The following is a 134712-nucleotide window of genomic DNA, read 5'->3' on the forward strand; positions in this document are numbered from 1 at the left end:
TTTTGTTACAAAAATGAGGACATATTACCCTGGTAGCTATGAATTCTAGAGTCTTGGAGGGATTCTAAGGACTAGCAGCCGCCATTTGCTTGGGAGAATATTGTAAAATTATATTGGTTATATAACATTCCCCACACTTTAGAAGTGAAGCATTATCTTCTTGGATCCAGCCTAAATCAGAATGAAAGTATTTATTAAAGATTTTATAATTTTTAAAATTAGAGCAAATTTTCAAGTCCCTTTCAGTTATTATAATCCCCTTGTCAATATAACAGCATGGTCACAGATTTAGTTGGGGAGGGAGTGTGAGAAGAGGGGGATGATGAAGAAAAACTAGTGACTATAACTTTGCCCTTGTCCCAAGGGGCTTTATCTCATCCTTTTAAATTTCAGCTAAGCTATTATCAGAACTCTTGCCAGCCTGAGCTAAATATCAAAAATCCAAAATTCTACATTTTTGTTTCCCAAATTGAGGGAAAGAGAGGTTCTTCACCTTTCTACCTCTAATTTTATTTACAAAGTGTTATGTCTAGGTTAAAAGTATGAAAGAACATTTGTTTAATAGGTGTAGTCTAACTTGATTAGCTATAAAGGAGAGGAACAAAGGAAAGCCCGTATGAACCAATGTGGTCATTCAATGCTATTCTGCATTAAGATGAAAATTTTCATTCTCCTCTCAGTTCATGAATAACTCTATCATTAGACTTCAATATACTTAATTATAACTCAACATTATTCTATTCCAAAATAGTAGCAGCTCATTAAAAAAGAAAAAAAAAAGAACCAACTATGTATATGGAGGTTACTGGCATAGAGGGGGTATTCATTAAACTTTCAACAATGGCCTTATTTTCTCTTTTTTCTCCTGTTTTCTGACCTCTCCCTTCCTCCAAAACAGTAGTACAAACAAAAGTGAATGGGCCAACCAAGCCTAAGCCAGCCTTTGCAGTAAGATGAATACATACTTGAGAAAAGATTTTATCTTTTCTAGAGATAAAATGGATCATTCTTAGAACTCTGGAAATGGGGAGAAAATGTCTGAAAAAACGAATCTTTAATTCCATCCTATATTTTCAAAGTAAAGAAAAAAATGATGAAGTATTTTTAAATTAAATTCATTGGGGTGACATTGGTTAATAAAATTATATCAGTTTCAAGTGTACAATTCAATAATATGTCATATGTATGTTGCATTGTGTGCTCACCACCCAGAGTTAAATTTCTTTCCATCACTAAGAAATGAAAAAGTATTAAATTTATTTTTGACAAATGCTGGTAAGCAATAATTAAACCAACATTAGGAAAAAGTAAAAAGGGAAAGGGAAATCAGTCCTAAAGCTGTCTCTATTTTCATCTCCCCTTTCTTTACAGTCCTATAGCAGAGCCTCCCAAACCAGTATTTTATAGCATTCTGCAATGCCACAAGTGGGCTGAAGGTCTGCCCAGATACTGATCCCCATTGCCTTCTTCACGGCCGTATGAGGCCTGGGCCAGTTGGAGCTATTTAACTTTTATGTAATCATACTCATTAAGTTTCTCTACTGTGCCTATGAATATCATTTTTTTACATACACCATTACAAAATAAAAATTAAAAAGTACTCGCCTATGGAAATTCTATTTAAGCCTTCTCCACAGGACAGACCATACTAATCTAGCCATTTCTCTCTCAGTGTGTATGTGTGTGTATGTGTGTGTGTGTTTTAAAAATTAGTCTAAATATTGCTAATATTTCTTGAGGGCAATAAATTAATATTATAAAAATGTGCAACTGTATGGTACACAATACATTGCTACACTCACTGTAGTAAAAACTCAGTAATAAAATTCTGGTTGATGTAAGTCCATTTTGCATCAAAATGAATATGGCAGGTCACATGGCCCACTCATTCAACAGAGCCTGCACTCAGACAAATCCAGATGAGGGAATGATTCTTACTTTCAGCATTTAAAGCACATTCTATAAGCTGACCTAAGTTCCAGAAGACTTTGCATTCAGTTTCCAATCATATAAATGATGATTGTCATAACAATATTTTATTAGACAAGTAAAAGCAAAGGTCAGTATGTAAGATAAACTCACATTGCTAGCCAGAGACATAGAAGCTAGTCGCTGGGTCTCAAAATTGCTTTAAATTTTTTTCCATGTATAAATTTTTTTTAAATTTAGTCTTTTAGTTTTAAGTCACACAGTCTGTGGGTTCCCCCTGCTGGCTCCTTATGATACTTGTACAGTGAAAATCAACTTTAGAGAGAGAAAAAGTATCAGAATGGTACTTGATACTAGAAGATTTTTGTTTGGAAGGGCAGAGGGATATGAAGACAGGGCTAAGCCTATTTAAACCAAAAACCAGAGAAACTCAGACCATTGTCTGACATTTCATTCCCTTAATGTTTTCATAAATTGGTTGCCTATATTTAAAATCTGGATTTATAGTTTCGCTCAAAAGTCTGACAACAGTGAGCCAATTTTGCCCCAGTGCTATGGGAGGCAGTATTTGATCTTCTTACATAGGGCACACCCACTAGAGTTTGCCATAGTTACTGGTATTCTTTATGACCTAATTCACACTGACCTAATGTCAGTTGCCCATTATTAATTGGCATGAGCAGTTATTTTTGGTAGAGCTGGCCCATTTCATTCATTATTGTTTTGGGCCCAGGTATTTGAGTCTTGGATTCTGCTTTGACACTTAACCCCTTTCCCTAAAAAGTAATTCCTATTCCTCCACATCCTCATATCTCGATTCCTTCCAAGTCAAGTTTTTTGTTGTTGTTTTTTATTTGTTTTTACATAAAAAGGGCTAGTGTACCTAGGGAAAATATGCTATGAAACTGTAATTCGGGACTTAATTATATATAATGAGACAGCTCTTATCACTTGGAGTTTAAATATGAGGAGATTACATATAGAGAGTTCTCTTAATGAAGAAAAACTACCAAAAAATTATAGTTTAGAGCTACTGTTTCATTTCTGAATCCATTTCTACAGTTATAGTAAGGGAGAATAGAGAGAGTAACATCCAGAAAACTTTATCAGTAAAACAACAGAAGAAAAAAATGCACTATGACTGAGAAAGGGATGAAAGGAATATTTGAAGTCTTTCAAGAAAAGACCATATAATTGTATCAAGACCTGCCCAAGACAGGCTGAAATTTAGGAAACCCAACCCTCTTTTTACGTTACATTTGGATAAAAAGCAAAGCCTTATTTTGTGTTATTATGTGCCCCCAAGAAACTTGAACCTGCCATCTGGACTTATTGCTCCTTGGTAATAGAAATCCCAGGCGCTGGTGGTTCACCAAAGCAGTTCTTAAGTTTTCTCTACTTACATATTTGGCATGAAATGAGTTGGGATTTTTGTTTGTCTGTTTACTTTTTTTTTTTTTGGCACTGGAACAGTTTAATAATGGTTTTCTGAGAACTTACTGTGATAAGGCCCTCCCATCAAGTTCAGTTTTTTTCTTCTACTTCTCACAGTAAATACTTCATTTACCACATCTTAGTAGTTCTTTTGTTAAGAGATAACAAAAGGTAGCAATATAAAGAGTCTTGCCTGTGAGCCAGGATATCTAGGTTCAAATCACATTTCTGTCACTGACCAGTTTCTGGCTGGTTTCTTCTACTTGCAAAATATAGAATTTAGAATACAGGAAAAGGCATTTTGTTTTTCTTTGGTGACTACTGTATAATTAGATATTTATGCACATGTGTTAACCTAGTTTAAGATTTTTAATTGAAATCAGAGTTTAAGTCTAAGGATCCACAGTTAGTGTATGAGAATTATACACACCTCAAACATGAGTAAAGTGCATATGGAGGCCTTATTCAGATCTTTTTTCCTTTTGGCAGGAATCTATCATAAAAACTTTGTTTTCATTATTCACAGTGGACAGGACATGGGAGCAACTGAAGTGTCCTATGATAGATGATTGGATAAAGAAGCTGTGGTACATATATACAATGGAATATTACTCAGCCAAAAGAAGAAATGAAATACTGCCATTGGTAACAACATGGATGGACCTCGAGATAATCATGCTAAGCAAAATAAGCCAGACAGAAAGAGGTGAAAATCACATGATATCACTTATACGTGGAATATAAACCTAAAAAGCAACAAACAAAGAGAACAAACTAACAGACACTCATGGACATGGATAATAGATCAGGGTGGAGCAGGGAGTAGACAGCATAAAGTGGGTTAAATATGCAGTGACAGAAAGAAATCTAACTATGGAAGGTGAACGCACATTGTAAATATATACATGCCTTACTGTTAAAGTGTACAGCTGAAACTTATTGTACTTCATTAATCAATGTCACCATAAACAAACTAAATAAATAAATAAAAATTCCCTGTTTTATGACAAAATATTAGTAAAATGAAACCAGAACAACTCAAACTGTACAATTAATTGCTATCAGCATCATAAATAAAATGACTCCCTTAACCAAGCCAATTAGTCTGGTACTCAGGCAGTGAGTCTCATAGAGAAACAGATGTTTAGGTCCCAATGGCTCAAAAGATTATCATCGCTAATCATGTTTAAAACAAAAATTCCAAAAGTCTCCAGGGCCAAGTAGGCCATCTCTGGCTCATGGGGTGAATAGTGGATTCCAGGTATTAGATGATCATTAGCATCTCTTTACAGGCTAATAATCCCTTCCTGGTCCTTCTTGCTAAAGCAGTATTTTTCAAAAGGTATGCCATGGGAAATTCATTTGATGTTCTAAGAAAAGCAAAGTGGGGAGAGAATGAGGGAGGTTCTATATTTATTTAGGATATGCTTTATAGAATAAAAATATTTTTAAAAAGAAATTCTTCTCAGAGGCTTCAATGTACCAATACACAATATGCTCTGTGATTTTTTTTTTTTTTTTTGCATAAAGTCTTAGCTACATTTGTTCTTCATGAGATTTGATACCTCCCATCAAGGGTCATTTAGAAATGTATTAGGGCAATTTTGATGATCATGATGGCTGAGGACCTGCACTTGCTTGAAAGGCCACGTAGCACAAAGGTTAAATGTCCTGTAATACTTGGGATATTCCCACACAGCAAAAAATTGCCTGGCCCTAAATGCTAGTAGCCTCTTGTTGACATTGGCAGAGAATGCAACATTCCCCAGAGGAATTTGACCACAGAGCCTTTAATTTAGAGATCAATTTGTGAGACTAGTTATTTCCTGGGATCCATTTTGGGAAAGTTGGCCTAAGGTGTATACTTAAAGACTTAGATTGTAGCACTAACGAGCCCTCCCACCACCTCATCCTCACCTCTGAATTCTCTCTTTTTTTTAAATTGAGGTATGATTGATATATAACGTTATATTAGTTTCAGAGTACAACATAATGATATAATATTTGTATATATTGCAAAATGACCACCACAATAAATCTAATATCTGTCACCATACACATTTATAAAATTGTTTTCTTGCAATGAGAACTTTTAAGGTTTACTCTCTAGTTAACTTTCAAATGTACAATACTGAATTTCTCTTTTTAACTGGGACTTGGTGAAAACTAAAATCATTTCGATTCCTTTAAGCAAGGTGAAATAGAGGCAGTGGAAGGAAGATAGTTACTTGTGGGTAGAAATCCAGCCTCGAATCCACTGAGTCAGAAAGCCAACTTTGTCTCTTTAGAGCATTTACAGCCCACCCTCTTTCTTCAAGTACCAGGATGACTTTATAATCAAAGCCTTTCCACACTGTAGGACAAATTATTGAAGTGAAAGAGAACCAGTGTGTACTTATTGGGACTGGTGTCAGGGCTTTGACCAAGACAAAATATAGAATTAGAAATATATTGAAAAAAGAATTCTGTCTTATATGTCCCTATACAATTGAGCTGTGCCCCTCCCCCACCCCACTACATCAAGAAGTCTGTTGCTTTCCACTTTTACATAAATCTTCTCAAATTATTATCCTTTTGAGACTTCTTCTCCTCAGTTTCTGTTTGGGTATAGTTCTTCAACTGATTTCATTTTCAAATATTGAAAGGATTTTCAGGAGAGTAGAAGCAGGGATAAACTAGGGATGTGATGACCATTTTCTTTATACTCTCTTAGAAAATGGTGGCTGTTAACTTTTTTACCAATTGCAAAGACACCTAGCTGGGTCGTCTTGGGGGAAATCATTAATACTTTTGGAGTCTCAGTTTCCCTGTTTATAAAATAGAGTAACTAAAAATACCTACTTCACAGGGTTGCTGTACAAATGAAATGATATCATGTAGCAAAAGTCTTTGGCTCCGGCATAGTTAGGAGCTCAATAGATAGTAAAACTGTTACTTTTTTTATTAATAATGAAGCAGGTCTTCTGACGCTTGGTCCACAGGTACTTGGCTAGCTTGGCTACTACAGTGCTCAAGAGGACTCCTACTACTTCCAGATATAGCTGAGAGGGTAGCTTATTCATTCAGCTCAGACAGCACTGGTGCAAGCAGACAGCAGATACAGCCCACTAGCCTGGTTTCTCACTTCCCTCCCCAGACTTTCTTTTCTCATTTCCTTCCCATCATTTAAAAATTCAATCGAGAAGGCACAGCAGCAGAAGCCAAAAAATTAACAACTTTAATATTCATTTCTGTGGGGGTTTACTACTCTCTTTTCAATCTAAACTGATCCCCAGGACAATTTCTAAATACCATTTTATTTTTTAATCTTTATTAGCTGGCCTATTTGGCAGCTTGTGGGCAATATTTGCATATGACCCTGTATGTGAGAGTAAAGGGATTTGCAGTTATCAGAATTGATTGGTGCTGTATCTAGCAACCAGCTCACACTCCACATTTTCACAAAGGGGAAACCTTGTCTAGGACTCCCAGTGGGTGCACTGCAGAACATGAACTGAAATCTGGTTCTCTTAGTTTCTTTAGAACACAGAGAATACTATTTTAGCTCTGAGTTTCCCACAGCCATAAACCAAAAAAAGCAGAAAACTTCAGCTGTAAGAATCTTAATAAATTAGCAATGTATTTAGCATAAATACTGAATGTAGATATGCCATGTCAGGGAATCTTTCTAAGAGTATCAGACTAAATGGTGCTACCCCCAAAAAATAAAACTTAGACCTACCAACAGTCCTCATTGGAAGGAACATCCAGAAGAGTAATTTGCCCAAGAGGTCCTGAGGCTCACCTTCCCCTTGGGGTGGATGAAGAGAATGTTTCTTAATTATTAGATTCCCACAGTTTGCTGGCCCTTAACTCTGTCTCTTACCTCACCTCCTGTTCAATACTTTGGCTTAAAAAAGGCAAAAGCTATTCTTGCTAGACTTAACACAATGGAGACACAGGGAGGAATTTTTATTTTCCTCACCTACATAGTCAGAGGAAGCAAAAGAACAGTGAATCTCCCCTTCCTAGTTTTATCACATCGCCCTTCTTCCTAGGGGTTTGTTGCCTCTCCACGGTACATCCAGGGGTGAAGGATTGGATCTCCACAGTCCCAAGGACCCACACACTACCCTGTTTTTTTGGGGGGAAGAGGGGGTTGCTTTGGGCAGCAAAATTATACTCGGAGACTGATTTTTTCTTTTGCAGGCACTTGTGTACCACAAATTCACTGTGGTTATTATAATTTTACCAGCCAATAGCATATAGAATAATATATCTCGGTAAGCTAAATAATGAAAAACATACTCCAAACAAATGACAGGTTAGTCACACTATTTTTCTAGGCAAGAAGAGGCAAAAGGAAAAAAGTCCAAATTTAACAGAGGTATATCTTTTTATATGCGTTTGGTTTCTTAGGGGAGAAAAGACTTAACCCACTGCAAGCTGACTTCCAGCTGCCAATGCAAAAACTAAAGTCCCTTGTTGCTAGAGCACGTTGCTAGGGAATGAAGGTGGCCATTGTTGGCAGACAGACTAAGGTTGCCCCAGGGCAGGGGGTGGGGGGTGGTATCACTCCAGAGACTGTTGTGAGGTTTAGCAACACTGCTGACCAGAGTCACCTTGGCCACGGCAAATGTCTCAAGAGCTTTGGAGAGCTGTTTAAGTCAGCAAAGTGTGCCTTGCCCAGACGGAAACCCTTCAGTAATTCTCACAAATTCTCAGTATTTATAATCTAAATGTCCTCTTGCCATAGTTGCTTCTCCACATGTTCTTATTGATAAGCACCCAGTGGGGTCCCCTAGCAGCTAAGCTACTGTTTATCAATGACAACAGATGAGATGATGACATTATGACACAATTTATTTCATTCTTATATCGAAACAACTTTACTTCTAAAAACAACTTTTTTCCCTTTGTCATACACAGTGAATGAAAACAACTTCACTTAAGTCGTAAAAAAAATGAATTTGAAATCATATTAAACAATATACAACACTCCTTTTTTTAGCCCCGGACAGGGGGGAAACCTGTCTCTGCCTTCCATTTCTCCCATCGTCTCAGTCTCTTTCATCAACCCTATCCTTTCTTTTCATTTTTCTCAATTGACTTTGGTGGCTCTTTAAAGTCAGATCTTAAATTATTCCCCTTTCTTTGAGGGAAAAGAGGATTTAATCTTCAAACCACTCATAGGGAGAAGAGAAATATTTACATTTAAATCTTGTAGGTTAGCGAAAACAAGCAAACCAACTAAATTTCTTTTTTAAGATTATCTGAATATTTATAACTGTTCTAATTGTAAATGTTAGGGAGGTAGAGGGGAGCACAAAATTCTAATTCAAATTTCTCACTCTACCAAAACTAACTAGTTCTCTGCTTTGTTTCTGATATCTTTGATAGGGGCTCTAACTGGTAAAACCTCTCACCTTGTTTAATCTTTAGTTTCTTCCTTCTTGTATTCCTTCTTAGACTTATCAATTCCAGCTCTTGGTGAAAAAATGAGGAAATGGTATAATCTAGAATAAGACCAGAGCATTTTCTTCTGTTATAATAGGTTAAAAGTATAGTGTCATTCTGAAGATTAAAAAGAGATACTTCATATGAGGTATTTAGCACAGCCCTTGGCCCATAAAAGTGTTCAATAAATGTTTACTATTATTATATTTTTATAACAGAACTTTTCTCCCCAAAAGTAACTGTATGGTTCCTCCCTTCCAGTGAAAAGCTAACCTCCATAGTACAGCCCCCTCCTGGTGACACTATGTATTTATCATCATTAGAAGAAAAAAATCCCTTTGTTATGGTCCCGCCACCTATGAATTTAAAATGAGATTAAAACAGAGACTCTCTTCCATTTACTTAATAAGGGCCAATTGTTAACCAGGCATTGCTCTGGGCCTAAACAGGGAAGAATAAAAGGAAAAGGTAAGCATAATTCCTGAGATCAAGAATGTACAAAGTCACTAGAAAAGTAATAACACTTAAGCTGGGCTTATTTTGGGGAGAGGTAATTGAAGTTTACTTTTCCCATTTCTCTTACATTATTTATATTTGTATTCAGAAAAATTCCAGAAAAAGTATTATTCATAAGCCTTACTTCCCTCATGTCTTTTGCTAAGAGTGTGGCTTCCTGTCATTTCACTGATTCAGGAAGTAATCACCAAATAATGATTTATATGGTTCCTGTTTCTCAAATGATCGTATCTGAGTGGAATTACCCTAAACTACAAGATTCCTGCGCCATTAGACATTTCCAAAAAATTTGTGTTTACTAAAGACTTGAATCAGACAATTGTCCCCCCAAATATCAATATACTAAGAAGGTCATACCAGCGAACTTTTTGAATTTCATTGAGCACATGCATATTCTTCAAGAGATTTGTATGTATAAGCATTATATAAAATAATATGTAAAAGTACCACATAAAATTTAACTATTTTATTAAATGGTCATTGAAAATGTGAATAATAATAATGATTAAATATATCTCTAAACATTCAGCTATAGCCATAGTACCATGGCAGAAATCTCCAAAAGAAAAAAAAAATTCAAGAAGTTTCTAGAAATAAAATCGTTACCATACAATTATATATTATGAGGAAGAAACAGAGGAGGTGTCCAGAAAACTCATCTGGGGTCTACAAAGAGCATTCAAATGAATTCTGATTTCAAAATTGACTATAGAAAAGAGGAGCATTAGAGAAAATTCATAATAGACAAGATGAACAGACAGAAGTTGATATTATTTCAATACCATTACTAGCAATAGGAGAGAAACCACAGACCCCAAACTGGATACCTGACTCCTATATGAAAAAGATCTAGAGAGTTTTCAAGGGTGAGGGTGGAGGAGTAGCTATCTGTCTTTGCTAATTGGCCTTACTCAAAGGAAAAGTATATTTTCTTATGCCTTTATGACAGAAGATAGTTTTATAATTAGGAGCAAGGGGCAAGCTGAAATTAGGCTCCTATCCTCCTACAGAAATGGGGAAATAAGAGTCCTATCTTCCTTGATAATTACATTTGGAAGAGATGATTCTCAAGTCCTTGAGAAAGTCATTCTTGGGTTGTAAAACAGGCAATAAGCTTTTAAAAAGCTTTACACCTCAAAGGATCAGAAAAAGAATTTGTAATTATAAATTTTTTTAAAGTAAATTCCCTAAGAAAATGGAGGTCAGGCACCTAGGATCGGGAAGAAGCCTGTCCAAAGTTTAGTCAAGCTGAGGGCAATGTAGGCTCTCTTGGTCAGAGGCCATTGTTTTGCACTTAGGCAAACACATGTGAGGAAATTAAAAATGGTATCTAAAAGGCTAACTCCCAGACAGAAATAACATACGTTCACTGCAGAAAGGCAGTATATTAGAAAAGCTTTTGACAAGTTGCAATAGGAACAGATTAAAATCCTATACTTAGATTTGAAAAACGGACTTACATTTTCAAGAATATATAATTTTACCTAACATCACTTCAGGTAAATTAAACTTAAAGTTTCATTTGACTCAAAGTCACTATAAACAAAGAGTTATACTTGGCTTTCTAAAATAACTAAATCTTCACTAAGTAAATGGAGGTATAATGTGAAACCTACTCTCAACTGCAATTGAAATATATGGCCACACCTGAAGTAGCATCAAATCTTAGGAGAAGCAGGATTGTTAAAGTTCCTTCAAATGGAATAAGCAAAAACATGGAAAATAAAGACTGTGTTTGGGGTTCCAAAAATATTTTAACTAATTGGTGCCCACACCTGACTCCTCAATTTCTCCTATAGTCTGACTTGTAGTGTTTATTCAGCAAGTGATTAATTACTGAATAGCTAGTATGTCCAGACTCTCTTCTCATTTATCTAACTTTATTTTCTCAAGGTGCTAACACTTATTGGGTGGATACAAACAAAAAACAAGTACAGAAATATACATGAAGTAGTTATAAGTGCTAAAATAACAGAGGATAAGGGAGAAAAGAAGGACAGAGGTAGAAATGATGAGGAAGGGGCAGAAACACCTTAGGCTCTTTTTCACAGTTCTCCCAAGCTGGACTTTGCATGCTGCCTGCATCACGATAAATATGTCCTATATTCTATTTGCTCTCTCTGACAAGTGAATTTTTGCCATGATAATAGAAGGTATACTGTGCATAATATATTAATTGATAAAATAATCTAAAAGTTATCAATAGCCTGCCTTTTAGCACTAAAATATATAAAGCCTTAGAACATTTCAAAACTAGAACAGTGACTTTGCACTTTTGCATTACTGATTCTTATTAATTTCTATCATATACGTTGTGGATGTTCCTTAAATGCTGCCTGTTTTCTTTGGAAGTCGGCTCTTCTAAAAACTGAGTTTCTTTGCATGAAAATAAAAGCTCTACTCAGTGCTTAGATTTATGTGGGGGTTTTCCTTTGAAATAATAAGAAATAATATGTTGTTTTTATATGTATACATTGTACTCATTTTTATTTCACAAATATATAATACTTCATATTTTGCAACGACTTTTCTAGCTATTAATTCACTTAATCTTCACGATAATTCTATAAAGAATTATTATCCCAATTTTACAAAGGAATAAGTGAAGGTCACTGATGATAGTGCCTGAAGTCCTGTTAACAGAAAAACAGGAGAAATCAATTAGGGTCTTGGCTTGGAGAGGCCTCCATGTTAACAGTACTCTCTTTCCAAATTTAGAAATGAGGAGTTTAGACTAAGTGAGGTTTAGGTTCCTTTTAGCTATAAGTTTATGGTTTTACTTTGGTAGTTTCTATAATTACAACTTCAACTCTGTGTTCATGTCGTATAGCATGTGGTGATATATTTGCATGATTAAAAAACCTTCTCAAGGCAAAGTTGTCTATTAGAGAAAAACTCAACTCTCATGTTCCCCTTTTGTGAAATTATGAGGCTGGATGACAATATAGCTAACATTTTTTCCAGTTTTATTTTTCTATAAAGTGTTTTATAGAACTATAGTTTTTGTAGAATTTTGTAGTTTTTATTGTACAATGTTTTTGTTTATCTCATCTCTATCTTCTGTAACTATGTTTATCATTATTGTGCATTTTTTCCTGTAAATTCACAAGAAAATCTACTTGCATCCCCTAGGTACACATGCACAGATCAATTCAGAGACTCAGAAGCAGCTAATTTGAGTCCTTCAACTAGCAATGAATTGGAGATCTGCCTTTACTGGACAAGCTGATTTAAATATAGCTGATTCAAGAATATTTAACTGTTCTTTTCCCAGCCCCAAGTGACATTTCATTCATCTCACTGAAAATTTATTTTCTAACCAAGGACATAAATAAAAGGTGGTTACGCTCTATGAAAAAAGGTTGTACCTATACTGTGTGTACTCTGAGGAACTTGACAAAATTTCCAGACTCTTCAACACTGAGAATGTGATTTGTGGTAATATTATACCAGAGTAATTATTCAAAATCTATAGCCTGACCTTACTTAAATGATGTAACCCACTTCCAAATATAAAATTAATTATACACAGCTAAAGAAGCAAGGCAAAAGAAAACAAGAAACTACAACCCACCTGAATTTATATCCTATAGATTGGGATTTTTGTGTGTGAAGCCTTGGAGCAAAGGAGGATGCATTTTACATAGTTCCTCCATGGTGTGGGGCGAATTACGTCTGCTCTCTGGGACCTCAGTTTCCTATTTATAAAATGAGGGTGTTGGGCTAGCTAAGTGTTTCCAAACCCAGCTGGGCATCAGAATGGGAAGGGGGAGATCTCTCTCTGTCTCTCTGTCTCTCTGTCTCTGTCTCTGTCTCTCTTTTTCTTTCTCTGTCTCTCTTTCTCTCTCTCTCACACACACACACACACACATTCCCATACCTTTCCAGAGATCATTGGATCAGACATAAGTGAAGAGAATAAGCAGAAAGCTGTATCTTTAACCAGCTGTGAAAGAGGCGTTAATGATCTGAAAAGGCCTCCTGCTTCCTGTAGTCCTAGCCCAACTCCAGCTGCCCACTGCCCTCCAGCCTCTGCTCAGCTGCCAAGAATAAATGTCCCCTCAATTTACTCTTGTCTACAACTCTCCACCACTCACTCCCATCCCTACAAAGGCAAGTAAGCAGCTGACCCATGCTGGTATACCTTTAACTTTATAGTTGTCTCTCCTTTCCATAATTGCACCATAATTATCCCCTTACCTAATCCTAAGAACACTCCCATTCTACTTAGGTAAGATTTTCTCGGCTGTAATTAATAAAGTATTTGTTTAACTAGCAATAATGTTGAAGAGCCAGGTTTTAGAATCAGACGAACTTCTCGCCACTTACTGTCTAACATTAAATAAATCACTTAAACTCCCTAAAGCCTTACTTTCTTCATCTGTAAAATGAGGACAGTATTTTTCACTGCATTTTTGTGAGTACATAGTTTCTGCGCAACAAATGTTGCCATTGTTTTTGTTGCCTTCCCTTTAAAGAGAAAAAAATCCTTCCAGAATAATATAGTTTGGAGGGGGAAAAAACAACAATTTTCAGTTGGATGAACAGACACACGCATATATGTTACACTGGATTGGGCATCAGACGGTCAGGGACCATGTCCAATCTTCTCCTTGTGTAAACTTAGTCAACTCCTTTAACTTCCCAGATAGTAAAATAACCTGCATATAGCTTTAAGCTTTTGCCAACTATCATTCTATTTCTCCTCAGATCTAAATTCATAATTTATTGCCTGATATGTAAAAATAGAACTGGGCCCTTTAAACATTTTTTTCTTTGCCAGTTGGCACAATGTTAAGCTATTTCAGTAGAGGACACTGAGAAATATTGCTGAAGGAAGGAATTTTCCCTCCAGCAGCACACACTGCTTCACCAGCCCCCTGCTCCTGCAGCAAATGTATCTTCCCCAGGGCCTGGCTCCTGCAGTGAACAGTGGATAGCAGCTTCCTCCAGAATCCTCTCTCTGAGGCAATTATGCACTACTTTCTGTGAATAACTTTCCCCGAATTTCCTGCAAGTTCAGGGGACACATCCCCAGCAAGTTCCACTAGTGAGACACAAAAGCAATTTCTCTGCTATTCAGTGAGCCATAGCAGAGCCTTCAACAAGGTCTGGATCTCAGGCCTGAGGTTGAGTGGATGATCTCACTTGAGTGCTCTATTTCAGCCTTAGTGGGTCTGCTCTTTTGTTTGCTCTTCCTGTATTCTTTAGAACTCTCTTTACCTTTTACCAAACCTTCATTACTCCAGTCTCATTATAGTTGATAATTCTTTAAACTTTTCCTATTCAGTACTGTGTAGTTTTTGTTTCCTGATTGGACATTGACTGATACACAGCTCTAAGATTTTGAGACCCGGAAATACTAATTTCAGAGGTGATATCTTCTAATCTCACTGAGAAGCCTCCCAGAGGTGCATTGTTTCTGAAATGAGATGTCAGTAGAGGGAAATAAGGTTTTTAGAAGAGAACTGTATTTGAAGGTCAAATAGACCTTCATTTAGGATGCAAAATATATATGACTTTTAGAGTCCAAAATTATGACCAAGAGGGGACACTCAAAAGCTTTGATTTGGTTCTGAATACCCAGGATTTAGCCAAACCATGAGATTAAGGGCACAGTCCTCTATACTGCCAAATCTGCCAAAGACTTCTGACATCAACTGCAAGTTTGTGAGTTCCACAAACCACAATTGGGTTCGGTAATTCACCAGAAAGATTCACAGACTCACTATTATATTTAAGGTCACATTCATTACAGAGAAAAGATATATATTAGGACCAGCCAAATGAAGGGAAGCATGATGTAAAATCTAGGAGGGATCTAAACACGGAGTTCTCTGTCTGAAAGTCATCCTCTCCCCATTGATTTATGGACAGACAGTGTCACCTCCTCAAGTCCATGATATATGACAATATGCACAAATATTGTCAACCAGAGCAACTTACCTGAACTTCAGTATCCAGAGTTTTTATTGGGATTTATTACATAGGCATGATTAATTGGATCATTGCTCATGTGGCTGCACTCATTTCCAGTACCTACTTCCTCCCTGGAGATTGGGCTAAGAGCAAATGGGCCAGAACAGCCCACCATGAGCCACCTGGGTAGATGGTGGCATAAACTATCAGGTGAAATCCAAGGAAAACAAATGCATAACACCATGAATAACAAAGATACTCCTGTTACTCAGGAAATTCCAAGAGTTTAGAGCTTACCTCCCAGGAATCTGGAACAAAACCCAGAACTCTCTTTGGACAGGTCAAATTCCTTACTACACATACACCAAATATATTGGAGAGCTGAAGTAAAAGAAGCTATAGTAATTATTACACTAAAGCCAGATTTTATTGCTTACATAAGGTCGGTCTCATTAAAATGATAATAGATTGCATTAAAAAAAGAAGAGGCAGCAGCAAAATGCTATAAGATTTGCTGCCTCATCATTTTTTCCCTGTTTTTTCAGCTTTAGAACACAAGGTTTTATGCAATGGCATGAAAAATTGATTTAGAAGTGAAATTAGTCCCATTAAATCCCAATTTCCTTCCTTGTATTTAACAATATTTTCATGTATATACATGAGCATGCTTTGTGTCATAGGTTTGCCTCTGAAAGCATAAAAGAAACCATTCTATGCCTCTTTTATTTCTCTCCAGCCCCAGGAAGGGTTAGTATGTATATCAAAACATCACTGCCACATTAGATTTAGTGGTCGTGTGGTCTTACCTATCCTCTTTTTTCTTGTACTAAGTGGTTTTATATTCTAAATTTTTAGATCACTGTTTTACAGTTGTACATATTCAATTACATCAAGAGTGGCTCCAGGGAATTTTAAAATATTATCGTATATAGTAAAGGGGCAGAATACCATGCAGACTGTTGGAAATAGACATAAAATTTTATTTTCATGGTTGCCTTCTTATTGTATTTGTTTCAGCTAAACTGTATGTGGCAAAAGGCAAAACAAAAGAAAGGTGAGTCAGTCAAGGAAAGCGGATTGGCTCTCCATAAATTTATGGTAACCAACCTTGATTGACATTTAATGCTGCCAGTCTCTCCTTGTCCATTTGTTTAGCCAACTCATTTGTCTTCTATTATTTTGACCTACCACTCTAACCTCAAATCTTATCTCTCCCTTCTCATTCTTAAAATTAAGCAAATGATGTCACTATTTCCTTTACAGTTAAAGAATAAGAATTATGTATACACACACAGACACACACATACACACAAATGCCTCCTTTACTTGCCACTAAATATTCAAACTTGCCCTATATAACAAACTAAACTAACAATGCTTCTCCTTGGTTAAAGTGGATATACAGCCTCTTCGCCATCTAAAGTCAGTACCTTCCTAAATATCTTTAATTTCATCATCTTTATTCTTCTCTGGAAAATTGCATTATTCTTATTTCTCTTCTTACGTGTTTCTGGATTCTTTCCTTGGTGTTTAAACATACCCGTCTTGCCCATTTAAAAATAAAAATCTTTTCCTCAATGCTACATCTCATACCAATTAGCAGCCTATCCCTCTCCTATCTTTAAGGCCAAACTTATATAAAGAAATATTTCAAATCACCTCCAATTCACTCCTCTAACTACACTAGTCTGGAGTTTGGCCTCTGTCATTTTACTGAAACAGGACTCATGAAGGGCACTCAAAACCTACTGTTGCTAAATCTAGTGGATCTTTATAGGCCTTTTCTTACTTAACTTCTAAGCATTGTTCAAGCCTACTGACTACTCCTTCCTTCTTGAAATACTTTCTTTTCCATCATCCTAGGACATAATCGTAACGCTCTCTTGATTTGTTTATAGCTACGGCTGCTCACTTTAAATGCGTTTGCCTTCTTTGCTTAGGCATTTAATGTTGAAGCTCTTAAAAGTTCTACCAAAGACCCTATTATATTGTCTCTTGGCACTTTCTTTCTTGGAACTATCATCTATGTTCATATTTCCATTGCTCTTAAACATAAATGACTCTCAAATTTTTATCTCCTGCTTAGATAGCTCTTTCGTATTTTAACTATGAATTTGTAATAGTCAACTTGGACAAATTATCTAAAATACTATTCGAACTTAACACACTGAAATCACACTCATGATTCCTTTCACCAAAAATATTACCCTCTTCTGATGGTCCGTGTCTCATTCATTCAACTCAATAAGACAGAAATCTGGGGTTTATCTCTGTTACTTGCATCTCCCATATCTATATCCAATCTATCACCAAGATGAGTCAATTTTATCCCTTAAGAATTTCTTAAATATATCTGTTTTTCTGTCTCCATGGACATATCCCTGTCCAAGGCATCATAATCTCTCTAGCAGACATTAACAAGTCTCCTCACACATATCCCTGTCAATATTCATACTCCTTCTCATCCATCCCACCCCAATTCATTTACCATGATATAGGCAGAGTCAGCTGATGATGTCATCTCTCCCTAAAACACATTAGTAGTTTTCAGTTTCTATTGAGCTATAGATCAAAATCTTGAAGTAGTTTACAAGGCTCTGTTTGTCCTGATGCTTACTCATCCCATTCCTTCCCAGCACCTTGCTTTCTTTGTTTTAGCCACCTTGGCCATCTTCAATTATTTGAAGTGCCATGCTGCCTCTTGCCCTGTGTTCTGCGTGAAATACACTTAATTCTTTGCTTTACCCAGGTAACCCCTAACTCATCTTTAAATCCCGCTTCATTCATCACCTCCCCTAGAGAGCCTTCCTGATATTCCTCTCTAGATCACGTTTTCCTATCATATGCTCTCACGGTAACATTTGCCTCTCCTTCATTAAATGTGTCACCTTCATAACATTACATTTATTTATTTAATCATTTCCTTTATCTTTACCTCCCCTATAAGATCTATGGAGGACAGGAAACATCATTTTTTTTGCACTCCGAGAGCCTAACATAATGTCTGATTATCATTAAGTATTTGTTAAGTACATAAATAAAGGAAAGAGATTTTACTAGATTTTGAAATACAAAATCACTCATAGAGAGCAGACTTTCTGAATTTGAGGGGAACATTTAAGCACATACGGGGAGTAGGAACTTTGTAAGTCTCCCTTTTGCTGCCCTTATTGGTCAAAATATGTTCTTTAAGAACTTGGGAAGCCTCAGAGGTGATCCAAATATCAACTGGGCAGTAAGCAATAGGGAAGATTAAATGGCAGGGAAGTAAAACCCCTCCCAACCTTTCTGTTCCACTTGAACCAGATGAACTTTGATTTTCCCTGTGTTTTACCTTACACTTCCATGGAATATTTTGTTTGAATAAATGCCTACTCATCTTCTTCCTTCTCAAAATGGTTTGATAGTTACTGAACTAAGAACATCAATATACAGTTAAGAAAATTGAAGCCTGTATTAAATGAGTGAAATAACCCCAAGCTGCAGAGGTGGCTAATGTAGAATCTCTATATTCAGTAAAAATAAATGAATACTCCTCAAGATGGGAAAAATCCCCTGGAAAGAATATAGTAATCTTCTAATAACAAAGAGAAATCGCTCCTTTCCCTCTCTTCCTATCTCCTTCGTGGGAGTTCTCTTTCCTCTTGTTGCTGTTATTCTCACAGTATTTGCTACGTTATCAAGATATTGAATTCATAGGCTGAATGTGAATGTTTTAATTTCTGACTTTGTAGAGCTACTCTGGTAACTAAGTTTCTAGGCAATTATCATTCTCACTTGCCAGATGGAAAGCTCAGATATTTTTAAATGTCAGAACTCTCCCAAAACTATAGACTGTCACTCATGTTTATTTCTGAAGTTTGAATATATTTAAACATTATCTCAATCTGTATAGACACAATTCATTCATGCCAAAGAATTCTAATAAGCAGAAAACAAATTGGAGGCAAAATATATTGTTATCCATTCTTTGCAAACACCAGAGGGCACTAAATACTGAAAAAGAAGTCAAAAATTTTACAGTTGTACATTTTTTTTTTCACTAGAGGGAACAAAGAAAAACTTAAAATAATATACTGTATACATCCTTGAAAGAGTCTCATTCAATAGAATATATATGTTTTTTTTAAGAGGGGGGAACACATTTCAATCTAGAGAAACATATTACTATCTGGAAGATTATAATAAAAATTAACTAGAAAAGATAATCTCTTCTTCAGGAATCTTAAAGTGATGGAAAACCTATATCTATATCATATATACTATTGTTATTTTCTCTCTCCTTCTCTGTCTCTGTCTCTTTCCTTCCCTCCCTCTTACCCCTCTATTTCTATCTCTATCTCCAACTTTATACCTTTAGCTCTAGATTTATATTATATACATATATACATCATATAAAGAAAATAATAAAAAACTCTAACATCACAATAGAAAAGTGAGCAAAGCATGAAAACAGAATTCGCGGAAGTAACGTGGCAAAAAAAAGATTATAAGAAAAAAATGTTCATTTGTAATAGTAATACAGCAATACAATCAATATAAAACAAAAACGACATTATAGTGTTCAATGCTAGTAAGCATATAGCAAATTAGGCATTCTCATACACCACTGACAGGAGTAAAATTGGTTTTTAAAAAATCTCTAACAAAGCAATGCAGAGAGGCATGTTTGTAGATAGATAGATAGGTAGATATTTTAACCTGAAATTTTTACCCTTTAAACCTACCTTAAGAAAATCCTAAGAGATACTTAAAATATGAACATACTATTATCTTTGCCAGAGCAATATAATAGTAAAAAAGTAAAAATAAACTTAATGCCTTACAGTAAAGAAAATGGTATAAAAAATTATTGTTATAGCCATAGATAGAATATTATGGTTTCATTAAAATTTAGGTCTTCAAAAATTATTAAATGACATTTGATACTATTATGATATAATGGTAAATTTTAAAAAATAAAATTATATACATGGTATGTTCCCAGTATATTTTTAAAGGTTCCTTCATTAATGATAGTTATATTTATGCAGTAAGATTACAAATATTTTTTATCTTCTTTTTGAATTTCTTATACTTTCTAAATTTTCTAGAATGGTCAACATACCAATCATATGGTTATAGAAAAAAATATCTTTAGCTTTTATTTCAAAAAAAAAATCAAAATTTCCAAAAAGATGTGAGAATAGTAAAAACAGCTCTTATTAGGGTAATTTTAAAGAACTGAAATTTTTCAGGTCAAAAGATATATTGCTATTTATCTATCTATCCATCTATCATCAAGATACACACATATGAGTGATGTATGAGAGTATCTATTTTACTATGTATTCACCAGCATTGAACATTATAATTTGTTTTTGTTTTATAATACATTGCCTGATTACTGTGGAAGCTGAATATATGTCTTATTATATTTTGGCCATTAGTAATTCTACTACAGTAAATTTTCTGCTTCCAAATAATCTATAGTCCATATTCAAATTTCACCTCTAAACCAATAATTTACATTTTAGAATTTTTTCGATCAAAAACCTAATTCAATATTACAAAAAGCATTTAATTGCAATATTTACTTAGCTTCCTTTAATTTGAAACAATTCTTTAGGCTTTCTTTGGTTATAGCAACATAGACTTTTTTTGAAGAGTATAAACCAGTTATTTTGTAGAAATTCTCTGTGAATTTTTTTTTTCTCTTATAATTCAATTCTGGTTATATATTTTTGTCTGGAATTCTAATGAACTTGTTTTTTCCTCAGTAAATCACATTAGATGTCCCATTTGTGATTATCAATGTTATTTCTGGGAAGATGCTTTGAGAAACTATACATACCCTATGTCTCATCAAATTTATACTAGAGTTTGTCATCCTTTGATTAGTAATGGATGAATCAATAATTAATTAGATATTCACAAGACGGTGACTTTCTAATAACATCATTCCTTCTACTTTTAATAGCTGGCATTCTATTTTTTTTCTCCCCTTTTACATATTAGCTGTAGGGCACATGGATTTTTCTTTTAATCAGTAGGTTATAATCCATTACTATCAGTTTTTATTTTGATATTCCAATGATGTCAGATTCGCCCACTGGAAGCCATTTTAAGCTAGCCCCGTTGTCCCTTTAACATGCCCCCATTACTTCTTTTCAATACTTCCTTACATTATGGCACCACAAAATGTTCTAAGATCATCTTGTACTTTTCCACTCTCAACTCTGAAAAATTCCAATCTAACACTACAGGGTTTTTTTTGGCCTTCCTTTATTTCATATTTGTACCTTGCTTTTCTAAGAGTAAAAATCCTTATTTAAACATCAGCTATGTCTTTACTCACTCATTCAATCCTTCAATACACAGAAAGTAGTTTCAAAATTGCTACACTCATGTGACTGTGAAACACAAATCTGCCAAGTAGAGTTCTAGATTAGTTTATAGTTCTTTCTGTCTTTAGAATAAGGGTATAGTTCAAGAGGTATTTAGTTTAAAAAATATGTTTAGAAATTATTTGGTTAGTTCTTTTATCCCCTTTGGTGTGGTTATATTATTTTAAAAAATATTTTTTACGAAGATAATTATATTTGGTTAAAGTTAGCTTATGTGAATAAGCTAATTTGAAGGTTCTTATGGAGTTATTAATGCATTTAGATTCTATGCCAAATTAGAAATATTTTTATGTACTTAGTTTTTTACAATGTTTAATTTTGCTGAGAATGAAAACATCATGTAACCCAAAGTCTAAAATAAATATCAGTGAGTCTATACTGATACAAGTAAATGATTAAGTAAATAAATGTGGACCAGAGACAAATTTTCCATGCAAAAACATTTGAAGTAATTTAAGTAGTTAGTTTATCCTCAAGGAGGTGGCGCATAATTCCTTACTCCTTATGTTTGGGCTGTGCATTATAACTTCCTTCCAACGAGTACAGTGTGAAAACGATGTAAACAGAGTAACTTTACAGTAAAGAAATATACCATATATTCTCATCCAGTTATCAAGGTTAACATCAACAGTTGTAAGTCATGTTAATAGTACTTATCCTTGATGTGATAGGTCAAAAATGGCACTTTACCATAGTGGTCCTCCTCCTCAAAATGTATTACCTCAATATAATCATTAGAAAGCATCAGGCAAATCCCAATTGAACATTCTAGTAATTATCTGACCCATACTCCTCAAAACTCTCATGGTCATCAGAAGTAAGGAAAAAATGTGAAATTGTCACAGCCCAAAGGAGCCTATGGCAACATAATCTACTAAAGGTAACATGGTATTCTGGGTGGGATCTTGGAACAGAAACAGGACATTGGGCAAAAAGAGGGGAATTCGAACAAGTATGAACTTGAATGACAATGTATCAATTTAGGTTTATTAATATAACAAATGTACTATGTTAATATAAGATGTTAATAGTAGGTGAAATTGTTTGTGGGGTGTATTGGAACTCTTACTATCTTTGCAATTTTTCTGTAAATTTCTAAAGCTATTCTAAACTAAACAGTTTATTTTAAAAATCAGTGTAGAATATTTGGAAAATGCAAAATGTATAAAGAGGAAAACTTAAATAATCTTTTATACCATTTCTACATAAATATCTTTAATATTTTTAGCATATTACTCCCTCTCCTTTCTTCCCAGCCTTTTCTCCTTCCTGTCTTTCCCTCTTGATTTATCCTTCTATTTCTATCTTGATCTCTTTCAATATTTTTAGTGTATTTCTCTTTCTCTCTCTCACATTCACTGACTCTCTTCGGGTAATTGTACATATGATTTGACCAAGATCCCAAAATAAAATAGATGTGGAATTTGTACTGACTCTAATGTCTCAACCAAACTGAGAATACCAAAGGATTGGAGAGGAGGCAGAAGAACTGGTAAAGAGATTTTCCTGGAGAGAGCTGTTTCTGTAATGTGAGTCTTCACTTCACCTCACTGCAGATAAACCTTCACTTAAAGCTTATCAAGGCAGCAGAGATTTCATAGGATCATTTATAAGACTTAAAAACGTGTTTCTGCAATTAAAAAACCTTGAGGACTAGTAAATGATTGTGCATGTCTGAGAATGCCAACGAAGTTAACATCAGCAGTTGTAAGTTATTTTAATAAGCTACATTTAGATAGGCCTAACTCTCAGACTTTGTCAAAGCAAGGAAAATGAAAGTTTTCCCATGAACTAGATGTAAACCATGCAGGATCAAGAGGTAGTAGTAGTTGGCAGCTCTGGCCAAGAAAGCTGTCTAGAAGGGCAGAAGAGCCCTAGCTGCAAAAAGCTAAATATGGCCAATAGATTCCTGGAATTGAAAAAATGAGCTATAAGCAACCACTTTGAATAAGGAAGCATCTACCCAGGTCAAGAGAGTGGCTAGAGAGAGGTGCTCATAAATGATAATCACTAAGGATCCAATAATGCTCGCTAGTGTCTGAAACTACAAAGCTATCCAGCCTAATCATGATGCCTCTGTGCCTATTATAGGCTAAATAATCATGTCCCCCAAAATTCATATATTGAAGCCTTAAACTCCAGTATACTGTATCTGAAAATGAGGCCTTTGAGAGGTAATTAGGTTTCGATTAGGTTATGAGTTTAATGGGATGAGTGCCATTATTAGAAGAGGAAGACCTCTCTCTCTCTCATCCACACACACTCTCAGTCTCTCTCTCTCTCTCTCTCTCTCACTATGTACTCTCTTTCTCTCTTCCTATGCACTCTCTCTCTCTCTCCCTATGCACTCTCTTTCTCTTTCCCTATGCACATTGAGGAAAGGTCGCATGAAGACATAGACAGAAGGCAGCTGTCTACCAGGCAGGAAGTGAGCCCTTACCAAGAACTGAATCTGCCAACATCATGATTCTGACTTCCCAGTCTTCAGAACTGTGAGAAATAAGTGTCTATGTTTTAAGCCACCCAGTCTATAGTATTTTGTTATAGCAGCACAAGCTAAGACAGTGCCTTTCCTCACTTCTACTTCTTTTCTCTTTGTCTCTAGAAGACAAACGTCCACTAGCAAGTAGGTAGGAAGTGGGGCAAAGAGACGAAGAGACTTATCACACATCCCCTTTCTTGTAAGCAGGCAGCTGTCATCTAAAGACCTTAGCATGGAAGGAGGTAAGACATCTTACCTTTCAATAAAGATTGAATCACTCGATTAACAACTAGAAATGATCATTACTGAATTGAAACAATGTTTTATAAATTTAAGTCACCTTTAAACTCTGAAAAAAAGTCTTAGACTCTTTCCAATACCATCCAGGGTCAGGAAATGTTTACTTCCACTAAATAAATGTTTAAGGAACAATGTAACACTAATATGAGTTAATATTTCAATTGTGCAAAATATATTTGTTCATTATACTGAGTTTATATTTACTATGAGCTGAATTGTTTCTGCATCCAAATTTATGTTGAAGCCTTAACCACCAATATCTCATGATGTGACTGTATTTAGAGGTAAGGACTTTAAAAAAATAATTAAGTTAAAAGGAAGTAGTTAGGAGGTAATCTAATATGAGCGATATCCTTATAAGAGGAAGAAATTTGGATACGCAAAAAGATACACCAGGGGTATGCATGTACAGAGGGAGGAGCTTGTGAGGACACAGAAAAATAGGCCATCTGCAAGCCAAGGAAAAAGGCCTGAGGAGGAACTGAACTGAAATGAACTGAACTGAAACTGCCGAAACTTTAATTTTGGATTTCTAGCCTCCAGAACCAGGAGAAAATAAACTTCTGTTAAGCCATCCAGTCAGTGGTATTTGGTTACAGAAGCCCCAGTAAACTAATACAGTAGCACCTATATATATTTGACATATAACACTTAATTCCTCAACATCTTCCTGTACTCTGTTTTTGACCTTGAACTCATCCCTCCCTCAAACCTAATTTACTCTCCTTTTCTTCTGTTATTATTCTTGGCTTTTTTCCTTAGCCGCAATTGGCCTCCATTCTTTTGCATTAGGCCTGCTTTTAGCCTCTACATTTACAAACCAAACAGACCTAAATGGATATTGGCATTTTTTCTGAGACCTCTTTCACAGGGTTAATGCAACCACCAAATCCCACCCTTTCCATTCTTACTCCAAATCCTGAGTTGAACTGAACCAAAGCCTAGCAGCTACACCTTATAAATGTCTCATTAACTAATATTCCATCAAGACTTGGAGGAGTGAAATTCCTTCCCTATGGCACTGGAAATAATAACAAGTCATACAAAAGCTGGACTACAAGTTCAGAGTCTTTGATGGCTCATCAGCACGATAAGATTGGCCTCTGGAGAAGGGCTATATGTCTCTGACATCTTCATCCTTGCTCTGTACCCAAAATCTCTCCTTTCTTCTACTTTTTTTCTTATGCAATGATTGTGTTATCCAGAGTTCAGCTGTGTGTGGTTAGGTCCCATGCCCTCTCTTGCCAAAGTTTCTCTTTACATAATTTGTTACACATGGGGCTTTTGCTTTGGCTAGAGAAACAAAGATGCTCCGCCCCTTAAAAAAAAAAAAAGAGGTATCAAGGCAATGGAAGAGATGGAAAGAGTGTAGGCAATGGGATGAGGTTTGCAGTCCACCAATCCCCTTTGGTCATATGAGAGCTTCTGGGCAAGAAAGGAGTTAGGACCTGAGCATGATGAAAGCACTGTCACGAGGCACCTAGTGAGAGTCTAGGAACTGGCCATGCCACTATAAGCCTCAGTTGTCAGAAAGTTGAGGAGAGCATCATTTCCCTTTTTTCCTAAAAATACTCTGCTTTGACCTCCAGAGACATCAGCAGCTTTAGCTCTACTGGATATGTGTATTGCCACAGGCATCCTGAGGTTCCATCAAGCACCTGTGAAATACTGGATTTTGACAAGGTATAGCTGAGCAAGATGTAGCAGATGCTACCTAGAAGTTTGCTGGCTGTGGCTGAGCTGAGAGAGTGAATTTTGAGCATGTTTTACAGGATCTTTAAAGATCCTTAGAAATAGTAAGGGGAAGATACTTTGCTGAGTGAGGGAGTATGGGTCTGCTTTGGAAGTACTAACTGGGGACAATATTAAGGTGGAAATCTACTTTCTTTTTGCCTCATGTTTCCATCTAGAGGGACCTCTAAATCTAGGATGGGTTCATCCCAAGGTACTCAACTTAGTTACTTCTACAAAGATCCTATTTTTAAATAAGGTCACATTCACAGGTACAGGGCTTAGGACTTGGACATACCTTTGGAGGGTAGGGATTATTCAACCCACTACACTGCCCTACGGAAGTGTTCCTTCAGTTGAAAATCACTATATTTTCAGCTCATCTCTACCAGGCAATAAAACTTTACCCACATTTATTTTCTGTAGTATCTAAACTTTAGTTTTTAATTTTATTTAAAAAAAAATATTTACTTGAATTTCATTTTTCAAAATACATTCTGTCTTTACCCATCTCCCATCCCTATCAGGTATGAAGCCTCAAAATGCCTGCCAGTTACACTGTGTTCCACTGATATTTATCAAGAAAGGCAACCTCAGGCAATTCACTAGCTAGGCCATGATTGATTGTAGTATTTCTTTTTATTCCTGGGCACCATCCAGACTACATTTTTTTCACTCTCCTTTGCAGTTTGGTATGGTCATACAACTAAATTCTGCCCAAAGGGATGTAAGTAGAAGTGCTGCTCATCACTTCCTGCTGGCCTACCAAACCCTCTCATGAGATCACATATTCACTTCTCTCCCTATACTCCCTAATCCACCCCAGTCTGGGTAGCTACATTCAGGGAAAAGTTGAAAGCCATGTGTTGATGACGGTGAATCATTCATCAGTTTGGATCTCTTAATGATTAATTAAAATAGAGCTCCCCAGCACTGATCAGAAATACCTTTTTGGAATCTAATGGAGTACAAAATATGTTTCTCTAACACTCAGTATTAAGCCACTGAGATTTCAAGGTTTATTTGCCAGGGGAGTAAACATTCAATTAGATTTTTCCTAATTAGGAAGGTTGAAATCCAGAAACATAGGATGGGGCAGTGGGGATATTCCATGAAAAATGAAAGAGTAAAATTCAAACATTTCAAAGTGACACATTAGGCCCTAATAAAAGAGTCCCTACTTTTCCCTCCTACTTCCTTTTCTGTCATTCACACTTTATTCACTGTTCTCTTTACACTTTCCAGGGCCTGAACTGTACCACAGCACCAATGTGTATGCTCCTTTCTCTATCTACCTGGATTGCTCTTCCTTCAGTTCTTTGTAACCAGCCTTTTCTCATCATTCAGGCCTCAGCTTCTTCCCAAAGAAGCCTTCCTAGATATCCTTATGTAAACTACATGCAAAGTAACCTCTCTCATGCCTCCAACCTGATAATAATTCTCTAATATATTACAATGTTGTTGTTCCTATGACCCTTTGAAATGATTATTTTAATTTTTTTTTTACCTGTTTGTTTATCTCTTTCCCAGACACTAGAAGTTTCATTAGAATAGGAATCTTATTTTTCTTGGTCACTGTTGTGTCACCAGACCTTAGAACAATGCCTGCCAATCAGTACTGAAGATGCTCAGTAATATTTGTTGAATAAACAAATGAATGAGAGAAAGAGAGAAGTGGTAGAATGCCCAAGAAGATTACTTGTTATACACTTAAAATGAAGTTTCCTTAAGTCTTTAGTATATCTCTTCCTTGTTCTATAAAAGGACCTAATATATATTATACTATACTATACTGTAATACTATACTATACTCTTAGAGAATATTCTTTCAGATTACTTATCTGTGTATTTTTCAATGTACCTCACATAATAACTGGCATATTTTACAAAGAATTGAGTATTTAATTCAGATCAAGGCTACCGGAAAATGCTTGAGAGATTTCGCAGTTTGAAGACAGAGAACTGACAATTAGCTGTTTTTCGTTACAGCAACAGAAGGAGACTTAGTGAAAGACTATCAGGTCCGAGAGTCAACTTTTCACAGGAGGACTAGGCTTATGAAAGAGACAGGAATCAAAGTAGTTTCTAAGGGCCCAAGAACAGGAAGGACACTAACCATCTTATGGCAGGAAGAGTATAGCCAGGGCCCCCTATAAATCTAAATATTGTTGCTGTCATCATGCCATGCCTGAGCATGGTACCTCTGTTATAGTCTACCTACCATCATGGTGAATGAATTCAGATCTTTTATTTTTGTGTCATTTGCTCAAGTTTCAAAGAACTAAATGGGAGCATCTAATTGGCAAAGTCTAGGTCATGTGACTGCTCTTTAGCTGCTACTGCAACAGTTACTATATTTGGAGGTAGAGGAGTACCCCCAAATAAGAGATGCATTTCAGAAAACTGTATTTATCAAGGCACAAAGGCGTGAGCCTGAATGATGAGTAGCTGGATGTTCTTGTTATGGCACGAACGATTCTGAGACCCACGGAGCCAATTGAGATTAATTATGAGCCTTTATTAGCCGGCCGGCGACTGACTCTCTACCACGCAGGGCTAGAGGAGATCAGCCCCGAGCTTTCAGAGGAGGCTGCTGATAAAGTTTAAGACCATATTCTGGTGGTCTCCTGAACAAGCAAGCAGATTACAGAAGTGGAAGTTGGGTGTTAGCATATCTTTGCCCGGAACAACACCCTTAATTAACAAGTAAATGGATTACAGAAGTAGACATTGGCCATCTTCATATCTTATGCAATACACTTCCTAAACCACACACAAGCAAGTAGGACAACTCCTGATATCTAAAGATATTTCTTCCCTGTAGCTGACTTAGCTAGTTTGCTCACTTGAAAATTTTCCACCCTTAACAGTTCTCAGGTGAAATCAAGGTGAGGAGATTGAGTTTTGAGAGCAATGAGAAAGGCTGTGGTCTAGTTGAGAAGGCTCATGCGTGCCAGGCTCAGAATTTGGGCTTTAACCAGGAAAAAAATTTGCATATTATTTCTCTTATCAGATCATAAGTTCCTTGAAGGTTTAGAGGCTAAAATATTTCTCTCTTCACCCTACCTCTACTTCATGCTGTCAACTACAGACTTATATGGCAGCAAGCACAGTACTTTGTACATCACAATCAATTAAGTTTTTTCAAATAAAGCAGAATATAGGTGATAAATTGACATGAATTCATACTAAAAGAACAGAAAAAAAGTCAAGGAGCAGAGCAAACTTATAAAATTAAAGAGAGGGTCATTTTTATCTATCCTCTTCTATTTTTCCTTTTAGGATCCTGGATACATAGCCCCCCTTCTCCTCTTCCATAGAAGTTACCCAGTGTAACAGAGGAAATAACACTTAAATATGGGCTCGTTTAGACACAGTTTACAATCCATCCTCTATCTGCTGCTTACCAGCTCTGCAACCGACCATTGGCAAGTCCTTAATCTCTCTGATGTTCAGTTTCCTCATTCACAAACTGGGACTCAGGGTAACAATCTCACTGTTGTGACAGTTTAATCTAACAGGGAAGTTCTTTTCTTTCCTCTCCACCTTCTTCTTACTGAGGGACCAAATACGGGCCTGAACTCCCAGCAATTCTCCAATGCTCCAAGATTTATTTATCTTCTTTCCTGCTCCCCATGCTCAGCTTTCTGTTCTCACCAACCACAAGCATCTTAAGGAAGATAAATTGTGATGCAAATAAATGAAACCCTAATGGTGCAATTAGAAGGAGTTTAAGAGTTATCTCTGTCAGGGCATCCCCCAGGGGCATTCCATAACAATAATTGGTAATCATTTTTGCCTACAATACATTTGCTAGGTGGTAAGCTTTCAGTTGTAATGCATAAAATTTAAAAAAGCCATTAGGATTTGGAATAGCACAGAGAATAAGAGCAGGATCTCCAGAATTTATTTGCCTCTTTGAAAACCCTGGCTCCACCACTTACCTGCTGTGTGGCCTTGGGCAAGTTACTAAAGCCCTTTGTACCTCAATTTCCTCATCTGAAAAAGAGGGAGAATAGCATCTATTGTATGAGGTTATTATATGATTAAATAAGTTAATATATTTAAAGTTCTTAGAACCTTGCTAAACTCAAAATTGAAGTCAATTGATTAAAATGACTGAAAGGAAGATCCCTTTGAATATAAAGAAAACGATGCACATTCTTGGGCTGTTAACTTTCTTTTGTTCAAAACAGCTAAACCTATTGTGTGAGCAAACTTGCAAACTCTGACTCAGAGATAAACACCTTATACTTCTACCAAATGGAGATTAGGCACACAGATTTATGATGTGTGACACATATTAGTCATACATTCATCCATTGAAAGATAACCCAAGCCATACACAGACATCTTTAGCCAACCCCTTTTACACACACACACACACACACACACACACACCCAAGACACACACACATACACATACATCCTTTTATTCTGTCTCCTACAATAGCTCCATATCTTGTCTGAAGGACTATTAAGTTTTATACAAGTTGAATTTAAAGTCATTAAAATACTATCATATAGAATAATAGTGTAGTATATAGTATAGTATAATATAGTATAGTACAGTACAGTATAGTAGTTATGAGCATGAGCTCTGAGCCATACTTAATTTCTTTATCTGTTTTACCTGTTTTATAGATAAGAAAATTGAGACAAGGAGATGTTAAGATAGTTGTACAAGATGACTGGGATGTTGAGCTACATTTACTGAGTATTTGTAATGGGCTAGAGACTTAAGTTCTTGGCTCACCTAAACTCCACAAGGATCATCCAAATAGGGCATTATGTCCATTTCACAACTGAGGAAATTGTGGTCCAACGAGAATTGGAAGCTTGCACTAGATAACTAAACTAGTAAGTAGCAGAGCTATGATTTAAACTTCAGTTTGCCTACCCAAAATGCCATGTTTTTTTCTGGTTTTCTCAACCTTTATCACTCTTTAGAAGTTAGATGGACTGAATAAAATTAATTTATAGGTCAAATATGGTCCAATTTGGAAATTTCATATAGTTCAGTGTATACTTAGAGATGTGCTGTGCACAAGTCATCACAACTCTTTACTATCACCCTTGCTTCCTAATCATTTTCTTTACTTTCCGGAATTCATACCTTAATATCCTATAGGCATTGACACTGATTTGAATGAAACATCATTTTGAAGGATTTTGGAGACATATAAGATATGTTCTCTGATCTCAGATGACTACAATCTGGTTGGGGAGATGAGATCATCACAAAAGAAGCTATCAGAGAGCAAAACAATGAAGGAAAGATTCATCTGGACACCAATCAATGGATATTTATATGCCCAGCCCTGTGCTTGCCTCTGGCTGATGCAGTGATGAATAAAAGAGACATGGTTCCAGATGTGATTTGAGTCATGTCCTCATGAAGCAACAGAAGGGAGAATAGTGAATAAATAATTAAATAAATAATTGAAGATGTAAAATATCCTCAGAGTGCCAATTGGTTATTTTCTCTTCTTGCTAAACGCTCTACTTGGATAAGTCCTGTCTCTATAGATCCTGCCCAGGCTCTATCTGCAGGCCCTTCTCTAATTTCAGCAAAGTACCTGGTGATGAGTTCCGTTTTTGAAACAGCCTGTTTTTATTTTACAGACTCCTGTTTCTTTGCATTTGAAGATGACTTTTCTGGCAATTCAGGATTAGAGCCATCCTTTAATATAAAGCAAATATGTAATTAAGCAGGGTGGGCTCATTTTTTTGTGTGGGTGACTGCTTGCAACTACAAATAAGTATCTAGCTTGTGGGAACTAAATAAAGAATGTAATTAACAACTTATTCCTTAAAACATGAAATTACAAACCACAACGGGCTCAGTTACAAGCATGCTCATGATTTGGTGGAAGTCAAATATATTCTTGACTCTTCTTACACTGTTGGTGAAAACCATAGAGCCACTGGGTGGAGTACACAAAAGAGGATTTAATTAGGTGGGTAAAACCCCCGATGTAATTATTGAGGCAAGGAAACTCTTTAATTGCATTTTCTTTATTATACTCATGGTTGAAATTATAACTAAATTAGATACTTTGAAAAAAAAACTATATTTTCATAAACATGTTTTATAAAAGGCCTGATCGATTTTAGTGTACATAATTGTATGCTTTCACTAACTCGAAGCTCCTGTATTTCAACCAAGTTTGTTTTTGTATTTAACTTAAGTTTCAAGGTCTCCTTATAACATATTTAGGGAACACTTGACTGACAGCATATTTGAATCCAAACATTAAATCATCTTTTTGTGAGAACCTACTATTTGTCAGAAGCTTTTATTTCATTGCCACAACACTAAGATCATCTGAATGCTACATAATGGAGCACTTTAATCAATATGTTGAGTCCTTTGGGTCTTAAGAGTTCTTTCCATTGCTTCAAACAATATTTATATTGACTTTTTATGTATCATATACTTGATTTCAAAGTCCAGAAATCTGTGGGTTTGCTTCATAGATTACTAGAAGTATTTCAGACTAATAGAAATAAATTCTTATCCTTTCATAAAAATTAAAGGAATGAATATACATAAAAGGCTGCAACTTCTTTAAAAGCTACCACTTAAAATCAACTCAACAACAATAACTAATGCAATAAAATGAAAATGGCATCCCATGGTTTAATATTTGAATAAGTGAAAACATGAATTCTTACATTTATTATACTAAACAACGCCGTGAGGCAGAAATTATTTTATTCATTTTATAAGTAAAGAAACTGAAGCTCAGAAAGGTTAAAAGTCTCACTAAATATCACACACTTAAGAATGAAGAGAGATCAAATTTGAAATCAGTTCCATCACAGACCAAAGCCAACACACTTATCCATAAACAATATTGACTAATCAATCGGAAGGAAGAAAATCAACTATCAGACTGACATAAGAATTAAAGAAGGAGGTGGTAAAGTGAGAGCAGTAGGAGATTATCCATTGTGACTTCCAGCTAGATGAAATCATTTTCAATAATTAATAAGTGAAACATTTCAAAGGAAGAAATGACATAAAACTGGTAATTTAGATATATGATATAAAAATATTGAATGAAATCAAAGCTGATTTTCGTTCACCTTGAAAAGCTATATGGTGATTAAGAACATGATCTGCAGAGTCAGGCTGTACTGAATTCAAGCTTTTGCTCCGTCTTTTAATAGCTATACAATTCTGGGTGGTTAACCTTTTTAGCCTCAGTTTCCTAAATGATTTTTCAACATGCAGTAATAATTCCGTTTTAATCTGAATTTCTCTAATGCCAGAACCTGAGATAAGACTTATGTGTAGCAATATTATTTTGGGAAGTGATTCTAAGGAAGAGAGGTGGGGCAGAGTAGAGGGGGTACTGGGAAAATTCAAACATGAAAGAAAGGAAAAGCCAATCCTAGGGCAAATGTAGGTTGGACCTTCTAGGGAACCCTTAAAGAGCTGTGTTAAATACACTTCAGAGTTACTCCTCCAAGGACTGGAAATGGGGGATATTTATCATCCCCTACTGATCACAGTTACCTCACGTTGTACTAATTTCCTCCTACTTAAAGGCTTGCACATGTATCAGAGAAGCGGCATAGACACCCATAGGAAACCTACTTGATGGTGGTTGAGAAACCCTGGGCAGAAGGCATGAGATACTCAGTACAGCTGAGTTGAGGTCCTTTCAGATTACATATTGCACAACTAATTGCCGTAGTAAAAACTGGAATTGAAAAGGCGAGCCAAAAAACTAGTCATAGAAAGAATATCAGTGATTGTCAGGGACCGACCAGTGGATGGGATGAGAGGATTGACTATGAATGCATGGAGTAGTTTGGGAAATGTTCTGTATTGTGAATGTGATGATGGTTACATAGCTGTTTACATGTCACAAAATTTACCTAATTGCACCTTAAAATTGGTGATTTTAATTATTAATATAAATTATAATTATTAATATAAATTATACCTCAATAAAGTTGATTCTAAAAGAAAGGGTGATCCAAGAAGATATACAGTATACATGAGAGGTGTCTGATCATAAGTACCTATCTCATATCATCATGAGGAGTCAATGTAGTAATATATGTAAAGCACATTAATTTATATATATTGAATAACAGTAGCTATTACAATTATTAATTGCTAATGAGATAATCCTGGTGACTGTGAAATAAGTGGGAAAGTTAGGAAGTTGGAATCGGTTTGAAGGAAGACTGATTTAACATTGGATTTGATCAAATTAGGATAATGTTAGAACATATAAGTGGTAAATTTTGTAAGGAATTTAGAAATTTTCAGTGAGAAATAGTGTAGAGCTGGATATTTGAGTGAGAGCCTCAAAGAAGGGATAGTTAGTGGAAAAAAGAATAAATGAGAATATCTAGAGAGATTTTGCTGAAAGAAGATGAAAGAGCCAAGGAAATCAAGTATACAAAGAAAAATGAAAACTAACATTCGTTTAATGTTTAGTATGTGTTAAGGACTTAGTATTTTTATTTAATTTTTACAACTACACTATTTGGTGGATATGATTGTTTCCATATATATTAGAGAATTAAGGTTTAGAGAAGTTAACCTGCTAGCTCAAGGTTGTGCAGCCATAAGGTGGCTGAGTGAGGACTCGAACCTAATGGGACAGGTCGTCCTGATTCAGAATAGTCTGACTTTAACTTGCATGCTCTCTTTTCATGTGATATTTCCTGAAGAATGGAAGGAGACTTCCATCGTGGATGAAGACTCAGAATAGTGCAGGCCCTGATAATCACAGTGAACCTTTGGAAAGAGGCACTAGATGTATGTATGACTGGTACAGAGAAGTGTAGGGTAATCTTTAACCACTTTCTTTTAGTGGTTCATAGGAAAGAAAATGTGGAGCCAGTGGGTGAAGACTCCTTGAGGGAAACTTTATCTGTGAAAGATGAAATGGAAATATAGTAATATGAGTATGTTTACTCAAGACCCAGGATTCGGATTCTTATTTGATACACCCAGTATAAACTATATGGGTTCATTTAAAAACAAATCCTCTGTTTATGTGTATGCCAAAGAAAAATAACAATCCTAAGCATCTGCCATTTAAACAGGAAGATATGAATACTATACACTAAAGGACACTTGTTATTACAGGAATATTATAAGCCAGATGCGCTTTAGCTTGCCTCTTTCTGTCATTTGCTGCTACTGCTTACTAAAGTTCCAGTATCTATTTTCAAAGAGAAGCCAAAGATTGGTACTCAGATGGTAAGGCAAAGTCTTGATTTACTGTCTCTATCCCTATTAATTCCAGTAGTTTTTTTAGGTAAATTTTATATAATGATTTTTAAATCTGAAGAAACTTATTCCCCAGAATGGCACTTGGCACAATGCTGGTGGGTAATATAATTACTCTCCCAGCTGCTAGACAGACAATAAGGGACCTTGGAGGAGTCAGCCACTGACTCAGGGAATAAGAAAAGTGATGACAGATCTTGGTTATATTATTCATTCAACAAATATTTTTGAGAATATTATTCATTCAACAAATATTTTTGAGACAACCTTGATCTCCATGGAGCTTATATACAAATAAATATGTGTGAGAAAATATACAAAGTTAGATATAACAGCTAGGAAGAAAAATAAAACTCATTAAGAGGATAGTGATATGATATTGTTGTCTTAGGGTGGTCAGCAAAGTTCTTTCCAAGGAAGTGATATTTGCATAGAAAAAGGAATGATGTAAGAGAGTGAATTATCAAGCAGCTGTGAAGATCTTTGTAGGGAGAACAGCAAGTGCAAGGTACTTGGGAAAATGATGGGAAAGAGCTTATCATGTTTAAGGAAAAGCAACAAGACAACATGGCTGGAATATGATGGGAAAGGTAGGAAGTAGTAGTTAGCCAGACCCAGATAATATAAATGTAACTTTGCAATCTCACTGAAGAAAGGTGTTTAGATTTGCCCTTATATATAATGTAAAGCCTTTGGCAGATTACAAGCAGGAAAGTGTCATTTGTAACCTCAGTTGCCGTTGCAAGCAGGCATGAGAGAGAATAACACGTCCTTGCTTCTTTTGCTGAGACAGTTCCCCATCGCTTTTGTCTGAGAATCAATGCCATTTTTCTAGTTACAAGGCAGAATAGATGTGCCATCCTAGGCATTTTTATTGGAAAATATCAAGCATACACGTGAGTGCTAAGTGTTAACCTGGCTTTTCTGATGACAATGATTCCATAGGCCGGCCTATAAAGTGAGGGAAGAATGTGAGCTAGTAGGCAGTGATGAAGGTGCTAGTAAACAGGACTAGTGTTTATAGTGAAGGTCCAGGACATTAAAAAAAATCAAGATTCAAAGAGATAAATTTTGCAAATAAAGAGTTTTGGCCCTTCCTCTGAAACCAGAGGATGAGGAATGAGGAATATGTATGGAGTCAGAAAGTGCCTACGAATTTCAGAGAAATGGTTGAAGCAGCATTTAGGGGAGAGGAAACAACATCTACGACTAGTATCCCTAACTATTGGTAAATCTATAACTTTACCTCTGCCAGTCAATAAAACTTTCTCATGTTTGTTACATTTCTATTGTTTCCAAAGTCCTTTCATGCATATGATTTGTTTGACTTTCACAACTTTGGGAGATGGGTGGAACAGGTAAGAGCCTTAATATTCCCAGATGAAGGACTTGGGCTCAAAGAAGTAAAGTCATATGTTCAAAGTCATAGTGCTGTTTAGCTGATTAAGGGACAGAGCCAAGGATAGAATGTGGGACTGCTGATTCTTGTTGCTGAAAGTACATAGAATAAATAAAAATTTTAAGGTTAAAAAGTAATGAATGCTTAGTAGTCCAAAAGGAGGGAACTTATTCTAGGAGTTAAAGCCTTAATATATAAAGAAATCAAGAAAGCAGACTGATCTAGACCACATCCTGGAGGTGCCACGTCCTTGTCTTAAATACCAGGAGGGAGAATTCATTAGATGACTTCCTAAGGCCTTTTCTGGCCTCCAGGGTCTAGCTCATGAACTTGCCCTCTTCAAAGTTAAATCCATCTATTTGATTGGGCTGCTATTATATAAAAAAAGTATTCATATATTGCTCAACATATACATTTAACTTTCATACAGCTTAGACTTTCACACTTTACTTACTGACAGCCCTGAAGTGCCTTTCCTATAGCAAATTCATACTTTTACTTATCATTTGGCAAACAAGTATTTCAAGCTGTCAGTTAATGGTTTAGTTTCCAAAACATCATCACTTATATCTTTATAGCTGTGTTTCTATTGTCATATTACCTATTATCATATTTATGCATACCATCCTTAGTATAAGACATGAAAGGAAAATATTTTTAAAAGGCACTATGAGATAATTTGAATAGCATTGGAACAAAGGCTGAAATCATTTGGCACACTATAATAGACTACTTTTTGGCTCAATCCAATACAGTAGTTTCACTACCCCCTCCCCACACACCTGTGGCCCTTGCAGTGGATGCCTGAAATGGCGGATAGTATCAAACATGATACAGTGTATATACTATCTTTTTTCTTATATGTACATAACTATGGCAAAGTTTAATGTGTAAATTAGATACATTAAGCAATTAACAATAATAATAAAATAAATATAATATACCATAAAGTTATGTGAATGCAGTCTTCTCTCTCAAAATACCTTACGTAACTATGTCTTACTTGCGGTAAGTGGCTTGATGTCACTCTTTCAGAGGATCCCTCGCTGAAGTCTTCATACAGGCTCAATGCTTCTGGCACAACACAGTGCCATCAATCAGAACACGTTTTGTGTTCACGTTTCCACTCACAAACATAATGCCTTTTCCGTTTTCACTAAGGCATTTATCACGCACTGTGGCTGTAACTTTTGCAGTTCAAGGTTGGACAGCAAACTTGGCATTAATTTCTTTTTCCTTCTTCACAGTTTTATGGACAGAAGATTGGATCTCACCATAGATCTTTGCAACTTCAGGACGATTTTTTTCTTTCCTTATTAGGTTGAAGACTTTCACTTTTCACTTAAAGGAAGCATTTTATTGCTTCTCTTTGGTATATCCAAATTGCCAGCGTGACTACTCTTGCACTTTGAGACCATTATTAAGTAAAATAAGGATTACTTGAACACAAGTACTGCAATACGTCAACGTCCACCATTACTGAGTAGTGGCGTGGATACGAGATTCAGGTCTAGGGTGAGACAACGCGAGATTTCATCACGCTACTCAAAATAGCACAATTTAAAATTTATAAATTGTTTATTTCTGTAATTTTCTACTTAATATTTTTGGGCCTTGGTTGACGAAGGGTAACTGAAACCAGGGAAAGCAAAACCGCAGTTAAGCGGGGACGACTATACTTAACTATGTGTTCAATTACATTAAAATAACATGTATTCATTACTTAGAACATAGTTCTGGAAATGTATGGTTGAAGATTATGTCTAAAGAGGCAGCAGCTTCTAGTGATGGAGGAAATAGACAAATCCTAAGATTATGACTGGATAAAATATTACAGTGATACGAATATAGAGAAACTTTCTCAAGAGCTAAAGAGTTTTGGATAAGATACAGCCTTTATCCAAAGAACACAGGGAGCCTTCAACGTTTGTTTACAGCGTCTACAGGAAGTTGACAAAATATCAGCAAATTCAGCATCAAAATATTCCATTTAATTTTGTACAAAATCAACAGCATTAAATGCCTTTTCACATGTCACTTCAAATATGGAGCAGAATCAAGAAATGTAAAACTAATAATTATATAAATCATAGAAAAATAACTTTATTGTTTATTTTTATTTAATTTCCATAAAACACTGATTGTTCTCATCCGTTAAATCACAATATCCACAGCATCTAGCAGAGTACCCAGTATAGAGGAAGAACATGAAACAAATTATGCTGTAAACATTTTATTAGAATCACACAATGATTAATAATCAAGAGGTAAAAAACCAAACATTTGCTTCCTAACTAGCGATTTATTATAATTACATGTAAGTCTATCGCTTTACTCACATTTCAGACACAATTCTAAAGTGCATCAAGTAAGGAATTTCTTGTCTCAAATCACTTGACCAGAACTGATGTATTCCTAGAGTACAGACAGCAATCTATACAAAAAAACGAAAAGGTGATTTCTATTTCCATTTAACCATAACCTTCACCGAAATACCTCTCTAGGTTTGTTTCCTCATCTGGAAAAGGTAATTCTTAGCTTTACAAAATCAACAGAAAGGAAACTATAGGATAGCATGAAAATGAAGAAAAGGCAAGTCTTCCTTGGTTATCTCCTCTTTATTCTTAAATCATCTAATCTCTGCCTCAAACTCAAAGTCACTCTGTCTTCAATACTCTCAAGTCCCTCGGGTTAGACCTCTACCTTACCCTAAGTTCATCATCACTCATGTATGTTTCCCCCATTAGACAGTAATTCTTCCTATCTCCCACTTATTGGGGGAGTTGGCAGCTGTTAGGGTTTCAACAACATAGAACGAATTCAGAGTCTGTAAAAAGTGCGACCATTCACTATTTGAAGATAAAGTCCTCAAGGTACTGGGACACTGAGGCGAAGCAAGGCTCAAAATAATATGGGTTAGTTTTTATAGCAGGTAAATTTTTAACACATGTCAGCACTCTATATCGTATTTCTCACAACACCCCTAAGAGATAGGTAGTTACCGTTGTCATTTTAAAGATGAGGAAACTGAAGCTTACAGAAACTTGGCCAATGCCACCCAACTTTTAAGGGGCAGAGGCTGAATTCGAACTCAAGACAAAAATGTATGATTTTTCCCCCAACCACATTTGACAGAGATCCGGTTCAGCGTGCAGAAAGCAGACCTTGCCAGAAGAAAAGTTAATACGCACGCGCCAGATGCAGGATGGAGGGGGCTGCTAGAATCTTGTAGACCCTGCCCACGCGCTGGCATTAAGGGGAGATGTCCCCTTAAGAAAGGGGGGCTTCTTCTCACCCGACAAAAAATAACTCCCCAACTGGGAGGAGGTTTCCTCCGAAGGCGGAGGGCTAGGCAGATGGAAGAGGACTCGGACAACTGGCCGAGGGAGCAGCTGGCGGGTCAGCGGGGATCGGAGGAGGAGGGTAACAAGAGAGGGGAGGCGGCAGCCGGGGAGAACCAGGAGTCCTGGACGTGGTCCGTCCCAGCGGAATGGGACCAGCAAGGCCCGTCGAGAACGGAGCCGGCGGGCTCGGAGGCAGGACGGGTGGCGGCGGGAGCCCCAGAAGGAAGGGAAGAGACCAGCTCCGAGGAAGCAGCAGAGCAGCCGCCGAGGGACTCGGACCGCTCTAGCGGAGAAGAGGGGACCAGCGGGCCCGGGGGCGGGGCGATGGCGGGGCTTGAGGTCGGGGGGAGGAGAGAGAGGCGGGGAAAGACGGACCAAGCGGCGAAGAAAGGGAAGCGGCGCAAGAGCAAGGCTGCAAAGGACCCGGGGAAAGTCGAGGACGCGGCGAGGGAGCCGGCGGGCCAGCAGTCGGGCAGCTTCCCGGGAGAGCGCTGGGAGGGGCCCCAGGAGCGCTCCCGGAAGAGGGCCACGAAGCGGGCAGCCAAGGGCGCCAAGCAGGTGGAGCAGGAGCGTCCGCTGGAGGAGAAGCCCAGCCGCCTGAAGATCCCGAATGCGGTGGGAACGCGGGAGAGCGAGATCCTCAGACAGGCGAGGAAAATATCCTCGGGGAGCTGCGAATTGAAGCAGCAAGTCCCGTTGCCCAGGGTCAGATTCAGTATCTGCCCCAGAGCTGCCCGCCAGTCGCTGTGGTCTGAAGCTGGCCGCGCGTCGCTCAGTGTCGTTAACGAGCTGGCGAAGATGGGCGACCCGAACGTCCTGGAAATGGTGCGGCAGGAAGGTAGGAGCCGGCAGAGAGGCGCGGGAGGAGGGTCGGGCTCCGCGCGCGGACCCCGCCACCCCGGGCGCAGAGACCTCGGGGAACGTTGGCAGCCTGGAGCCCGGGGACCTTCGCAGAGTGGCGTGCCATGCGCGAGACAGGGACTGCAAGACTAACAGACCCTGCCGGGCGTGGGTGGGTGGGTGTCTGTGGCTCATGATTTCCACTGCTGCTCGGGCGAGTCCCGGACCTCTGTCCTGTAACCCCTGCGGTTCTGCGACCACGGTCCTTTTCTGTATATGGCGGAGCGGTGGAATAATGCTGGGAGGCGAGGTCAGCGCATTGGGCGTGTGAGCTGAGGTGTCCCGGCCTGTGAACCCAGGCACTGGGAAGAAAGCCTCCCTTAGAGAGCCCCAGCTTAGAGTACACGACAGCGGACCCATGTGTGGGAAGATGACCCTTAAATGCTGTTGCCTTTCTTTATTCGCCAGTTACTGCTCGAGCTTTGAGATCCTTGTTAATTATGGGAGGGGCAGACCCTAAGGTCCATCAGCTTGAGATTCTTCCGCACTTGAGAATGCTGTGTTTTACCAGCTTTCGTTGAATATTTAGTTATGTTGAGAAATATTTGCTAAATATTTGTTTGCTAAGGCCTTTGCACGTACTTACATTCTGTGGATCTATTTTACTATACATTTTTCTAAAAACGCACGTATTTTTTCTCCAAGATCTCCGATGACTCTGTTTTCACGTCTTGTTTAGTATTAAATCTAAACATGGAAACAAAATTTTAAGTGATAAAATATCTAAGCAGTTTTACTAGTCAGTCTTATAAGGCACCCTTATAAGGCAATGCATTATTGCATTTTCCCCCATTTTCTTAACAGCTTTATTGAGGTATAATGGACATAATATAAAAGTCCCCCATTTGAAGTGTACAAGTCAATGGTTTTTAGTATATTTACAAGGTTTTTCGATTATTACCATAATCTTAATCTAAGAAACCTCTTAGTAGTCACTTCCTACCCTCCTTCCTTCTATTCCCTACCCCTCAGCTATAGGCTGCCAATAGCTTATTTACTGTCTCTATAGATTTACCTATTCTGGCCACTGCATGTAAACAGACTCATATAATGTGTGGTCTTTGTAACAGACTTTTCTTCTTTCTCTTAGCATACTGAATTTGAAGTTCATCCATGTTGTAACTTGTATCAGTGCATCATTCTTTTTATTGCCAAATAATGTTCCATTGTATAGATATACCACACTTTATCCATTCATCGATTGGTGGACATTTTGGTTTCCACTTTTTTTAGTATCATGAATAATACTCCTATGAATATTCATGTACAAGTTTTTGTATGAACATGTTTTTATTTTTCTTGGATACATATCTAGGTGTGGAATTGCTGGATCATATGGTAGCTCTGTATTGAACATTTTGAGAAACTGCCAGACTATTTTCCAAATGTCTGTATTATTTTATATTACCACAAGCAATGTATGAGTTCCAATTTGTCTACATCCTCACTAACATTTGTGAGGTATTATCTCAGTGTGGTTTAGATTTGCATTTTCCCCAGTGACTAATGTGTCAAATATCTTTTCCAATATTTATTAGCCATTCATATATCTTATGTAGATATATGTGTTTTCAATTCCTTTGCCTATTTAAAAAAATTAAGTTATTTGTCTTTTTATTATTGCATTATGAGAGTTCTGTATAGTCTCTGGCCATGCTACCCTGAACAAGCCTGATCTCGTCTGAACTCGTAAGCTAAGCAAGGTCAGGCCTAGTTCAGTACTTGGATGGGAGACCACGTAGGAAGACCAGGTGCTGTAGGAGTAAAAAAATAAAAAAAAAAAAAAAAAGGGGATTGTAAAATGAGAAGGTCCTTGCAATCTGTGAGATCAATCAAGGGTTACCTCGCCTAAAAAATAAAATAAAAAATTTTTAAAATTTAAAAAAAGTTCTGTATATATGATTTGCAGATATTTTCTCCTCTCCCTTGGGTTGTCTTTCCATGTTCTTAATGGTGTCACTTGAAGCAACTGCTCCTAAGTCAAAAAATAATGTGAGGATAAAGGGAAATAAAACTATTGAAAACTCAGCTTTCACTCATGGCTCTGCTAAATTATGCAGTAAATTTATTCGTAAGGGAAAATGATTGACGTCAAGTGGTGCAAAAGAAATCAAGTGACTTTCAAATGAATAAAATTAGAAGTCCCTTTCTATACTTATTTAGTGGTTTCCTCCTTTGCTGAGAATTACTTTTAGTTGTAATTTCTGTAATCTGAAGGTCTTAATAGAATTTTTTTATTTAAAGCATTCAATAATTCCTTATAATCAGTCCTTCTGAAGTAAAGCTATGACAAGGTACCGAAATATATTCTTAATTGAAGAAAGAGTAGAAGAAAAAAATGTGATGTATGAACTTTTTATAGATAAGGAAAAAAATACATTTTAATATAGTATGGCAGAGATTGACATTTGACATATTAGAAGTATGATCTAATTTAGCCTGAGGATAATTTTACTTGCTAGAATGTCGACTTAAATTAGTATTACTTCAGCGTATATCATACTACAGCTTGAATCCTTCCCAGGAAGGTTTTAGAACTTTTCCCAAAAGAATGTCAATTTTCTCTTTTCTCAGAAAAAAGTGATTTTTAGTAAATTTCCCTACTTGCCATTACAAATAGCAAAGGCCTTTGTGATTTTCATGTATTCCTTCTTATGATCCAACCTTTGCCTATGATTTGGATGTAGATTAGAGAAAAGATATCAATGTGAAGTACTGTATATATTTGATGGTTGGTTCTGACGACTGCATCCTGCCCAAATTCCTGTTTTCTGTTTTGTTCATAGATCCAGAATCCAAGCACAACAGGGTAGTGTGGATTGGTGAGAGTGGCGTCTAAGGAGCAGGGTGGTCCATCCAGGCCACTCAGATGACATATTTCTTAATGTTTTTCAATATGTCAGTTGTTTTGCTGGGTTGCTTTAACTGCCCATTATTGAGACCTCTGTTATTACTAGGGTTATGTAAAAAGTGCAGTGAGGATGTAGTTTTCAACATCTATAATCCAATGGATTTTGGAAGCTCAGTTCTAAATATATGTTTCTTCCTGGAGTTTAATGACACAGCTATAAAAACAAAAGTGATGGTTGAAGAAGGACAAAAATTACTGGGTTACACAGCATTAAATTTTAGAAGCTACTCTTATTTCTGTTTTAAAACATAGACAGATTTCTTACAGTAAATTTATCAAACAGATAAGCCTAGATTTAGTATATTATGTATTTCCTAAATTACCTTTAAAGAGTAAATATGAGAAAGTTTAACAATTGATTTACATGTACACCTGTCCTTTGGTAATGTGAATATTTGATGTCAGATGCAGTTGACCCTTCAACAACACAGGTTTGAACTGTGTGAGTCTGCTTATACGCAGATGTGTTTTTCAATAGATATTGTCAATGTATTTTCCTTATGATTTTCTTAATAACATTTTCTTTCCTCTAGCTTACTTTATTGTAAGAATATAGTATGTAATACACATGTAATACACATGTATGTTATTGATAAGACACTTCCTGTCAACAGTAGACTGTTAGTAGTTGAGTTTTGTGGACTTTCGACTGTTGGAAGGAATCAGTGCCCATAATCTCTGCATTGTTCAAGGGTCAACCATATTTTATTTTATGCTGCTGGACAGAGTGTAAACTGATCGGAGCATTTGGTAAATGCAAGTGCTATTTTTGGGCTCTGGGTTTGCTGGAGTGTGTATTCTTAGCAATGTGCTTTCAGTGAAAACTCAAAGCTCGGTCTTTGGGTTGGCTTTACTTTGAGCTCATATTTTATGAATTGCCACAATGATTGGTATTAAAACCTTCGTATTTCTGATTTCTAGCCCATTAGGATGCATATAGTCATTTCCATTGATTTTACAGGAAGTTAGAAGAATAAAAAGAAGCTGATTTAAAGTTGTCAACTTCAAATCCTGCCTCTTCAGATAGGCCTCTGTTTTGTCAGGGGTTTGGTGATTATGTATAGTTATTATAGCCTTATCCTCTGTGAATGTGAAAGTGTGTCTGGGTCTACAGCATCTGTGAGCATCTGATTGTGTTTATGAGAGAGAGCTAGAAAGCATTTATGTGTGAGAGGGAGCATAGTGTATGAAGTACTTCTATCCTCTTTAACTTTTCTGCTTTTCACAAAAGGCTGCAGTTTACATAGTATGCTCCATCTGGCTCTCAGGGAGCTGGAGCTAGCAGTCTTGTGGAGGGAGGTATAATTGGGTTAGGTACCCAGAAAGGGCTATATCCAGGGTGGTATGGGAGCAGCTAGGAGGCTCACCCAGCAGACAGATAAGGTTTCAGGTGAAGCCTGAAAGGAAGATGTCAAAACTGATATAATGTAAAAAAATAAGCAAGAATTAGCCTAGAAAGAAATTAGCTAGAAGAAAAGAAGCAGCAAATTGAAAGATGAAAACATAAGAGAAGTAGTAGGGATTGGAGATAATCTGAAGGAAATCTGCCGTCCCATTTCCCATTTTCAAATAAATGCATTGTATCAAGTTCCGATAGTTTGAAAATATTTTTTCAACGATATGTTAAATGCAGCAAAAATAACTAGATGAAAGAGTGGTCAGTGCTTGCAGTTTTTCAACTTTCTCTTCTAAAAGTTAGAATTATAAAATACTCTGTAACTATACTTGTTTGCTCTGTGCTTGGAACTCTGTTTAGTTCTGCATAATAGTGCCTGTTTTTGTCTTCAAGAAAAATGAAAGCCTCCCTAAGTCAATTCTCAAGCACCATACTTTGAGAGACAAAGCATGTATTTCTTAGAATCCAGTTCTTTATCTACTCATTATAAGAGTTTGCTAGATTGATGTCTTTTTCATTAAAAAGTCCAATGAGAGATGGTCGAGACATGGCATTTTGAGTTATACATCTAAACAGTACTCATGGTGGTGCTGTATGATGTTTTATATTTTTCAAATGATTTTTACTTATATTTTTAATCTTATAGATTAGAAAGACTGCACTCAGAAATGTTAAGTGATATAGCAATGGGCATGTTGCAGGAAGCAACACCCAATGGAGGAATTTGGATGCTCAGACAACTTTGTAAGAGGAAGGAGAGTTTATTAGGCCGGCGGAGCGCATGTGGCTCTAGACAGAATAAAAGGCACGAGTTTGTTCCGGTTAGAGTTCTTACAGCTTATTCCATGCAAGTTCCATGCAAGGGGTGTGTGATTCCTTTGTCTGAGGGTCTACATGTACTTCCTGACTCAGGATGGAAGGGGGAGTTTCAGATGGGGGCTACAAGGGGAAAGGAATTTCTGGACCACTAGTCCTTCTATTTACAGATGGTTTCTCATGTAGATGTGACAAGTTTTTAGAAGGCCATTCAGAGATCTATAAGATGTTGTTAATCTATAATGGCTGAGTTGGTCATTTCTGCAAGCCTTTTCCTTTGCATTTTTCAGTTGCCTCCTCTCTTAGGCACAGTCTGTTTTTGTGCTTTGCTTATAACAACTATTAACTTTTAAAATAACAGATCCTATAACAAAAAGATCTGACTACAAAAGAAATTTTTTATCTTAATTCGGACACTCTGAAACTTATCCCAGAGAATTTAAAACAATTTTGAAAGTTAACAAAAGAACAAAATACATCCTAATAATAATAATAATAATACAACAAGAATAACTAATATTCATTGACCTCCTCTGTGCTTACAACTGCATGAAATACTTTGCATGCATTATCTCATTTATCTCATTTGCTTGCACAAACCTTATGAGATAAACATTAATACCATTTATATATCTGATAGCTTTGAATTTCTGTCATATTCTTAAGTTGCTTTACTTGCAACCACTTTGGGTCAACTCCAGCAAAACACTCTGATAGAATATTAAATCTTACATGGTAAGAACTAAGAGATAGCAGTGGACATCCCTATTGAATGTTTTCCTCTCAACAGTTTTGTTGACTATGGATTAATAACTGCATTTATTAGAGTTCAATTTATTTCTTAGTAGGTGAGATTAACTTAGTTGGTGATTTCTTTTGGAGGCTGTTGTGAACAACTTAGCTCCAGGAAGATCATGAGTGTTTTCTTCCAGTATTTTTTTCTTTAAACTTTGGTTTGATTTTTGAATTCCTGTTTTATCCAAATGCAGATTTTTAACATATTCTGATCACTTGGTCATTTAAACATTTTTTTTCTTTCTTATTCAATTTAGAGGGAAGAACTGGTAGGGAAGCAGACTATACTTTTGATGGAAATGAGGTAAGTTGAATATACATTAGCTTCCTATAAGTCAGAACAAAAATCAGACTAGGTTAGAAATGTACTTCCTATGAATACTTAGCTCTTTGTACTTTATTTATTCATCGTACATTCTTTCTGTTTCATCCTCTAACCTATTCATCGTTTAGTAAGTAAAGCAAATTCCATGTTTCAGGCAGATTTAATATTGGATCTTTCTAGATATTATAAGAGAACAAACCCAAGCTTAGAATTGATTTGAGTCTCCCTGTGAAATAAACTCAGATATGCTGAGACTTGATATGCAGTATAATAGTGTTTGGCTTAACGCTTTGCTAGAGTATAATGAAGGTATAATATATGACAGCTTTTTTATGTTACAGTTATTAGTCTGTGATTAGTGCTTACTGATAAATATGCCAGCGTTCAAGTCACTCAGCCTGAATTAAGTAAATATATTAAATAAAATAATAAATAATAAAATTAAATACTCCTTGTAAAAATACAGAATTTTCTTGACCAAAGGCCTTATTTTATTCATAAAACTTATAAAAAGATACTAACAATTTAGATTTCTTATATACAGAGTATAAGCATTTTGAAAGTATGTCAAATAAAATAATCTTTCTATTAGACTCTAGTTGACCCAGAGCAGTACTCATGGAGATACATGTCCTTGAATTGGGTTAGGAGTGTCCACCCAGATTAAAAAAAAAAAATCTTTAAAAATGCTTTTTTAGGAATGATTGAGATTCTCACCTTGGGAAATACACCCTATCAGAATAGGTTGGCTATATGCTAGTTGCCTGGATAAATTGGCTAGATAAGCTGGTTGACTTAAGATTCTCAGAAGTTTTGAGATTTCTTTAAAATCTTAGCGACCAAAATGCTGAGAGAAAAAGAACATGAGAACTGAGAAGCCTATGAAAATCATTTAGTAAAGTAATTTTTACAGCATAATTTATAGACCACCTGACTAAGAATAAATGAAGTTCTTAAAAATGCAGGCTCTCTTGGGCCCAACCTCTAACTACTAATCAGTACTGTTGAGGATAAGGTTAAGGAGTCATGATTTTAAAAAAGTACCTAGATGATTCTTATTGCCATTAAAGTTTGAAAACTACTGTCATAGAGTCTCCACAACTAAAGAGATGTAATGTGACATAGAGAACATTTATTGAGTAAATGAATCATGGTAATTATTTAGAAAATTAAAGTGTTCTAGTTTTTAGAGTAGACTGAGGAAAGTTTTATCTTATGAGATTGACACAATTTAAATGATAATAAATATATTGTCATTTTTATTTTGTTCATATTGACATAATAATAATACACTCTTCACAAATTGTTTTATGTATTGCTCAAGTTAACTTCAATTACAGTTCACATTCTTTGCTTCTGTGTGTATCTTTCATATCTATGTATATCCCAAACTTTTATAACAGAAAAACAATTTCATGTCATATTTATGCTGTTCCTTATTCCTTTGCACATTTAAGAGCAATAGTTATTGCTTCCTTGTCTTTAACCTCAGATAGGTCTTCATTTGAAACAAGTTTGCTCAGATTTTTAAGGCTTTACTTTTGGCTTGCCAAGTTCAAAAATTTACTTAATTAAATTCAACCATAGTATTTTAGAAATATATGTCATAGTTTTTTGGATTTTTAAAAAATTTTATAGGAAAGCAACAAGCGGCAGGTGACAGGGAAACAAATTCAATGCTGGGAGCACTGTCATACCAAAGTCCCTTTTAGACTCAACCTAGAGTTATGGCTAACACTTCTTTTTTAATGTAGAATGCTTTGGAGCAAAAGCAGCATCTGTCTGAAACAAAGAAGAATTACTGTAAAGCTTAGAGTTATTAAGTGAATATATTATTGAATTAGTCAATTTAAAAGCGACTGTAGCTTTTGCTTTCAGAAAGATGGAATAGACAAAATTTTTCCTATTCCTTCTGCTAAGTACAACTAAAAACTCTTGGCATTATATATAAAATAAACATAAGAAGACTCTGAAAGTTAGAATGAAGAAGACAGATTGGCTGGCAACCTTGGCACTCAAGGGACAGCACTGAAGTTAGTTCCCTGAATTTTCTCTTTGCTTTATATATTGTAGACTGGATGCTGGAGGAGCCAGTAACGCAACATGCTAACTGGCACAGACAAGTAAAGCACCAAGATAAGCCTACTCTCTCTAGCTAATGGACCAGGCAATGGGTAACCTAGGAATACAGAAAACTTTTAGTCAGTAACTGCTCTTTATAGCCAAACACCACAGGAAAAAAAAAAAAAGGTCCTACCATCATCCCCTCAAAAAGAGCTCAGTTGTGGAGACTAGACTTTTCACCCCTGCCTGGTGGTAACAAGGCATCCAGCTTCCCATAGAGTTAGTGTCAGAAAAGGCTGGATGGGGACCCAGGCCTTTTGTCCCCACTGGGTGAAAATGTGTCCCTCCCATGCACTCATTAGCATGATGTCAATGGAGAACATGTGGGAAACCTGAACTTTCACTCTCATCAGTGATAACAAGGCGTTCAATCCTCTTCTGCTGGGTTGGTATCAAAAGTAGCCTGGTGGAAAGCGAGGTGTTTCACCACTGTCTAGAAGTAGAGAGGCCACCCCCATATCACTTCCTGCCGTGGTGACAGTGGAAGCCATGTAGGGAGCAGTAAGGAGGTGTCCTTGCCCTTTCCAGCCAGGTTGGGATCAGTGAAAGCTTAGGTAAGCTTGAACTCCCACCCCACCCCCACCCAGCAGCAATGTGAAACCCTTCTACTACCCTGCTACCCCTTCATATTCACAGAGGCTGAGAGAGGCACATGGAATTCTACTGCTACCAGGTAGTAAAGCATCGCTCCACTTACCACACAAGTCAGAGAAGACTTGCTAAAACAGAAGATTTAAATAAAATCTAGAGTTTTATAACACGATGTCTCACGAGTTTAGATTTATATAGAAAATCGCATATAATACCAAGAACCAGAAGGATATCGACTTGAATGAGAAAAGACAACAGATATCAATACTGAGGTGACATAAATGTTAGAATTATCTGATTAGGATTTTAAAGCAACTCTCATACAAACGCTTCAGTGAGCAATTGTGAACATTCTTGAAATGAATTAAAAAAAAATAGAAAGTCTCAGCAAAAATAAAATGGAAGTTTTAAAGAACATATTAGAAATTTTAGAATTGAAAAATAGAATAACTGAAATAAAAAACTCTCAACAGCAGAGTGGAATGGATAGAGGAAAGAATCACTGAACTTGGAGATAAATAAAAATTACCCAATCTAAACAAGAAAGAAAGAAAATGAAAAAAAAAAGAAAAAAGAACAGAGACTCAGGGACCTGTGAGACTATAACAGAAGATCTTCTATTTGAGTTATTGTTGTCCTAGGAGAGGAGAGAGTGGGCTAAAGAAATATTTGAATAAATAGTAGCTGGAAATATATTGATTTGTTAAAAGACATGAACCTACAGATTCAAGAAGCTGAGGGAAACACAAACAGTATAAACCCAAAGAAATTCACATCATTCAAACTAAAACTAGTTCAGAAAACTCAAGACAAGAAAAAAATATTCTGAAAGCAGTGAGAGAGGGGAAAAAAACTCCTAAACCATAGAGATAAAGTATTTAAAATGACAATAGGTTTCTCATCAGAAACCATAGAGGCTGATGGAAGTGGTACAATTGTTTCAAGAGCTCAAAAAAATGCCAATATAGAATTCTATAGCCAGTGAAAATACCCTTCAAGAATGAATAAAAATTGAAGACGTTCTCAAATGAAGAAAGACTAAAGAAAATTTTCTCCAACACATCTACCCTAAAAGATTGGCCAAAGGAAGTTCCCTGACAGAAATAAAATGATAAAATAAGGAATTTTGTAACATGGGGAAGGAGGAAAAAGAAAACAGAAAGAGTAAAAATATGAATAAATACAATAGACTTTCTTCTCTTGAATTTTCAAAATTACATTTGGCAGTTGAAGTAAAAATTTTAACAATGTCTGATGTGGTTCTCTACATATGCAGAGAAAATTTTAAGACACTTATAAGCAAAGAGGTTTGGGGGTGTAAAGGGAAGTGAGGTTTACGTTAAAACATATCCACAGAGGCTATGGATAAAACATACACACTATAGGCTGAGGTAAATAATATATACATAAAATATAATCTCAAAACCCACATTAAAAAAAAAAAATCTATACAAAAACATGTACCCAAAAACTGTTTCAATAAATCAAAATGGAATTATAAAAAAAAGGCCCAAAACCCACAGGAACATGGCAAGGCTGTCTTCACTTACTACTCCTATTAAACATAATACTGAAAGTTCTTGCAGTAAAGCAAAAAAATAAAAAGATTATGGATCAGAAAGGAATAAATGGAACTCTTCCTATTTTTTATTTTATTATTTGCAGATGACATGATGATTTAAATAGAAAATCCACCAAAATCCAGGAAAACAAAGACCAAAACAATAACAAAAACAAAACAAAAAACATGGCCCTCCTAAAACTAAGAAATGAATTTCATACAGAAGTTAATTGCATTTCTATATATGAGCAGTGAACCTGTGGAAACCCAAATTGATGTATTGGTTAATGCAATTCCTCATTAAGACTTTTTATAAATAAAGATTTTTCTAAAATTTACATGGAAATGTAAAGGAAGTAGATGAGATAAAACAATTTGAAAAAAAGGAGAAATAAGTGGAAGGAATCACTCTACTCAGTTTAAAGATTTACTTTTTAGCTGCAGCCTAATCAAGACTTTGTGTTATTTGCAGAGAGAGGCACATAGATTAATGAAACAGTATAGAGACTGCAAAAATAGCCCACACAATCACAGCCAAACGATTTAGGACAAATGTGCAAAAGTAGTTCAGTGGAAGGAAGGATAGTCTTTTCAACAAAGAGTACCTGAGCATTTGAATATCCATAGGCCAAATTATGAACTTCAACCTAAATCTCACATCTTATGCAAAAATTAATTCAATGTTCATTATAGTTTTAAATGTAAACCATAAAATTATAAACCTTTTTGAAGAAAAAATAGAAATTTTTTAGAAACTAGGTCTTGGTGAAGAGTTATTAGACATGATACAAAAGCATAATTTATAAAAGTAAAATTTGATAAATTGGACTTTATCAAATTTAAGAACTTTTATTCCATGAAGGATCATGTTAAGAACAGACAAGTACAGACTGGGAGAAAATATTTGCACATTGTGTATCTGACAGCTCTTATTTTTGGTATATAAAGAAATGGCAAAACCCAGTGGTATTAAAAAACAACCAAACCAAATGGGCAAAAAACATGATGAGATATTTCTCTAAAGAGGATATATAGATAGCAAATAAGCACATGAAAAGATGTTCAATATCACTAGTCATTCGCAAATTAAAAAAAAAAAACAAAGTGAGATTACTATACTCCTATTAGAACTGCTAAAATATAAAATAGTGACAATACCAAATGTTGGTGAGGATGCAGAGAAACTAGATCTCTCAAAATTGCTGATGGGAATGTGAAATAGTACAGTCACTCTGGAAAACTGGGCAGTTTCTTTAAAAACTAAACATAACACTTACCATATTACTCAGTAATCACACTCTTAGGCATTTATCACACAAAAATGAGATCTTATATGCACACAAAAACCTGTGCACAAATGTTCACAACAGCTTTTTTTTTTGTAGTAGCCAAAAGTGGAAGCAACCCAAATGTCCTACAGTAGGTGACTGGTTAAACAAACTGTGGCACCCTACCATGGAATACTGCCCACCAATAAAAAGGAAGAACAAATTGATATATACAACAACTTGAATCTCCAGGGCATTATGCTGAATGAAGAAAAAAAAATCTCAAAAGACCGCATCCTCAAAATGACAATATTATAGAGATGGAGAACAAATTAGTGGTTGCTAGGAGTTATGGATGCTGAGTGGGAAGAAAGTAGACAAAACTTTAAAAGGGGTAGCACAAGGAAAATCTTTGCAATGGAATAGTTATTTATCATAATTGGGCTGGTTCTTACTCGAATATACATGTGATACAATGACATAGAACTACAAACACATATTGTCCTCATGTCAGTTTCCTGGTTTTGACATTGTACTATAGTTATGTAACCATTGGGGAAAACTGGGTGGAGAATACACAAGATCCCTCTGTACTATCTTTGCAAATTCCTGTGAATCTATAATTATTTCAAAATGAAAAGAAAAAAAAAGTGAGTGCAATTTATTTAACATTCTTTAGTGCCTACGGGATTTTCTTTTACTCACACTCAAATACTGAAAAAAAAAACAAAACATATTGCAGTCAGTTTTTGAAGACGGATATATTGATAATACAGAATATCCATTCAAATTTTAGATTGAGGCAGAGATGACTAGAATCATTCAGTTTAGTCCATTAGAATTTTATAGTTATAATGAATGGGCCTTTTTACAAGACAAGAATATGTAGAAATTCCAGGCTCACTATTTCACAATTGTTTTATACTGTCAAAGGATAGTCTGTGCTTTCATGATTGCTTAAATTTTAAAGGGACTAAATCCTAGAGAGTTACCTCTGATTTATAATTAACATAGGTCGTCTTTTAACATTGATATTATTTTAGAGATCCAGAAAATGCATGTGAACTAAAAAGTTATGGTAAATATGTTTATGATACCACTAGAAATTAAACAAAAATTAATTTTAAAAAAGCCAACATTTATTGAGAATCTCCCATGTGTTAATCTTATTTAATCTCATTGTAAAGAAATTGTGGCATAGAGAGGTTAACTTGCTCAAGTCTACATATATAAAGTAATTAATTTGGCATAATTAAAAAAAGGTCGTGAGCAGTCTATAAAGTGAGACTATATAAATTGGGTTATTGTTTTATCTACAAAGTGTTGGTGCTAGGATTCTGAACTCAGGCAATCTGATTCTAGAGCTTGCTCTCTTAATCACTACAATATTACTTCTTTCCCCCCTCCCAATATTACTTCTTTAAGAATACCGTTTTAAGAATCCTGTCCAGAAGCATTTTTTCTTCTGAATTCCAATCTCCAAATCATTGCTACTTATGTTTAGAATATTCAGAATGGCTACTCTTTTTCTATGTTGATTTATATTGCCACATTTTGTTACTAGTGGAAGTTTGCATCATTTCTTCATCCAATTACTCATTTCATTCATTTTGCACCATTCCATTCAATTCCTTTATGGTTAGGGTCAGAGAAAGAGACATCTTGAGACATGAAAGTCATGGCCACTGAAGAGGGAAATGTAGGATTGAGAATAGTACAGATTTTCTTTTTGCCAAGGTCAGTGAGAAATGAGACAGTGGAATACTCAGCAAAAAGTATGAAGGAACCTATGTTATTTTATTTTACATTTTGCAAACTGAAGATATAACCACAGCTTTTGATTGGAAAGTCACAGCAAATTAATTTTTCCTAGAGTGAGAGATTATAAAGTTCCTAGTGTGATTGCTTTTGGACCATTTAATATATATATTTTTTGTCTGCTCCTATAATTAAAACAACTGTTCTCTAGCATAATTGAAAATATTGTTATGAGGAGTCAATATAATATGAAGCTGTAATAAATTTATATATTGTCTTAAAGGCAGAAATGTAGATGCATAGTTTATTATCAAGCTGCTATTTCAGAATTGAATGATCAAGATATTCATTATTTATTTTATATCTGATGTATTTTGGTGAGTTAGAGGAATTCATTTAAGGTCTACAGGCAGATAGAATCACATGTCATTGAAATAGGATTTTGATCACTTATTTACTAATAGACTCAGTTTTCCCACAGCTCTTCCCACTGGTTCAGTAAAACTTTAATACCATAGATGACATTTATCCTTTTATGGAATTTATATTGAATACTGTTGTATGAAAATTGATATGTGTTTAGTGTTATCTCTTTCTTGTTCTCCTTAAGAACACAGATAAATTACTGCTTTATTGTGGCACATTCTGAGACTTAACTTTTATAGCATTGGGTGTATTTCCAAGGTGCCCTTTGAATTCTTTTTTAAAAAATATGTCCATGGCACATTTTATCTCCTGTTTTCAAAACTGACCTGCCCAGCACCACCTAGGTGTAATAAGATATTGTCTGTGATTTTTCAAGAAACAAGTAAATGAATTCCCAGTCTGGGCATGTGTTTCAGGTCATTTCTGCTAGCTGCTGCCTCTCCACAGCATGCTACTATACCTGTCACTGGAAATTGCTGGGAAGTTTCTCAGGAGCATTTGCTGTGGTGTGCCATCCATCAGGGAACATGAGGATATAAAATCCACTATACACCAAGTGAGGCATCACTCTTGCTTTAATTACAAGTGGTTTGTGTGTATTTATATTCATGTATGGCTTTTTCTTGGGTTATAAGTACAAATCCTTAAGAATTCTGGCAGTGCATTTTCCAAAATATTCACTTTAATAATTCTCGTAAAATATTCGAAAGGCCTAAAATAGCCACTTAATTCTGCCCTACCTTTTGGTCTTGTTCAGGATTCAGCACCATTAAAAATGTACCTCCCTGTTCTCCATAATATGGTTCTTAATCATTTCTGTGTCTCAGGGTTTTTTTATGATTTGATAAAGCTACCTCCAAAATTCCTATTCTTTCTCAAACTCTCTCTTCACACACATATATATATGCCCACGCATGCATGAATACACATGCACAGGTATACACATATATACACACAGTTTTGCATTCTATTTCAAGTATTTCATAGCTCCCCAGAATTGCAGGTTTAGTATTTCTACAAAGAGAACTGAGAGTTTTTGTTGTTGAAAGTTATATGCCCCCCACTTGCATTATTAACAACATTGTATCTTCCCCATGGTACCATTAGCAGAGCCTGGGCAGCAGAGAGACCAGCTTGCTCATCCATGAAGAACCAACGGTAAGCAGGAATCAGTACTGTATTTTCTTGCATGGACACAAATGGGGTATCTTTTTGTAGTGATGCTCTCTTTCTGAGTTCAGTTATTTTTCAGGTCCTCATACATGATTTTTGAGAATTTATTAACTTTGGAAAAAAATCAGCTTCTAATGGGGGAAAAAGGTAACATCAGACATATTGATGAGGACACATAAAGCATAGCACTTTGGTTGCAATTTAATTTCTCAGTTTTACAAATGAGAAAATGAAGGATCTGAGAGGTTTAAAGACTTGACCAAAATCATTCATATGTTTAAGTGGTAGATTCTTGACTAGAACTCAAGTTTCTGAGGACTAGTTCACCATTATTTCTCCATACATCATTTTTTCTTACCCAGAAATATATACCTAAGAATAATCATGAAGAAGTACAATTTATATAAAATCAAACTTTAATATCAAGTAAGAGAGTAATGTCCCCAAATCTCTTCCTTTGAAACAACAATAAGCTGAACATTTAAAACTCAACAACAAAAAAAAACACCCAAACTTCACACCAGCACATCTGAGCATAGGGTCTGCACATAAGAACTACCACTGGTCAGAACCCCGGGTGTTGGGCAGTGGACTAGAGGAAACAAAGAAGTTGCCTCTCACAGCCAGAGCTACCTGTAGGAAGAGGGGAAGGGGAGAAAGTGAGGCAAGTTCCCTGAACAGTCCTGCCTGGGAAAACTGTGAGCTCCATGCAGCCAGCAGCAGTGCCCGGTCATCAGAGTAGAAAGCAGAGAAGTGGGGACGGCAGAGAAATGACAGTTGAATTTTACCAGTCACAGTTGCAAAACTCAAGGCCGAGCCTCAGTCCCCATCCCCCAACCCAAAGAGCCCCTCCCCCATATCCTCTGAGACCTAACACTGCAGAGCCCGAGGAGAATCTGAGCAAATGTTACCGAAACTGTCGTTAACACTGACACGGACTGAGACTGAGGGTAGCAAGCCTATTAAACATCTATAAGAAGGAAAGAAAGACATTATTAAGGCTTTATATAAAGCAGGGATCCAAGAAGTTTAGATGCACCTACTGGAAACCAAAAGAAAAGCACCTTCTTTGCAACAGGCTAAAGAGAGATCTTTATATAATAAATCTTTCTGGAAAAATAGCAGAATACACTTTCATTAATGCCCAGGTGGAGAAATAGTCCATTAAACACCATGAACAACCAAGGTGACAAGGCATCTCAAAAAAGAAAGAGAAAAATCTCCAGAAAATAAGCTTACATACATAGAAATGTGCGATTTAAATGAGAGAGAATTCAGGATGGTACTTTTGAAAAAACTCTGCAAGATCCAAAACGATTCATATCTACAATTTCAGGAATTGAAAAAACAACTAGATGCGCAGAATGAGTTCTTTAGCAAGGAGATTGGAACCCTCAAAAAGAACCGAATAGAACTTCTGGAGATAAAGAACACATTGCAAGAGTTGAAAAATGAAATAGCAAGCTTGGGAAAAAGAGTCAAGTAAATGGAGGAAAGGACCAGTGATAGTGAAGACAAATCTAGAAATAAATCAGAAAGAAAAAGAGAAAAACTGAAGGATGAAAAATAATAAAAGAGAAATATAAGAACTAGCTGATACCATCAGGAGAGGAAACATAAGAATAATGGGCATTATCAAAGGCAAGGAAAAGGAGCAGGGATTAGAAAACATTTTCAGACAAATAGTTGATGAAAATTTTCCAAATCTAAGGAATGAGCTGGAGTTTGGATTTCAAGAAGTCAACAGAACACCGAATTATCTCAACCCAAAAAAGCCTTCACCAAGACACATTGTATTAAAATTATCAAAAATCAATGACAAGGAATTCTCAGGGCAGCCAGGGAAAAGAAGACAGTAACCTATAAAGGAAAACCCATTAGATTATCATTGGACTTCTCAGCACAAATCTTATAAGCCAGAAAGGAGTGGAATCAAATATTTAAGCTATTAAGTGAAAGAAACTACCATCCAAGAATAATGTATCCAGCTAAGCTCTCCTTTAGATATGAGAGAGAAATAAAGACTTTGCAGACATACAAAAATTGAGGGAATTCTTCACTATGAGGTCAGAATTACAGGAAATACTGAAAGGGTCAGCTCATCTAAAACAAAGTGACCAAAAAACAAACAAACAAACAAACAAAAAAACATAATTAGGAGTAAGGTGACTAGCAGGCAAATACAAGCAGAGGAGTGTAACCCTTACTAAGAACAGGGCATTATAAGCTTAACCAATAAAAAGAGATTTACTATAGCAAGATAGTATTGAACATTCAGCATACATAGGAAAGAAATTGAGACAACAATGACTGAAAAGGGGAGGATTCAAAGATCCAGATTTGCAAAGGGGGATGGAGGTGAGGCACGCACAGAAGAAAATGGACAACTGTGTATATATAACTCTCCTTTACATATTTGTAATGGTAACCACACACCAAAGATTCAGAACTGAAGTATATAACATAAAACAAGAAGGACCCGAGGGAAAACCCACAAAAGCCAACCAAAATAAGAAAACAGAAACCTAACAACAAGGAAGCAATGGAAACACCAAGCTACCAGAAAAGCAAAAGATAAAATGGGTATAAGAAAAACTCATATTTCAATAATCACCCTAAATGTAAATGGACAGAACTCAACCAATAAAAAGGCATGGAGTTGCAGATTAGATCAAATAAACAAAACCCAACCATACGCTGCCTCCAAGAGACATATCTCAGTTCCAGAAACAAATATAGACTCAAAGCGAAAGGGTGGAAAATGATATTTCAAGCAAATGGCATTCAGAGAAAAGCGGGAGTAGCAGTACTAATATCAGATGAAATAGACTGCAATAAAAAATGTAAAGAAAGATACTGAGGGACACTTGATTATAATAAAGGGAATCATGCACCAAGAAGACATACCACTTATTAATATCTATGCTCCCAGCCAGGTAGCCCCAAAATAGTTAAAGCAATTACTAACGATTAAAGGGAGAAAGAGACCAAAACATCATCATAGTAGGAGACCTAAATACCCCACTGTCGATATGGACAGATCATCCAAACAGAAAATCAGTAAGGAAATAACATCCTTAAATGACACATTAGACTAACTGGACATAATTGACATTTACAGAGTCTTCCATCCCAAAACAGCTGCTTATACATTATCCTCTAGTGCATATGGAACATTTTCAAGGATTGGCCACATACTGGGACACGGAGACAACCCCAACAAATATAAGAAGGTTAAAATCATACCAATCATATTCTTGGATCATAATGCTTTGAAGCTAGAGATCAACTGTAAGAAGAAGGCGGGAAGAACCACAAATACATGGAGATTGAACTACATGCTACTGAAGAATAACTGGGTCAGAGAAGAAATAAAAAGAGCAAAAGATATATAGAAATGAATGATAATGATAGTACAACATATCAAAACTTTTGGGACACGGCAAACGCAGTCATAAGAGGAAAGTTCATATCATTATAGGCTTATCTCCAAAAATAAGAACGAGCCCAAATAAACAACCTAATGTTTCATCTTAAAAACCTAGAAAAGGAAGAACAAAAGAAGCCTAAAGTCAGCAGAAGGAAAGAAATCATCAAAATTAGAGCAGAAATAAATGAAATTGAAAATTTAAAAAAAATAGAAAAAATACATGCAACAAAGAGCTGGTTCTTTGAGAAGGTTAATGTAATTGACAAATCCCTGGCTAGACTCACTAAAGGAAAGAGAAAGGACATCAACAAAATCGGGGATGAAAGAGAGGAAATTATGACTGATATTGCAGAAATACAAAGGATTATACAAGAATACTATGAAAAAGTATATAACACCTTCCCTCTAAGGATCAGGAACAAGGCAAGGCTGTCCAATATTGCCACTGTTATTCAGTATAACATTGGAGGTCCTAGCTAGTGTAGTCAGGCAAGAGAAAGATATAAAAGGCATCCAAATAGGAAATGAAGAAGTCAAACTCACTATTTGCAGATGACATGATTTTCTATATAGAAAACCCTAAAGATTCTATAAGAACACTACGAGAAACAATAAGCAAATATGGTAAAGTTTCTGGATACAAAATCAATATTCAAAAATCCATAGTGTTCCTATATACTAATAATGAAGTGTCAGCAAAAGAAGTGAAAAAAACAATTCCTTTTGCAATTGCAACAAAAAGAATAAAATACCTAAGAATAAATCTAACAAAACATGTGAAGGACCTATATAATGAAAACTACAAGACCCTATTAAAAGAAATCAAGGAACATGCAAAGAAATGGAAAGATATTCCATGTTCTTGGATTGGAAGAATCAACATAGTTAAATGATTTTATCACTTAAAGCATTATACAGATTTAATGCAATCCCCATCAAAATCTCATCAGCATTTTTTAAAGAAATAGAACAAAAATATTATCAAATTTGTATGAATTGCCAAAGCCATCCTGAGAAAAAAGAACAAGCCTGGAGGCATCACTCTGCCCAATTTCAAATTTTGCTACAAAGTGACAATAATCAAAACAACATGGTATTGACAGCAAAACAGACACATAGACCAATGGAACAGAATCAAGAATACAGAAGTAAACCCATGTTTATATGGGCAAATAATTTTCGACCAGAAAAGCCAAAAACATACAGTGGAGAAAGAAAAGCCTCTTCAATAAATGGTGCTGGGAAAACTGGAAAGCCACCTAGACTGTTGTCTATCACCACATGCCAAAATTAAAATCGATTAAGGACCTGAATATAGGACCTGGAACAATAAAATGCATAGAAGAAAACATAAGAACGGAACTCAGGGACTTTGGACTTGAAGAGGATTTTATGAATTTGACCTCAAAGGCAAGGTAAGTAAAAGTGAAAATAAATGAATGAGAGAACATCAAACTAAAAAGCTACTACACAGCAAAAGAAACTATCAATAAGGTAAAGAGACAACCGTCCAAATGGGAAAATATATTTGCAAGTAACGCCTCCGATTAGGGGCTAATATCCAAGATATAGGGGCTAATATCCGAAGAACTCCTACAACTCAATAACAAAAACAACAACAACAAAAAAACGATCTTATCAAAAAATGAGCAGAGGACCTGAACAGACACTTCTCCGTAGAGGACATACAAATAGCCAACAAATATTTGAAAAGATGCTCAACATTGCTCGCTATTAGGGAAATGCAAATCAAAACCACAGTGAGATACCATCTCACACCTGTTAGAATAGCTGTAATCAACAGAACAAGTAATAATAGATGTCGGAGAGGAAGCAGAAAAAAAGGAACCCTCATACACTGCTGTTGGGACTGCAAATTGGTACAGCCACTATGGAAAACAGTATGGAGGTTCCTCAGGAAACTAAGAATTGATATTCCATATGATCTAGCTTTCCCTCTACTGGGTATTTACCCAAAAGACTTGAAAACTCATAACCAAAAAGATATTTGCACATCGATGTTCATAGCAGCATTATTCACAGTGGCCAAGACATAGAAGCAACCGAGGTATCCTACGATAGATGACTGGATAAAGAGGCTGTGGTACATATATACAATGGAATATTACTCAGCCATAAGAAGAGGTGAAATACTGCCATTTGCGACAACGTAGATGGACCTCGAGATAATCATGATAAGCTAGATAAGCCAGACAGAAAAAGTTGAAGATCACATGATATCATTTATTTGTGTGATGTAAACCTAGAAGCAACAAATGAACAGGACAAACAAACAGAGACTCATGGACATGGACTATAGACTAGCGGTTACCAGAGAGTAGGAGAGAGGAAGGGAGGTAGATGGGGTAAAAGGGGTCAAGTATGTAGTGACAGAAAGAAATCTAACTATGGGAGGTGAACACACAGTGTAAATATATATATGCCTTACTGTTAAAATGTACAACTGATACCGGATTTCATTAACCAATGTCACCATAAAAAAAAAAAAAATCGAGTAAGATTTTTTCAAAGGGATTCAAAATTTTTCATTAGTTGCTTAGTAAATAAATGGTAGTTTAAGAAAATCAGAAAAGAATTATATTCTTATACTGACAATTTTAACATAGATGATGATTTGCTTTTCACTAATGCTCTGTACTTTAGTGTTCCAGAATAAAAGTTGTGGGGAAAATAAAATTATAATAAAGTTTGTTGTTTTGTTTTCTTTTTTAATAATTTTTTATTTTTTGATCATATAAAACATTTATGTGATTCCAACTTTGAAAACTGTAGACCAAATAAGGTTTAGTAGAGCCTTAAGCTTGGTGTCACTCTTTAAGAAGAATAATGGAACAATAATTGATTTTAAAAATTTTAGTTCATTTATTTTGGTTCATTAATTGTGACAAATATATTTGACCATGAGAGCAACACATTGCTAGAGTACTTCCTAAAGGGGCTAGACTCCCCTTGGAAGTGCTGGTGCCAGTAAGAGGCCCTGAAACAGGAGTTTATTAGCTCGAAGGCAAATCTATCTCAGGTTGAAACTGAGACAAAGCATTTTTCAGAGAACAATTTCTTCGTCCTTGTTCTTTTTAATCCTTCTTTAGTGACCATTTTTATTTGGTTTATCCTTCCAATGTGTCCTTTGTTTTCTCCATGCGTGTGTGTGTGTGTGTGTGTGTGTGTGTGTGTGTGTACATGTGTACACATCCTATGTATATTTGTATTCCTCTTGCTTCTTACGCTAAAGGAAGTATACTATATACTGCTCTGTTCCTTGGTTTTCACTTAAAAACATATCCTGGAGTTCACTCTATATTGTATATAAATTTCATTCTCATTCATTTGTATGTTTTGTAATATTCCATTGTTGGGGATTAGCATAGTGTATTATCTAGTCCCTTTATTGATGGACATTCGAGTTGCTTTTAATCTTTTGCTGTTACAAATATTGGTACAATAAATAACCTTGAGGATCAGTCTTATAATATTTTGACCAGTGTATTTTTCCAAATAGGATTTCTGTATCAGAAAATAGAAGCATATGTAGTTTTGCCAAATTTCCCTCCATTTTGGATGTCTAACAAATGTATGGGGGTAGGTATTTCCTCACAGCCTCATTAACAATGTGTTGTCATGAGTTGAGAGTTTTGCCTATCTGATAATGAGGTAGATAAAGACTATTGGGAGCTTTTCCCAGTTAGCTCTGTATCTTAGTGTTGCTTAAATTTGCGTTCCTCTCAATATGAGTGAGATATCCATTTTTTATGCTTTGATGGTCATTTTAAAATATTTTCTGGATCATTCTGTTCATATATCTTGTCTGTTTTCCTGTCAAGCTGTTAAGTTTTTTTCTCTTGATTTTTTGAACTGTTTACATATTTATTATTCTCTTGCCTATAATGTAAGTTACAAATAATTTCCCCAGTAATGTCATATACTAATAATTGAAATTTTAAATTCCAAATGATTATAAAGTGTTATGATATTTTATCCTTTATGATAATATTGTCTTTGATTAAACAGCAAGTTGTTAAAAATAAAGTTTCTTTTTTAATAAATTTTTAATTTCAATATTGTTTTAGATTTACACATTTATTATGAACATAGTACATAAAGTTCCTTATATATTGATTTTTTTTCCTATTATTAGCATCTTATATTAGTATGGTAGATTTCTCACAATTCATGAACCAATATTGGTTGTTATTAACTAAAGTTCATACTTTATTCAGATTTCTGTAGTTTTTCCCTAATCTTTTCTACTCCAGGAGCCCATACAGGATAACACATTGCATTTAGTAATCATGTCTCCTCAGGCTCTTATTGGCTGTGACAGTTTCTCATACTTTTCTTGTTTTTGATGACCTTCAAAGTTTTGAGGAATATCGGTCAAATATTTTGCAGAATGCCCCTCAATTAGGACTTTTCTGAAGTTTTTTTCGTGATTGTTTTTGGTGGGGGAAGACATAGAATTAAAGTGCTATTTTCATCACATTATATCAAGGGTACCTCCTACCAACATGACATCACTCTTGATGTTAACCTTGATTGCCTGGCTTGAAGTCATGTTTGTCAGGTTGCTATACCATAAAGTTATGCTTTTTTATTGTCCCTTTTCATATTGTATTCTTTGGAAGAAAGTTACTGTGTGCAGACCACACTTAAGGATTGGGGGTTATGCTTCACCTCCTTAACGGTAAATTAATTATTTGGAATTCTGCACTGGAGATTTGTTTCTTCTTATTTATTTATTTATGTGTTTATTTGTATATTATCTGTGTTTTAATTTATATCAGTATGGATTCATGGATATTTATTTTATATTTTGTGTTATAAACCCAAGGCTACTTTATATATTTTGCTGTTCAAGTTGTTCTAGGCAATAATAATATTGGGAGCTTTTTTGATTGACTCCCTGTATCTCTTTGATGTACCCCTGTTAATTTTGGTTTGTTTTTTAGCATTCTCTTACTTTCTGGCAGTATAAGGTACTCTAAGCTCTCTCTGATTGCTGAATTCAGACATTGAAATTTTGATTTCTTCTGGTCATGTAAGATGTGGCATCTTTTGTCAATTTTCAGGCATTCTTTTCACAAATTGAAATCTTTTTATGTGCAAATATCCATTTCTTTAAATTCTTTGCTATGTGGTTAATGGGATTTACCACTTTTCTATGCACTGGTTTTCAAGGAACAGTCATAAAGCTTGATGTTTCACTGTACATTCTTCAAGGTTCATTGCAGGTATTTGCAAATATTTTTGTGTCTGATTAACCCTTCTAATACTTCACACTAGAAAATAGATAGAAAGGAACATTTCACACAGCTGTTATTGTTTATTTCGATGCTACTGTCTAAATATAAGAATATGTAGACCACAGAGGCTGAGAGTATGAAATCTACCCAAAGCATGAATCCTCAAGGCAGTTACACATACACTCTCAAAGTGAAGTCTATTGCTGAACCCACAAGCATCAGCATATTGGGATCGGATCACACATCCTGGAGATTCTCTAAATTTACATTTACTAAATTGAAACTTACATATGGATTATTAAAACTCAAGAGCAGCTCAGCAATTGCTTAGGACTTGGACAGGGCTGTTATATCAACGATATCAACAATGTTTTTTAGAATTTGCTGGTAACTGACTTTTTGTTGATTTTATTATTTTATTTTTGCATGCACCAAGGGGTGCACTGCTCCTACTACCTAGCCCTTGGTGTGCCAAGCTGGTTATATTTCTTCACTGTGATTTGCTGATAGTTAACAGGATCTACCTGATAATATTATTAAGCATGCAGAGTACACAGTACCTGGCACAAAGAAATCAAAATATGCTAGCTGCTAATTAATTGCTGTGGTTTTGTTTAAATTTAGGACTTGTGTAAGGTTCACTCAGTAATTGGATTTTATAGTTTTTATATTGAGAATCTACATCCTTAACATAAAGGATTAATGTAAATTTTAATATGAAATCTAAGTCTCAAGAGTAACTATTATTATTATTATTATTATTATTATTATTATTGCTTAGAAATTCAGAGCATCAAATGAGTTATGGTATAACTCTATGAATTATTTTGATTTCCATTCTCTCAGAATGTACAGTCTGGAAATGTCTATGATACTATATTTTCTCTGCTAATCTCTGACTGATGATCTAGTAGCTGAGACAGGAGCTGCAGTCAGTCACCTCTTAAGTGCAGCTTGCTATTATAGCACAGTGGCAGTCCTGTTGAAAACATCATAAATGGCCAAAGGACGGTGGTGTGAGAAAAAAGAAACATAGAAAGGAAGAAGAATAAAGAGTGAACATAATAAGAATATTATAAGAGAAAGATGCCATTGACAACTCCTACTATGTAGCACCAATAATACAGGTTTTCAACTCTATTTCTGGAGAAGAGACGCTAAATTATATTCTTACAAATAAATTAGATTAAATTTAATGAAGTGAAATTATATAGATAAAATTATGTTTATGAAAAGTTTCTACTATGTGAAGATTTACTATAATGTGAAAAATGGTGATAAAAATGTGCACATTAAATATAGTTGCTTACCATATTAAAAAATTCAGTGCTTAACAAAAATTGAAATAAACATACCTAGTAGTTACTGAGGTAACAAGGAAATAGAAATTATTTTTAAAATACCTTTTTATTAGTTTCAGTGTTACTCATTTTTTCATAAAAAGTGAACATATTCAATACAGAATGGAAATCTATGTATAATGTTATTCTAAAATTTTAGTCTATAGAATTTTATCTGTTTGCATCAAGTCCTTTGGTGATACTCACTTAATATAGTTAAAATCAAGTTTTAAAAAATATTAACTGCCTAAATCAGTGCTATTTGAGGACCAGCTGCTGGTGTTGAGCCAATTAGTTTTTATAGTGTGAGGATATCCTGTACATTGGAAAAGCTGCAAACTAACCTAACATTAGATGTAGTTATCACAAAAGCCTTTTTACTAATCATCTAGATAACTTTTTATACCCTGCACTCTGAGCAGCTCTTAAATGTGGTATTTAGTTAACCCATGACCCCAGGGCCAACGTCTTTTAAGCACAAGAGACACTGCCTACTAGGGCCAAGGATACTTTTTGGAGCCCACAAAAATGCTTTAATTTTAATTTGTTTTAAAATCAGAATTTAAAATGAATTTATACTATATTTTATATATTACATATTATAATTTATACTATATTATATATATTACATTCTATTAGATATACTATGTTTTATACTATTAACATGTATTATACTAAAATATATGTATATATATATATTATTATTATTATTTTTTTTAATGGAGGAAGGGATCCACGAAGGCAAACAGGCCAGGACCCAATAAAAGTCATAATGTGGCCTTGACTGGCTCCTTAGTGTACAATTTGTTCATCTCCCTTAACAATTCTGTAATGAACTTAGGGAAGACATCTGAGGAAAACAGTAACTTGTGAATCTCATGAAAGATCCCAAGAAAATCAAAGTGCTGAGGTGAAAAATTTTAGCCCAACAGAATAATACAGTTTAAAATATGCTTTATACAATGACCAACATCTTTCTTGTATCTGTTGTGTTTTTAAATAACAGCAATATTAACTCGCCTATACATAGTAGGCTCATCACTTTACAGAGCAGGGGTTTTTGCTGCAATAGTCACCAGTTGCTTAGGTATCGTTAGCCTATTCCAGGAAAACAACAGTCTAAGCAAAACTTTGCATGACAAGAACTGAAAGTCTTTATTGATAATTTTATTAGATTATTTATCATTTTATAATACTACAAAATATACACCTACTTGCTTTTTTGTGCCATAGGTTTGGTTTTCTTCCAAATATTATTGATTATTCCAGACATTTTTAGATAATTGCCTTGGTGTTTTAAAAATAACAGCCATGGTAACTGAAGATTGAAGACTGCTCAGCATTTAAATAATTAAATGATTTTTCCTTTTTTCTCCCAATATTTTGGGAGGCTATGAAATATTTTACACTATTGGGTAAACTTTCCATACCATATGTGCCAGTATAATTATAATTATAGTAATTTTGCTTTCTTTGCCTGATGTATATATTATATATATATATTGTGTGTATGTTTACATATACATATATATATAGAGAGAGAGAGAGATGCATTCTTAACACAATACCTATTTTACTTTACATTTCCATTATTTCTGTTTTTCTTCATTATTATTTTATCTCTCCCATTTCTGCTTTAGTTCCACAAATATGTTATTATTTAAAGTTACTGTGTTATTTAAAGTTACTTAAAGAAATTTACTTTGAAGTCTTTTTTAATTAAATTTATTGGGGTGACATTGGTTACTAAAATTATATAGGTTTCAAGTGTACAATTCAATAATATATGTATATTGCATTATGTTTTTACCACCCAAAGTTAAATTTCCTCCCATCACCATTTTTCTCTTTCCTTTATTCTTTCTTGTTTTCTTTCTATTTTTCTTCTTTCCTTTTTTCTAACTTCTCCAATCTTCTAACTTTAAATATTGCACACATGCATACACATTCGTATTCACCTGAGTGATTATACTGAGGGTTTGTTTGTTTGCGTGTCTGTTTGGGGGGAATCTTTAATCCTGGGCAGGATTTTCTAATTCTCTATTGATTGTTGCTTCACAGCCTGCAAACCGATACAATTTGTTCCTGAAGCGACGACTTATGGTAAAACTAGTGCTGAATGATGCTGCTTATGCTCTGGATGGCTGCAGTGACAATCCGAGTCATTTTTAATCCAATGAATAGTATTGTTTTGAGGGGACTTTGTTATTGATTTCTATTCCACAGGCAATCGAGATTTTAGAATGGTGATTCTTAATATTTTTTGGATCCAATTAAAATTATGGAACTTCTTTCTAAAAAAATTATGTGTGTATGTATCATATACACACACATATATATACACACATATACATACACACTTGCAATTTACATACAATTTTAGAGGTTTACGAACCCTCATCAGGAATCCAGGTCTGTGAACTTCAGAATAACTACCTCATTCAAAGAAAAGCCACCCAGATGTTTGCTTCATTATAAATAGGCATTTATAAGAACAAAGCAAATATAAATACAAACTCATATACACGTTGAAAAATATGATCTTAATGTCATGTCTTGGGCAAAACAAAAGAATCATGGGTTTTCATAGTATTCAGATATATGTAAAAAATTATCAAGTTTTTCTGCCCCCATTGGCTTCAGCTGTTCTTTTCTAAGCAGAGCTGACATGCACCTGATGGTGATTTGTAAGGCTACCAGTGGTTTTTCTGTATTTTAAAAAATGTTACAGTTTATAGTGAGAGCAGGGCATAATGATAGTAGTTTGGGTTTTCCTAGGTAGCCTTTGGCTTTTGGGGGAAGAGAAGTATACATACTCATTTTGACTGAACACTCAGGAAAATTATTGGAGTCACTAGTCTTCTAGGTACTTTGTTTATTCCTAAATAGTCAAATACTTTGAGTGTGACTTTTTATTATTTTTATGTGCACATCTTCTGTCATCAGAACTCTATGTGGACCTAGATTTAGCTTGTCCAAACAGTAAGAGCACATGTAAATCTGTTGTTTTTTTATGAAATATTCTAGCATGCAAAATATGGCTTTCACAGACTTAGGGCTAAACAATTATTGTTTTTTTCTCTCTCATTTTTTGCTTTGATTATATTTAGTCTAATTAATTTTTTTTCTGCCCTAGTTGGCTTCCACACATTTTGATGGCTTTCATATGTTAATACTATGATTTACAAGAGAACTCAAATTATTTTTCGTTTTCTTTACTTTTACTTTTTTTAGTGATTTATAATCAAGGTATAACATAACAGTTTGAGTTTTCTCAGGTTCTTTTACTTTCTTTTAGGAAAAGGGAGATAATTTCGTGTCCTTTGGCTGGGGTACAGAGAACTCAGACATAAAATTTGAGTTACTGTATTTTAATATTTAATTATTAGACTCCCTAAATGTTTTTTATTTGTCCATTTGTCCACTCATTTCCTCCTATGTATTGGTAGCCACTTCTTTCTGAGACATCCTCTGTGCATTCACATAGGTAAAATACAGTTACTCTGTTCATAGGCCACAGATCATACATGAGATTTTTGTCTTGTTTGTACATGACTGTTCTACAATGATTCCTTTTTATGGGAGAACTGTTGTGCTTGACTTGGGTGAAAAACAGCATAAAGTATCATAAAATAAACTCATAAATTAATATAAATGCCAGTTATGAAAATTTAATACATCTAGTTCCCCATTCAAGCAATTGGACAGTTATCTATAACTTTACATCACAGAGTTAGAGAGATCACTGACATCTACTGCATACTCTATTTGCATCGTTCTAAGTATTATATGTGGAAAATTCCAAATACTAAGTATTATATATTACATATGAACTATGAAGAAGACCAAATCACGCAAACATGAAATTCCTTCTTTCTGCAACTCTGTAATGTTTTTGCAGTTTTGAAAGGGAAAGAACTAATGACCTATACAACATGTGAACATTGAATTTGCAAGTCTGATTCTGAGAGAATTGATCACACAATTTTAAACAAAGGATTGATTTGGCTCACCTAAGAAATTAATGTTGAAAGGAGATTTGCATGAGAGATTACTTATAGTGAAGCCAGTGGAAAGCTACCTGCTTCCTAATTTTTAACTGCATGTTTATGTTATTTTAACCCTTCAAAAGTTGAGTTAGTAAGTGGCAATCTCATGAAATCTTGGTCTAAGCATTAATCACAAGTTTACTTTTTATAGTGCTATTCATTAATTGGTCTGTAATTATATCCCCAAAGTAGTGTGTTACCATGAATTATTTTTTGAACTAATTGGCATGTTGTCTAATGAAGATAACAAGTCTCTCAATATGCATTTTGGGATCAATATATACATATATTCATTTTCTATTTTGGTATGTATAATTGCATCATTTTTGCTGTGTGTGCGTGTTGTTAATAGTTTTGTCTTGAGTATTATTTAATACGTATGTGTATATATATATATCCTTTATGGAATTTTATTTTCTAAAATGAGCATAATTTTCTGTTAATGAAAACTCTGGTTATTTGTCTTCACCTGTCATTGCAGAACTGAGAAAAATTAGTGACAAAATTTTAGCTAATCCTTATTAGGTTTTTGCCATTTGAAAATAAAACTATAATTTAAACTCGTGTCATTTATGTCTCCTACAGTTTAGAAAAGATAAACAAAGCAAAGATTCTATCTTCTTTCGAGATGGAATTAGGCAAATTGATTTTGTGCTTTCCTATGTTGATGAAATAAAGAAAGACACAGACGTAAAGGCGGTAAGTACTTACGTGAGAGATGGGAATAATAAACAGGAGCACATTCTGTAGTTTAACAGGGATGTTCCCGTTGAATTATGTTGTAAAAGTCAAAGACTTCTGAAGTGTTACTGAAAGCTGAAACTGAATGAGGCAACTACAAAACAGGCAGCCCTTTTTATATCTTTTTGTTGATTATAGTCCATTCTCTCTCCCTTATCTCTAAAGTTCTTGAGCTTTAAATCTCATCTGAGTTGTCACTGCCCTGCATTGTTGCTGTCCTTAATCTGTCCCTGGATCTTCCATTTTTGTTTCTGTTTCACTCTCACTCTCTATACTAATATTTATTTTTTAATGATTGGTAATCCCATGCATATATAGATGATTATTTTGGCATCTTAACCTCTCTGTACCTTGAACTCCCTTTTGTAACTTTCATAGTCTCTAACTCAGCCATTCACGCCTCTAAAACTTGTCCTTAGTAAAATCTATGACTCTTTATAATCTCATTCCAGGCATCTGTATGTCTGACCAAACCCTCGAATCTTTCTGACCAATACCCTTCTTCCTTCAACTGCACCAGGACCTGATAAGATACAATTATCTTAACTACATTTTTACTGCTGCTCCATATCCACAGCTTCCCTTTGCTTATCCAGCTTAAATCTCATGTCGACAAATGTGATCACTCTATTACTATTTGGGAGTCACCAAGACCAGCCCTAGGTCTGGTGATTTATTAGAGGCACTCATATAGTCCTACTCAATGGCTGAGTTTTATTGCAGTGAAATAATACAAAGCAAAACCAGCATAGGGAAAAAGATAGATGGGGCAAAGTCTAGAGGACACTAGGAGTAAGTTTACAAGAGCTTTCTCTCAGTGGAGACATACAGAATGTATCATACAGAATGTATTTAATTCCTCTGGTAACAGGTAAAGTGTTGTCTACTAGGGAAGATCATAAAGGACTCAGTGCCTTAGGGTTTTACTGGAGGCTGATCACCTTGTCATCTTCCGTCTAGCACACACCAACATTTCATAGTCCTCAAAGGAAATCATATGTTTATTTTTCTTTATTTACTCATTATTTATTTATTTATTTATTTATTTGAAATTTTAGAAGTTAGACATTTATAAAATCCATGAAGCGATCCCCCCAATTTACTATTGGTTGTCATTACACACAACCATTACAGTAATATTGTCTATATACCCTATGCTATGCTCTAAATCCCCATGACTATTATGTAACTACTAATTTGTACCTCTTCATCCTTTCACCTTTTTCACCCAGCCCCACCCCACCCTTCCATGTGGCAATCTCCAGTTCTCTGTATCTGTGAGTCTGTTTTCATTTAGTTCATTTCTTTTGTTCCTTAGATTCTGTATATAAGTGAAATCATATAGTATTTATCTTTCTCTGTCTGACTTATTTCACTCAGCATAATACTCTCTAGGTCTATCCATGTCGCTGCAAATGGTAAGATTTTATTTTTTTTAATAGCTAAGTAATATTCCATTGTTTATATGTACCACCTCTTCTTTGTCCAATCATCTATTGATGGGCACTTAGGTTGCTTCCATATCTTGGCTATTGTGAATTGCACTGCTGTGAACATAGGGGGGCATAGATCTTTACTAGGATTTTGGTTTTCTTTGGATAAATACCCAGAATTGCAATTGCTGGGTCAAAAGGTAGTTCTATTTTTAATTTTTGAGGAACCCCAAACTGTTTTCCAATTTGGAATCCCACCAGCAATGTACGAAGGTTTCCTTTTCTCCACATCCTTGCCAACATTTATTGTTTTTTGATTTATTTATTTTTGATTTATTGATGATAGCCAATCTGATAGGTTTAAGGTGATATTTCATTATGGTTTTAATTTGCATTTCTCTGATTAGTAACCTTGAGCATCTTTTCATATGTCTATTGGCCATCTACATGTCCTCTTTGGAGAAATATCTATTCAGGTCTTTTGCCCATTTTTCACTGGATCTTTTGATTTTTTTGGTGTTGAGTTCTTTATAAATTTTGGATATTAACTTTCTTCAGATGTATTGTAGGCAAATATCTTCTCCCATTCAGTAGATTTTCGTTTCATTTCATTGATGATTTCCTTTGCTGCGCAAAACCTTTTTAGTTTGATGTAATATCATTTGTTTATTTTTTCTTTTGATTCTTTTGTCTGAGGAGATATATCAGAAAAAATTACCAGTAGCAATATCAGAGAGTTTACTACCAATGTTTTCTTCTGGAAGTTTTATCATTTTGGGTCTTACATTTAAATCTTTAATCTATTTTGAGTTTATTCTTGTATATGGTATTAGAAAGTGGTCCAGTTTCATTTTTCTGCATGTGTCTGTCCAGTTTTCCCAACACCATTTGTTGAAAAGACTGTCTTTACGCCATAGTATATTCTTGTCTCCTTCATCATATTAAATGACTTTATAGACATGGATTTACTTCTGGGCTCTCTATTCTGTTCCATTGATCTATGTGTCTGTTTTTATGCCAGTACCATGCTGTTTTGATTACTATAGCTTTGTAGTATAGTTTGATATCAGATAGTGTGATACCTCTGACTTTGTTCTTCTTTCTCAAGATTGTTGTAGCTATTCAGGATCTTTTGTGGTTCTATATAAGTTTTTAGATTACTTTTTCTAGTTCACAGAAAAATAACGTTGGTATTTTGATAGGGATTGTATTAAATCTATAGATTGCTTTGGGTAGTATGGCCATTTTAACAATGTTGATTCTTCCTACCCATGAGCACAGTATATACTTCCACTTATTTGTACCTTCTTCTATTTCTTTTTTCGATGACATAATTTTCTGAAACCCAGTCTTTTACTTTCTTGGTTAATTTGATTCCTAGGTATTTTATTGTTTTTGATGCAATTGTAAGTGGGATTGTTTTATTAATTTATCTTTCCAATAGTTCATCATCAGTGTATAAAAATGCAACTAACGTCTGAATATTAATTTTGTATCCTGCTACTTTATTGAATTTATTTATCAATTCTAACAGTTTTTTGGTGGAATCTTTAGGGTTCTCTCTAATATCACATCATCTGCAAATAATGACTGTTTTACTTCTGCTTTTTCAATTTGGATGCCTTTTATTTCTCTTGTCTGATTGATGTAGCTAGTACTTCTAAAACTACATTGAATAGAAGTGGTGAAAGTGGACATCCTTGTCTTGTTCCTGATCTTAAGGAAATACATTTTTAGCTTTTCCCCACTGAGTATAATGTTAGTTGTAGGTTTGTCATATATAGACTTTATTATTGAGGTATGTTCCCTCTGTTCCCACTTTGCTGAGAGTTTTTTATCATAAATGGATGCTAGATTTTGTCAAATGCTTTTTTTGCATCTATTGATATGATTATATGATTTTAATGTTTCAGTTTGTTAATGTAGTGTATCACATTAATTGGTTTGCAGATATTAAACCAACTTTGCATCCCAGGAATAAATCCCACTTGATTATGGTGTATAATATCTTTAATGTATTGCTGAGTTTGGTTTGCTAATATTTTGTTGAGGATTTTTGAATTAGTGTTCATCAGGGATGTTGGCCTATAGTTTTCTTTTTTTGTATTGTCTTTGGTTTTGGAATCAAGGTAATGGCTTCATAAAAAGAATTAAGAAGCATTCCTTCCTCTTGAATTTTTTGGAATAGTTTGAGAAGAATATAGATGTTAATTCTTTTTTGAATATTAGGTAAAATTCCAATGAAGCAATCCAGTCCAGGACTTTTGTTATTTTTGGAAGCTTTTTGATTACTGATTCGATTTCATTGGTGGTAATCATTCGGTTCAGATCTTCTGTTTCTTTTTGACTTGGTCTTTCTAGGAATGTATCCTAGTTGTTTAACATAAACTACGTTGTTTATACAGTTAAGGTAAAGTGAGTGACTTTTATCATTTCTGGGAATGGAGGGAACCCTCCAGACAACGAGGTTCCCAGACACCAGTGCCAATCTCGCTTTCTAACGATAGCAGTTTCAAGACTATTATATTAACTCTTTTCTGTATATCTGCCTTGGAATATTGCTCCTACAAGTCTTTCCTCTCTCTACTAAATTATATTGTGCGTTGTTTTTTACTGGACCATTTCTTTGAACAAACAAATGAGCTGTTAATTCTTCCATATTTAAAAAAAAAAAAAATTGAACAAAATCTTTCCCTCAGTCAGTTTCCCTGCCAGCTACTGTTCATTTCTCAAATTTCTTCTGATCAGTTTTCTCTTAAAACCATTTTTATCAGGGCTCTATCTCAACCACTCTGCTGATATTCATATAAATGAACCAGTGATTAAGCCACAACCCTCATCTTACTTGAACTATTATAAGCAGCATTTGCTACAGTTTATCATTCCCTTCTGTGTCTTCACTTGGCTTCCAGGACCCCACATTCTCTTACTTTTTCTCTTATTTCACTAGTTGCTCCTTCTCAATCTTTTCTTCTTCCTGATCCCTTACTATTGTCACGCCTTAGGGCCCAGTTCCTAATCCTCTTCTTTTCTCAATCTGCATTGATTTCTTTGATGATACATCTTGTCTCACAGGTTTAAAACCCTGTGGGTACTGATCCCAAAGTTTGCCTTTCCGGTCCATACATCTTTTCCTTATGACTATTCTGTATTTTCACTTGGAAATCTCATAGACATCTCAGACTTGGCAGGTATAAAATGAATTCTTGAATTTGCCCCAAAAGCCTGATCCATCTAAAAGTCTTCCTCATCTACTATTATTCATCACACATTTTAACAGCAAAGCGTATAACTTATACTTTATTGTAAATGGTCCAGTTAAATCACTTTTTAGCATATATCCATAGAAAGTAAATGCCATGGAAATTTGACACCCATCATCATCCATTTAAAAATAAATTATGTGTAGAAACCCTTTTTAACACTTGAAATTTTATATCATTTATTTTTCTCTTTCACCTAAAATTTTCTTTCTACTTTGCCCACATAAATTTTTCCTAATGTAAATGTTTTATCTTTGATAGTTATTTATTTTTGTTCAGTCACAAGTTCCTACTAATATATGTATTTACATTGAATATATATATTTACATTGAAATGTTTTTAATTTCTTTAACTATAACAGTCTAAGCCTTACGCTTTTTCATTTTGAATTTTTTTACAATTGTATGAGTACATAATTGCTGTTTTTTTTATATATGGTAGTGTAAATAAAGCTTTTTCAGATAATAAGTAGATTGGAATCGAGTATTGTTTTAGCAGTTTTAATCTTTTTTTGAACTCGGTTATACAAATTGAGAAGTGATTCATCATAAAAGTAATGTTTAATGGTCTGTAAACTAACAATCCTATTAGCCCTCCCTTTAATTTTTTTGAACTCAGAATTGACAACTATCTAAATTACAAAAACATTTGTTACTACAATGAGAAGAATTACTCACTTTTTCAGTACTGATTAAGATAGTTTTAACGTCCCTCTCCCCTTTTTCTGGTTTCCTGTGCACCTTACTTTGGTAACATAGGAGAAGGGCTGCTATGAAAGGGTAGCTGAGAAAGGAGAACTTGCACCACTATCATAGGTCCGTTCTCATCTGTAGTAAACATTGGAAGTGGAGAAAAAGAACACATTACAATTATCTTTTATTCCTTGTTAAGTTTGAAGATGTCTCAAAGTAGAAATGCATTTGAAGATGACCGTCTTATCCTAATGAAGCCTTTTAAAATTTCAGTTATTATGAAATTTTTCACACTTAAATCATAATTAAAACCAAAAGATTTTCTGACAATCAATGTATTGTTTTGGATCCCGCGAGTAATGATTATTTGCATTTAATTTAATTTAATTTTTTTCTGAGGGAAGCTATTCTTCAAGATTAAAGAGTCATGATGGTATTTTGGCTTAAAATTGCATTAAATATATCATTTATTTGAAGAGTACTTATATCTTTGTAATACTGTGTTTCCCCAACTAAGAAGGAGCATAATATGTCTCTGTTTATCAAGTTTTTTTTTTTTTATATATTATTTAGTAAAGTTTTTTTCTGATAGAGATCTTACACATTTCCTGGAGATTATTCCAAGATATATTGGATTTTTATAGTTATATTGTGAATTAGAGTCCAGTTGAAAGCAGTACATGGAATGAAGATGGGGATAATAAAAACTTTTATATGCAACCACGAGAAGGGCAGAAGATCATCTGGAGGCACAGTCATTGTGTAGCAAGTCTATCATTGTGTAAATAAAAGTGTTCTATATAATTCTATTGATTTGTTTTTCCATAGGAAAGAAGAAAAGAGTTTGAAGAAAATCTCAGAAAAACAGGTCTTGAGTTGGAAATTGAAGACAAAACGGTAAAAGTAGTTGTTAATTTATACCAGAATCTTGGTGTTTTAAGTGTTGTTTTCTCCTATTCTGGCTCTTGAATGGATAAACTTTGTATTTGGGAGCAATACAACAGGTTTTTTGACTACAGATATGAACACTGGGAATGATAATGCCTATGCTTGCTCAGATAAATTGGTCTTTGCTTTAAATATAAGAGAATGAGCCTACGGCCATGTCACCCTGAACAAACCCAATCCCATCTGATCTCAGAAACTAAGCAGAGTTGGGCCTGGTTAGTACTTGGATGGGAGACCACCTAGGAAGACCAGGTGCTATAGGAGTGAAAAATAAAAAATAAGGGATTGTAAGCTGACAAAGTCCTTGCAGTCTGTGAGGTCAACCAGGTATTGTCTTGCCTAAAATAAACACACACACACACATAAAATGATGAATGGAACACTTTAAAAGTAGATATAAATAATTCTATTCGGGATATAAAGAAAGTGAACACATGGTTTTTGTTTTATATCTCTCTCATTTTGAAGGCTGCCTGTAATCTGGCACCCTAACTAGTTAACCTGGCTATTTTGTAGTGCAACTGCTGTTTAAGTCAAGGTAATTTTTCTCCTCATAAATATGCCAAGTTCTTTTTTTTTTTTTTAACCTCCTGCCATTTACTAGTTTTCTAGAATTTCCTTCAAAATTTTTTATAAAGACCTATTTCAGATCCCACTCTGTCCACAAAACGCTAATACTCTTTAGTTAAATTAATATTCTTTGTTTCTTATCCCTATTTTTACTGAATTAATAAGTATGTATTATACCACACAATCTATAACATAATTATTCTCCTGTTTAATGAACCTTTATTATCTAAAGTTCTTCCTCTAGGTGTAGAAGCTGGGTAAAAAGAGTGAATGCATCTTATATTTTGTATCCCTCATGTACCTTATCTACAATTCTGAGCACATAGCTAGTAACTAAACACTTAAAAGTTTTCCCAGAAGAACATATGTATCTATGAATTTCAGGCTATTGTACATTGCCCCTGAAATTTATTTTTAAATGTATTATCTCTTTCCCTCTCTTTGTGTCTCTCTCTGTATCTTTGTCTCTTTCTGTATGTCTTTCTGTTTGTCTCTCTCATACACATATATAAAACATATATACATGTATCTGTAAATATAATATACAGTATATATCTGTTCTGAGCATTTGCCCTTCTAAAAGTTTTGCTGAAAAATGTCAATAAATTGAAAGTGTTGTGACAGCTTTGTTTGCGATTTTATACAATTTTGTTTCTTTTCTTTAATTCAGTAACAAACAGATCAGTAAGCTTTCTGTTGTTTTGCCTCCTTTTTATATAGAACTCTGAAGATGGAAAAACTTATTTTGTCAAGATCCATGCCCCCTGGGAGGTATTAGCTACTTATGCTGAAGTATTGGGAATCAAAATGCCTATTAAGGAGAGTGATATTCCCCGACCTGAGACAATCCCCTTTAGCTGTATACTTGGGCCTCTTAAGCTTCCAAGGAATGTGAAGCATCCTCATCCTGAATATTTCACTGCCCAATTCACCAGACATCGCCAGGAACTCTTCCTCATTGATGACAAGTCAAGCTTCTTCCCATCCTCATCAAGAAACAGAATTGTAGGTAGTGAAGAACTTTGGGCACATCCCTTCATGTAAGGGATGTTTGTTTGTGTGTGTGCTTTTATGCATGTGCATGTGCAATACTATGTCTGCAAGGTGTTTCTGTGTAAATTTTGATAATTTATTTAGTGGTTTTGGGCAGCTTTGAAAGTCCACTTGGACCACTTAAACTTGTTAACCTCCCTACTTCTGAAACTTGTTTAAAAATGAATAGTTGACATTGTAGAAATAGTGAAGAGAGAAGCATTGCGCAATACTGAGAAAAGCAATGTAATTGAAAGACAGTGCTTTGATTTTATAAGAGTTTTGTACAATGGCTTTATGATCTCAGAGATTTTTTTGTTGTTGTTGTTTTTTTATAAATTCAGTGAATAGTAGTAGGAGCACTACTGGTCATTCCAAATGGAAATGGGATGTTTTAATTTCTTTATATGTAGATAGCATTTGAGAAACCTCAGAGCTTTTTCTTTTCATTTAAAACCAGTCTTTTGAATAATAATATTTCCTCTCCACTTATAGTTCTAGGATTTTTAAGTTTACCATTAAAACCTTCTCAAAGAATCAGTTTCTGTGCCATAGTTTCTTCATGTTACGATAGGAATAATATCTTTTTTTTTAGCTGAGTAATAGTCCATTGTCTGTATGTACTACATCTTCTTTATCCAATCATCTATTGATGGACACTTTGGTTGTTTCCATATGTTGGCCCCTGTGAACAATGATGCTGTGACCATTGGAGTGCATATATATCTTTGCGGATAAATGGGCGGCAGAAGGATATTTAACTTTGGGTGGTGAACACACAATGCATTATGCATGTGACATATTATTGACTTGTACACTTGAAACCTATTTGATTCTATTAACCAATGTCACCCCAATAATTTTAATTTAAAAAAAAAGGAATAATATCCACCAAAAAAGTTACCCTGAGAATTAAATAGTTAAGGTATGGAAGGCTTTGAACAGTTTCTGGAACATGCTAAGTGCTCAGTAAGTGTTAGATGGTGTTATTATTGATCTGATTTTAGAGGGAAAAAATCAGGCTCTTTGTTGCTCTTATCTCTTCTATCCATTGCCTATTAATGTAATTACCAGGGCTCTAACGATTGCAAGCTCCTTCCCTTGATTTTACTTTTTTTTTCTTGAGCAATTGGAGACTTCATTCCTCTTAGGTTCAGTACTCTTAAGTGTGTTAGAAGGATTTTGAAATAATCCTTTTTTTCTAGTTCCTACATCTATTTTTAAAAATTCACTGACAGGAATATCAAACAAAATGTAACGTGAATCTACAAACTAAAAATTGTCTCCCTTTTCTTACCAGGTTAAAAAACAAACCTAAGAGGCAGCCAGTAAGGAAATAAAGAGCACATGACATGAAATCAGAAAGCATGGTTTCAAGTTATAACTCTGCTACTTTCTAAATAAAATAATCTCTCTTAAAATAGAGATAATGATAATACTGGCATTATTGAGAGATTCAAATGAAAGAATATACATGAGACACTGCAAACTGTAAATTAGGAATTTGATCAGGAATAGAAATGTCAGTATTCATTTAGTTTTACTTGTTCTTTGTAAAGAATATCAATATCTTAGGTTAATTAAGCATTAAAACAATTTCTCCTCCTTTATGGTAGAACAGTTTTACTCTTGCTCTATTGAGGAAGTTATTTGGGAGATTAACATAGAAAAGTCCTTCCTATCCTCACTCAGAGAAGTATAGTCTATGTATGTACAAATCGAACAGTATTACAAGAGCATCTTACGTTGGTATAGAATTTCATACTTTTCAAAACATCTGTACAATCATCGTTACATATGTGCCTCACGATATATATCTTATAACATCTTATATAGATATGATATAATGTTTTGTTAAATGTAATATGAATGTTTTATTAAAACAGCTATTGAATTTGTTTCTAACTTTTCTGATTTTACAAAGAATTCTGCAGTTTACAACCTGGTGTTTACATATTTCAGCATATTTGTAAATTTTTCAGCAAAATGGATACCACATACAAAATTTCTAGATCTAAAGGCATGCACATTTAAAATTTTACATATATATATTACAATATCATGCTTTACAAAAAGATGTACTAATTTACAGTCTAACAATGTAAATAGAGAAAGGGCCACAGGTCATAAGTGTACCCCTAAATTATCACAGAACACATAGTCATGTAACCACCAGCCAGATGGAAAGAGAAAAACTTCCCAATGCCCCAGGAGCCCTAGTGCCTCCTCCCAATTACTGTTCTCATCCTCCTCAGCAGAGGTTGACTTTAACTTCTCACAGCAGAGGTTAATTTAGTCTGTTTTTAAATTTTTTCAAAATGGAATCATATAGCATATATTTCTTTGAGTCTGGCTTCTTTGGCTCAGCATTTATTTGGGTGATTCATTTAGCTCTGTATGAGCTATTCATTCATTTGTGTTGCTGCATATGGGAATTTATTTGTGTATGTGTTATTATGGCTTTAATTTGCATTTCTCTGATATAAGAGATTCATCTTCTATATGTTTATTGGGCGTTTATTATGCACTTTATGAAGTATCTGTTAATGTCTCTTTTCCACTTTTCAATTAGGTCTTCTCTTGTTTTGTAAGAACTGTTTATTATTTTTTTTATATAAGTCCTTTATTCATTATATATTTTACTGATCTTTTCCTACTTCGTGCTTTTATTTTCTTTCTTTTAATGGTTCCTTTTGATAAACATGTTTTTACTTGTAATGCAGTTCACTTTCTCAAGCCTTTATTTTATGAATAATACTCCTAAAGTTTAACTACCACCAAGATCATGAAGTTAATTTCATATATTATCTTCTATGAGTTGTATTATTTTGCTTGTCACACTAAGAACTACTATCCACCTGGAATTAATTTTTGTGCATGGTTTGAGATGGTGGCCGTTTTTTCCTCATATATATAGTCATTCAGCTTGCACCAATTACTGAAAACATTCAATATTTTTTTATACAGTTTTACAATTCTACCTTTGTCATAATTCAAGTATCTGTAAACTCATGGGGCTACTATTGGGCTTGGTTCTGCTGCTTTGATCTCTGTCTATTTTTTGTGTCAATACTACCAATATTGAGCTTTACCTGGGTTCTGTAGTCATGGAAAATAAGGATAGTTAAAGAAATCTCCTATTCCTCTCATTCTGAGAAACTGATTACTGTAAAGAATCACTCTTCCCTATGTGACTTAAAGCATATTCATAGATAACCTCCACCCCAAGTCTGACTTGGCAGCACGTTTTGCCACATAGTTCATCCTAAATTCACCTTGTAATTGACTTGTTCATTTGAGTTAGTTGTCTTTATCCAAAAAAATAAAAAATTATAATACTTCTCATAGTTCTGTGTCAAGCAGAAAGTTACAGCTTGGAGCCAGGTGCCCAAGCTACACTCAGCATAGAGACAGGAAGATAGGAATGCTGTCTTTCTCGATGTTAACTTTACAAAGAGACAACTCCTAGAAAGCTTAAAAGCACTCCTGAGTTGTAAAACTGGCAAGAGGTTTATTTAGCATTTAAAAAGACTTACATACATCTCAAAGGCATAGAGAAAGAATTGATAATTACAATCACTCTATAGGAAATGCTCTAAGAAAAAGGAGTTAAAGAAAGTCTCATTCTCTTAGCACCAGGGAAATTTTAGTTGTTCTACATCTATAGTTACCCTTACAATTTCTTACCACTTACTACTTTATAATAATAAGGGTCAGACTCAGGCTTTCCACCTTTCTAGTCTTTGTTTCACAAATATTTTGCCAAAATTATTTGTCTCCATTGATAAAAACAGAGTACTCATTAGCTGAATTGATCAAACTTTAATTAAACTTATTTTTTACCCACAGGACCCTAAAGTTGGACGTACTCTCAACCTGAGCCAACATTGGCTTGTAGAATAGCCCTTTTTTAATACAAAAAAAAAGACATTTCCTGAACCTGGCTTTCTTCTCCCTGTAAAAGAAAAGCCCTTTTTTTTTGCCTAACTTTGCAGATGTTTGCAGATCCCTCTATTGCAATAGTCTCCCTCACTCTTACAATAATCTTTTTGAATGGAATCATTTCTTTCCTACGTCTGGATTTGTTTTGACTTGACAATACCATGCTGTATTTATTACCATAGTTTTATAATCTTAATATCTGGTAAAGTAAAATGTTCCACTTTGTTAACACTACAAGACAGAGTTCTTATTTTGGTGACTCTTTCTTAAGGAAATAATTCAAAGTATATAGAATAGTTAATATTTATCACATTATTTATAAAAATAAAAACTACCTTACATAAATTATGATTTATTTACCAAGGCAGAGTATTAAGCTTGCCTGTAAAGTGAGTAACCAAATTAGATAATGGTCATTCAAGGACAACAACCATTTTAATCAACAGTTCCTTAAATGATGAAATAGAAAAAAGGGGGTGAAGGGAAATACATCTAAAAAAAGTACTAAAAAGACCAAATTCAGCAATCAGAAAAGCAGAAATTCTGCAAAGTTGCTGGAACACAAAAAGGAGATAAGATTGAATTGACAGAAATACAAGAGCTGAGGACACCAAGCCCAAATTAGATGGAGGAGAAAACTAATATAAAGATGTAAGTGATTGCAAAATAGTTGTAGATATGATAATGTTGAGTTAATAAATTCAGATAGCAAGATAAGGCCCTGTTTAAATTATGAGAGTAATTCATTGAAAAAGTATTTAAGACAACTTGCCCAAGTATCAATTCTATCCCATGTTCCCTTAACTATTAATAGAAATGATATTAGATTCTAAATTGAGCCCTGATTATAATAGGAATTCTGGGACAAGAGACCTCAGAGGAGCTTGGGGCAGAAACAAATAAATTATGATTCATTCTCCCCTCTCCTCAAGGGAATGTGGAGCTCTCATACCCAGGAGCTGAAATGCCTGTGAAGTACACATAGCCCTACCCTCTCCAGATCTTACCCCAAACGAAGGGAATGTTCTTTATATAATCATTCTGAGTGGACGTTGTTAAACTGTGATTGAAAAAAATATGGAAAGCATAAAGTTTTGAAATGCACGTCTCTTTATGCTCACTTCGTAGGTTTATTATATACTTTCACGATGTCCCTTTAGCATAGAAGATGGGAAGAAAAGGTTTGGGATTGAAAGACTGCTAAATTCTCACACTTATTCATCTGCCTATCCACTCCATGATGTAAGTATAAGCTTGGTTTTGAAATATTGAGCTCTTTTCCCTCTCAAGTTCAGAGGTTGCCTTGTTGGGAGAGAGAATCTTCCATTTGCTTCCTCTTTCATTACAGGTTGCTTAATTCTCTTACATGTTTGAGAAATTCCCCTAAACTCCCTAGTTCCAAGCTGAGAACTTTACCAGCTGTGCTGAAACATGTAGTTAATACCTCTTCACATTGAGATTTCAGTGGAAGTTTATTTTGAAAACATTATTACATTTGGATATGATTTTTCTGTAGGACCCATATTGAGAATAGCAGTTATATTAAAAAAACATTTTAGAACATAATATTTAGAAATTTATATCTGAATTCATCAGATCTTTTCTCATGTATAAAGTTTCGAAGCTATAAAGCAGCGGTCCCCAACCATTTAGGCACCAGGGACCAATTCTCCTAAGAGAATCTAATGGCTGATGATCTGAGTTGGAACTGAGGTGGCAATGCTAGCGCTGAGGAGCAGCAGCTGTATTTAGCTGAATCTTCGCTCACCTCCTGCTGTGCAGCCTTGCTCCTAACAGGCCACAGACCAATACCAGTCTGCCGCCTAGGGGTCAGGGACTCCTGCTATAAAGGACTTAAATTACATGCATGCATTAAATGCATTCATGTATTCATTCATTAAAGGCATAGTTGGTTTTAATTATATGTAAAGCATTCTGTTAGGTATTTTTGGAACATAACCAGGAATCCAAGCTCACAGACTAGGAATTTCTGGGAAATAATGCACATGTACAACTGCAAAATAAGCTAATGACTTCAGTCCTAAGAAAGAGTCAGACAGATACCTGAGATTTAAAAGAATGATTCTTTGAGGCTGGTGGATCATTGTACAAAACTATTGAGCTTTATAAGTTTAACAAAGAAATGACATTTTGAGTGATGCACCCATTTAACCAAAACTGAAAGCTTGATAGCCTAGTTTCTGGGGGTTTCTGAGGGAAACCTTCCCTTTGGATATTCAGTGTTGAAATATCACCACCATTCACAGTAGACATCATGTGGCTGAACATGCATAAACTAAGATTTAACCTTGGAACTGTTGTTACTTTTATTTGTTTTATTCTTCCATACTTGTGAAAGATTTTTGATGATGTGCTCCCTTTTTGAGAAACACATTCCTTAGGAATATAGAAGAATCAAGTATTTCCATTTAAACAAGTGAGATCTAAATCATTGCCCATTATTTTGAAGGTAGTGTTGCTGTAATAGTTTTCAAAAGCCCAAAGCCAAACTCTCTTTTCCAGGATTTAAACTATTGTACCAGCTTTCCTCTGTCAATATTTATTCAACAGTATGGTGATTGACTCTAGTCAGTTCAACACTGGTTAGTTGATTATGTTTGATATGTTTCCTACAAAGGTATAGCAGAATTTTCCAAAATGAATTGCAAATTTCAACAGGAGTATCAAGTCAGATGAATTTAACTTAAGTCTTAGAGAAATCATTCCTCCCAACCCATATTCTTTCCCCTTTCCTCATATTTTTCCTCCTGGCAAAAGAATTTCTAGGAGATTATGGATTCTAAATAATGCCATGGCCATTCGATAAAGTAGATCTATAGTGGGTTAATAAACGCTGCATTCTTTGTCAGCCTTTCTTCACAAAAGGGCTTGTTTCATTTTTTGAAGATGTTGAGGATTGTTTGTTTGTTTTTCTCTTCTTACTGGTACCAGGTTATAAAGCCAACCTAAAAAAAACAAATATCCTCAATCACCAGAAATTTTAATCCGTACATCTAGCCTTCCAGTAGAGCCTTTGTGCTTGCTAGAATCAGAGTTAGTGAGCAGTCGTTACAAATACCTATAATGTACTGTTAATTTTACTTTTTCTTTCTTTTTCTCTTGAATTCAAGTTTAGGGACTAGATTTTACCTTATGTACTTTAAAGAATCATTTTTTCCAGATAAACAAATATAGGCTGCTCTTTTTCTTTTCTTTGGTTTTTATTTTCATTTATTTTCTATTTTATTTCTCAAGGTTCAATAGGACTAACTACAGAAGAGGAAAACTGTTGGAATCTGGAGGATATAAAATCCTATACTTTGTCAAATAGAGATTTTCACATGTGCTTAATTTTAAATTGGGTATTTATTCAGTGTTGTCATCAGCAGTTCACTTGTCTAGGCAAATAGTTAAAAAGAATGTATTGAGCAGCTGTGTGTAGTCAGTGCTCTGCTAGGACATTAATAAAGCTACTTAGTACTTAATAGTGGGAAAAGAACTTATGCATGAAACAATGCTGAGGCTCTTAAGGGCCAAAGTTTATTGCATATATTTTAAGTTCGTTGGGAAATGGATATTTCAGTGAGGACAAGACAGATTCCCTGGAGGAGAGTCCTGTCATAGCGTTGCGACTTTAGATCGTTCACTTAACTTCGCTTGGGATTTAATTTTTCACTCTGTACAATAAAAGTGTTAGCCAGTTGCTAAAGTCCCAGCAAGTTATACAGTTATATGAATTCCCAAGCTGAATTTTATATTCAATTTGAGTAGAGAAGAAAGGACATTCCAGGTAAAAGGAACAACTTGAGGAAAGCCAAAGTCTCAAACTTTAACCTGCATTTTTAAATAACTGGGCGTGAATATTTAATAAATAAATCACTGTTATTATAGCTCATTATAGGTTTTAGTGCATAATTTCACATCAGTGGAATATGAAAATCTTAAGTCTAAAAGTAAAAGAACATTCGCCTCATTCACTAACCTCATAAAAGCAGTGTTGGTTTACTTCGCCCTTGTCTTTTTCTTTGTTATTCACATATATTCTTCTTGAATATCTGTAGGGCCAATATTGGAAGCCATCAGAACCTCCTAATCCTGTCAATGAAAGGTACACGCTTTGCCAGAATTGGGCTCGGTTTTCTTATTTTTACAAGGAGCAGCCTTTAGATTTAATTAGGTAAGTTTTACACAGGATTAAACCAAATAAAACAATGGCATCATATTCCATTCTTTTTACTACTCTTCTCACCCACTACACTTTACATATACCCAGTTTTATATCTACACTGTCATTTAGTCATTCATTTGTGCACAGAATGCTGTTGCCAGAATGTTCTCTCTTAACCACCCTGCAGAGATAGCTCGGTGGTTCAGAGTTTGGGCCTTGGTATTTAGGTAGGCTATGTTCAAATCCAAACTCTTCCTCTTAGAAGCTATCTAAATTTATTCAAAGTGCTTAGCGTCTATGAGACTCATCTGTAAAATGAGAATAACAAGAGTGCTTTCCTTATGGGGTTATTTGATAATTAAATGAGATATGTATATTTTTTAGCGTAGGGGCTAGCCTAGCACTTAGTGCTTCATACATAATATTTTTGTTTTCCTCAGTTCAGGAATTTAGAAGATAGCAGAAATGTTGTGTATGGGTATGTTTTATTGCGTTTGTGTGTGTGTATTGATCTCAGAGAGCTGGGAAGCCATTGGTTCTATAACCTTAATACTTTCTTTTTTTAAAAAATCTTTTGGCTCAGGCAGTTGTAAAACTTAGTGCCTGACCCTGTCTGATTTCTATGCTCTCAAGTAATTTCTTTAGACAGTTCTGTGAGCTAAGCAAGAAGACTATGGTTGCAGGTTCCTGCTTTGAACCATAACAATACTACATGCACACAGGATGATAGAAGACTCCTGCTATAATTTTGGTAAAGGAATAATTGGATTAGAACAGTTCACTTGGTGATTTATGCTTCCACTGTGATGCTTGCACGGCATTGCAGCATCTTTTTTAGGAGACTGATTTTGATTCATATATCTAAATCAACTGAAATGTTATCTCAACAGTTGTGTTTAAGGCAAATAAGAGGAAACATCTAGAATAAAAGGCAACTAGAGTATATAAACTGATGTTTTATGTAAATCGTTATATGAACTCTGTCAGATGAATCTTTTAATTGTTTTGAGTAATGGTCATTTAATTTTTTTTTACTTTAAAAAATTTTTTTAAGTAATTAATTTATTTTAATTAGTTTCAAGTATACAGTACATTGGTTAGACGTTTATATAGTTTATAAAACGATCCCCCTAATTGCTCCTTTTCTCCTCTGGTTTTCCACCTAGCCAATATATAGTGCTAACTACATTCCCTATGCCGTGCTCCCCATCCCTGTAACCATCTATCAACTACTGATTTGTACTTCTTTAACCCTTCACCCCAATATCCCAGCCCCCCAGCTGTCCTCCCCTGTTCATCACCAAATTGTCCACTATATTTGTGAGTCTGTTTTTGATTAAATTGTTCTTTTTGTTCCTTAGATTCTGCATATAAGTGAAATCATATGATATTTATCTTTCTGACTTATTTAAATTCTAAAAGTAGCACATTTATCAAAAAATTTTAACTAATAAAGTTTTAGTTAAAACTGTGCAAAGTTTTAAGTAAAATTCCACCTCTATTCCACTTCATAGAGGTAACTACTCTTGATTTGATAGTATCTATTCAGTCTCATTTTTATGTGCATGCATCATAAAGCACATAAACACATTTTCCCACCAGAGCAATGGTCTCTTTATTTACTTTTTTGCTTAGATTTTCTTTTTTTCATTAAATAATATGTTGTTGGTACCCATCCCTGTGAATACACACAGATCTAGCTCATGCTTTTTAACAAGAACACAGTGCAATGTTATAAATTTTGATAATTCGTTTATCTAACTTTCTATTAAAAAACATTAGGCTGTTCCAAAATGTTCACTGTAAGAACAAGGCTGCTAAGAATATCTGCAGACATTATGCCCTTGGTGAATATTTTCATAGTATATTTTCAAAGAAGCTAAGTTGTCAGAATGAAGGTTTATGTATTTTACATTGTTAAAAATATATTGAGAATATTTATTTAACTAACATTTTTAACTGTTTACGGGTGTTTCTGCTTTAAGTGTACCCCAAAGGTTTGTATTTATAACCCTAGATATACACAAACACATCTCAGGTCATTGCAGGTCTATCTGTAATACTTTGTTAGCATTTGCTAATTTTTTACAACAAAGTGGAAGCTCAGAAATTTCATGAGATGACAATGTTGAGCTTAAATTTAACAACTTTTTAAAGTTTTTTATCCTATGATTTAAGTAATTTTCCATTTATAGCAAGTTACACTGCTTTCCCATTTCAATAATGAGAAAAATTTTAATAAATTTAAATATTTAACAAAATTTAATGTAAAGCATTGATAACTAGGTATAAAGTTTTAAACTAGGTAACTGTAAAGGCAAAAAAGAAAACACTGTGTTATCACAAAGGTAGCGATTGTAGAAAATGGCTATTATTCCTAGGGTATCTTTTCATTGGTTACATAAGATAATACTCTTAGGAATAGACAATGAAGTATTTAGGGATAAAGGGTCATGATGTATTCAATTAACTTACTTTCAGATGGTTCAGAAAAAGATATTTATAGATACATATATAGTTGTAAAAGGAAATACATATGAAGAGAGTGCAAATGGAACAATATTTTTACAATAAAATAAAGGATATATGGATGTTATTTGAATTATTCTTGCAACTTTTCTATATATTTTAAATCGTTTACAAATAAGACCTTTAATAAAAGTAGAGTCCAGAAATAGATCCACATATTCATGGTCAATTGATTTCCAGCAGAGGTGTCTGTTTACTTATTTGGGGAAAGGATAGTCCTTTCCCATGCTAGAACAAATGGATATTCATATGACAAACATGTATCTTGATCCCGTCCTATATAAAAATTTATACTAACATTAAATGGATTAGAGAACTAAGTGTAAAGGGTAAAACTACAAATCTTCTAAAAGAATATGTTGGACAAAAATCAATGTGACCTCGAGTTAGGCATGGATTTTTCAGATAAGACATATAAAGCAAAATTTAAAGAATGGATACAATTGACTTCATTAAAATTAAAAATGTCTTCACTTCATTAAAATTAAAAATGTCTTCACACTGTTACAAAAATAAAAAGGCAGACCACAAACCAAAAAATATACTTGCAACACACATATCAATAAAGGACTCTTATCCAAAATATTTAAGGAATTCTTACAACTCAATAAGAAGACAGAATAACTAAAAATGGACAAAAGATTATCGCAAATACTTTACCAAAAAAATATACTTATTAAAGGCCAATACATTAAAAGACACACAACATCTTTATTCACTAGCTAAATATTAAAATGTCATTGAGAAACTACCACACACCCTCTAGAATAGCTAAAATCTAAAAGATTGACGAGTGCTAACAGGAATGCAACTTTGACTCTCAAACATTGCTGGTGGGAATACAAATGGTATAGCAACTTTACAAAACAACTTGACAGTTTCTTATAAAGTTAAATATGCCCTTTTTATATGACCCAACAATTCCACTTCTAAGTCCTTACCCAGGAAAAATGTAGCAAATGACCACTGAAACACCATTATTTGAATGTTCATAGTCGCTTAACTCAATATAATAATAGAAAACTGGAAACAACCAAAATGTTCATCAACTGGTGAATGAATAAATAAATTATCATGCATTCATACAATGGATTTTTCTCAAAAATAAAAAGAAATAAATTGCTAATACATGTAACATCAAGGAATGAATCTTAAAAGCATTATGCTAAAGAAAAAATGGCCACAAAAATCTAAGTCAAACTTATCATTTTTTTATTGCATTTGGATTTTTAGTTACAGAATGCCTTTTCATATGCACAAATTGTAGAGAAACTCACCCACATTTTTTTCTACTTGCATAGTTTTCATTTTTTATGTTTAGATGCTTTATCCACTTGGAGTTAATTCTTACATATTGTGTGAGAGATAGATCTAGTTTTATCTACTTGCTCCAACACCGTTTATTAAAAAGTTTAATTGTTGCCCCAGTGATTTGAGGTACCACCTTTATCATATACTAGATTTCTATATGCAGTTGTTTATTTCTGGATTTTCTGTTCTATTCTGTTGATCTAGCTAACTATTCATACACCGATACCAGGCTGTTTTAATTACTGTGACTTCACTGTAGTATGTTTTAATATCTAAATGGGCTAATGCCTAATCATAACTTTTATTTGCAGTGTTTTCTTGTACATTCTGCAGGTCTGTTTTTCCACATAAACTTTAGTATAAACTTGTCTAGCTCTCTACTAAAAAGATTGTTGGTATTTTTATGGGGATCACATTGAGTTTGTAAATTAATTAGGTAGGCTTCATATTTTGATGATATTGAGACTTTCTAATCAAAGAAAAGGTATGTATTTGTTCAAGCTTACTTTTAGGTAGAGTTTTCTTTGTGTAGGTTATGAAACTTTTTAGTTTAATGCTAAGTATTATTTTTTATTCTCTACCAATTCTTATGTCTCTAATCACTTTCTTTCATTCAGCTGCACTGGCTAATAATTCCAAAACAATGTTCAGTAATAGTGGAGATAGTGGGTATCCTTTCCTCATTCCTGATCTTAGTGGAAACGTCTCTAGTGTATCCTCATTAAGTAGGAATTTCTTTTGCCTTTGTACATTACTTTGTCATTTTGCCACGGGACTTTGAGAGTTTTGATTGCTTGTTTGTTTGTTTTGAAATCTGATTGTTTTAACACATTATGTCTTGGAGTAGATTTTTCTAAGTCAGTTTTTCCTGGTTCCTGGTGGATCCTTTCAATGTGTAGCTTCTATTTTTTCGTTTATTTTCTGAAAAGTTGTCTTGGTTTATATTTTTAAAATATTAGTTATTTTGCAGTGTTTCGATTATTTTCTTTGGACTCTAATTATTTGTATATTTTGTCTTTTTTGCCTGTCATATATCAAACAATTTCTCTGAGACCCTTTTTACTTCTCTATGTCATTTTTATTCTTTTGATAGGTTTTCTGTTTTTAGTTTCTATTATTAGATTTTCACTTAATTTTTCCATCATTCGCTTTTGGGTATCTTATAATTTCAGTATCAGTTCTGACATGATCTTATATGATTTCTTTTTTTCCTCTCTTTCTAGAATTCTTTCACCTCTTGTTTTATTTTTTTATTTTTTTCTGTTTACCTCCACTCTCTTCTTATTTTTATATTTCTGGTGTTTTCTTATAGTTGTAATTATTTATTTTGACAACATTTAGTTGTTTGTAGTGCTTTATCACAGTATTCATCATGTTCTTTGGGGAGAATTTTCATTAGCTGAAATTATTTGTTTCAGATTTCCAGTTTTTAGAAAATATAATTTTGTAAGGATATGGCCTGCTTTTTTCTCTTTGTGTTTAATTCACAAACAATTTCTAGATTAGAGTGCACGTTTATGTTAGTTCTTTCCTATTCCATGTGGTTTCTTTTATGGATGATGATACGTGGTTGTCACGTGCTATTTCTTTCATTTCTACAGGATCCTAACTGTACCTCTTATTTTCATCTTTCTCATATGGCCACATTTTTAAGGAGTACCACCCTTTATACGTAATTCTTACTCAGAAACAATGCTTCTTTGAGACTGTCACTTCCAGTTTTGCTCATTTTCAGATCCCTTCCTTTTAGCTTATACTGCGAATTAACCAAATCTCAACATTTGTTTCCAGGGGTGATTTTGTCGGTGTTTGTGTAATGTCTCCAGCCTGCTTTACACTTTTTTCCCTAGTATTTCCTAAGCATCTTCACTGCTCTCTGTACCTCAGGTTTGTGGTAACAGATGATGGGTGCTGTTAGAACTGGGCATATTTCATTACTTACAGATAATTGGTAGTGATGGTGTTCTCTGTCATGAGACTGAAGGTCTGTATCAGGTGTGGTTTTATTTCCTCTCCTTGTTGATTGTATGGTCTTTCGGAAAGGTTTTGTGGGAAAACTTGATACAAATAAAATATCCTAAGAAAGAGAGGAATTGTCCAAACATGCATAATTAGAATGTATACATTCTTTTTATGAGAATTTTTTAAACATCACTAGATATTAGGCAATAGGCTAGGGCTACAAAGGTAATTAGAACACAGTTTCCCAACGTGAATATATTTTCAGGAAGACACCCAAATGCATAATAATTACAGCAGAGTGATACTCATGAAAGAATAGAGCACAGAGGAAAAATACCTACCTCAGGGAAAGTTTCATAGCGCTAATTCTCAAGCTGTGTTTTGAGAGATAAGTACTAGGTAGCTAGGTAAAAAAGATAGGAATATCTCCAACAGGGAAGCAAGTATAGAGCACTGGGCTGTGCGTTTAGTTCTGCATGTAGGAGTAGTAGCAGGTGAGACCTAAATGTTTATCAGAAACAAAATTACGAGGGACAGTGCTGAGATGAAAGGACAAAACTTTTGAAGGAGGAAAAGGACACCATTTTCCTTCTTTAGAAACATCACTATTGGAAACAAGGAAGATACTTTAAAAGGATGTAAGACTGAAGTCAGGGAACTTAGGAGGCTATTAAAATTTTCCAGCAAAAGATATTAAAGATCATATCCAAGGTACTGGTAACAGGAAAGAGAGGATACTATAGATTAGAAAAAAGACTTTTGTGATAGAATTTATTGGACCTAGTGGGTGACTAGATATGGAGGATAAAAATAAATAAAGGCAGGATGACTTGGGGTACCTAGAAAGAGATTTAGAATATAGGATTCCAAATTCCTAGATTTCACATATTTCATGTTATCTTTATACAAACTTAAGTTTCATATTGAAATATTTGTAAAAGTTTTACTGCCTTTTGGGCACTGACCATTTTGTCATATTAGATTTTTTTTTTTTTCAGGAAAAACGATAACCCCAAAGTTGCCATCATTGATTTATCAGTCTTCAGTTTTATATGCCCTCTGATCCCAATTTTTCTTTTCAATTTAAGTGCTCCATGTAATTTTTTTATATAACCTATTGTGAAGGCTTAATACTTAGAAATAAAATTGATATACTAAGCTATATCATATGTAGCTCTTAAAATAAATATATTTTCAATTAATATAATGGTGCTGTTAAAATGCCAAGCTAAGCTAAGTTTCTCAGATGTCCATGAATTCACTGTAAAAATGAATCTCTTTAGACCAGATGTTTGAATTTGTTCATTTATTCCTCGAGTCTGTATCAGTTCAGTTTTATCATTTTTTTGATTATTTTCTGGGTCTCAGATTAAGTACTAAGTTCTGGGAATACAAAATTAGACCAATGCCTTCTTACAAAATCTCACAACCAATATTAAGGAATGTCTCCTACCTATCAGATGCTATATTAGATGATACAGGGCCACAGATGAGTTGAAAGCCTAGTAAGTAAAATGGACAGATTAAGAAATACCATAGGTGTAACCACAAGGTACAATTTTTGAAAAAAATACTCAAAAAAAGGGTTCTATTTACATTTGAGTCTTTATAGAGTGTCTCGTTTGATTAGATTTCTCTCATTTTCTTTGTTATGAATAATAAGAATTTAGGTTAACATCTCAATCTTAATTCAATAATATATACATTTTTATTATAATGCAAATCTAAAACATGCCTCTTGTTTTTTGCACTCCTAAGGGATGGTTTAGTTGTTAATTGGTTATTGTTAAGCCCCTCAAGTCCAAGTTTAGTAAAATAGTTTCTATAATTCTATATATAATAAAAGCTCATCTGAGAATTTCTGTTTTTGAAATCTATATAATACTAATTAAAGATCTGGAGTTCTTTAGGACTTTTTTTTTTTTTTAATTCTCAAGAAATAAGGTTCTTGCTATTTGAAAGGGGAAAAAAATGTAATTCTTTAAAAATAATGTTGAAATAGCTAGTTTCTTTATGAATTCCTAAAGAATTTTTAGATTGAATCTATAGCGATAATATTGTTTTACCTTCTTTAATTTTTAAAACATCAAATGGAAATAGACATGGTGAATAATAAATCTCACAAATCAAAATCTTTTTTCTTCTTTTTTAAAAATTTTGATGTTATATAGTATTATAGTGATTACTATGTTTTTCAGCAAAAAGGAGAAAAAGCAGTTCATCCTAAGTGTGAATGAACCTCAGGAAGTCGTTAATGGCAAATTAACAAAGGAATATGATTATAATTTAATTTCATGTTTATAGTGAAGAGCAGAACAAAGAAAAACAACAGTGTAAAAATATCACTTGAAAAGAATGGAAGGTGGTACAAGCAGTAAGATGCTAGTTTGGTTAGAAAAGATTAGAAATTTTGAAAAGTGTAGAGTGGGAGATTACATGAAATTAATATTGAATATGAGAAAAGTATTTTAAAATCTTCTCATTAGGAGATTAAGCTTATACCCTTCATGTTCAGAGTTGCCTTTTTGAAATTACAGTTTAACATTTTGTGCTGTCATTGATTTATATGTAGCATGCTATTAGTACCAAAAAGAGATCGGATCTATCTGCCTAGGAAACTATGGAAAGGCTTTACAGATTTGGTGAGCTGCGCTCTATATGAGTAAGGAAGAGGATTAAGCTGATTTAAAACAAACAAATGAACAAACATACAAATACGTGGTTTTCTGAAGAAGAGTACTATATTCCCTGGTTCCTTGAGGGTTTCCTTAAGGGGTGCTGGGTTTAAAAACAACAGTTTTACATCCCACATATGAGGAATAAATATCATGTAGTTTTCAACTTTTCCTGACTTATTCGCTTCACGTGATTATCTCAAGCTTCATTATGGACACAGAGGGCCTACTTAGTGTTATCTCTTTTAATCCTTACACCAATTCTGTGGATAAGCATCAACCTGCATTTTATGATGTGGAAACTAAAGCTTAGAGGTTTAGTACCTTTACCAAATTATATTGCTAGAAAGCAGTGGAGCCAAAATTAGCATACAGGCTTGTCTGAATACAAAACGAGGCTGTTTGTACTTGAATTATTCTTCCAACCTCTGACTCTTGTTTTTATTCTCTTTTATAGGAATTATTATGGGGAAAAAATTGGCATCTATTTTGTCTTCCTCGGATTTTACACAGAAATGCTATCCTTTGCAGCTGTAGTTGGCTTAGCTTGTTTTATTTATGGCTTATTATCAATGCATGGTAACTCAAGCAGGTAAGTGCAATTGAGTTGCCTAAATAGAGAAAACGTCTTGATCTTATACTAACTGAAACTGGTATTATTACTTCCCTGGCATTTGTTTCAGAATGTTTCTTTATGGCAGCAGATAATTGATATATCATAAAAAGCAGCTGCCCCTAACCTGGTGCTTTCTAAAAAAATCTGTATTTAATGATTAGTTCTAAAGATCCAGTTCCTCAAAGCATGACTTGACCTACTGCAGAAATTGCTTTGTTCCGATAAGAACAGCTTTGGACTTTCACCGAAACATGCATCACTTTAAAAATAACTTTGCTGTTCACTCTGCAGCACCGAAATCTGTGACCCTGATATTGGAGGTCAGATTATCATGTGCCCACTCTGTGATCAAGTGTGTGATTATTGGAGACTAAATAGTACATGTTTGGCTTCAAAGGTATGTATGTATTTGGGGATGTTGAGAAGACTTGTAATTTTCCTGCTTTTGCATTGTATTTGAAACTAATACTATTTGTGATGTTATTCTTGTTTCATACAGGTCTCCCATTTATTTGATAATGAGTCAACAGTGTTCTTTGCAATATTCATGGGAATTTGGGGTGAGTAGTCACATAAAAAACAACTTTCTCCATATTACGTGTTATATGGCTCATCTGTATAACATATACAGATAGTATACCTTACATACCAAAGGTGATTTTAGATCTTTGTGTCCTTGCTAGATTAGTACACCAGTAGAGCCCACTTCAATGTTCTTTAGTCCTTGGCCCAAGAAAGGCCCCCGTTAATCATCTGCTTATTTTTCTGAGAGACAGTATAGTTTTTGAAACTTCATATGTATTCAGCTCTTACTGTCTCTCAGCCCTATGGTTAAAAAATAGTCTGAATAAATAGATAATTCAGGAGAGAATATACATAATTATTTGGTGGCTAGAGGATATTGAGTCATGAATGCAAACTGGAGTAAGAATCAAAATAAATTATTGAGGGCTAATAAATCACTGTTTAAGTCTGAGTTCCCTGTGACTAATTCTCATTCTAGCTTCCAGTTTCATTTGATAAAAATCTTCCATATAAAGCGGAATTGCCCTTAATTTTGAAAATGTTATAGCATTTCATATTTTTCATTTCACATAGGAAGTAGAGGTGTTAAGAAGTTGTTCCTACCATCAATGAGGTAAATATTTTCTATAAAAGTAACTCAGCAAGCAGAGGCCTAAGGACTTCTAAAACATGTCCCAGAATTTAGGGGACTCTGGAAAAATTAGTCTTTTTTTCCTTTCTAATTAAAAAAAAAGTCTTTAACAAATACAAATATGTGCATTTAAAAACTGGGCAAAGGACAAAGTTAGCTTCATCCAGCCAAAAAGACAACAAAATTTCTTGGTGTATATGTGAAGCAGAGGGATTTATGGGTTTCTGTCACTTCTGCTTGTCCACTATGGTCTAAAGAGAGCAGCCCAGATTCAAAGAGAATGGAAGGTAGAGAAACCTTAGTAACAATTCTTCAGCAACCCCAAGTTTGGTAAGTTGGTGTATGAACATCTCCATCATGTGGCTGCCATATCCTGCCTAATCATTAATTGGAATCTGAAGTGAATGATAGGTACACAAATTAAAACAAGTGTAGTAGTTTTTGATTGCTTCCATTGAGAGAGATAGTATACCACACTAACTTTATATTTCATCATAAATAGAGGAGAAACCATATGCAAAAAACTCAGCAACACTACAAGTATTTTGAAGAGGTGCTATCATCAATTAGTTCTTTCAGAAAAGTTTGTTGTAGCAGTGAATTGATTTAGCTTTGGTTTTTGAGGATCTTAGCCAAATTCTGTGAAAACAGAACTGCAAGTATATTTGTTTTAGTACAAATACTAATCAACAAGTAAGCTGAAACAAAGGATCAGTTGGCAGAGTAAGTGTGAAGAAAACATTCCAGGTTAAAGGAATAGCACTAGTCCAAGAGATTGAGGCCTGAAAATAAAATAATGCATACTGTGCTTTGTACTGGAGGGTAAGAAATGCGTATTTCTTTTTAACTTATTGGCTTGTTTGTAATTAAAATATATACCCATCATAGTAAATTCAAGCAGTATATAGGAACAAAAGAAAATAATGTTAAAATCACCAGAAATAAAATTTATTATTTTGGCCAGAATTTTTCATAATTCTTTGCTCTGTGTATGGACATGTGTATTCATATAATTTTATGTAAATGGTACAATATTGTAGTTTTAAACCTACTTTTTTATTCAACAAACAGTAAATGATGGGACTCATTCTATAGCAGTGAATACGTGGATGTGTGTATTTATGACTAAATAGAATTGTTTTTTATGAATTCATCATACTTTATCTAACCAGTTCTCTATTGTTGGATATTTAGGTCACTTTCACTTTCCCCCCAGTTTTATTGAGATACAGTTGACATATAACACTTTATTAGTTTAAGGCATATGATATAATGAGTTTAGTTAATATCCATCACCTCAAAGCTACCATCTTCTCTTCTTGTGATGGAACATTTAAGATCCACTCTTAGTAACTTTCAAATATACAACACAGTAATTTTAACTATAGTCATTGTGCTATACATTATATCCCCAGAACTTATTAACCTTACAACTAGACATTTGTACATTTTGACCACTTTCACCCATTCCTCCCCACTCCCCCACCCCCATCAACCACCAATCTATACTCTGTTTCTATGAGTTTGTTGGTTTGTTTTTAGATTCCACATGTAATTGAGATCAAACATTATTTGTCTTTCTCTGTATGGCTTATCTCACTTAGCATAATACTCTCAAGGACCATTCATGTTGTCACAACCAGATGGCAGGATTTTCTTTTTTTTTATTGGCTGAATAATATTCCATTGCATATGTTTACCACATTTTCTTTATCTATTTATCCATTGCTGGACACCTAGGTTGTTTCCATGGTTTGACTATTGTAAGTAATGCTGCAATGAACATGGAACATATATTATATATATATATATATATATATATATATACTGAGAGACGGGGACAGAGACAGAGAGAGAATGAGAATGTGCTGTGGAATGACTCTTATGTTTTTCTTAAATTTCCCTAATGTATAATTGCTTGAATGATTTCCCTAGAAGACTGAATGATTTCAGTAAAGGACTGATTTTGCAAATCAGTGTTAGTAAAACGTTAAATTTAAATATTACTTCAAATTATTTTAATGAAGAGAGAGAGTAATGAACCTGAAATTTTTTTTACATGGACTGTTATCTAAGGAATTAACTAGAAATTTTATAGGAGTTATTTTAGTGTTACATATTATGCCAACATTAATAATTTTATAATTTTATCATCAAACATAATAGTGACAAAAGAATTATCATGCAACCAATTTGGTATTTAAAAGAAGAGGAAAAACTCAGTTATTTTCTCATTCACTTTATTTCTCCATCTCTTGATTATATTTGTTTCTGTACATTTATTTGCCTATAGTCACATTGTTTTTGGAGTTTTGGAAACAGCGACAAGCCAGACTGGAATATGAATGGGACCTGGTGGACTTTGAAGAGGAACAGCAGCAGCATCAGCTGAGACCTGAATTTGAAGCTATGTGTAAACACAGGAAAATGAATACAGTGACTAAGGTAGATTAGGAAACCAAAATGGGCAGCGTATCTCAGTGGACACACTGCTTTGGGTTACCTCTCAAATAATGATGTATTACACCTACTCCTCCCTGCCACTAGATTATTTCGAAGTAAATCCAAGGCATCATATCATGAAATCTATCATTTTAATACTAAGTGAAATAAAAGAAAAATAGAAAATAGTGTGTTATGTTGTGGGCTTTGTATATAAATACTTATACATGGAAAGGATACTAAGTTAATATGCAAAAATTATATTAGTATCGTATCAAGATAGTGGGCTTATGAGTGATTGTTTTATTAGACCAAATTTTATTCAGTGAGCCCATTTTAATTGATTATAATGGAAAGGTCATTGCACTGCTGTCTAGGGGTGGAAGTCTGTATTTTGGGATTCCTAACTGGCAAACCGGCTATATACTGTGACTGAGTAGTTTGACATCTTGGCCTCAGTTTTTTTTTTCATGTGAAAATGAAAGATACTTTGCCCTCAAACACCAGACTCTTGGCAGCATATTCTTAGAGTTCCTACCTTTCCATAATCTGTAATCACTGTGCTACTAGATGCTATCAAAGAGAGCCATTCATATTTTAAGAGATAAAAAGAAAGAGCCAGCCTATTGGCTTTGCCAAAAATTATTGACAGTAAAAATCAGACGTACTGAATGATTACCTTTGAAACTAGTTGAAAAACAATATGTGTTGATTCACTGTTAATTATCCACTTAGCTTTAATGGTTTTGAAATCAAGAGTTTTGTTTTTCTTTTTTTAATTACTTTCAGGGTTCTTCAGTGGTTAAATACAACGAAAACGCTCGCATTTGAGTCTATATTGGGAACACACACATACATGTATGGACATACACATGTGCGCACACCAATATGCGCACACCAATATGCACACACACACACACACACACACACGAACATTCACGTTGTATACACACATGCACATAATCACATGCACGCATCCTAGGTTTTGCTCGAGCTCTTGGACAGCTTCCTCTACCTGTTTCTACTCAGCCCTGAAAATATACAAGATGTAAAATCTTATATTTTAGATAGAATGGTATGATTTAGATTTCTGCCCATATCTATTTTTTATTGTATGGCAATATTCTTTTGGATAAAATCTAACTGCCTCTTTATGTAGCTAAGAATGTTAGCTGATGTAATTAACATCTCCCATTAATGACTTAAAAAGCATGAAAATGAAAAAAAATCTGGGACCCTGAACTGTGAAGAATAACACAATCTTATAAATATAAAGAAGGCATTCTATTTATTATCCTGCAGAGCAATTACAGAGCAATTCAATTCAATCAATTCAATTTAACTGAGCTAGAATGAAATTGTAACATTATTAAAGCATGTCTGCTTAAGCAGCTGCCTTCGTGCTTTGACTTTGTTTCCTGTCTACCAGGCCTTGAATACCACTCTAATACAACACACAGGAAATAGTGTGTGGTGTACTCATATCTCATACCATGTATAAAATGTGTCATCTAAGAGCCCTGAAGCTTTCTACTTGAAAGAGAAGGAACCATTGCTAGAATGTAGCTTTCCATGAGCTGTACTGGACCCTTTCGGGAGGTGGTTACTTTAACTGGGCTTTGTGACTGACTACTTCTTAGAGTCCCCACTTTGAGGACAGATTTTAAATTTTGCTGTGCTTTCTTCAAAATTACAGGAGATGGAACCTCACATGCCTCTACATCGTCGTATTCCATGGTACTTTGTATCAGGAGCCACGGTAACACTATGGGTAAGCATTCTTTAAAATCGTTACCATTGCTTTGACATGCAGTCATATTAGCATTATCTCAATAGTTGTATCTGAAATGGCTCTTGAATTCTTTCTTTTCCTTTTTCCTCCACAGTCTTTTTATCTTGAATAGAGCTCCTATATAAAATAAGCAGTAATTTACATGGATGTTCTACAATTAAACCTTGGAAAATAGCTGGGGGTTGGGGGTGGAGGAGCTTTGTCTTAGAGCCTGTCCCTCCCCTTCTCCCAACTATTAATTAGGTGATAACTTGAAACCACACCAGTTTAACAAACAATTCGATTGCAGATTATTTGGTTAGTTTTTTAAAATTATTAATTTATCTTTATCTTTACTTAAAATATATTTACAGAATGAAAAGAAAACCCCTCAAACTATTAAGGTTTATTCTCTCGCTGAGATAAACCAGAAAATGTTACTTCTACTTTAAGAATTTAAGTATCACACCCCATTGTGAGGGAGTCATGTTTTCTTCATGCCTTTTAGCTAATAGAGTCCTTGATCATAATCTATTTCCTGCCCCCTCACCTTTTCCAAATTTGTGCCCTCTTACGGTTGAACTTTAATTTTAGGAAAAGAGATAATGTTACCCTTTGAGAGTTTTTCATGTTGAAGTATGTAAGATTATCAATTGTGGACCATAGTTTAACCTCATCAATCCATAATGTCCCATAATTTATCTTTAAAATTTCTTGTTAAAAGTCCTGGTTTTCTATTTTAAATATGTGTTTTCTTAGATGATTAAACAATCACTGAGGAGAGAGGATAGAATAAAGCAAGTAATAATGAATTTGGGACACACCTTGAGAAATATTCTGGAGAGTGGTCCCAGAAAGATTATTCTTTTATTTCCAGTATTTATTCAATTTGATTCAGTTCCTCAACTTTCAGAATAAAATATTCCAGTTACTAATATAAAGCCATCCCTATACCTTTGTGTTTTTGCAATATGGGAAGTGTATAAAATTTCTAGCAAATCTGACAAATGTCTAAACTATCAGGCACATCAGACCACTAATGGCAACATTCTAAGAGGAAATGAACTACAATCTTTAGGTGTATTTTTCTTGGGAAAGTAAGTGATCTTCACACTACATGTTTAACTATAGTCTAGAGCAGAGGTTGGCAAACATTTTTTGTAAAGGGGCCAGATATATTTTAGGCTTTTTGGGCCACAAATAGTCTCTGGCACGTAACTGTCTTTGTTTTTCTTTACAACCTATAAAAACTCAAAAAAAAAAAAAAGAACATTCTTAATTCAAGGGCCATGCCAAAACCACAAGCAGGATTTGGCTTTCTGGCTAATTTTCTTAACTCTTGCTCTAGGATGGGCCTAGAGGATGGGCCATGAATACTTTTCTGTTTTAGGCTTACTCAGCTGCTACCATACGCCTTATTTTTAACCTTTTTAACTTATTGTTGTTCATTTCCTGCCATCTTTGGTGTGAGAGGCTGACTTGGTTTGCTTTCCATGTCAGAGCTGCTAAATGTAATATAATGAGATGCAGAGACTAATATATTTCAGATATGTATGCAGCATGGCGCCGCAGAGACCTGAATGACCAACCTGTGTTTTCCTTCCCCAGATGGCTCTTGTCGTTTCTTGTATGGTAGCTGTGATTATATACCGCCTGTCAGTCTTTGCTACATTTGCCAGCTTCATGGAAAGTGAAACATCCTTAAAGCATGTCAAAAGTATCCTCACTCCTCAGATAACCACAGCACTCACTGGATCATGCTTGAACTTTATTATCATCTTGTTCTTGAATTTTTTTTATGAAAAGCTGTCTGCCTGGATTACAAAAATGGGTAAGCCGACCAAATTATTAGTGTGACTCTGAAAAGGGGTTCCTACCAATGCTCTCCATCCATTTTGGATCATCCCCCAGAGAGTTAATTTTTTAAAAACACATTTTAAGGCAGTTTTGCTCTATAGGTAGACCCATAGCCTGGTACTTCAGCATCCCATAATAGCTACATTCAGGCCATTATGGTGGAAGCAGGAAGTACTAAAAAGAAGAATTAAAACACTATAGATCTTTTTGAGTATTCTCATCTGCCTTGATGGTGTTAGTTGAATTCTAAGTAAACTCTTCACTTTTCACAGGACACAGATACTTTTTATTTCCTGTGTATGGTTTTCACCAAGTACTTAGTTTTGAAAACTATCATGAGAAAAATAGAACAATCAGCTTCTCCCGAATAAAGATAACATTTAGCCCTTCTCTTTTCAATTGCCATGTCTTAGAACCTGGATTATTTTCTTTTTAAAATATTAAAATTTCTCCTAAAGCCACAAGGGAAGGTGAAGGGGCAGATTCAATCGGGGAGAGTAGCACACAGCACAGTTGGGAATAGATCAGAGACTACCCAAGGCCTCAGCTTCTCCTCTGAGTGCTCCGTCCAGGAGCTCCCCCTCTGCCATCATGCAGTGACAGCATGCCCAGCGGAACCAGAAAGAACACATTTTCATGCAGCACTGGAGGAAGCACTGGGAGGCAGCTCTCACCAAATTTTATCCTTCAGTTTTGAGTTCTTTTCTCTTAATTTTACTTCTTTTTCTTTCTGCAAGCAACAGCAAAGAAAAAAAAATTATAGCGGATAACACCTAAAAATGAAGTACTTAAAAAAATCGCAGCTTTCTTCAATGAGAAAAGTCACTTGTGTTCACTTAGGAGATTGTGTAGGAATGCAACTAAATTTCACTAAAATGGAGGTGTTATCTGTGTCTTTAGAAGAATATGTTATTATTTAGTATTGCTGAAAATGTCATGGATTTGGTTGGATCCACTCATGCTATTGGGAGATCAGCAGCTCAGATAAACATACTTCTTTACCTTTGTATGCCTCATGATGCTTTATTGTAGTGTGAAGAAAATCTAATATTTTCTTATCTTTGGAATTCATTAAATGATAGATCACGATAAGGAGAGGGAAAATGTGTGGTATTACTGCCACCATTTGCATGATATCGTTTTCAAAATTTACATAGTTATTTAATTTATGAGGGAAAAACACAATTTGGTTTGGAAATCATCCTCTGCCCTTGATATAAGTTTACTTTGTTAAAACTGGATTGAAAACAGATGCGAGAAAGCAGAGAGAGATTTCTAATGCATTTACGGGATATCATATAGTATATGGAAATTTGAAAAAGGCTCTTAAGTCTAATATGGGGTTGAATTCCATATTCTGACTATGTGACTCCAGGCAAGTATTTCACCCCTCTAAATGTAATAATAACTGCTTCCCAGGCTTCTCCAGTGATGAGATTAATACAAAGTCTCCAGTAGAAAGCCTGGAGTTAATATTAGGGTCTGTCATGACCAGATAGGCAAGCATTTCAACAGGCTCTCAGAATAATATGACTATATATTTACTTGTCCCAGAGATTACAAAATTTAAGGAGAAACAAGAAGGTGCATTATTAAACCTTGGTGTTTTTTTACTTACCAGAAATTCCTCGAACTTACCAGGAGTATGAAAGCAGCCTGACCTTGAAAATGTTCCTGTTTCAGTTTGTGAATTTTTACTCATCCTGCTTCTACGTAGCTTTCTTTAAAGGAAAATTTGTGGGCTATCCTGGAAAATACACATATTTATTGAATGTTTGGAGAAGTGAAGAGGTAAGATTCTCTTGAGAGGCGAGATTTGTGGTTTCAGTAACTCAGAGTTAACTAAATACTATTTTATGTCCAGCACTAACTCAGATATTTTCAAGTTGCAAGAGAAGTCTGACAGTGACTCTGTCCACAGAGAATATTGGTTTTAAAATCCATGTCATCTGATAGCTCTTCCAGTTCTTTTTGGGCAAGAAGCTATATTATGCTTATTGTATGGTAGTAAAATGTGAGCTGTGAAATGTGATAAGTAAGTTCTATATTCTAGAAGGCTTCCTGAGAAGGATGAATAATAGAAAAGGGGTCCACCATGGGTAATAGTTAGACCAGATCAGTGGTTTCCAAACCTGACTGTATTCAAATCACATGGAAAAAATAACAACTTCCAGCCCTAACCCAGACATATGGAAGCATAATTTTCTAAGAGTGAGATCCAGAAATCTCTTATTAACACATTCCAAACATGAACCTAATGCAGCTAGCTAGCCTGGCACTGGTCTATGATCACGCTTGGAACAATTGAGATAAATATCCCTTTATATCCTTTAATAGCCATTCCAACCCAAATCTTCAGATTCTGATCTGAATTGGGATTTCTTTTGTTGCAAAAGTTTCATTGCTCATCTTTCACTTCTTTCTGCTCTTGCGGCTTCTGACTAGTGTGACCCTGGAGGCTGTCTCATAGAACTGACGACCCAGCTGACCATCATCATGACTGGGAAGCAGATCTTCGGAAATGTGAAAGAAGCCATTTATCCGTACGTATGACTTAAAAGTTTTTGCTTGATTTAAGTAACCATGAGAGATTCTCTCTGTAATTAGATGGAATTCTTTGGTTATCATTGTGCCTTTGTTAGCAAATGTTTAAGTCGACAAAATAATTTACTTTTAATCAACAGTCAAGAATTCATTAAGGTACTACAGGTTTTTAAATATGCATCTTCATAGCTTGAGTCAAGTTGAGGGAAAGGTAATCATTCCCCTCTCCTGGGAAGATTCCACTGAGAAATGTAAATGTTATATCCTCTGTAGATTTTCTACATGTTGCATATTATTTCTCAAGATAACAAAAAATTGAACTCTGTGAAAGTACTCATTTTTCATGGACACTTCTAGGCACAAAAATTGGTCATGAATGAAATGCTGGTTCATGATATCTGTTGATATCTGTTCTAAAAGCATAGAAATAATTAATACATTAATTGATATCTGTTCTAAAAGCATAGAAATAATTAATACATTAGAAAAAGAGAAAACCAAAATGACAGTTGATCTCAAATGTAAGATGAAAATCCCCATGGACAAAAAGAGAAAGTATCATAAGCCTATAATCTTGTAAGGCTCCTACTTAGAAAACGACAGTTTCAGAGTTTCACGCCCGCCATATAAAGTGGGCTAAAAGTGCTTTATTTAAGACAAGTGATTGGCCAGTTTAACTGTATTTGAAGCCAAGGACTGTATTATTTTCCCTTATTCATAAATGAGGTTGAAAACACTTTCCCTTTCATTCCTACCTCTCCCCCCACCACCCTCCTGCCCACAATTTCATAGTATTCCGCAGTATTTCATGTGCTGGCAAAGAACATAGACTTACCCTTTCAGAGAGTATTTGATATCCCTATATTGCTTCAGAGGAATAACTTCAAACTGATATTTTAAGTCCTAGCTCTAGATTGAGAATCTGGATGGCAGAGTGGAGGTAACCTCTAAACCAAAAACAAGAGGGAGAATAAATATGCACAGAGAGGAAAAGAGACAAACAAGGAAGTAAAAGAAAAAAGAAATGAGTAAAATTAAGCCTACAAACCAAAATTTCAAAACTTATGACGAGATTTAATACTGCCAAAGCTGCAAACGAAAACAGGTTTTAGAAAATGAACTTACTCTAGCTAGAAGATTCTAGCAAAGCCTAAAAACATAAAAGGAGATGATTCTGTCATTAAAAATGACCAGGAAATAATTTAAATAAAAACATGTAAATGAAACAAGAACAAATGAATATGGGAAAGAATCGATCATACATAAATGAGAAATGGCACTTTAAATAAAGAATACAATAGATGGATCAAGTACAGACTGGACATAACTGAAGAATGAATTTGTGAATTATAAAACAGTACTGAGATATTCCCACATTGTACAATGCAACAGAGCAACAATGGGATTTAAAAAATTAGTGGCAGGAGGCTATATTAATAGGCTTTCACATTAATTCACTGGTAGTTCCAGAAAAAGAAAACTGAGTAAATGGTGGGAAAAAAAATTCTTTGAATAGGTAATTACTGAAAATCTTCCAAAAACAAAGAAAAACATGAGTTCCAGATGTGAAAATGAATTCTGAGTATGAAGCAAGATAAATAAATTCACACCGAGATGCATTGTGAAGCAACAGATCATAGATAAATGGATAATCTTAAAATCTTTCCAAAGAAAAAGAAATGTCATCTATACTGTCAACAGATTTCTCACTAATAACATTAGATACAAAAGACAGTATTTTGAAGATTGTGAGTGAGAATAATTGTTCACCTTAGATTTCTAGAACCAGTTTAACTATTGTATAAAGTGCAGGTGAAATTAAGGCATTTTAAACAAAAAAAGAACTAGGAGTTTACATTCATAGACTTGACCTTCATTGGAAGAATAATGAAAGATGTACTTGAGTAAGAAGAGAACAAAAAATGAGGTGTGGGATGCAAGAAACATTGGTCAGTACAGAAATCATTAGCTCCAGAAAAATAAAATACGTTGGTATAAATCTAAAAAATATATGGGACTTGTATACTGAAAACTACAAGTTCTGATGAAAAAGATATTTTATCTATATAAATGAAGAGAAACATGTTCATGATTGGAAGACGCAACATAGTAAAGATGCCAGTTATCTGCCAAATTGATTAAATAGATTTGTTATTCCAATAAAAATAGCAAGATTTTGTAGATACACAATTTATATAGCAGGTTATACAATTTATATAGACGGGAACTAGAATAGCCAAAACAATTTTCATAAAGAAGAATAAACATGGAGAAATTACACTACTCGATTTTAAAACGTACTATAAAACTATATTAAGACAGTGGGATTGATGAAGGGAGAAACGTATAGAGAGATCAGTGGAACAAAGTAGAGATTGCAGAAATAAATCTATAAAAATATGGCCATTTTATTTTTGATAGAAAAAAACAATTCATTGAAGAAAGAACAGTCTTTTCAACAACTGGTGCTAGAACAATTGGATGTCTATATGCAAAATAATGAAACTCAATGTAAATCTTATACGTCATTCAAAAATAGTTCAAAACAAATCATGATGAGAAACAATTTTTAAGAATGTATGGAAGTGATTATTATAAAATTCAAGATAATGGTTACTATGTGGGGATGGAAGACTTTGTTATTGGAATAGGGCAAATGGAAACCCTTCTCTTTCTTGAACTGGCTGGTCTCCTTTACATTTTGACTCCAGTTCCATATGTCCATCTCTTTGATATTATCTCAAAATTCTCAGGCGTTCTGTTTTCTTTTCAACATTATTATATCTCTTTGTGTTTCAGTTTGGATATAAGCAGTATACAAGTGTTCTTTTTAATACACATTGGCTACAGTACTTATATTATCTTATTGTTAATTTTTACCAATTTGGAAGGTATAAATGGTATCTCATTTTGGTCTTATTTTGCATTTTCCTGATGAATAACATGAATGAGCATTTTTTGGCTATATGTGTTCCCTCTTCAATGAAATGCTTGTTTGTGTTAATTAACCATTTTTCTACTTGTCTTATCTTTTTCTAATTGATTTGTAGGAATATTTTGTAACGTCTGGTCATCATGTTTTTGTTTGTTTGGTTGGTTACATGTTTTGCAAATATTTTATCCCAAAATAACTTTTGTCTTTTTATTCTGTAATAGCCTTTAAATCACAGTTTCTCAACTTCAGCACTATTGGCATTTTGAGCCAGATAATTCTTCTGTGTGAGGGTCTATCCTTTGCACTGTAGGGTATTTAGCAATATCCTTGGTCTCTACCCACTAGATGCCACTAGCCCACCTTCTCCCCAGCGTGACAGTCAAAAATGTTTCTAGATACTGGGCTAAATCACTCCCAGTTGGGAACCACTAATGTAGATGGACAATATAGTTTTACTATATTAGAATTTATTAATATTTTCTTTATGGGTTCACATTTTTTGTCTTATTTAACAAATCCTTCCTTACCCCAAGATCAAAAAGATATTCTCATATACTTACTTTTTATTTTTTGAAACATTTTAACATTATCTTTCTCTATTAAATTAGTTCTGTTATTTTATTTGGGATATGTTTCTTTGTCTCCTTATGTTGGCTGCCTCCCTGTATTTCTTTCTGTATATTAGGTAGAGCTACTATGTCTCCCTGGCTTGGTAGAATGGCCTTATATAGTAGATGTCCTGTGGGGCCCAGTAGCACAGTCTTTCTGGTTATTTGAGTCGGGTGCTCCAGGTGTGTCACTCGTGTGCGTTGTGTGTGCCTTCCTATAGTAGTTGAGTCTTGATTGCTATTGGCAAATCAATGGGAGGGATTGAGCCTCAGGCTGATTGGTCTTGAGGACTGGCATTGACTAGTGGAGGAGATGCTGTTCAGGGGCTGACCCTGTGGAGCAGGGTTCACTTTAGCAGAGCTGCATTGCCTGCTAAGTTTGCTCTTTGGGTGTGTTGTTTGTGGAAGTGGTCGGGTGGTGCTCTGGTGTGGTCTGTAGCTGGCCACTGGGTGTTATTTTGGGGCCTTTTGGGAGTGGCTCTCTTGCAGTTCAAGATTAGTCTGTATCCTGCCTGGGACCACTTGCTATGAGCAACAAAGTGATCTTCAGATGGTTGCCACTTGTGCTGGGCTTGGAGGTGCCTGGGAGATGCTAAGCTACAAACTGAGTCTGACTGCTGCTCGTGCCAGGTGTGGGGCTGTTTAGAAAGAGGTACAGGGCTCACTGAGGCCGGATGCTGCTTGTTTGGGGTTTGTGAATTTTTGAGAGATTTTCGGAGAAAGTCCACAGCATAAGCCAAGACAGGCTGTTTGTATGGAAAAGCCGCTGGAAGCAGTTTGGGGTAATCCCACAAGTTGAGTGGGGTAGGGTCTCAGGGTATCACCGAGGGGAAAAGGGGAGACGAACGGTGTTAGCCATGTTGATGGAGACTCAGATATGGTGTCTGCTGGCATATGTAGTCTAGGTTGGGGGAAGTCTCAGCAAAGAAGCAATGGTTTCTGCCAGCACTTCTGTCCAGGAGAAAGCTGCCCCTCCAGCCCTTGCCCTGACACCAGACAATTCACTTCCTCCCCTTATGTCCTTGGCACTTTTCAAGCTGCTGCCCCAGCTCTGGAGCTCAAAACCAGTGAGTCTGTCAGCACAAGTACATTGCTAGGCCTTTTAAGAGGAACACCTGGGACTCTAGCAGCCCTCCGTCTTGCTCAGCCACAATCTCCACTGATTTTCACAAGCAGAGGTTATGGGGATTTCTCTTACTTGCACTAGAACCCTGAACTTGGGAGCCTGATGTGGCACTGGGACTCCTTTCTCCTCGGAGAAGACCTCTAAATCTGAGATATTCCTCCTGATTATTAACCACCATACATGGATATGAGACCAGCCCAGTCCACTTCTCCACCCTCCTACCAGTCTTGACATGGCTTCTGTATATCCTTAGGACTTCTGTTCAGCTAGACTTTAGGCACTTCTCAATGATGATTGTTCTATAGTTTAGTTGTAATTTTGAAGTGATCTGGGAAGAAGTGAGCACAGCGTTTACCTACTCCTCCATCTTGTCCAGAAGCCACAGAGTTGTGGTATTTTCTTAATCACCCCATAAACAACTTTTGACCTCAGCATGTGTTGTGAAAATAACATTAGATTTTAATTTGGACTTTAGCTGTAGCTATGTCTCTACTTACTCTGTGATCTTAAGTTACTTAACCCCTCTTGCAGCCGGCTTCTAGATCTAACACTCTGCTTCTGTGACCCCACCTTTTTTAACGCTCTTTCATGTACTTAATTTTATCACTTCCAACAGCTTGGTTCTGAATTGGTGGAGACGCCGAAAAGCTCGGACCAATTCTGAAAAGTTATATAGTCGATGGGAACAGGATCATGACCTTGAAACTTTTGGATCTCTTGGGCTATTCTATGAATACTTAGAAACAGGTAATTTTCAATCACTTGTCTTGAATGATAAAGTCAGACTGAGTAAAATAAGTGTTTTTTTCAGCTCTTAGTATTTCTTCCTTACTTGCACATAGTAGGTATTCAATAAATCATTGGATGGTGAGTGAGAGATAGAGGGAAGGATATAGAAAAGATTAGTTCAATATTTACATCATCCACCAAATAGACTACAGAATGAAGTTTATTTTCAAAACACCAGTCTTAGAGATATTTTTCCTATAAATTGAATGTTAATATTGTTGAACCAAGTAAAAGTAAGGATCACTTTTTAAAACCTGTCTCAAATTAGCTTATGTAGCTATTTCTCTTTTTGTTTGCCTTAGTGACAGTTCAGAGAGAGAATAAGTTGAAAAACATTTTCAGAGTCTGGCATACTTTTAGTGTGTGTCCATTATGTCAGGCTGAAAAGAAGGCTAAAAGCAGTTATTCAAGGGAAACTCAAATTGAACACAATAAATGAATAAAATATTCTAAGGAGTGAACAAAGAAAAGATCTTGAGGTGAACTTTTAGGAGAGAGAATGATGGGTCCTACTTGATAGTTTACTCAGAGTGTTTCAGTGACATTCTCTCTTCTTTTGTGGAATTAGGAGGACAGTTTCTTAACTCATTATTAAGGCCTATACAATCATGGTGGAATGAATGAGATGACCTGAAATTGTTACTAATTCTCCACTGTAATACATACATATGATACCTGAATTGAAATAGGTAAATTTAAGACAAATAGAAAAAAGTCTATTTTATATAACTGGCTATAAAATTAGGTAGTCTTTGATTTATGGGATGATAAGGCTGTAACTTTTAATTGCGTAAGTTTCAAATGAAGATATATAAGTGCATCAAACATTAACACTGAAATTAAAAGATGAAATTAAGTTTTTATACGATTACCATTTATTAAGGCACACCGAAGTTAACTTATTCTGGATGTTTTACATACATTATCTCTAATCTTGAAACATTCTATAAACTAGTCATTATTCACTGCATTTTATTTTAGAGGATACTGAAATGTGGATAGGTTAATTAATTTGCCATGGGCCACAAAGTTTTTTGGTAAATAAAGAACTAGAATTTGAACCTGGAAAATTCAAGCTCTTTCTACATATTTCCTCTTAATTTTTTATCTCTTGGCTCAGTGGAGAAGGGAAGAAAAGAGGTAATTTGTTCACTTGGCTTAGTATATGATAGGCTGATTTTTATGAGAAAAGCTGATATCTAGAAACACTCAAGATTCATCTAAAAATAAAGGACCAGGGGAAGATTCTTTCTTCTTTCAGTGGAAAGCCATTCATGTATATCTTATTATTTTTCTTCACTCATATGGGAAGCCCAGACTGCTAGTTGCATGGATTCTTCTATCCCAAGCATAATTGGAAACAAAAGAATAAAAATGGAGAGAGAAGCCAGCTTACACAGATGTTAAGTCTTAATGAGGGAAGAGAATAAAACTTATTTAGGAAATTGTCAAGTTAGTACAGAGGATCAGGACCTTAACAAATATTCCAGAAAATGTATCTTTCTTTTACCCTCTTTTGCCCACATGTAATTTATTTTTATTTCTGATGCTTTAGATGATTCATTTTCTGGTTTATTCTGAATATCTTGTTTTGCACTTCCTTTTCATCTGTTAGCTTTTTCAAATCTTAAATAATGCATTCGTTCATAGGCTTGTTGTTGAGTACTTTTATATACCCAGCACATGATGGCCATTGGAAACACACAAATGAATCAGTAATTATTCATGATCTCAAAAGGTAGATAGTTAAGCAAGGTAGAAAAACTTCATTACTAATATGGCAATACCACAGTAAAAGGTAGAGAAGTATAGACCTAAACATAGCCTATAATAAAAGACTATGTTTTAAGTCTGTCTTATCTAACAAGAGTAGATACTTAGACAGCAGATATCAAAAGAAACAGTAAGGGCAGAATTGAGCTATACATGCCCTGTTTCTCCTTCCTATTCTAGTAAGCAGATAAGTCACTATGCTTCTTATGGGGAGGAGGAAGTGGGCAGATAGAAGGAGGCCTGGAGTGTTTTGCTGGTGTAGATCCTTCCAAAATGAAGGAAGTGGCAGGAGTTAGGCAGAGTGTTCTCCCTTTTCCTCTCCACAATAATGAGTTCACGAATTTTTCTTTTTTCCCTACAGTTATCCAATTTGGATTTGTTACATTATTTGTGGCCTCTTTTCCTTTGGCTCCTCTTCTTGCTCTCTTCAATAATGTTATAGAGATCCGAGTGGATGCCTGGAAACTTACTACGCAGTACAGGAGACCTGTAGCTGCTAAAGCCCATAGCATAGGTGTTTGGCAAGACATTCTTTATGGAATGGCTGTCCTTTCTGTTGCAACTAATGTAAGTGGACCTGTTTCAGTGGGGTGACTGTATTTTATTTTGTTTTCTTGAGAAAGGGGGGATGTGAACAGTGCTTAACTCAACCTTTCTTTACATTGATTTCGTCAGGGTGACAGTCTATAAAGATAAAACATCCCTCAACTTTTATGCACTAAACAATATAGAGAAATCTGTGATATGTAAACTCTTAGAAATACAAAGAAAACTGTAAAATCACTCTCATTGAAATTCCATGATACAATTTCATAGCATGTGACAAAGTAGACAGGAAACAAGTTATGGTATAAAGGATTTGCATAATACAATTAAAACTTGGTTATATGTAAAGTCATATGCTACAGAGAATACAACAACATTTACGTTATCTCTATGGAGCACTTACTGAGAAATGAAAATAAAACTACATTCCCCAAAGCAGAAATTTTACAATGCATATTCACCTACAGTAATAGTATGTAAAGTTGGTAATAAGATAGTCAAAAAGAACAAATAACCACTTAAAAATCACTCTTTTAAGTCCACTTTATTATGTAAAGAGGAAACAAAATTAAAATTATAGAGTACTTTATTAAAATGAAAAATTCTAGGAATCAGCTAAAATCATAGGTACAGGAAATTTATAGCAATAAATGCTCTTATTATTAAGAAAGAAGACTGGAAAACATGAGCTCAGCATTTAACTTAAAACTAAGGGAAAATGCAGAAGTAATAGAAAGTAGTAAGAGAATTAATAAAGATATAATCAGGAATAATCAAATTAAAAAAAAAAAACAAAGAAAAGGCAATATAGTTGCTTAGTAAATCAAAAGTTGGCTTACTGAAAAGAAAAATAACATAAGCGAACTCTGAAAATACCAAACAAGAAAAAGTTACAAAGTACAGGTGAGAAAATTGACGGACTGCTATGTACATATTTATGCCAATAAATTTTAAAATATATTTGAAATTGTCACTTTTTTAGAAAAGAAAAACTGCCAAATTTATTGATAGAAAACCTAAATGGACCAGTACCTATAGAAGTAATATTAAAGTTTTTTAAAATCTGCCAGTAAAAATATAGATGGCAAAGCCAGATGGTTTTAAATCGACTTATCTAACCTCAAGGAAACATGTTGTTTATGATATTTGTAGCTTAGGAAAAGATGGGAAAGTGGCATTTCTATTAAATCAAATACTGAAATTAATTGTACTGCACTGTGAGAAATTTACCAGCTCATGGTCTTCTATCTCTCTGTTCCCTCCCTACCAACCTCCTACACACACTCTCTCTCACGCACACACACACACACACTCACTCACTCACACTCACACTCTCCTAACTTATGGGGTTGGTCCAGGCAAGTGAATTTGGTTAAGGACAGTAGAACTATGCTATGAAACATTAAGAAGTATAAGAAATAGAAAGCATGGTGGAAAGAGCATGATTTTTGGAGACAGATGCACTTAGGTTCAATTTTCAACTTAGTCACTTTTTAGTTATGAAATCTCAGAATACTAGTCATATACTATAAATGAGCTACTTCATGTATTAACATGATTTGTAACAGCATTTTATTCATTTTGCATCCACATGGCACGCGGAACTGAGAGATGTACAAATAGGACATTTTTAAAGCTAGATTGTTAGTTCATGATCTGTCTCTTGCTTTGTCCTTTAGGCTTTTATTGTTGCATTTACATCGGACATCGTTCCCCGTTTAGTTTACTACTATGCCTACTCAACAAATGCTGTTAAGCCTCTGAAAGGATATGTAAATAACAGTTTGTCAATATTCCTGATAGCTGATTTTCCAAACCACACAGCGCCTTCGGAAAAACGAGACTTCACCACTTGCAGGTTTCTTCTTGTTTTCTTAAGTTTTAATTTTGTCCTTTAAATGTATTCCTTATGTTTTCTATTTCTGCCATGCTTTGCAATGTAAAGGATTTACTTGGGACAGTAAAAATTCTAGATAAATAAAGTGTGTCAATTCTAGAATTCACACATTGTATGATTCTAAATTGGAAAAGTAGAATGTCCCAAAGTAAGAGAATATTATGGGTAAAGATAATGTCAATTTCAAATTATTTTTTATTTCCTAAATTTATTTGAAAGATTTCTCACCAATAAATGCCCCTTAATCCCAAGTGATAATATCTACAGATCATGCAGCATGATTGTATTATATGTGCATTTAACTTACGTGAATTTAACCAAAAAAATGAGAGAGTAAGAAAGAAATAAAAATATGATTACTTCACCATCCACCCCACTTAAAGGGTTTCTTCTATGCAAGGAGTGTGAAATTGAATCTGTGAACCTACTGTTTCCATATTTAGTGTCTCATGTATTGTGAGGATCTTTTTATTGAAGAATTTAAAGATTATATATATATATATACTCTTTATATAATATGTATATAATTATTTTATTTTATTGATAGATAGGTGGATAGATGATAGATGATAGATAGATAGATAGATAGATAGATAGATAGATAGATAGATAGATAGAACGAACACCAATGCTCTTTAACTTAAATCTTAAACCAACTGCTTCATCTGGGATTCCAACAAAGAAACAGCAAAATGTTGCAACACGGGTAGACCGAGCATTGTTATATTCTATATTTGCATACAGAAGAATCATAGCATAATCTTTAAGAGCATAGTCACTTGAGTCAGATTTCTTGATGCCATCACTCCCTCACTGGCAGACTAAAACTTTGAGGAACATCATTGTCTAGCAACTTTGTAGAAAACAATGAGATCACAAAGTTGAGCACTAAGAAAACTCCAGAAGGATAGTAAGGAAAATGAAAACAAAGCAGTGTCAGATAAGCCAAGAGAAAACAGAGTTTCAAGAAAATAGAAATGGTCAACAATGTCAGTTTCTATTCTTGAAAGATCAAATAAGATGCGAATTAAAATATTCCTTCAATTTAATGACAGGAGACAGTTGGTTTCAATGGAGTGATGAACAGAACCAACTTTACTTATTATTTTTTATTTTTTTTATTTTTTTGAATCAACTTTAAGGAGTAGGAAGTAGGAAGAAAGGGAATGGAGATGGCAAAATTTGTCTTTGAAGGGCAGAAGAGGAGTTCATGTATGTCTTCTGCTACATCTATACTATACATAAGCAATATTTGCCCATGATTTTTATCTGTACAAGAAAAGTAGCAATTGTTTTACTATGACTTGGCTTTTGTGGTCAATTAATAGGGTCTCTTAAGAGGAACAATAAGAATGTATGCTATGTTTCTCTGTTTGAAACCATAGCTAATTTTTTTCATTTCTATTTTTTAGGTATAGAGATTATAGATATCCTCCTGATCATGATCATAAATACTTTCATAACATGCAGTTCTGGCATGTCCTTGCTGCAAAGATGACCTTTATCATAGTTATGGAGGTAAGCCTTTCTTAACTTTTATTCCAGTTTGTCTCCTTTTAGTCATATATTTCTAAAGATATCTGCTCAGCAGAAAATTAACATTATCTCGAATTGTTTTGACAGAAGTATTTATTGTCATAAAAAGTAATTTAGGGATGTTCTCAGTACAATGGATTGCCTATTTTTCACTTACTATTGCTGAAGATATCAAGGTGACAAAAGAAAAAATATGGCTTCCTCCCTTGAGATTAGGAAAAGTGCAGAACACCCACTGATTTTACTGAATACCTATTACATACTAGTTCCAGAGGCTATAATAATAATCTGTAAGTTAAACTTTATTATTCACCCTTGAAAAATAAATCTGAGACTCAGCCAAACTAGATATTTTGTTAATGATAATCAGTTAATATTAGACCTGAGTTTTAATGCCCGATATCTCCCTCTCAAGCCTCTGCTCTATCAACTATGTTTTCTCTTTTGTGGAATATCTAATACAATTATGGACATAACACATGCAATAAAAGAGTGAATACACAGGTGGTACTTGACTAAGTTACATTTGAGTGCTACAAATCATAATACATGAAGGCCAATAAAGAAGAGATCATTGTAAGGCATTTTTTCACTCTGCAGTAAAGCCCAGTACTGGACAAGTCTAATGCAAATATGCACAAATTCCAATCAGTTTTCGTTTAATTTATTTTTATCAAGGTTATACATGTAACTAATTTAAAAATTCAAATAATTCTACATAATAAAAAAGAGCAGTCTTAGGTAACATTTCTCCCCATGTTTTTCCTCTCTCTCTCTCTCTCTCTCTCTCACTTTATGAATTTATCATTCATTCATTCTCACATTTTTCATCAGAAGTTTAGATCACCTTTCAGTCTGGTAAACTGCACCAGGAACTTTTGATTTTTTTCAGGGAAATTTTTAAAATTCGAGATCTCAAAAACTGACCACCCATAATTTTCCTCAGAAAATTACTGAAAGATATACTTCATTAAAATAAGCTATGCAAGAATGAGAGAAACAGAGATTGCAGAAAAAACAGTATTTAATATAAGAGAAATTAAAGAGAAATCCCAGAATGATGGTGAATAAGAGCCTGGGATGAATTCAAAATAATAATAATAAATAAACAAAAACATGTCAGTCCTCCATCCTCCTGTCTGTTGAGCTGTTTCATGGCTGCCTATGTTCTGAGATCTGAGCAAGGCAGAAGAGACTAGGAATCTAAGAATTCAGTATGCTGCAATTCATTTAGTTGCCCTCTTTTCAGTATTGTGCCACATCTCCAGCCTTCACCATCTTTACTGTCACTGAGTCCACAGTTTTCTGTTCTAATTTCGGTTGCTACCAGGATGGGGTTAGAGAGAAGTAATACCTGGATACAGATGAGTGAAGGGTTCTGAAAATTATACTGCTCCTTATACAAATTTTTAACTAATCCTCTTGTTTTCAACTCCCCAACACTTATGCCTTCAACGTCTTTGGTACCTTATTTCCTGAACTTTTCTGATGATCTGAAACAAAATTGGCTTTTGTCTTGTTGGTTTCTACCATCTCCATATCACCAATTGCAAATTTACGTGCCAGCTTCTTTACTCGCTTGAGTCTATCACTGTCTCCTCCCTTTTCTGTTTTTGTAAGTTATACCATTTTTGTAAATTTCTTTGGAAATATTTTATTACATTTTCAGGAAGGTGCAGAGATAAAGAGCATATTTAATAATGATGTCCAGACTGGAATTTCTGTATTACATATTTTGGTATTTATTCGTTTAATATTGATTAGTCTTTGTTGGAAATTTCTAGAATAGGGACCATGTCTTTTTGCTTTTCCTTGTACCTCCTGTGTCGAGCACATTTTACTGAATGAATGAAATGATTTGTAAGAACTTTCTGCTGAACATTTGACAGTTCTAACAGTATTTCTGGTTTCTTCTGTTTCCTTTAGCATATTGTGTTTTTAGTTAAATTTTTGTTGGCCTGGATGATCCCCGATGTTTCAAAAGATGTACTGGAAAGAATCAAACGAGAAAAGTTAATGACTGTCAAGATTCTCCATGACTTTGAGCTTAACCAATTAAAAGAGAACTTAAAAACTGATTCTAATGAATTTGTCAAGGAAGTCATGATTCAGGAAAACAAAGTACAGCTGGCTAAATCAACAATCTAGTCAACGTAATGAGTAAGCAGCTGGTTGCCTGTCTGGCTTCACAATTTTCCCTGGGCCAGAGGCCAGAAGCTATGTGTTAATTTTACCTCTTCTTCTTCTTTTTCTTTTTAACTCAAAGTTTTTGTACACTTTGATAGAAGTTGGAAGAGTACCACTTGTCTGCTCCCTAGATGTTTTTTTCTGAGATTCTAGAAATGATTGTTAAAAGTGCATGTGGAATTACAATATTGGAAAATCATGGAATGTTGCAGTTTATAATTAAACTTGGGCTATCCCCTCACCTTCCAGGGCATCTGCACATTTTCATGGTCTTCAAGTGGGTTTACATCTCTTTCCCATCAAGAAAAAGGTTGGGACAAAAATAAAAGAAGTGAAGAGGCCGAATGAGCCGTATTCTTGCCATTTTAGACTACACAAATGAAAAACCAAAATCAAATGACATAAGAAAACTCACATATTAAAAATATTGGGTGAATATCATGGTGAAGGTTTGTTTCTAAAATTGTCCTGAATAAGTTAAACTTACATCAGAATCCCAGGTAGTCCTTCCAGGTAAATGCAGAACTGATCTTTCAAGAGACTGAACGTTTGGGTTTCAACAAAAGACTAACAACTCAGTTCTTTAAAGATAACATTTTGGTAACAATAGTTTTAAGACTGGATTGTCTTATCTGGAAAAGAGCATTAAGTTATTAGATTGCTTCAGGTCTTCAGATAAATGAAAGATATTATAGAGCATTAAATGTCTCTTAGTAGTTAAGGAATGCAAGACAATGTATATTGATTAATTTATTTACCTTAATATAAAAAATCTTTAAATTATTTTTTAAAATTATTTGTCTTCTACAGTGCCTATTGTGCATCATGAAACCTGTTAATAGCATTAGCTATTTGTATAAATTAGGTACAAATTGTTTATGAAATTCAATCTTTTTGTTTAAAGCAATCTCACATCTTTTAATGAGCTTATAATCCTCTTACTGATTCATCTCTTCATTCAATACTCAGTGCCTTGTCTCTATGCCTTTGACACACAAGTGGTGTTGTTGGCTGTTGATTTGATGTGATGTAACATCTCAAATGATTTAGAGAAATTGTCAATTTAACATCAAGCACAGAATGTAACACCAAAAGTGAATCGACTAAGAAAGTGTGAGGTGATGGATTTGCTAGCTAAGTGGAAAAAACAAATTGTTGAATTATTTCTTTCATACTTAGGCCTATGGCACATGTATACTAGTTCTTGTTCTTTCTCTTAAAAAAAATGTTTCATATATATTTTTAACACTATAAAGAGATGTAGTTATATTATATATTATTTGAATCTGTAGTTTTAAATTATACTTCAGTTCCAAGGAATAGTGTTTTTTAGTTGTGCATGAAAGAAGAAACTTTACCACAAATTTTTTTTTTAAAGTAGCATTTCATTATTTGATGCTAATATGTTACTGTGGAATTGCCAGTATTAAGTATATGGCAGGTGGTATCAATTAATAATCAATACGAAGCACTTAGAACTGAGGATCAAGAATATTATAAAACCATGAAACAGTTTCCCCAATATTGGCAGTAATAATTTGTAATCCACTGGGTAGATCTTATGAACATTTTTGTATAATTTGAAATGATCTTATTATTTAAGCATGATTTCACATGTGAAGGAGATATATATTTTTTGGGGGGGTGAAACTAGTCAGCATTACTATGAAATAAGCCACAGATGCAGTATTTTTGGATTGTTAAACTCAAATTCTGTGTTAGTAAAATGTTGTTCATTGTGCACAGCTCATATTGCTTCCTTCCTGGGTGCTAATAAAAATAAGAGTGTGGAAATTGGTTTCTTATAGCTTTTAATTTTTATTGCCTACCAGTATTTATAGAGATAGATTTTAAGAAAGTAGAGACATATTTATGTCACAGTTGTCTGTACATGTCAATCTTAAACCAACTCAAGTGTTGGATTTCTAGGATGTATGAAAAACAAGGAGGAAATTGTTTTAAGATCAGTTAACAGTTCCCATGACTGGTAGATGTTTTCCTTTTAATATATCAATAAATACTTTGTATTCATGTTTCAATTTTCTACCAAGAACTTTCTCCTTATTTCACAGATTTTAAAATGAAATGCAGGTATTCATCACTTACCCAAAAGCTTGCTAGCCAAAATCTGAAGCCAAATCGACTCAGATTTGTCTTATCTAATTAAACCCATTGTTTATTATGGGAGGGCTGAATTAAGAGCACCTGACTACCAAATGTAAGCATGGCAGATGTTTTTATCATCCGATCAAACCAATAGTTACTTTTTTTGTTTTTTTTCGGAAATGTTCCAGGAAGCATTTGAGATTTCTTTGAAATAATTTTAAGAGCAAAAGCTGAAAAATATCTAATGCTTTTCAAATGTCATCTCCAGTCCTTGCCTTCATCAGTTTTTCTTTGAACACAAGAAGCAGAATCTACTTCAAAACCTTTATTGTAGAGGAATCCATCAAGAAGGGAATATCTTAATTAAATGGAATGCTGTCTTATTTTTGCTGTATGTCATGACTCCTCCTGGATTTAACATTCTTCTTTTATCTAAGTTGTTAAGCAAGTTATCAAGGAGAAGAAGGAAAGAAGATGATAATAAGAGGAAGGACGGTGGGAAAAGGAGATAAGATTGAGTTCTCTTCTTATGAACCTCCACAGGTTTCCATCGGGAGAGAGGTGTTGGGAGGCGGTGTGGAGCAGCTGTGGGGAGGGGCGAGAGGAATGTCTTTCCTAAGCCATCTAATGAAGGTGAGAGAAATGCCAAAGAAATTTCATGTTGGAAACTGTTGTATTGAAAGTAAAACTGATTCTAAAGTGATTTTATAGTGTCAGATGTAATGCGTAGCCCTAGATCTCTGTTGATTGAATTCCGTTCGGTATGAGGAATTCGTACTACTCATTCAAAAGAGGAGTTTATTGTTTTGAAAAAAATTCTCTCCTAGTTGTTTTTAATTAGCAATAGTTGTTATCTTATCAAATAATGTTTTAAGGAAAACAGCATTGCAAGAAGTACCATTGGTCTGCTACCATGATTCACTATAAGTGTTACATTAAACCTTTTCCAGACGAATTATTACTCTTCTACTTTATGTGTAATAATTAAAGTACGTCAGTTATTCCAGCATTATGTAAAAATTCATGAGACTATTAAAAAGAATAGTGTGGTTCAGTGTGTGTGAGATACCTGCTTTCATCCCCCAAAAATATCTGACTAAGTATGTCTTTCCTATGAGTGATTATATGCCGTGCTGTTAACCAAGAATATAAGTTCTGCTTTTTCTTTTTTTTCTTTCTTAAAATTGTGCGTGTGTGCATGCCCATGGATGAGGAGGTGGCTATGCCCAGGTATGGAGAGAAAGTTGTTGTTAACATAAATCTCAAGAGATTCAAATTCATGCAGTGAATAACATAATACTTAATTTTAAACTATATTTTGACATGAATTCAACTTGTTCATTTTGTAAAAGTTGATATAATTTTTCTGAATTTGAGTGCTCTAAAAGGTTTTTAAATCATGTTTTGTTTAGTAATATTAAAGTATATTACATATAACATGTTTAATCACAAAGTTACACGTTTGTCACATTCAGAGATGCGAATTCCTTGAAATAAGAGGTTGGCTGGTCCAGAAAAATTGGAGATGGTGATAGTTTTTGTTGTTTTTCCTCTTTATTTTTTCTAATTTGGGAGGTGATATAGGTGAATAGAAAGGCTGAAGGAGACAAATAGTATGTTGAGATATTTTCTGAATTTTTTTCTAGTGCCATCTTTCTCAAAAAGAAGTCCATGACTATCTTTGTTGGAATAATCTGGGCTACTTGTGAGAAATGCACGTCCTTTGGTCCCATCCTAGATCTCTAAGAACAGAGCCTCTGGGAGAGGAGCTTTAAAAATATCTTCAAAGTTAACTTTGGGGTTTTAAGATTGACAAGAATTTCATAAAAATGCCAAATTCCTTAGCCTAAAGCATTTTTTGTAATAACTCTCAAATGTTCATTTACCATTCCAACCCATTAGGGAAGTATGTCAAGTCACACAGACTCAGGATTTCCAAATTCGTAAAACCCCTCTATTCCTGCAGCATGCTGAAGTAATTGAAATCTTATGCCCTAAGAGCCCTAGAACCGTAGTTTCTACTTATATTTTTTAAAGGGATGAGAAGATACTTGCTTTTATCAATATATTTAAGAAAAGTGCGCACCGACCGGAAATTATGGTGAATACATTACATTCTAAGTATTTAAAAGAACAAATGGATTCTTAGATAGGATTTTATCAGGACAGCAAAACTATGACTCTTATAGAATAAAGGATTTGTTTTAGAAAATCGGCCTTTCGAAATTGTAAAAGGAGCTGATAAAGGTCTGGAAGGGAGATTTGGAGGGCCTGCTTTCCTAAAACACTGCCATTAGTGGACAAATTGGAGCATGTACAGATGTCCAGGTGCTGGCATGAGGCCAGGAAGACAAGCTAGTGAAGAAGTCTATGGAAAGCTATTGCTTCTGTATAGCTACTACTTCTGTGAGTTTTCAGCCAAGCTTTACTTATGGGCTTGGGCCACTCCTGGTCAGGAAGATATCTGGACATGGAGTGGAAAATAGAACAAGCTAGAGCCCACTGGATGGATGCCTTTGTGTGTGTCCTTCACAATTTCCGGTCTCCAAACCTTCAGAGAGAAATAGCTGCTGCTTCCGTCTGCTTTTTTTGCAAATTTAACCAGCTATCGTACAAAGAAAAGACTTCTGGAAATGAAGCTCCAGCTTAATCAAGTTGGAATAGTATAAACTACCATATAGGAAAAAAACAACAACTATGGACTATGGTCATTTGTACAATGTGATTTAAAAATAGACTTAATTTGCCTTCATAAAATGTACTCAATAACTGAAGAATAGGATTTTTCTTTTACAAGCACATTCTAAACATTTACAAAATCTGACCAAATACCAGGCCATTAAAAAAAAAAAAATTTTCAAAGGATCAAAATCAATCAGATAATTGTCCACAATCAAATGAAAGTAGAAAACAATAATAAAAAGATAACTAGGAAAATTATATTGCAATTGAAATAACATGTACCAAAGTAAACATGGAGTTTAGAAAATAATTTTAATTACATGCTACTAAATATACTGTCTAGCTCAAATTTTGTGGGTGCATCCAATACTTCTTGTGGGTTGTTTTTAGGGGAAATGTATAGCCTTTAATTAAGCTATTAAAGAGAACAAAGAAAAAACAGATTAAGTGTCAAAAGTTAGCAGCAATGTAAATAAAAAGTAAAAGGAAGGAAAAATCAAATTTAGGAGAAATTAATGGAAAACAGAAAACATTATTCTCAGTGCAACATTAGACTCATTCCCTTTATAATCAGAAACAAAAACACACTTCCAGTACTAATAGCCTGGGTTTTGTTTAGATTATTGAAACCCCCAAAACAACTATAAAAGATGGGCTAAAAGTTTGTTTTATCCATTGAAAGTACTAGAAAATTATGAAGGAGACTTTTGACCATATAAAACTAATATCTAAGAAAGGAGAGAAAAAGGAGAGGTAAGCCTGCATTTGTGGTGTAAAACAGCCAATAAACCCTTGAAAATGTACTCCCAATCACTAGTAATCAGGGAAATACAAATTAAAACCACAATATGATACGATTGCCCACTCTCTAGAAATGGCTAATAAAAATTAATTAAAAAAAAAATGCTACCACTACCAAGGGTTAGCAAGGATAGAGCCACTGAAACTCGCATATGTGGCTGGTGGGAATATAAAATGGTACAATTACTTGTTGTTTGGAAAACAGATTGGTAGTCTGTTATAAAGTTAAACAGATATTTGCCATGTGACCTAGCAATCCCAAGAAAATAAAAAATATATACACTTCAAGGACTAACTCAAATATTTAAAACTCAAAACTATAAACTTCAAGGTCCATTAACTATTACTGGATAAACCAACTGTGGCATCTACATACAATGGAATGAATAAAAAGGAATTAATGACATTTATAACAAGATGGAAAAATATCAAAAATATTATTCTGAGTGAAAGAAGTCATACCCTAGTACATATTGCATGATTCCAATGATATGAAATTCTAGAACAGAATCAGCAGTTGCCTAGGGCTAGGTGTGGAGATGGGACCAACAGGAAAAAGGCATAAGGAAAGGTTTAGGGGTGAAGGAAATGTTCTACTCTTGATTGTGGCTGTGGTTACATGGGTATTTTTCAGAATTCATCCACCTCAACTTAAAATGGGTGACATCTATAAATTATGTGTCACTGGCATGAACTAAAGTAAAAAACAAAACAAAAAAAGATATTATACCATTTATTTCATGAAGCAATGACTATCTAGCCATAGGTCTCCTCACTAGTGTTTGGTAGAGCTGGGGTTCAAACCTGTTTCTGATTCTTAAATTGGTACTTCTAACTAACCAAAACAATAATAAGGATAATGTGGATGGATGAAAAATTCTACAGAACTAGAAAGTATCACAATTTGTCTTGGTCTCTATAGTAGACTTTTGTGGTTCTCACAAAGTAGCGATTTGGTGGTGACAGTGCCACGAAATTGGTGCGTAAAGAGCAAAGTCTGCTTTCATCCACACGTTACCCTCCGGAAAACATGACTGTGTTCAGGAGACAATTACATGCGCTTTACATGCCTTCATGCATCAACATTTGTTAAGGTCATCAAAACATTTTATTGAATGAATGAAATATAATTATCATTTATTGTGTGCTTACCATTAAACATCACATTTTATTCTTTATTCCTAGACTTTAGATACTATGATCCCATCAAACTAATGAGGAAATTTAGTCACAAAAGTAAACTAACCTAGCTAGGTGTATTACTAATAAATGCCAGAAACAGGATTTAGGTTCAGGGCTAAATAAGACTGGTTCTTAATTATCATGTTGTATTTTCTACTCTGTGCCCACTGCCACGTATTTTTATTGGAGGGATTCCTGAAGAATAAGAATCAGTAATACAGTTACAATACTATATCTTCTGGTAGAACAGGTTACTTTAAGGGATGGCACCTCTTATCCCTAGAAACTTTCTTTGTCCCTGGGCTCAGAACTTTTGAATCTTTTATTGCTACTCTATTTGTCTCAAAATTTTCTAAGACTACTTGTAAACCCACGCTCTTACTCTTTCAAAACCTAGCTTTTCTTAGAAATGTCAGTGCTGGGATAATGGAGATCAGAAGGTGGGGAAACAGCATTTGGTTATGTGCTGGGCACTATGTTAAATTAAGCACTTTACATATTATGTACTATTTCTTTTATCTGTCAACACAGTTTTGTAAACTAGGGATTGTTATCTCTATATTACATGTTAAAAAATTGAAGCTCAGAGAGTTATAGTAACTTCTTAAATATGAAACAATGGAGCCAATGTTCCTTTTTTAAACCTGCTCAAAAGTGAAATGAATTAGCTATCTGCTAAAAAAAAGTAGTCTACATAGTTGGGGATTTTAGTTGGAGTGCAAACGATCTGTAAAGGCTAGCCTGGAAGATTTATGATATAGGTTGGCATACTAAGTCAGAAATGATTCATTTTTTATTCTCACAAACATTGTGAAAGTGAGAGGCAACATGCTAGATAAAGCAAGTTGAGGGGAAGCAAAGATACTAACAGCGTCTATGGTAAGGTTGGCTTCAGCTTCCAGATATCAAGAGGTACAACTTCAGTACATCAGCAGAAAGTATCTTTGGTGAGTCTCTGATGGATCATGGATCCTGAGAGAGCAGGGCTTCTTCGTATGTGGGAACAAGATGTCTGCATCTCCTGTGCCCTTACAGCAGGAAGATTCCAGGGGGAAGGGAGATGTGGGCTGGAAGCACTGCAGCTTGTGAAGCCATTGGAAGGGTGAGAGAAAAGACCCTCCGTTCAGCTTCCAGGAGAAAATCTCAAAACACACCAGAAGCTTTAGCCAGTGCTTAGTACAAAATTCCAGGAACTCGGTTTACTACTTAACTTACATCGATAGTGCAGCCCTAGCCACATGGTAACTAACTGTCTAGGCTTGTCTGGTACTGAGCAGGTTTCTGGGGACACAAGACTTTCAGTGGCAAACTGAAAGCCCTGGGCAAACCAGGCTGAGTAGGTCACCTGACGACTATGAAGCAGCCATCACTGCTGCTGATGATACCAAAATTCGGATCAACAATCAACAATCTATGGTAACAAATGGCAACTCCACACAGCCCCTGTTTCCCAACAGTGCTCCCTTTCAGACCATTCTGGGGCTTTGACTGTGCGCCTATCCGGTTATGAGATCCTAACTTCTACATCAGGCAATTCAAAAGAAAATGAGCAGTCATAAATATGGTAAATGTCTGCTTCAAAGGGTGAGGGAGCAGTGGCAATCTGTTTGTCCCTGTGCCTTTCTGTTCTATCACTGAACAGATTAGATTTCTCAGAAGCCAGAACTGGGTCAGGTTGCTAACTATAGCTGCAGGGGAGACAGGGGCCCTTTAGGAGAAGGCCACAGGGAGAAATGAGTTGGAACTTGCACTGGAGAAATCGACTAGCCATGTCTCGCAAGGACACATGTAAAGGTGTATATACCCTGTTCTATATCAGCGCTAAGTGTTGCCTGCAGTAGTAGTTTTCTTGCTTTCTATTATTATTATTATTATTCAAGATAAAGTCTGCAGATCATCAGCATTGGAACTGCCTCAGATTTTTTAAAACCTCCTGATATTTTAAACTTAGATTCCTTGACCCACCCTAGACATACTAAGTCACAATTACTGGGAGTTGAGGACTGAAGAATTCCGTCAGCCCCCAAAAGTGGAGTTAAAACTACGTGATTCATGACTCACTTGAAAATAGAACTGACACTTCCACCAGAGTTTTAAACCGGGTCAGTCTGATGTCCAAGCCGTGCGGCAAAATCGTCACTGCTGCGGTGAAGGCCGCGCGTCAGCGCCGCGTGCTCTTCCACGGTCACATTTGTTCCCCAACACCAAGTGATTCTTAGGGTAGTGAACAATTTTCTTTTGCATTTCAAAGCTGGCCGTTTATGTTCATGCAACATTGTTCTTTCCCCTGACCGTAGGGAAGCACTTTAAAAGCTGCACAGTCCTGACGAGTTCCTATCCCTCCTCCCATGAAGGCACTGCTGCCCAAAGTCACACTTCAACCGTTCAGGAGCCAGAGGCAGCCTGACCTTTATCACTGCCCTCCAGGAAGTCTTTCTCCATCTCCAAAAGACCACCCCAGGGCGAGCAACAAATTGAATTCTCTGAACCTTCTTCTTCTTTCTTAAATTCTGGTTCTAAATGGGATTGTAAAGGTTATAATAGAGGAAATTATTTGAGGGCAGGGGTGTCAGGCAGCTCTTCCCTTGGGCTTGCTAGCACCTTTGGTTAGAGAAAATCATTGACGAGGACGAGGTCCCTGGAACCTATGGAGTAGCCGCACTGTTCTGTGACACAGTTTATATTCCTAGATTTGGCCAATTACCCGGCTCATTCATTCATTTAACCAACTAGATGCCAGAGACTAAAAATATATTAATATTAATTAGCAATTTTTAAGCACTTAAAATGTACCTGGCACTGTGAGCTGTATGTTTTATGTACAAGATCTCTTTTAATCCTCATAACAATTGCTTGAGGTAAATAATGTTATTATAGCCATCTCATATGAGAAAAGTGAGACTTGAGCAGATTAAGGATCAAGGAGGAAGGGTGAAGGAGCTAGGGTTCAATCCCAGGCAATCCGCATCCTTATCAAACTAAACAGAGTTCGTGTCCCTGTGGAATATATAGCTTTATAGAGATCCAGATATTAAATGTCAATTACCTAAAGTGCATTCAATTATTATTTGCTTGCAATAATTAATCAATCATTATACGGTTGTGATAAGGACTGAAAAGAGAGATAAAAAGAACTTTTAGATTTTCTTGAGACTTTCAGAGAATGTCTCGCTAAGGAAGTGACACCTAAACTGAGATGCAAATCTTTAGGAGTTAGGTAAGAAGTAGGAGGACTAGTGAGTTTTCCAAGCAGAGAAACCTGCCCTATAAAAAGAAAAAAAATAAAAGAGGAAGCCAACATTTATTGATTGATTATTAACCAGAGTATACTAAGCCCTTTATAAGGATTATCCCTTTTAATCCATGTAGAGACTCTTTAAGGTAAATATTATTATAATCCTCATCTCGCTTATGCAGAAACTGAAATTGGGTATAATTGCAAACATAACCAAAACCACACATCCAGTATGGGTAGGGGAGGGCCTAGACCTATGCAGTCTAACTGTAGAATTTATATTCTTAATTACAATTTTTATAAGTGGAAATGATCCTTAAACATACTTGTATGGGTTGAATTGTGTCTCCCCAAAATTTGTGTCCACCCAGAACCTCAGAATGTGACCTTATATGGGCCTTGAGGTGAAATTTGGGCCTTGAGAGGAAATCATTCTGGATTTAGGGTGGGCCTTACATCCAGTGACTGCTGTCCCTGGAAGAAGGGAGGACACAAAGAAGAAAGCAATGTGAGGACAGAGGCAGACATTTGAGTGACATATCTAAAAGATAAGAAACTACAAGGATTGCCACCAACCACTCGAGCGTAGGAGAGACCCATGAGATGATTTCTCCCTCACAGAAGGAACCAATCCTGCTGACATCTCAGGTTTGAACTTCTAGCTTCCTAAACTGTGGAAGAATAAATTTCTATTATTTTAATGTGGTGATTTGTTATGGCAGCACTAGGAAACTAATACAATACCCTTTGCCACAAGGGAAGCCTCGTAATAAAGCTTAGAAAGATGGATTTATTCAGCTTTGTTCACTGTTTATAATGTTTGTCAGATATTTTGGCAAGAGTTATGGAACATGCACATGATGCACACGTGAACTCCATTTTCAAACACCGAAAGGTAGAAAGTGGCAAGTGTCATATAAGAGGTTTATGTAAATAGTAATAATATTAACTATTATGATAATAAGTGCTCTCTCATGCATTACATACTTACATGCCAGGCACTGTGAGAAGTGGCTTACATGCATTATTTAATTTAATTTATTAAAGGTAGCTATAATTTATTTCATTTAACCTATAAAGAAATTGAGGCACGGTGAATTTTAATGACCTTATCCGAGTTTGTATATTTCTTCCAGAGACAGAGCTGGATCTTAATTTCCTGTGAGGGGATAAAGGAAGGAACTTCATTAAAAAATGCATTTGATCTGGGTCTTGAATGATGATTATTGTTTGACACCAGTGAATGGAGTGAAAGGGAAACCACATTAGGATGACGATAATGGTGAGCATAAAGAGAGAAGAGCAGAGAATGGGCTTTTGTGAGTAATGAAGTGTTCTGCTTTGTTGGAGTGTGTAGAACATTAAAAAGGAAAACTGGGAAATCAGTTTGGAATGGTAGATTCAGACCAGTTGTTGACCCATGAGCAGGCATCAGGAAGAACAGGAAAAATTTAGTGTAGTATTAAATATTATTTAAAAAATTTTTGAGGTTTTAAACAAGCTAATACTTTCAATCTTTCTAGCATTTTGTTCTATAATTTCTCTTATGTGACCCTTCATTCTTTCCAGTGTTTTTAATTTATATTCTAAATCCTGGTTGTTTATCCATTTTTTTTCTATTCATACATTTATCCATCCATAAAATACTTCAAAGGTGATATATCAAGATTCTTTTAGTTGCAAGCAATGGAAACTCCAATTTGAACTGGCTCAAATATTAATTAAAAGGCATCATTGGCTCAAACATTTGGAAAATCAGTCTAGTTAGAGAGCAGGTTTCAGGTGTGGTCCAATAAATTTCTGACTCTGTTTCTCCACAGTAAATGACAGAAGAGATTGGCACTTAATATTAGAAGAGTGTCAGTGAATGACTACAGCCTTTCCATTTTACACAATAAACCCACCATGCAATAGTCTCACCACAGTGTGACAGTGTCTTTACCAGTATTATAACCCCACAGGTAGGCACAAAAACCTGTGCAAGTTGTGGCACAATATTTAAATAATGATTCGTCGGTGCCATTTTGATTTTTTATGCTATGAAAGGAGCCACACTTATATTATGAATATTACTTGAAACATACTTACCTGCTTACTTTCAAATAATTTAAATCAACCTGCTTTAAGTTTAGCCTTTTCAACGCAAGAAATATTTTTCTTTTCTCACCACTAGAGGGCAGCAGTTAGAAAATATCTATAGCCACCACTGTATTTTATTACATTTTTGTTATTGTTTTTACTTCTCTAAAATTATGATTAAAGTATGCTTACAAAAGTAAAATATCCTGTATTTTAAATATTCTGTCCTAGTACCTAGCTATGTATTTAGATCTTTACTTTGGAAAACATCACTTTATTCTAGAAGTCAAATCCCCCCACCTTTAGCCTCTGTTACCTTAAGTAACTTAGAAAATAGTGTGAAGAAATTAAACAGAAAATCTCTAAGTGTTTGCAGCCAAGTGGGAGATTTCAATAATGTTAGATGCTTTCCTTCAAGGAAGATAGTATTCCACAATCTGGAATGACAAACATGTGGTAACCAAAGGAAGGGAATCAGTACCCCAGGATGATGAAAACAAACTAGGATCCTATAGAACTCAAAATGAGAGAGACATTTCAATTAGGTAAGATTTCATGAGGCCCAAATAATATTTTATATATATATATATATATATATATATATATATATATATATATTTGTCATTTAACCTCTTTATTTGTAAAATACCTTAAGTCATGGTGATGTCTGCCTTGGTCTTTTTCATATTGAAGTATATAGTATTTCTTTTGTTCTCTCTACAAATTATTTCTCCTTTCTATTCTTAGTTTCTCCCTAGTATTTCCTTGTAAAGTCAAGCCTTTTATTTTAAGACAATATTTTTTGAGACCTTAAAGAGGCTAATGCTTTCAAAGTTTTTCTGTAATTTATCAGATTACTTTGTGCATACTGTGAGATTCAAAAATAGAAGTACTTTTCTGGCATTAAAAAAAAACCGTATTTGGTCTCTATTTACTTTAAAACTTGGATTTTTCCCAAGGTACATGTAGCAAATGGGTCTTTTTTTCCCCTTGAGTACAGAAAAAAAGGACTGAAATTAGATGTATACTTCTTTCTAACAGTAAATTATACAGAGTAAGATGCACACAAAAAGAAGGATACATTGCATATGTGCTTATGTATATACATTTTTGGTAGGTAAAATATATACTTAAGATTACAATAAATATTTTTTTAAAACTTTCTGTTTCATTTTTTTTTAACCAGATAGATCAGAGAGAAATCAAAAGATATTTTATACTAGGCCACTAAATATAGCAGTGCAAAGTATTGGAGGTTACGTACATAGAGGTGGGTAAAACAAATTAAATTACTTCTTCTATTTCTGATGCTCAAGAAATTATATAATGACAACTTCTTGGAAATGTCTCTAAGGCTAACACTACAAAGTAAAGTCAAATAAAGCTGAACTAAAAACTATACACTTAAAAACTCTTGATAAGAAAAAAATCACAGATGAATCCTAGAACTTATTGCATAGCCTCAAGATGAAAGAAGTGTATAATTATTAGCTTGCAGATTGATTTAGAAATTCAAAGTCAAATAAAGCCATGTTGTAAAAAAAAAACCTTTCAAAGCAGTTTTCTCTGTAGGAATGTGCACTTTCTACATTTATTATACAAAGCTATAAAACTGTGCTGAGTTAATTGGTTTACTATACCCCAGAAAAAGGCATAATCCATGCTAGATGCAAATATCTATTGAGTGAATATTTTTAAAATAATAAATAGAAAAGTTTGCATTCAAAATTGCCTCAGAATTAGACATCGTGATGTATTTTTTGAAATAAATTTTTCTTAAAAACACCTTAGCAATAATTTATAAATAGCATTATGTATGATGCCTTTAATATAAATATAAATATATATGTGTACACACACACTTGGTGATGGGAAAGGAAACTTATTAAACTTATATTACTATTTTGAAATATTTATAAAATTATCACAATTCATTCTATTGTGATTAGAAATTTTAAGCTATTTTTTCAATGTGATAGCCATGCCATTTCTAAATCTTAATGAACTGATATTTCCTTATAATAACTTTTTGGTTAACTGAAGGTTTCTTGAACAAACAAGTTATTTCTAAAGGACATTTAGAACTTGGTTAGGCAATAGCAAATATATTGCCCACAAAGATACTTTTTATTTTTAGCTATAGATTTTAATTTAACAAATACAAAAAGAAGCAAGGGAGTAGATAAAAAATAATAGGGGGAAGAAGGAGAAAGAGGAGAGAAAAATGAAAAGAAAGAAACAGTATATTAGTTTTAATTACATAATTGAGGACTGCATTTGCTTCTAAAAAATAGCATATCCTTCCACCAGAGGGCACCATTTACAAGACATTTAAATGATTTCTCAAAAATACTTCCTTACACAACGATATAAACAACTGTAAACCTATCACATTGCTATTAGGTAATATCTTAAGTAAATTTCAAAGAATACTATAATGACAATTGTTCAATTATTTAAACAATTGCATATAAAAATTAACATCTACTCAGTAAAACACAAGCAATAAATTTACTTTTCTTTAAATATGTAACAAGACAGACCTTGCAGAAAGGAGCACATTTCTCTATATTACTGACATATTCTCAGTTCATTATTAACCATTTAGCTCAAATACAATGGGAAAATCTTAGGCTTAAAAGAATGGTTTTACATCAATGAATAAATTAATGAAAAAGTAGGGAATTTTACAAGTGGCAGGGATGATCACTTATTACAAGTGTGAATTTCTGCAAATCATAAAACTAGTTTATTCAAATTAAGTGATTAATTCAAAGTTCCAGGGATAATAATCAGCTGAGTAAGGACCTCAACTCAGGTCAGGTGATTTCACATTTCATACTTTAGACCTATAACACCCAAAGTGGGATCCACGGGCAATCGGCCGTGGAAACAGAATTACTGAATCTTGGGCTACACTCTAGACCTGTTGAATCAAAATCTGTGTCTTAACAAGATCTTAATTTCTGAGAAACTAACATTTGCTGCTCCTTCATCACTGATTGCATGACGTCTGGCAAGTCATTCAATCTCATTTTCCACCTCAATAAAATGAGAATCAAACTGGTTTGTTTTGAAGAATAAGTATAAGAAATAAATGAGGTTGTGTACATGAATGTCATTCAGAAATTGTAATATGATACACACATTAGTTATATTCAATGAAACTTTCTCTTTTTTATTTTTAAGAGTGCTTGGGAAGAGAGGACAATTCTCCTATAAAAAGGATTGTCTAATAATTCAATTTAAGGCACTGTTAAAAACTATATGAAAAATATTAGGGGTAAGGGAGTGTCCAGAAGGGAGAAAAAAGGC

The 134712-nt window shown here is 34.7% G+C and overlaps 1 protein-coding gene and 1 pseudogene across 4 annotated transcripts; both read left to right on the top strand.

Moving 5' to 3' along the window:
* Positions 1–40135: 40135 nt before the first annotated feature.
* Positions 40136–121351, top strand: ANO5 (anoctamin 5). 4 transcript variants are annotated; one of them, XM_039865705.1, is made up of 22 exons: positions 40136–40976; positions 47214–47260; positions 56117–56167; positions 68275–68316; positions 70848–70961; positions 77221–77289; positions 78631–78915; positions 84013–84126; positions 86946–87061; positions 95987–96121; positions 96437–96542; positions 96645–96705; positions 99595–99746; positions 101440–101514; positions 103123–103345; positions 104993–105162; positions 105817–105914; positions 111201–111331; positions 113508–113713; positions 115372–115550; positions 117002–117107; positions 119052–121351. In XM_039865705.1, exons 1-22 carry the CDS (start codon positions 40151–40153, stop codon positions 119271–119273), a joined length of 3528 nt encoding a protein of 1175 aa, XP_039721639.1. In that variant the 5' UTR covers positions 40136–40150; the 3' UTR covers positions 119274–121351. The 4 variants fall into 4 exon arrangements, with proteins under 4 accessions (XP_039721639.1, XP_039721644.1, XP_039721655.1 ...); XM_039865710.1 differs by having other exon boundaries at positions 56120–56167; XM_039865721.1 differs by lacking the exon at positions 68275–68316.
* Positions 77486–77604, top strand: LOC120609610 (uncharacterized; annotated as a pseudogene).
* Positions 121352–134712: the final 13361 nt, after the last annotated feature.

Source organism: Pteropus medius, unplaced genomic scaffold (assembly GCF_902729225.1).
Source record: "Pteropus medius unplaced genomic scaffold, Ma_sr-lr_union100, whole genome shotgun sequence".
NCBI lineage: Eukaryota > Metazoa > Chordata > Mammalia > Chiroptera > Pteropodidae > Pteropus > Pteropus medius.

What these genes read in the sequence shown, in the direction of transcription:
- ANO5 (XM_039865705.1), top strand. Translation starts at nt 40,151, where the DNA reads ATGGAAGAGGACTCGGACAACTGGCCGAGGGAGCAGCTGGCGGGTCAG. An exon ending in ATGCATGGTAACTCAAGCAG is followed by an intron (nt 96,122 to 96,436) that starts GTAAGTGCAATT and finishes TTCACTCTGCAG; the next exon opens with CACCGAAATCTGTGACCCTG. An exon ending in CTATGAATACTTAGAAACAG is followed by an intron (nt 111,332 to 113,507) that starts GTAATTTTCAAT and finishes TTTTCCCTACAG; the next exon opens with TTATCCAATTTGGATTTGTT.